At 32.8% G+C, this 101,537-nt stretch overlaps 1 protein-coding gene and 1 long non-coding RNA gene across 4 annotated transcripts; one reads left to right on the plus strand and one right to left on the minus strand.

Annotated features, from left to right (window-relative positions):
- Positions 1 to 1,484: 1,484 nt before the first annotated feature.
- Srrm234 (Serine-arginine repetitive matrix 2/3/4) lies at positions 1,485 to 90,121 on the plus strand. Of its 3 annotated transcripts, none has more exons than XM_072536983.1 (13): positions 1,485 to 1,643; positions 17,092 to 17,337; positions 23,420 to 23,524; positions 44,630 to 44,950; positions 53,428 to 53,484; positions 60,759 to 60,897; positions 76,869 to 76,924; positions 79,771 to 80,645; positions 82,884 to 83,022; positions 83,885 to 84,296; positions 85,418 to 85,872; positions 88,412 to 88,609; positions 90,007 to 90,121. In XM_072536983.1, the coding sequence occupies exons 2-13, from the start codon at positions 17,099 to 17,101 to the stop codon at positions 90,014 to 90,016; spliced, it is 3,006 nt and encodes a 1,001-aa protein (XP_072393084.1). In that variant the 5' UTR covers positions 1,485 to 1,643; positions 17,092 to 17,098; the 3' UTR covers positions 90,017 to 90,121. The 3 variants fall into 3 exon arrangements, with proteins under 3 accessions (XP_072393084.1, XP_072393085.1, XP_072393086.1); XM_072536984.1 differs by having other exon boundaries at positions 82,884 to 83,007; XM_072536985.1 differs by lacking the exon at positions 53,428 to 53,484.
- Positions 9,082 to 10,941, minus strand: LOC140446223 (uncharacterized). Its single transcript, XR_011951468.1, has 2 exons — positions 10,416 to 10,941; positions 9,082 to 9,308 (listed from the first exon to the last, which is right to left on the minus strand). It is a non-coding gene; the product is annotated as an uncharacterized lncRNA (long non-coding RNA).
- Positions 90,122 to 101,537: the final 11,416 nt, after the last annotated feature.

Raw genomic sequence — 101,537 nt, forward strand, 5'->3', positions numbered from 1 at the left:
AATTCATGTTACCAACATTTTATAATAGATTACAAAATAAAACATAACCTTATCTCTATCTTTAGCGTATATCCACAGTATAGTTGTTATCTATACTGTGGTATATCATAAATTGCCCTACACACAATGGGAATAAATTGAGATATAGCTGATTCTGATACTCTAAAATTGTACATTAGAGATTGAAACGTTTCACCAGTTGCCAGATACCTTAAAGTTATAATTTATTTTGTCCTTGATGGAATGCACTGGCGAAAATTGGTATCTCTTTTCTGAATTAAGGGATTAATTTTTTCCAGGAGCTTAAGGAAAGTGGACTCGTTCATTCGAAGAAAGTTTTTAAAACTTTGAAGGTCTCTAGCATCCAAGAACTCTTGGGGTAACTTCAAATTTCCCAGTCCTGCATTCAACCAAGGTTTGACCCAGCATTTTCTAGGTTTTCTTTTTTTATTGTTTTTCATGATTGTTGCTACAACAGCAATATTCAACAATAACAATGTTTTCTTTTCTTTGGTTGACATCCTTCACCCTTTTAATAACCATAAATAGTATATATTTTTTTGTAGTACTATATTTATTTAAAATAAAATAACCTCAAATTGATAAATATTTTCTCTGTTGGCAACAATGAAAGTGGGATCTAAAATTGCACAGAAATATCTCTGTAATCTCTGATGTAAAAAGGTCAAGCTAGGCAAGAGATGTGCCATGCAAGACGGACTTGCATAGCATGAGACTTGCATAGCCTAGATGTAAAGCTGCCTTTAAGGCTGATTTAGGCTGCCTTGGCGCTGACGTTCTCGTTACAACTTGGTCAAATGGGAAACTCGTATGTCTATTTATAAACATCGTTCGCCGTTGGCGTTCGGTTCCGTTCAAGATGAACCAACTTTATCTTTTGCCGTTTACCGTTGTAACTTGTAGCATAGAATACACCAACCCTTCTGTGGTTGTAGTCACGATCACAGAACATAAAAAAACTGTATCTTTGTCATCGCAGCCAATAGCGATACCGAAAAAGTACAAAACAAATCAAACTAAATTATTTGTTTATGTTTGTATTGTCACGTGTTTATAAAGTGAAATAGTTTAGATAATTTAATTTATATCCCCTACACAGACCATACATACTCCATGTATGGTTTGTGACATAATCATCGAGCAAATACAAAATACACCTATAGGTGTGTTCGGCAGTCAAACTGTTAACAAATAAATTAAGGAAATAATTATAAGGAAATAATAATAAAATTTAATAATAATAAGGAAATAAAAATGAATTACTATTAATTGAATTGAAAATATTTGCGGCCACTTTTTGACTGGCAACCTATTATCAATGTGTTCTCCTAATTTGTATGTAAAAATGTGAGTTTGATAGGTGATTTGTGAGTTTGAACGTAGTTATTCTGTAGCGGGATATTTGAAAATATTTCAGCAACATCCATAAAATAAAGTCAAAGTCAAATGTCATATGTCATTAGCATTCGTACTTTTTATGTACGTCTTAAAAATTGTGTTAGTAGAGGGGTTGATCTTTTTTGCAAAAACCAAAGTGTAATAAGTTTTAGTTTTATATTAAATGAATTAAATGAAGTATTTATAAAATCAAGCAGTTTCGTTACGAAACCAAGTAAAGAAACGTATGTATTACATTCAATATTATTCACCCACTTTAAAATCAATAACCCAATATGACATTTTTAACTAGAGAGGAAAACAAGTACTTGTATATTATTCTATACTCTTTTTAGGTCTGTTAAAATAAATTAAATCATATTATGTGAGATAGCCCGGTCTAAGCAGCAGTTGCTTTTTAAAGCATGCCTCTTAATTTTAGAATTACCTAACTGGGTTCATTAGGGAAATACTACAAAATTTGCCACAGGTCTTCTTTTTCGGTATTTTTTAAAAAGTATTGCACAATTTACATTCAAAAGCCTATACTTTGTTTTAAATTCAGCTTGAATTATTTCTAACCCTGTAGTTAATTGGAGGAATAGTTTAAAGTTTAAAAACCAAATTCTTGTAGAGAGTAATGTGCAGACATGCATTTTAAGTGTATTAAGCATAAGCCTAAATGCTATAATGATTACAGTCTATATTGTAGTTCTGTAGTCTTCCACAACATTCTCCAATACTTCTAAATCTTGCATAAAATTTGGCACTTTATATTACACATATTGACAGTTTGTGTTAAAAGATTATGCATTTTCAGTGATCCTTGCTAATATAAAATTTTACCAAAGGTCTTAAAGGTAATAGTCTTTTTTTATGGCAGCTTTTTTAAAGAATGCATAATATGATGGTACATAAAGGTGACTAGCTTTCTTGGGAGGCCTTGAGCCATAGAAGGTCATTTCTGTGAGCAGTACTGATTTTTGGATTATTTTTTAGAAATTTTTAATAAGGCCCAGCTGTGTGATGTTTTCTAGATGGTTCTTTGGAATGATACCTCTAGTAGAAAGGTTAATGAGTATTGTCTGTGTACTTTATCGTCATGGATATCATCAATAAATGTTGTTTGTCTATTTGATTTATTAACTAGTTTGCTTTCTATATGCTTTACCTGCTTTAGGTCATTCAAATACTACTGAATCATATGTTTACCTGGATAATCCAACCCATAATAGTTCAAGGTTTCAAAAAGTATATCATGTGAATCACAGTGAATGGCACTAAACAAGTCACATAAAATGAAGATAACAATTTGCCCACTCTTAAAGCCATCAGTTATGAAGTCACATACAGCTAATATAGCCCATGTTGTTGTCCTGTTTTTACTAAAAACAAACTTCCTTGAGTAACAGGTTGTTTATTTCAAATTATTCATATAATTGTTGTTTTAGGATGACTTGGAAATTTTTTAAGAAAGTTGGTATTATTGAAACAGGGTGATAGTTGGACAAATCAGTTATATCATTTTTGTTTTGAAAAATTGGGACTAATTTACTTATTTTGAACACTTCAAGATACCATGTTTAAGGCTGTTTTAGCAGTTCAAGCCAACTGCGATTTGAAATGGGCGTATCACTTACTTTTCTACACTGCTTACGCGAGACCATCTTTACTCAGTGCCGCCGGCCGACGGGTAGTTTAATGACAACAAATACATTATTCTCCATTCAAATTAGTTTTAACACGAACTAACTGTCCGTACGTTCATGAGATTTGACGTCACGAAGGCGATAACGATGAAACTAAGCCCAATGATGAGTAACACGTTTCACTATTAGATTTCTGTATTTTTTAGCAATTTTCTTTAAAGTTGGAACACGCTTTTCTCGATTATTACTGGACACAGAAAGGTGAAACAAAAATCAACGATTACAGAAAAAAAACTCTTTCGCGTGATGGGCGTAAAAAGTTTGGTTATAATAGAACGTTAAACAGTATATTCCAATTTTTCAACAGAAGTTTCAAAAAAATAAAAAAAGTAAAACCATCAGTTTAAAGGCAACATAATTTAGAATAACGTGTCCAAATTTCAAGACATTTTGTCAGTAAATAACAGAGAAAACACTGTCCCTAGGTTTTGATGCACCGATAAAACAGCCTTAATGCACTTGTTAAAGGTTGTCAAGAGTGGATAGGACAGTCTGTCACCAAGCGCTGAGAGTAGTGCATCACTTAAATCATAATAGTGTTCCCTCTCTTTTTTCTTTAGATCATGTACTTAATATTTTACTGAAATTTTGACTTTACAAAAAGTTGGACTTTAATAATTTTTACTTCTTTACAAATAACATAGGTGACACATTTACCAATGGTAGAGATAGTTCAAACACTCCTGACCATGGAGCTGCGTGAAGGGGGAGTCAAATTCACGTAAAGGCAGAAAGGTTCTATTGTAAGTGGAATTATACAGTGAATAGTACAATGCGTTTCGCATGGAAATGGGGACTAAACCAAATTTCGTCTACTGTGCAGTGGTCAGGAGTGCTTGCACTATCTCTAAAACATTGATTTCTGCAAAAAAATTGTTACATCCATTGGCATCTAAATTAACAGTTAACTTTGTCTTTTTTTTAAGTCATACTTTTTAATAAGGTTTCATGAAGCTTTAGAAATATTATCAGTATTAAGAATATACCTAGTTGAAATCAACTAGTTTTTTGCTCAGTTTATTTCTAGTTGGAATCTCTTACAGAGTGCATTTTGCTCTGTCTTAGACATACAGTTAGAGCCTGGGTCAGAAGAGTACCAGAAAATCTATCCCAAGCCCTTTCACTTCTCTATCATCTAGATATTTTAGAACCTTTCCCAGAAATTTAGAGCAGTTTTTAGTTACATTTTCTTTCTCTAGTTTCATTATCTAAAAGTCACATTTTTTGTACCTTTTTATGCAAGTCTTTGAATGTATGAATTAATGCAATGATTAGTTTTATTTTTCAAAAATTTACTTTTGTATATATCAGTTCCTATTCCCTCATTATGATCTGGCAGACTTAAATTAAAAACATTTACAGTAAGATCATATTATATATTCTTAGTTTATTAATAGAATCTAGTTAGTAAAGACCTGATCCCTACAGTTGTTTTAAAGATCATGTTCTGTTTCAACTTCATTGTTAAATTGTAAAATAAATCTAATCATTTGGAAATTGTTAAAAATAATGAAGAGAAAATTGTAATATGGAATGGATGATTCCATTGATACCATCCTACCTTTTATATTTTAGTAAAGTGCGAAAAGCACCTTAGCGTGATTAATTTCTTATTTGTAAATCCAATTAAGTTGGTTAGGACCCTTAATGAAATATATACCAACTGATCACCTTAATGTGTACTCTTTATAATGTATTTTTAAGATTTCTATATTTAATATTGCAACAGTACAATCTAATAGTAATTTATTGCTGTTGGATGGATCAAGTGAAATTACATATTTGGGACAGAAAACGCCACCAGAGTCACCTCTCTACTAGTTCCCACTACATTTTTATTTGTGGGATCAGAAGAGTTGCTTATTTTTGAGTCTTCTAGGCCATGTGCATATGTGTATGTGTATTTTGTGTTTGGGTGTGTATACGCATGTGTGTTTATTTGTAAGTGAGTGTCATTTTCAATCAATAAGTGTACAGTTAATGACATACCTATAGCCAATATTTCATGTTCTCAGTTGATCAGCAGGTTTTGCTTATTCACACCTCCCAAAAGTAACGCAACTAGAATTTTCCTGGGGGGGGGGGATTGGTTGGGAACCGAAATTTTTTTTATGCTACCTCAATTATTTTGAGTCCTTAAAATTTGTGTGGATATTGTGTGCGGAATAGTGCGCTGGGGGGCACCACCAAACCATCAAATTTATTTTTATACACACCTGTTGAAATAGACTGGTAGTGTTTAAGAAATGTGAGTGCCCTCTATGTATATGTTTTATAAGATTTATATGTGTAATGGTAGCAGTATACATGTAACGAACACAAAAACTTGTGGAAAATTGTATTAGTACCAGGTTATTCTGTCTGGTAAAACAAAAACTGAAATTCTTAAGAACTGCATATAATATTTTTAAATGAAACACAACTGAAAAATATTGTAAAATATATATTTATATAAAAGATTATACAAAAATTTATGAAAATATTATTAATATAAATATTAAAATCTACTATGTATATATTGTGTTAACATTATAATGAACAAGAAATAATGCCAAAAGAATGGAGTGGCTGTATTATCGTGCCAATACATAAAAAAGGCAGAAAGGATACATGTGGCAACTACAGGGGAATCTCACTAATCGGTACTACATATAAGATATTAGCTTCAGTTGTACTAAAATGGTTACTGCCATATACAGAGGAAATTATTGGCGATTACCAATGTGGCTTTAGGCCTGGAAGATCAACAATCGAACAAATATTTACTATCGGACAAATGCTAGAAAAGTATTGGGAATATAATAAAGAAGTACACCAGATCTTCAAAGATTTCAAACAAGCATATGATTCCATAGATCGCTTAAAACTGTGGAGTGCAATGATGGAGTTAGGCGTACCAAAGAAGCTGACGATGATTGCGAGAATGTGTGTCAACAATTCCTTTGCACAAATTAGAATAGGAGGCAAAACTTCAAAGGCTTTCGGCATAAGCACCGGACTCAGACAGGGAGACCCGCTGTCCCCATTACTATTTAACCTAGCATTGGAATATGCAATGCGAAAAATCTATACCAGAGTCAAACCAGACATAACTGCCAGAGGAGCAAAGATTATTCTCGCATTTGCAGATGATGTAGATGCAGTAGCACAGACAACACTAGAAGTTAAGGATATAGTATCGAACTTTGAAGAAGCAACACTAAGCGTAGGCCTGAAAATAAACGAAGAAAAAACTAAATACATGGTCGTATCAAAAAAGGAACGACAGCGAATAAGACAAAACATTACCATAAACGATCATAATTTTGAGGTGGTCAAAGAATTCAAATACCTAGGAGCAACAATTACCAGTGAAAACACAGGAGAACGGGAGGTTGAAATACGAATACTGGCGGGGAATAAATCATTCTTTGCCATTCAACATCTAATGAGGTCAAAGCTTCTCTCAAGGCGTGCCAAAATCCAAATGTACAAATCCATAATACGACCAGCAGTGACATATGGAAGTGAAACATGGACATTGAGAAAGAAAGAAATTAATAAGCTATTAGTATGGGAACGCAAAATCCTGCGAATTATATATGGTCCTTGCAGGGACAGCGTGACAAATGAATGGAGGAGCAGATACAACAATGAAATAGAGACTCTCTTCGGGAAAGGAAACATCGTAAGATACATAAAAGCCAATAGATTAAGATGGGCAGGCCACGTGGTACGGAGTGATGACGACAGACTGATTAGCAATGTGTTTTGGGAAAGACCAGATGGTAGAAGATCGACAGGAAGGCCTAGAAAAAGGTGGAAAGACGCAGTCAGGGAAGACCTGGAGAAGATGGAAGTAAGGCCATGGGAAATAATACACAGGATCGGAATCAATGGAAGGCAATAGTAAACGCGGCAAAAACTCACGAAGAGTTGTAAAAGCCAATGATGATGATGATTAAAACATGAAAAACATAAAGCAGGTTTTCGCTTGCAGATATCACAATATGTAGTGACTTTAGTTACCTTTCTATCGGAGTCTTTACGTTTCATTGTTTCTGTCAGCTTTTTATAGCATTCTGCACAATTTCACCTTTTTTTAGTTCCTGTTCCTTCGGGCTTGGTCAGTATATGTTTTGTCCTAAAAGAAGATTGAACCGTTGTTTGTTCTACAGATTCTGATTTATTGGCAAGTTGAAATGCGGCTTCTTATCAAAATTTTATTAAAGCCCACTTAATATTTGAGTTTATTTTATTGCAAATTATCCAGGCATTCACTAAAGCTGCCCCAAACATTAATTCAAAAGCAACTTTTTGTACCACTTCATTGTCTTTTAAGAGGGGTACAATATGCTGACATTTGATCATATGAATCAACTCCTTTTTGGCCTTGTAATCAATAACACAAAGAGACTTTAAAATACTTTCTTGTTTTCTATTTTTTGGTCTTATGAAGAGCAGTGCTGTGCTCTCCTTTACTTGTTATCATTAAAACAGGCCACTTATCTTGCTACTTAATAATTTTTATTTCTTTTTCTTGCACATACCTATCACTTCATTAGATCTAATTTTGTTTGTAATAAATGTTTTAGGGAGGCCTTTACAGTTGCTTCTTAAAGTTCCACAGTAAAAGTTCTTATTTCTAATGATCTTCTAATGGTAAGCTAGAGTCAAAATTATCAGCATACAGTGTTCTTCCTGTGTCTAGTAGGGTATCCATAATTGTCATAACATTATTTGTATTCCCCTTACTTGCAATGGGATCTTCTTTACCACAGTATACTTTAATTCTGTAAGTGTAACCATTTGTTGAACAAAGTTTATACAGCTTTACACTATACTTGTGACACTTATTTTTAATGTATTGACATATCCCCGAGCATTCTCTCCAAGAAACCAAACTTACGTCATTAACAATGTACCTCCGAATAGGCTTCGATAGGACTAATGGAGTCAGTCTGAAAGTTAATCACTGAATTCACTGAATATTCATTTACAACAATATATGATTATCCTTATTTAATTATATCCATTCATCCAAAGCTGCTATGTCACCGAAATTTTCACTTGAAGATGTTGAACTTTGGTCTCCTGTTTAGGCACCAAAATGCAAATAAGAGAAAAATTACTTTTCTCACTTACTTGCATTCTCAAGACGCTCACTGTCACTCTCAGAACTGATTTCATATTCACTGTCTCGATCTGAACTAGTTGAGGACTCAGAAGGATCATAATTAGGATCACAGTCCGAATTCTTGCTAAAAGGTTTTCTCTCTGAATCGCTCAAAGTATTTATAATCGATACTTAATGTACATTTAAATTTTGGTTAGATTCTATACCTTAACCACTTGTTCATTTCTAATGGCAATTTGCAAAGCTAAATTTAATAATTTGTTTGTTCTACTAGTTCTGTTACTAATTCTTTCTAATGATATTTCAAACACTATTGCTTTACTGAGACAACTGGGAATCACAAATTCACAAACTACATTTTCCTATAACAGATAAATTCGTCTGGGAATCCCATATTAGAAAATAAATAACTTGTATGTGTTAGGGGTGGAATATGTCTGGTAGTAAATTATCCTTTTATTACACAGTTTTCTTTGAGACAAGAAAATAGGTACCTGTAATGTTAGTTTATATTAACTGTTTAGTTTGCATGTTAATCACAAGATGGAAATACATGTATTTATTATTAGCTGTGTTTTAGGCAAACATAGTTTCCACTTCCAGTCTTTTTTAGTTGATGGCGCAGAGAAGGTGTTTAAGTGGTTTCTTTGTTTATTTTGTGAGCCAAGATGTTTATAAAATAATACACATAACCATATTTAATATTTATTAAAAATATTTGGAGTACATCAATAATAAAATTGGTTTTTGGTTAATTAAAGTGGGCACAGAACATTTCATTTCAAAATAAGGTAATAAAATAAGAAATATACCTTTTTCATTTTGTCCAACTGGTAAGTTATGGTAATTTCAATTAAAAAATGTAATTATATTTTGTATTATTGATGATTTGGTCTAAATCCATGGTTTTTATTAGCCCATTCTTCAGGAGACATATCAGAAAATTGATTTATACCCATAGTATATGTAGTTTCACCTTTTTCATACTTTTTATTGTGCTCTTCTATTTTTCGCAAATTGTCTTGGAATATTTTAAACCTATTTTTGTCCTCTTCTGGAGATTCGTAAGATTTCTGGAACTTTTGCTAAAAACACATATGAATTATTAAAAAAAAAATGATAGAAAGTGAAGAATGTAAGACATAGTTTAGCAATGCACAATGGTATGAGTATGATGACATAGTAGACAATACTTCTCGTCTGTATGGGGATAAAACGATTTGGTGTTTTGTAACCTTCTCATCTGCACTTTCCCAGAACTGTTTCAGTACTCCTTTTCTCATCGTGATGATATTGTATTGTATACAGTACAGAAACATTTAAAATTTTTTGTTTTCTTTCCATTCAATCACCAATTTGTGGTACCGATCGTCTAACTACATACCACAGAACCATTCCAATGATCAACAAGCTGAGCGATAACTTATTCGATACAAAAATTTTATGGAACATTCTCCTACCACTGATCTCTAGGCAGAGTAACATTTTTCCGTAGACATCTTTGCTACTTGTATAGTGATAATATGCTTTCTATTGGCAGTTTTAAGTTCCTAAGTGTCTTAAGTCTCTTCTTACAATAGTATAAGTGGTTCCAATACTGATAACTACTACTACTAGACTATTTCTACTACGATGCAGCCGTGACCAGGTGAGATATCAGACACATTAGTCATCAGTCAGCTTATGCATTCCAAAGCATATTTGAATTCTTTCCCGTTGAAAATTTCCGTCATTCACAAAGTAAATACATCCTAACAATAAATATTTTTATAAAATACTAAACTCAAAACTTAAGTATACACTTAAACAGCGTGAAAAATATGAATATGTGAGAAATCAGAAATCACAAAATTTACACTACATATAAGCAGTTTTCTGTAGATGTGACTCAACTTTATATGAATGTTATAGGTATTATATTCAGTGATAGGACTGCCTATTAGTGGGTGTGATAATCAGTTTAAGTGGGCAGATCAGTTTAATCACTACTCAAGAATTTATTATATGAGTCAGTTTTTTACTTCTAAGGATCATAAAATCATAATATTGTCGCTACATTTGTGATTTTTTTATACTATGTTTATACTATATATTTTTATGCTTGTTTGAAAATTGAGAGTGAAAAATTTACAATGTTTTATCCATTTTTAAAAATCATTATCGATAAAAAATACGAAATAGAAACTACTTACTTTAAATTCAGCAAACTGTTCTTGATCATTCAAAGCAATTGCATTCGCCATTACGTAAACTGCAAAGAAAACAAGAAAATATTTATAAATCATTTTAAATTTAACTTAGATACACGAATAAAGGAGATAACTAAATAGATCCGTGAAGTATATATTTTATACTGTAACGATATTAAGATACTGAACCATTCAAATTTCTGACAAGATCGTTTTCTCAATATTTTTATCGATTTTATCAGATTTTATCGAAATAACCTTCGGAATGTACGTGGCGCATATTTTTCAGTTTATTATTTCTGAAGAGACATCATGATTGCTGAATAGGAAAAGCTATCATCTATTTTTATCGCGTATAATCAAGTGATATACGTAAAGTATCAAGTTTCATTTAAAATTCAAATGCTTTATATTAATAAATGAAAGATAATTACCGAGTGTGAAAAAATTAACATTTACTACTGACTATTTCACTATACTATTTTTAACCGATAAAACGTCATAGCAGCACCACGTTTCCTACTGACAAAACTCCTTCTTGTCCGTGATTTCTCTTATGACAGATCCGTCACGAAGGTGTCTGGTAATTCTATTGTTATCAGTTTGACAAACGTCATTGATTCGTAATCAATTATAGACCGATATAATGAATCCAGACGAAACATCAAGATTTGGATGCCAATCAGGTGAATAAATTAAATCGGATTCCGATTCCGCCCTTAAAAATATATCAAAAAATGTCAAAACGGAAATACTTCCGGTTTTGAGAAAATTAATAAAAACTGTGTTACTCACAAACAACGATAGGCTTATATCTGATGTTTTTATGGGATTAAGCCACAATTAATTATAATAGACCAGGGCGGATCTGTTTTGAGGTGGATGTGAGAGGTGACATTGATTTTTTTTATGATAGGCTGTCAAAATAATCTGATTTCAATTACAGGGTTACGCAATTGAACTGTTACCTATTCAAACGACCATAATTTTTTTGTGTGAAATTATTTTTTATTGATTCAAATGACAAAAATGTGTGAAAATAATAAAAATTTCAGAATCCACTCACTTTAGCTCGATGTGGCCACCTTTTGCCTTGACTGTGGCATTCAAACCATCAAAAAACGAGTTGCATGCTGCACGAATGTGATCTTCCGGTATTTTGGCCCATTCACGTATAACTGCTTTCTTCAGCGCATTCATACTGGCATATTTTTTAGTCCTCGCCTTGCTCTCCAAAATGGACCAGATGGAATAGTCCATCGGATTTGCGTCTGGCGAATTCGAAAGCTATTGTGTGGGTGGATGAAATGAAGTGTGAAACATGGTTTTTTAACCATTCTTGGTTCACATTAGCTTTATGAGACGGTGCCGAGTCTTGTTGGAACGATCTTTTTGTTCTACTCTAATGCACAGGTATTCGGTTTTCTTTTCATTTACTTATAGACCCCATATATCATACTCTTTAATTAATTTTTGTGCCATATAGTTTAAATCGTCATAATCTTGAGCCATTATTACTTGATCTTCCACAAAGTTGAGCGTATATATCATAGTGTTGGTGAGCGGTATCCCCATTCTCCTGCATTTTTGTTTCCATCTTTTTAAAGCACTACGCAATCACACTATTACGTTTAAATTCCATTGCGAATAACTTTTGTTGTATGTATAAAACTTAAATGCAAATACTTTTGACGGCTTATAAACATACTGAAGTGTTATCAGGCCAACTTTGACGTAGCTGTCATTATCGATTTGCCAGATATATCGACGTGAAGTTGGTAACAGCTCAATTGCGTAACCCTGTATATAAAGTACGTTAGATACGTAGAGTGCTTTTTTATATGTTAAAAAATTGGCAAACTTCTATACAGTCTAGTTTTTGTTGTGCAAGATTTTAAAGAATTTCATTTTTTTTAAATTTCGATTGCAAAATTATTATGCAAAATCTTTTAAATCCATTTTAATGAAATTTGGTGGACTGTTTTATTGCATTATAAAGATTTTCTAGGCGAATTATGAAGGTCCCAAGTGCAATCTAAGTTGTTGAAAAACATTAAATAAGAAAAAGCTTGTTTCCCCTCTTTTTTTTGTATTTATTGCTATCTTGCAGCAAGGGTAACAAATTAATACAATTTTAACCAGTCGTATCTTATAGATTATATTTTATTACAACTTTGCTCCAAAACTAATCATTTTAAAGTTATAAGCAAAGAAAGTAGAAAAAAACGATGTTTTTAGTAATTTTTAAATATTTTAATTTTATAAGCATTTTCCCGACCTATTTGAGAGGGAAGATAAATCAATTATTACTACGTAAGTTATCACACAACTTTTCCTGCAAAATCCGAATGTCACCTCTCATATCCAAATGTAGTAGTTTTTCACAAATCCGCACTGGTCTATAATGAAAATTACATTTTATAATTGTTTATAATCCATATTCCATATCCAATTCCATACCGGAAATAGTTTTCAAAAAATTGCGTTAAAAAAAATAACTCCCTAATTTAAAATAATCTTTCTTGAAAATGACTCCCGGAATGGAAATTGAAACGTCAAAACAATTATAAAATGTAATTTTTATTAAAATCAGTTGTGGCTTAATCCAATATAAACATAATATTTAACTTAATGCCACACATTTAACTTCCGGTTGCAAAAATTTTTCACTTCCGGTGAAAATTTTTATTAACTTTCGGTTTATATTTGATCTTTTTAGATGTAGATTTAGTCGTGGAACATGCAACAGTTGTTAAAAATTAGAAATTTTCATTATTTCGATCAACAACTTTGCCTGAAAAATAAAAATTCGCGCAGAAAAATAGTTTTCGCACCAATAAAGATTTTCGCCCCTTCACATGGGTTCAAAATGTGAATACTAATTAAATGATCGGATATTTTGTGATCTTGAATGCTAATATTATTATATAATTATATATTAATATTTTTCAATAATTTAGATGCACAACGAAAGAAAAATTATGAAATATACCTAAGGTTAGGGATATTTTTATACAAATAAATATACAAATATTTTTTTTGTACAGTTATGTTTGTGTTATTGTATGATATAAAATTTTCCTTTAGGTCCAGCGCCCACGGCGCCACTGTTTTAAAACAACTGTTGAAAACGAGTTTTATCTGCAATCGGTTTAGAACCTAAATAAAACCAGTCTCCGCTCACGAAGGGACTGTTATACATCAGTTGGGCTATAATAAAATGTTAATGTGGTAAAATGGTGGGTGTTCAAAAATTAGCTTTTAAAATAGTTATTTTTTTTTAATTAATTATTTTTTAATTAATCATTAAATTATTAATAATTTAATTATTTTTTAAAATAGTTAAGTTTTTTGGGAAAAAAGAAAAAGAAACTGTGCTTCTGTTCACAAATATATTTCTGTTTAGTTAATATAATTATTGCTTTATATTGCTGTGGCAGCCGTAGCTCAGTGGTAGGCTTACCATACGTCCCGGTTTTAGACATCGATCCCGGAGTCCCGGCCGGTTTGTCATTTTGTCCCGGTTTGACAAAACTGTCGTAATTTTGAATTTTTGTTAAGTGATTTCACACAAATGATTTTTTTCCTCCTGGATTCATATTTACTGATAATAAATAAGATTATTCACGTTCGTATTATATAAACAATTCTAATAATGATGACTGCACATCTGATTGATAAGATATTTTAATAGAGTTCCCACAGAAGACGTGCTTAATTCTCGAAATCATCAAATGACCAATTCAGCAATTGACCGTATCACATTTCTAAACACATTATTTCAGTGAGTCGTTAACGAATATAAACATTAACATCTCAGTTTACCCTAATCATTTGCAGTGCGATTACATTTCGTTTTTTTTTTGTGAACGGTGGTAAAATACGAAAACTGTGTTTTATTTAATTGCTGTGTTTGATTTAAAATGCCGAAAAGAAATTACAAATTCACAAGCGAACTTGAAAAAGATTATCCTTTTATGAAAAAGCTTTGTAGTGACAATAGCAGGGTGAAATGCCAGCAATGTTTTTCAGAATTTTCAATTGCACACGGTGGGCGAGCAGATATTAAAGATCACTTAAAGTGTGCAAAACACAAGACTGGTGTAACGGCGATTGAAAGTACTTCTATCAAAAATTTTTAAAAAAATGATGATCCCATTCAAAACGATTTAATTATTGCAGCTAACGAGGCCACATTCGCTTATCACACGGCAATTCATGATATAAGCTTCAAAACATCTGATTGTACGTCGAAATTGATTTCAAAATTTTTGAATCAAAATTTGGGGTTGCGAGAACCAAATGTGAAGCGATCGTTTTAAATGTGTTGGCACCTCTGTCTTTGTCAGAGTTACACACCGACTTACAGAAGGCCTTTTTCGTAAGTGTTACTAACGACACTTCAAATAAAAAGCACATCAAACTGGCACCGATTATTGTTAGATACTTTTTACCATTAGAAGGTGTACATGTGAAACTATTGAATTCTAAGTCCGTTCAGGGTGAGACATCGGAAATATTGACTCAAAATATAATTTCAACATTACGTCGTCATGACATTACAAAAAAAGTAGCTGCATTTCGTGGCGGCAATTGTAATACAAATTTTGGAGGTATGCATAGAAGGGGACAAAATAATGTTATAAATAATAATTACTTAAACAAGAACTCGGTGTAGATATAGTAGGAATTGGATGTGGCGCACATATTGTACACAATGCCCTTCAAAATGCTGTGGATGGTTTTCCAATCGAAATTGAAGCACTAGTTGTCAAAATATATAAACATTTTCATATCTACACAGTTCGAGTAACTTAGTTGAAGGAATTATGTGAATGTGTAGATGTGGAATATAAAAACCTCATCCAACATGGAAGTACTAGATTTCTTTCTCTTTTGCCGGCAATTGAGAAAATTCTAAATATATTCGAAGGACTAAAAGCATATTTCCTTTCCCAAGATAACTGTTCACGTGCAATGCGAGATTTTTTTGAAAGTGAAACGGGTGAGTTATATTTTTGGTTTGTGAATGGACAATTAAACAATTTTAACAAGACTACTACTCATGGAAAAAAGTGAAGCAAGTGCGACTGACATTATTTTGGAATTAAGAAGATTGAAATCTAATCTTGAAGAACGCATGGACAGCAATTTTGTAGCACAAAGAGCGAAACAATTATTATTAAAGAGTCTTGGTAGTAGCCACGATATTGATAAATTTCAAACAGAAGTAACTGATTTTTACCGACGATGCATTTCATACATTGAATTGTGGAAGGACAGTTTCGGAGGAGCCGACATTTTCGAATGGATTGGACCGAATCACGTATTAAAATGGGACGAAATCGAAGGATCTGCTGAAATTATAAACAAAATACACATTTAAATACTATTTAAACATTTTCATGAACAACACATCGATACACCCAACCTGGTAAAAATGGTGCAATATATTTTGTGCTTACCAGGCACCTCCGCTCCTTTAGAGCGTGTCTACTCGATGATGAAACATATTTGGGCGGACGATAGAAGCCGTATGTTGGAGTCTACCGTACAAGCATTACTATACTGTAAATTAAATTTTAATATGACATGTAACGATTTTTACGAAAAAATAAAAAAAAATAACATCTTATTAAAAAAAGTACATACCTACAAGCGAGAAGTATGAATGGTATAAAAAATAGGTATTTTATTAATAAAAATTTTTGGCAGCAGCTTAATCGTTTTTTTTTGTATTTTACCCTATCCACAATTTACTGTCCCGTTTACCGTTACCACGAGTTTCATAATTATGGTAAGCCTTCTCAGTGGCTATGTTACTGGCTTGGAGTGGCTGGAGGGTCCGGGTTCGAATCCCGGCACCGACAAAATTTTCCATTGCTAATTTAACTGAGCTGCCACCGTGCTTCGGATGACACGTAAAGCCGTCGGTCCCGGCTACGAAAGTAGTCGTTTAGTCATGTTAGGGGCGCTTGCGTGACCTGAAAACCCTAACACTAGACCTTAGCCAGAAAGTTACACAAACTTTACTTTATTGATACTGAATTTGAATTCAGTTTCGCCAGGTAGGAAATCGTATGATTTCTCTTGTTGTTATTAGATGGCGTTATTACGTCTGTAAATAGTTATTTCGATAATTATTGGTCTTCGACGGGATAGATTTTGTTTCGATTCAGAGCAGTGGCATATACCGCTCTGATAAGACCTATAGAGGTCGAAATACGTATAAGCGGCTTGCCGCTGCCCTGTATCGAAACAAAAATCTAATACCGTCATTATGTTTTACTTTATTGCTTTATAACTATTAAAATAATCTAAAACAAAATGTTTTGACCAGTTTTTAATTTCCGTATAATTTGGCTAATCTTAAAATTTGATATCCTAAATAAATATTCAGGTAATAAAGTGCTAGAAAAAGTTGCAACGTAACTGCGACCACGGGGAGGTTCGAACAAAATCGGTTTTAAACTGCCTGGAAACCAGTTTTAGCCGGATCGCCTCGTTGGCGAATCCCCATGCTTTTGCGCTGCCAACCATGGGAATCATGAAAAATGAAAACAGTTGAGAGCGCAATTGGTTTCATATTAAAACAGTTGCGCTGTGGGCGATAGCCCTAAGTCTCTTTATTTTTTTGGTAAGTGATATGCTTATTAGTGAACCGCTATTTTTTCTTCAGATAAATAATGTATAATGGGATTGGCTTACCAACTCCCAGAGGCTCTGGAACAAATGGTCATGTGCAACGCAATTGGGCCTTGGTCAGGTCCCAAGCTAAAGATAAGACATACAAAACCGAACAGGAACTAGCAGCCTTTGATGCAGCTTCAAATAAACAACCCAACAAAGATATCTTGGATCATGAGAGGAAGAGAAAAATTGAGCTGAAATGTGCAGAGTTTGCTGATCTTTTGGAAGACCAAGGGTAAGCATTTATATAAACTAGCTATTTTCATAAAGACAAGGCAAATGTTCTAACATGTCATAGTTCCTTTGTTGCCATAATTATCTTGTATTTCATTATCATTGACAGTATAGAAATGGTGTGATGGTTTCTCTAGAACTTGCTCTCATAAAAATCGTTTACATGGATAAATAAATCGTTCTTCAATAAATTAAACTTTACCTAATTCCTTTCTATTACAAATCATTCACAAATTATCCTGTTCAACAAATATTCACCAAAAATCACTCCTTTACTTCAAACTGGCAACAGAGCTAACCTAATGACTAATTTATACTATACCCATAGACATATAAATAATACCTAGACTGAACGCTGTAATATAGACCCGTTCCCCCAGTGCGAAGGAGAAAAAGGATGCAAAGCAGTCCTTGCATATCTTTCTAATGGGCGGAGTTTATTGACCACGTGACCTTCCCTCTACCAAAAACAAGTGAGATAGCAACTTAAATAAATGTAACTTACATGTTTGATGTAACAAGTCAAGTGGTAGCTACGCGGTGTTGTTTCTGCTTTTGGACCTGGATAATCAGGGTACGAATCTTCCACTGATTTTTTTTTATACAAATTAAATAAAAATGAATATTACTTTTATTAGATAAATAAATAAATTTACGTTAAACAGCTGTAAATTTAAACAAATAAACGAAGAAAGAATAAGAATGAGATTAGTATTATTTAAAAATCAATACTTAAAATATTTTTTGTTTATAGCTTTGATTATCGTATTTTTTTTAATTTTGTATTTAAAAAAAAATAGAAGTAAAATTCTACTGTAAACATATTTTTTGTTCTCATCTGAAAAGTTTTTAATTAATAATGTCTAATTATAATAAACCATTTTTAAAGATATATACACACATTTATTATTTGCAAGATTTACTTACAGATTTAATAATATCAAATAAACGTAATATTAAGTATTAATAAATTCATATATAAAAAAAGAAAAATCAGTAGAAAATTTGAACTCAAAAATAAAGCAAAGCAGTGTCTGCATCTCTTCTAATGGGCGGGGTTTATTGACTATGTGACCTTCCCACTACCAAACACGAGTGAAGTAAGGTAGCAACTTATATGTTAAATATAACTTACATGTTTAATGTAATATATGTTTCTCTGTCGCACTTGGGGAATGGGTCTCTACTACAGCGCTCATTCTAGATATTATGCATATGTCTAGACCTTATTAGTATAAGATCCCACTGCAAAATAGCTACATTAATAACGTAGTTAATCAAACTCACGTTTTTACATACATTTAAGAATAGAAGAATGCATTGATAACAGGTTGCCAGTCAAAAACTGGCCTCAAATATTTTTAACTAAATTGATAGTAATTAATTTTTGAACAAAAATTTTATTTCGTTTATTTATTTTTTAAATAAAATACGCTTCTCATGACGTAAATGCATGTTTTTTTATATCGAATTATAGCTAATTTTTTTTAATATGATGACCCGAGAAAAAATGGTCCCAAATTAGGGTTGCCAGCTGTTAAAATCGGGAGGATGAAAGATAAAGTAAAATACAGTTAGCTCGCAACGACACTGGTTTGACAAGTGATAATATGTATATAATTAACACTATTCGCTCCGTGCGTGACCATGGTAGGGGTACTTTGAAACGATGCCAGCATGCGTAGCGGCGAAATATGACAAAATTGGCCCTACCTTTTTACGCATAAATTTTATCAAAAATGTGTGCAAATACATATTGCGTATTTAATTGTGCTAATATTAGCAAAAATAGTAAGTGTAGTTTTTATAGGTTCCCAAAGATTAGATACATATAAATTAGAGAAAAGAAAAAGATGGATCCGTGCTATTAATATGAAAAAGTTAATATCACATAACTTCATTTTTATGCAATTGAAATAGGAAAAATTTAAATAATTTACCTTAAATGATATTTTATAAGGCTTCAAGCTAACTGCAGAGTGCCTGATGACTTTAGTTTTTATATCATAACTTTTACTATTACTATTTTTAAATATATGCTCTTTCACGTGAAAAACTTGATTTGCCAGTACTAGATTTTTCCCTTTCTTTTCCGTTTGTGGTTGAAAAGATATATTATGATGAATTTTGAGAAACCCAGTTTTTAATACTACATTTATTTTGTACATAAACTAAAAAAATATAATTAAAAAGTTAATTATTAATAATTGTCAATTTCGCATGTATTTAACAATGTCAAACATATGTCATATGTTTAACCTGAAAATTGGTAGGTCCAAAACTGTCAGATGAAGGCGGTAGGTGTCGCGTCAGTCACGCACGGAGCGAATATGTCGCCGCATGCTTTAAAAACTCAAACAACTGACACTAGCCATGTCAAACCATTGACCAATATATATATATATATATATATATATATATATATATATATATATATATATATATATATACATAGATAATACAGAACTATGTCGGGTCGGGTCAGCTAATATATAATAAAACTACAATATTCAAAGAAATTTTACAAGTGTGGCTTCAACCCATATTCGTAAAAGAAAAAGAGAAGCAGTGTACGTGTTTTGAAAAATATGCAGATATTTTTTGTTTAAAAACATTTACTTGCAAGTGATTTTTGTTTAATTTTGGTAATAACTAAATTCAGATTAAACATTTTTAGCATCATGTTGGCATCATTATAGATATTATATTATTGCTTTGTGGCCTGTAATGATAATTATTTTGTTATTAATATACGTAATGTATAATATGATCTGATACTGAAATTGTTATATTATGACTCAATTTTTTTGTACTAAGTGCTGATAATAAGTGGTAATATTATCAGGTATTATACTTATCTGCATTTTTTTTCATAAATTTGATTTGTAATGTTATGATTATGAGTAAGAAATAACAGATAAAGCATTTGGTTACTTTTAGAATCATGTTAATATTTGTAATAATAAATAATGTTTGGTGAGAGCTGTGACATTTTTTATTAATGTTCCCAAGAATTGAAATTACTTGAAGAAGGTTGGGCCTACTACTGCTTAATGTTAATCAATATATGATTAGTGTTATTCCCTTATATGATACGCATATATAAAGAAACATATTGTTGTAATTTTAGAAAAACTGTACAGACATCTAACGCTATAAAAGTTCAGAATTTGAAACCCGCTACTATTTATAAAGCGTTTGGGGTCTTCAGTTAACCATAGTTAACGAGAGAGACTTTTTTGCCCAATGAAACTAAAATATATTTATATACATACTACGATGATGTATTTGAACATTTTTTAGATTACTTTGAAAACCAAAGTAATTTATGATTCAACATATTCTCCTCTTAATTTAATCACTTATTACAGAGAATCTGCAACACCTCTATACTTTTCAATTTTTTTAAAGTCTAGGAAAAAAGTCAAGCTTTCACAGCTTATAATCGTTTCTTCTTTGGAAGAAAATTTACTAGCTTTTAGACTATTCTTCATTTAAGGAGAGATATGATAGTGAACATGCGATATATGTGCATGGTCATTGTCCTGTAAAAAACAAAAATAGCATTGGAAACTTTCCGCGTCCTCTCTTAAAAAAATTTTCTCGCAGAGTGGTTAGTAACGCCATATAGTACTTCGGTTATTTTTCTACAATAACCCCTAACATGGCTACTTTGTACATGTAATAATTTAGGGTGGCTACTGTAATAATTTAGGATTGATGCTGTAAATATAAATCTAATAAACCCCTCTAATAAATTGTCACCACTCTAATAATAATTATTGCTGTCACTATTGTAGAAGACGTCTGTCTCAATATCCTTATCGATGCATCTACAATTCTTAGGGGATACTTATCCCTGCGAGCGGGGCAAGGCTTACTGGTTCCACTAGTCTGGACTGACTGGTTCCGCCCTCACGGATTTACAAGAGGGTAGGGAGATTTTGGGAGGAAGAGGATTAAGGACTTCTCGGTCTCAGGTCCTGCAAAGAGTGAGAGGCTATGGGCTTACGTTAGAAGCGGGAGCACTGCATAAGCGGAAATGTGTATCTCTTCTAGTCTCTACCTGTAACGGCCGGGAATAACAAAAAACAAATTTCGAGTTTACAATGTATTAAATAGACTGTACACTACAAAATATCAGTTATGACCAATAATGTTTCGATCAGGCGCGAAGGGAGACGAGAAGAGACAAAGCAAGGAATTAAAGGGCGGACAATTCCGTATCATTAGATATACCTTGGGTTAGTATATAGATCTTAGTTATCTTCTCGTATTTAGGCTCTAGCTAATGAATACGCCTCCAGTCCTACAGGGATTCGAGATCCGTCAGTTTTTAGGAAGTCAAAACGGCGCGCTGTCGCGAACCTTCGAATCTCGAGATACTGGCACCTTTACGTCACATGCGTCACATACTGTCCCGTCGAGTTACAACAGCGCGCCCCGATCGCCGCGCCTCTCGCGTGGGGCACTCTCAGGCACCGAGCTCTTACTGCATGTTTGACCAACTTCTGTTTGTTTTTATCTATTGCCAACTCGTACCTTAGATTCTTTTGTCACGTCCGAAGTGGAGATTTGTTTCTACGTTTTCGCTGATTATGCCATCTATTCCATGTGTTAAACTGGATCACGCTATGTAAAACTTCTTAGTCAGCTCAATTCTTATCACTTGTTTAAGTGTATTTTTGTGAATTCGTACCTTGTATTAATTTCCAACAAGGTCTAAGTGTCGTAATTTTTTAAACATTCAGGCTTGTGTTAAACTGGGTCATTTGTTTTGTTTTTAATTTGAAATGTGTACGTTAAACTGTGTTGAATTTATTTTTTATTAATTTGGAATATATAATAATTACTTAATTAATTATTACTCTTTACTAGGCTAATTATCCCTTAATTTTTCCTTCTTTATTTCCTTGCTATGTTTACATTACATACACACACATGACTACTTGGCCAAAGCCTTAATGGCTACTTTGTACCCACACATGACTACTTGTTCAAAGCCTCAAACCTGTCACTGAGTTTCGTAATTGTCCGGTTAATAACCTCAAACATGGCTACTTGGTACAAATTCTCAGCACTTGCCAGAGCTTCATCGCCACTCAGCTCATCGGCCATTTTTTTCTCATGCTTGTAATGAATGGCTTCAGTAATGGTCTCAGATGCCAAATCTACCGTCAGATCTTTTCTTTGCAAAAATTTATTGACACGACTGATATTTTTAAATAAAGCATGTCAAAATCACGCCAAAACGATGAATTATACTTTCTCAATATTTTTCAAAAGGGAACTGGTAGTTTGATGTGTTGAGAGATGATGGTTTTTAAGATATTCTAAAAATTGCACAACTTTATCGCCATGTTTGTCTAAAGCTTCTAAAACATCTAATCTTGCAGACTATCTTTCTTGTCTTGCTTTCAGGTTTCAATGTTATTGGGATATATTTTCGGAGAACTTCTTTCAAAGAAAGGATACATACTGTTCAAAGTTCCGAAAAAATTCTGAACCTCAATAGTAGCACTGGCCGACCAACTAAATTGAGGGAGTGAGCAGTATATGGGACACAAATATGCTAGCTCCTTGTCCTGAAGTAATCTGGACCGAACTCCTTTATACTTCCCCGCCATATTTGCGCCATTGTTGTAGGATTGACCTCTACCAATTTTTTAGAATTTCTTGACTATAACCTTCACCTGTATTGTCACTAACTAATAAAAAACAAAACAGTAAGAACCTCTACTTCCTCTACCTCCGATGTATTTGTCTTGACGTAACGAACTACTTGAATTATTTGGTCATTGTGGCTGATATCCGAACAATATTGATTGTGATATTATTAAAAAAAAATTAAATAGCTTATTATTATTTTTTTCTTAATACGGTATTCTTAAGTTTAAGTTGGTATTCTTAAGTTTAAGTTGATTTCAAGTAATCAAATATTCAAAACTATCTTCCAATAAAGTCGTCCCAGGAACGCAACTCAACATATTGAGGATTGACACCCAGTAACTTGATTTTTACGTATAACTTTTCTCAAAGGAAATTTTTCTTTCAAATAGTACATAATGTTGAATTTATTTCAGTTTTACTGAAGAAACGGTGAATATTAAAGTAAGCAACTACAGAAATATGCTGTTGGGACATGGCGAAAAAATAGAAAGACCTGTAGATGAATGGGGAAGACCAAGGTAAGTTTTTAAGTTCTGTATACAATTCCAAATTCCACATTTCAAATAATTTATAAATTGTATAAAGTAGTTGATATGTCTAGTTTCCTTTAAATATAATATTAGACTATAATCGATCGTCAAAGAATAATTACTATAGGATATACAGTAGCGATGATCAAAGTTTGAAACTAGCCAAAAATTAAAAGGAAAAAATTAAGTTTACGGGTCATATTTTTTTATTTAAAACGTACAGTAAGATATTTCTGTAATATTAAAATTACATTAATGTAATTTTAATGTAACCTAAGTGACAGTTTGGTTTTCGTAACGGGTTCGGAATGAGAGAAGCATTGTTTGGGATGAACGTACTTGCTCAAAGATGTGATATATCTATAGACATGTAATGTTGTTTTATCGACGTCCAAAAGGCATTTAATCGTCTTAAGGATTCTATATTTATCGAAGTTCTAAGAGACATTATCTTGGATGGCAGAGACGTGGAGAAGATTCGAAACTCCACAATACTACAACGTCTCAGCAAGACTGCTGAGATTATAAAACGCATCAAGAAGAGAGAGTACTTCGGACATGTTATGAGAGGTACCAAATATAGATTGCTACAAAATACTAAGCAAGGGAAAATGGCAGGCAAACGCAGTCCAGGATGAAGAAAGACTTCTTGGTTGAAGAACTTGCGAGATTTTTATGGTATTGATGCAAGTCTGCTATTTAGGATAACAGTGAATAAAATTAAGATAGCTGTGGTGGTAACCAACGTTCTGAAAGGAATTGTAACATGAAGAAGAAGAAGAATTTGATGTATGAAGCTGAGAGAGTTTTGATAATAGTTCGTCATTATTTATTTGTCATATCTTTTCGTAAAGACTTTTCATTATTGAAAAAATTTGCTCACAAATATATGAAAGTGTGAACATTGTACATATTCTCTAAGCAATCGACATTAAATTTGGAAAAACTGAATTTTGGGAAGACCTTGTAGATTTTGGAACATTTAGAAATAATTGTGTTACTTTAGATTTGGTTTATTTTCTTCATAGTTCTCATTAAAATTCTTGTTTCAAATTCGCCATAAGGCTTCCTAAAATTCTTCTTTTGTTGCTATTATACGCTATGCAGCATGTAAGCCTTTCTGTTGGTTGTCGAATGCACACTGATCCTTCTTCCACTCTTGTCATTATTGTGCTAATGTTCGGGTAAGCTGCAACAGTTTCTTGTATCTCTTAACCATGAATGTTGATTGCGACCAGGTCCTCTAGAACTTTCAGTTTTGACCAGTAAGATAAAATCTTTCGCTGTAAAGAGACATAGTACTTCTTTTGAAATATTAGCTCTTCTTAAGACCTCATCATTTTTAACTTAATCCATGGAATTCTGAGCACCTTCCAAGACAACATATTTCCAGAGCTTCCACACGATTCAGCTAGTGGTCTCACTTTCTGAAATTATCTTCATACTTCCTAAGCTTGTATTTCTTCAGAAGTCAGTGAATTTAACCTCTTGAAATCATTTTTAGTTAGCTGATTGGCAAATAAAACAAATTTTTGTTTAAAACCTTTAAGGCGATCCCGTATTCGGTCAATGAATTGGTTTTTTCATTGAATCTTAACATTTAATTTGTTCATGACAGATCTGTGAAAACCATTCCGAAAACCAAATTTTCCTCATAGAAAAAGGCCTTATTTCGTTTTTTGACTTTCATGTAGCATCAGACTATTCATATGGCATGGAATTGAGGAACTATTGAAATTGTCAGTGACTAAGCCTACCAGAGAATGCCAGATAAACCGCCACAATCAATTTGGTTTTCGTACGGAGCTTGGTACAAGTGAGGCATTATATCTTCTCATGTTGCCGTCTCCTTTCGAAAGTTGGCGATCCAAATGGCAATTGTAGTTTTGGAAACTGCTGCGCGAAAGATTTCTGCGGATGAGCGGTCGAACCATCTCCTCAGGTCTTTCAGCCATGAGTTCTGGCGTCTTCCTACTGATCTTTTGCCCTGTACTTTTCCTTCCAGTATAACTTGAAGTAATTCATATCTTTCGCCTCTCAACACATTGGCATTATAATGGCCATCAGATACTACTACAAAAATGTCGAGATCAGCGAAAAGACTGGTTCTTCTTATTCTTCTATTAGCTTGCATACTCGTGTATCCGCCAGCACATTTGGTAGTATTGCAGCTCGTCTTGCTCTAAGCAATTCTGCACCACTAAAAAATTTTTTTTTCACAAATAATGTTAAACTTCAACAATTCCACCAAACAACCACTGTAAAGAGCTTTATTTTTACAGACTTTAACTAAAAAATACTTTTCTATAAAGCTGCTCTCGATAACTTAAAATAAACTTAATATTCTTTGCACAAACTATATAGTTCGGTGGCATGGCCGCCATGGTATCCTCATTTCGGCCAAGCCTCGATCAACTACTCATTACAAAATCCAACCAGTAGGTCCGAAAAGACTCTGTTTTATTGACTATGAAAAAGCGTTTGGTCGGTAAAATATACAAAACCCATAGAAACCCTAACACAACATGGTGTAGATCATAACATTGCTCTTATTAAAAACCTGTATTGGGATCAAATGACGTCAATCACAATACACGACTGCCTGACAACAGAAATATCAATAAAAAGAGGAGTTCGTTAAGGCTGCGTATTTTCTCTACTATTATTCAATATAATATATTTCGAAAAGATCTTTCAAAATGCCTTCGAAAATATTGAAGATGGAATAAAAATTAACGGAGAATATGTAAACAACTTAAGATATGCAGATGGCACCTTCATTATTGCGGACAGTTCTGAGGGCTTGCAACGACTTCTGAATGTCATAACCAGGGAAGGAGATACTTTAGGGTTGAAAATAAACACAAATAAACCAAAAGTAATGACTGTTACACGTACACCAAATGCCGACATTAATATTCGTATCTATAACAAAGCGATATATCCCGTACAAAGATTCCATTATCTTGGTTACTGGATAACAAACAATCGTTGACCACGAGGTCGAATTACGAGCTCGTATAGAGTCTGCTAAGTCTGCTTTTCAAAGAATGAAGAAATTCTTATCTTTATCATTGGATACCCGATACCGATTTGTAAAGAGATTCATTTTTTCCATACTGTTATACGGAGTGAAAGCATGGAATCTTGGAATTACAAGTATGAGACAGATAGTAGCCCTTGAGATGTCGGTTTTTGGGAGGATGCTGAAAAACAACTAATTATGTAAAACATTTACAGAGGAGAAAAATACAACTTCCTACGACTCATAATGGAAGGGAAAGTGGAAGGAAGGAAGGAAAAATAGGCCCAGAAAGAAGAAAATGATCGTGATTGAAGAATTTTAGAGACTGGAATTGCATAGATATTCCACTCATTATTAAGAACAGCTCAAGGAAAAAAGCAATTTGTATTAATTATCGCCAACCTTCAGGAATGGAGAAGGTACCTTAGGAAGAAGATTACTATATTGAAATTGAATTTATTTTTGAACCAATATCCTTTTAGGACGTAAGACATTATTACTGATTGCTATCATGTTGATTAAATTTTCTTGAAGTAAAAATTTATCAATCGTTTAAGAAAAAAAGGTTGGCGGTTTATTTATCTGTAATCGGTATTTATAATTATTAAACTGATAAAACACAAGGAAACGATATATTGACGTCTACTTACTAATATTTAATTATTGTTCGTTCTATAATCAGTGTAACTATATTTTACATTCTACATACGAATTATCTTGCTAATATATTTTTTAAAATTTTTAATGAGACTAGTGATTAAATATATATTTATTATTATACAGTAGACTCCCTCTATAACGAGAACTGAAATGACAGACTAATTACCTCGTTATAAGCCGATCTCGTTATATCAGACAATCATAATACTGTGCCACAGTATATTGCTTAAAAAATTCTTTTTAAGCAATATACTGTGACTGTGCATACATATGAATCTGTAGTTTTCTAAACCATTAACTTCCTATAGTGAAGCCATTCGGAGCCATTTATTGTCAATGAAATATATTAAAACATAAAAGAGTTGTTTACTTTTATTATCAATGATATACGTTAAAACAAAAAAGCTGTACTTATATTTTTTTCCAACCACATAATGTATAAATCGTCTTTTCAAGGATAACAAACTATTGCTTCTGCAATTTTAAGAACTCTGTCATTTTTAACTGCTTTAAATGGTCCAGTATCATTCTATCATATATTTTCTAAAGATGTGAAACAGTTGTATTTATTCATTGTAAAGAAGTTTATTGCGGGCTGCAGTTAAGTTTATTGAGGGGCTGTTTGAAAAGGTATTTATTTATAGCCACGACCGGACTAAAAACGTAAAAAACACGTTTTTGGATCTTATTTTCTCTCGTTATAACCAAATTTGCCTCGCTATAGACGGTTACGGAACCATTGCTATGGTTCAATAGAAATTTCACGGGACATCTAATGTATCTCGTTATAAGCGAAACCGCGTAATAACCGTGTTCGTTATAGAGGGAGTATACTGTATTTATTACATTGTGCTTTTATAATTTAAACTAGTAACTGAAAAAGTTACTAATATAGAAATGCCGTCTAGAACCCATTGAGACATCGCCTGAGGGTCAGCAGCACCCCCAGTGGAACACTTTGGTTGTCATGCAGTTTATCTGATAAATACCCAAACATCACAACATATTTTTAAAGAAAATGTAAGACATATTAAATTTTGAACCATCTAAAGGGATTTTATCCAGATTTTTAGTGGCTTGACTCATTTGCACTTAGTAACCAAACACTGATGGTGGGCATTTTAGCCCGAAAACTTCTGTGATGTAGCCCGAAAGAGATTTTAAATTATATACCGTTTATAAAGGATTTGAAATAATTTTTTGCAATAAATATAGATATTAAACTTGATAATAAAAATCATCAGCATCCACATATACAACTTAGCCTTTTCATAAAGTGTGGAAACGCTCCATTATTTTACGAATTGATTATTCTTGGAGATAATACTCAGCCAAGTCGATTTAATATTTCAGTTTTATAATATTTTTTGCAACAAAATAATTTTTACTTCCACTACCTTACGATATATGACGAAAATGGTAGTTTTTTTTTGAATTCTCAAAGATATATTTTTATACAAAAAATTAAAAACACGATTTTTAACTATAGTTCAACTATATTTAATGTAAAACTTAAATTTACAGAATGTGTATTTATTCTAGTTTTTCTAGCGTCCCAAACGGAATCGATGGAACGGGTAACACCGACCTTTACGTTGCTATCTCTTACCGTACTTCTCATCCATCGGTTGATCCGACTCACCGCGTATTTTACTTCAAGTGGCAAATTCATTTTGTGTTTTATACTGCCAACAAAGCTATAACATATGTAGATATACGTAAATACAAACATTAGTGTAATTTCACTAATGTTTGTATTTTGAGAACGATTTCCGAAGTGGAAATTGAAACGCCAATAAACGTATTTTAACCTTTAATTGTGGCTTATTCCCATTTAAATAGGAATTAATTTAAAATGCCACAAGAAAATAGCTTCAGAACAATTTCAATCTCTTATTAATAATTACATCTATATATTATACTAGACATTTAATAAATTTTCTCTAGTTTATTGAACAATTTCTTGTTTTCCTTATTTGTACACTTACTGTTTTATGACACAGCTCATTTGCATTGTATGTTGTATTGTATTCAAAGTTTGTCGAGGTGCTCTTAATATTTTTATAAAATCTTGTATAAAACTGAGACAAGAAGATATCGATATTTATAATTTTTCTACTTTGAAGAGTTCTATACGTTCTTAGACCGTAGTAATGTAAACCGAGTACAAAATAATTAGAAGCATCGGTTTAGCTTCTAGTTAATCTTGTTTTGTCCCTAGTAACTATTTTATATATAAACCTTATTTTACGTTTAGAAATTTTATACAAAAAAAGGGATTGGACACATACTTTTAGCTGAAACGAGAACGAGGGTTCTATGTTTAACTTTATTTTTAATGAACACATGCATTTCATATAAATATTTTTAAAAATAATATACGTTTAATTTAATTAACTATAAATTTATCGTTGTTTTTTTTTAATAAATACGTAAAGGAAACACTCTAAAATAATTTTCGAGAGTTGCAACCATAACAAGTTATTGCTTTTAATAATATCGATTTCCTCACGTCCGCTGAAACTCGGAAGCTGCGCTGTATTCCCCTCTCTTGGCTTCCTTTTACTCCTGTCTCAATCCCTACTCTAACCAGGGTTGGAATAAGTCACAAATTATGTTACCCTATATTTTTAAAACTAAAAAACTTTGTTAAAAGTATAGTATACCAGTATTAGCTAAGTTTTCATATCTCATAACGACATTCTTTTAGTATTCGTCAGTTACCGGTACTCCGGGTAATTTGATATTATTTTGTTCTTCGTGTTAGAAGAATATTGACGCTAACATTGCCGTTTTTAATTTTAATCAGAAGAGAAATGCACTTCCTCAACTCAGATAATTTTTATGATAATTAAAAGAGGGACATTAAACGTCCAAGTACCACATTCATATTTTTAAATTTGGGCACAGAAAATTAAGTTACCATATCGCGAAGTTAACACCACAAGTGGTTTACGATGAAGACTCCCGACCAAAACACAAGTGCTGAACAAACAGTCGAATGTGTCAAATAGTAGCTTCTCAAACTATCACTTCCATAGAAAAAACTACCCTTTTTTTTATTAGTTAATCCACCTCTCTTTTATTAGTTAATCATTTGTAGGTTTTCTGAGAATACACGACATTTTTTGTACGATTAATGACAATTTTTTTTTGAACCGAAGCTTCTATACTGGCGTTGTATTACTTTTGTAACGATTTAATTGGGTACCACTTATAATTATTGGGTATCACTTATAGGAGGTTGAAAGTGGGGACAGCAATTACTGGGCTGGAGATAGGGTAAGCAAACAAACCGAAACCTTTGCGAACGGCCACTCTTGATTTGGTTGGAGAGCTGGGTAGTAAGTAAGTGAATAAAAGAGGGATTGAGAGAGGTAACTACAAAGAAAGAAATCAAGAAAATACTTACATATATTTCCTGGGCAACAAAACCCAAGAAGGTTCCTAAACTATTTGAATTTGGACGCCGATTAAAAGAATCCTCTTGCTGGATAGAAAGAAAGGCTTTTCTTTCCTAAAAAATATTAAAGGGTGAAAATCTTTTTAAAGGAAATAATTCTACAACTCCTGGTTTAGAGAGAAACATAATATATTTATTATTACTTCACATCAAGAGTTAGTACAAATAATATTAACAAAATTTATCATCAAATTTTACAGGTTGGGCGACAGTTGTAACAATTTTACAACTAGTTCTAACTATTTAAATAATTATTACTATCGTTATTTGTAACGATTTACAATAAGCTCCAGACGTTGGGGACACTTATAGGAATTTATACATTCACTTACATACTTTATACATATCATATATTTTTAATTGACTGGGGCAAATCTAAAGGTTTGAGATTTCGACGATTTATCCTACTTACTTTATTTATTTCAGCCTCATTCATGCTGTCACTTCCCCGCAATGGCCTATCTGAGACTTACTTTATTTATTTCATCGTCACTCATGCTGCCACTTTCCCGCAATGCCCTCTCTGAGATACCGCAAGCATCACGTGTGCGTTCTGAACTGCCACAACAGATGCCAATGGACCCGTTTTTCTGGAGCACTCTATGTTTCGGCAGTTTTTGATTTTTTTTCCCAAATTGAACATGTCACGGTATAACAACCAAGCAAGGAAGTATATAACAACTAAATCCGTCGCACAAATACAAGAAGAAAGTTAATGTCTGATCTAATGTCTGATTACGTCATCATTTGGCATTTTTGTCCGTTTTAAGGAACCTTTTTGATTCTTAAAATATTATATTGTTTGAAAATATCCATGAAAATGAGATTTAAAGGCATAACTTTGATTATTGATCAGGAAGATAATGAAATAAAGATAAAATGTAAAAACTTTTTTTTACAATAACTCCGTTAATTTTTATGATATCAGTTTCATTCAAAAACCATTTGAAAGGTAATTTCAAAGGCTATAAAGTCGTATTAAACTTAATCTTTTAAATCCCTTATTTTTTAAAAGATAAAAGGTTAAAGGGCCCCGGTTACATGGTTCTCGCAGTAAAATTTAATTTTTAAACGTTTTTATCTCAGTTATTTTTTATCCTACAAATATATAAAAAAAGGAAAATCTTTGTTAAAAAAAAACTCAAATTTTGTTCTGTATCATTTTTTAAGTATATTGAGTACCTATATATGGAGTTATTCTCAAAAAAAAAATTTAATTTATGGAAATTTAAAAAATCCTGATTTTTTTTTAAAATATGCATTCTAAAATGGTCAAAATGTTTGAGGTCATTATTATCATAAAATAAAGAAAGTCTTATAGGGATTACTATAAATTTTAATTTTTGTGGAAATAGCGTATGTTTTATTTTTCACTTTTGCCAAAAAAATTTGAAAGGGTCCTCTTATTTTCATCATAACTTGCGTAATTTTGATGCTATCAACTTCTTCTAGAGCTCAATTTGTAGGTATTTCTGAGTACTTTGAAAATTGTTCAATAAATATATTTTATAAAATGCATTGTTTTCCCGTTATTTAAGCTTGAATATTCAGATTTAAGTACAACTAAATATGTTTAATGTAAATCTATGGTTTATCTAAATTAAAATTAAAAGTAATTTGTTTATATTTTGTTTAAATTACCAATTGTTTGTAATATTTTTAGACCAGCTTTATACTGAAGCCGGTCCTATTTTGAATCGCGCCACAATCATTTTTCGTCTCATCTCTCTCTCTCCGACTCAGTTCCACGCAGCAATGGGTCCTCAAAGGACCTATCCAGACGTACAGATTATCTGGAAAATCACAAAATCCAGAAAATCTCTCATCGATATGTGAGAGATAATCTTTCGCGCAAATATCAAATCAAATGTCTTCCATGTAAAACCTAACGTTAACAAATAGAAACCAAGTCTTCCATATATTTAGTAAGAAATGTATTTTACATTGTAAGAGTTCTTTTTTTAAATTGTGATAGTTTTAAGTGTTTATAAATAAGCTACGAAATTATAGTGATATTAGTGAGACGCAATAGAGTTTTTACTAGCTTTACACAAAAATAAGTGTTTTGACGAGAATATTGAAATTTGGAATTATAAAGGACAGTGAATATGGACTTAGGACATAATTAAACGTTCCGTATTAAATCAACAACAGTTTCGCATACGGGGATCGCTTAACATTCAACCAGAAGATGCACAACATAATGTTAATAATAGACAATTTAGATTCTTCTTAAAAGGCTAAACAGAGTAGAGGAAGTTAAATTTGTTCTGAACGACCTACGTTTTTAGTGATAATTTTTTGAAATTTTACTGTCAGTTGATAATTATATATTCAGTGACAATAGATAGTATAAATGGATCAAAAATAAGAATATTTTCATGCTTTTAGATCAATTGTCTTCCATATAAAAAATCGATATATTTTAGATCTTTGTCTTCCATATAGTTGTAGTATTAAAAACAAGACATTAGTTTAACAAAATAATTAATAAACAAGTACTTGCAAAAAATCGATTAAGTAACGATATACAGCAACAATGTCTCAACAAGAACTAACATACTACGGTAGTGTCGTCCACAAGGCTCAATCATCTCAGAATGTAATGTCACGTAAAAAAAACGCCAAAAAGAAAGCGTGGAAAGCCAAAAGAAAAAACCGCAACTACAACGCCACTCAGAACAAAAACAAGTTCTTCACCTATTATGATCTGTATACGCGGAAGAAACCTCAACCTCAAAATCAGAGAAACGGCCCGTTTTCCGTGGAGGAAAAGGCAATATTTGAGAAGTTATGGAAAGGCGCGATGTTACAGACGTTTCGGGGTCGAGGGGATCCCCCTCAGAAGGGGTGTTGCTGTCGGTGCCAATGTGACAACCCTAGTGGATCTGTCCATGGATCGCAGTTGCATGTTGGTGGTGATGGTAGAAAAACGATGCGATCCGTCGTCAGGTATGTTGTATTTATAGATTGTTGTATTTGTAGAGCAATTTGTTGAACACATATACGTTTTTACCCAACTCTATATATAAATAATATAATAATTATTAGCATATATCTATTGGAACCAGCATCAGATCCGTCCTTCGATCAAAAGTTCAGTGTGGTTAATTTTTTTAAACTAGTATATTACGATATTAATACGGATGATACCTCTTCGACCTAATCTATCTTTTCTGGTATATTCAACGGTATTCTAGTATTTTTCTTTTGGAAAATTTAAGGTTTTTGTCTTATATCCTTTTGTCTAAAAGGCTCAATTAAGAATTGGACCATTTGTTCTTGATTTACTTTGCATCTTTAGGAGGTTCTTTCCTTCCTGCATAAGCATAGTGACTTAAAATGTTACATATTTCCTTTATTTCGTATTATTTAGTACACAGTTTCCTAATTTCTAATTTATTTTTGAAAATCAAGATGAAAAAAAATGTTGGTGGACTGTTTCTATTTTAATGAATTTCATGATAAATAAAAATTATTATTAAAATTATTGAGATTTTTAATCAAATTATTAATTAGATTTTTATTGTACCTCCGGGTTCTTATTTGAATTCAGAAGTACCTTTGTTTTTAGATAGTATTCAATAATAAGCAGTAGTAAAAGGAAATAAAGAAAATTCGGATTTGTTCGATACAATTAAATATAATGTTAAAATCCCTCGGAAAAATTATTACACGTATAAACAATTCACTTATAGAAATATAAATATTGGCTGGAAATATCCTTGTCTACGATTATCGATATGAATAATAACTTGTTTGTACTTACAACAAACACTGCAAAACTTAAACTGTAACTTCTCCCAATCAGCATTCATAGATCAGAACTGCTAACACTTGTTTTAAACTCTTACAAAAGAAAAAATTACTTTTACACCGTTCACAACTACCGGCACTAAATTACTTCTCAGGATTCGATGTTCTTCCTTCTAAGGTCAGCAATAGATAAATATTCTTCTCGGCTTTCTAAATCAAAATCAAATCAAATATCCAAATTTCTCCTTCGACCCTCATTTGTTCAACCAATGGTCTTTCAGTCCTTCAAAATCAAACCAAATACCCGAATTCTCAAAATTGGCTTTTAACTTCACACTTTATTTTGTGTTCGATAAACAAAATAACAATCGACCTCAATAATTAGCTTTTTACAAATTTTATTGAGTTTTTAAATTTAATACGAGATACCAAACCACTGATCGCTTTTGTTCATTTAAATCGGTGAGAAACAGGTAGGCGGTTTTCCTCATGACTTTTGCTAACGAAACAAATTTGTTTATTTTATATATTTTAAAACTAATACTATCTAATATTCTAAATTCAACCATTCACCACTACCTTTTTGTTCTTAATCTTGTAAATTTTAGAACCTTGGCAAAGACATGGGTTACCTGCCGAAACGCGGATTTCAATGGCACAATAAAATCTAGTGCGAAAAGAATAATATTGTAGTATAAGTAGTGCCGACGATATAGTTAGTAGGTTTTCGTTTTCATTCGAAGGCCTTTTACCAACAAAATCTAAAATTCACAAAATTATTTTTAAATTTGTTGGTTGTGTCAAGAATTATAGAAAATGGTGATGGTGTTTTGTGAGGACATGATAGAATGCACTAATCGTGACGAAGATTTCATGAAAAAAATCTTGTTTAAAGATGAGTCTTTTTCTTTAACTGGCCCTCACAATCCATTTGTTACCGTAGGGTACTCCATATAACATAGATACATAAGTGTTCCTTACAAAACACAATACCGTCAAAAAATCAACATCTGGGCTGGTATTGTAGATGACAACGTAACGCCCTTTTTTTATTGTGGGCACTTTGCGTCTTCGTAAATAACTAGAGATCTCCTTAGAAATCCCAAAATTCCAGCTGTGGGAGCATTACCGATTAATATGTATGACATTTGGTTGCAGCAAGAGACTGCTGTCCAGCTCACAATGCACGGGAGGTGTCAGATTTTTTAATTTTCAGACAAGTTATTAGTACAAAAGGTACCATAAAAATGCCATCTTGCTCTCCTGATCTTGCACCTTTGGACTTTTTCGTATGGGGTTATGTGAAGCAACAAATTTATCGACATTAGCATGAATGTGCCGGGAATTTAGACTAATTGCGGCAAAAAATCATTCAGGTCTTTCAAAGTATAACACCCGAAATGTCGAACACCCAAAGGCAATTATACAATAGATTGGGCTGAATGTGGTGGACTTTTTGAAAATTTAATTTAAAATCGTTTTAATTAAAAATATAAAATTGTTATTTTTTAGAATAAATTGATTTAATTTATGCCATTTTTTATGAATTGAGATTAAAGAAACTGTTGATTTAATCTAAGATATGACCCTGCATTTAAATCTTGTAATCACATCGTTGAAATACTTCCCCAGACCATCTAAAAAGTAAACTTTCTTTCGGCAACAATGTACAGACAAGACTGCCCATAGTGCTTACGTGTCTATCACAGACATGTAGTATGTTATTCTCTTGGACATATTATAAGTCTATATAATATTTTTTCTCAGTACGTTGTCTTAATGCCCTGTAGTCGTATTATATATATATATATATATATATATATATATATATATATATATATATATATATATATATATATATATATATATATATATATATATTGTTATGATGTGTTGTTTGTTTGAATGATGAGCAATGAGTATTTTTAATAATATAGGGTTTTTATCGCGGTTCTCAAAGAATTAGTTTGTAAGTACATTTTTAAATTATCTTTATTATAACTATTATGAAACACACATATATATCTAACCTAGCCAATGTAAATTTAAAATACACTATCTTTTAATTGATATTCTTATAAAACTAATTAAATTCTATAGACAATGTAAAATTTAAACAAACTATCTTCAAAATTGAAATTGTTATGACACTAACTAAATTATATTAACAAAATTTTGTACCTTTCTTTCACTGAATGCCTAAATGAACTGTTTTCCACTATATAGATTCTAATCACCACTGAATGTCTTCGTACTTCGGTTATCCTTGTTTTTGTGAAATTACTTTTTCCAATTATCAACTTCTACCAATTTAAGATATATTTTTCTTCACCAGCATTTATAAACCACCAAGCAAACCAGCAAAACAGCATTTATATTTATTCTTCTTTTCAATATACCAATATCCAATTATTATAAGTTGATTTATACTAATCTCCAATCATAATATAATTTTAATTTCTTCCAATATTCTTCTACTATACTTTTTTAATCTTCAATAATTATTTGTGTATAATTATAAATGTGCATAATTTTAATCTTCCTTTAACTCACTATATTAAACAATTGGATTATTTGTAACTGATTGACTAATTGAATGGACTGGACGGACTTTCTTACTAAACTGCTTGACTGACTTACTAAAACTGTGAACAATTGACTTCACTAACTAAATGTGTCTATCTTCTACTAACTTTCATAATAAACTGCACTCATAGGAACTGTAACTCATAACTGATCGATTCTAATCCAAATCACCGGTATTTATATCTTTTCGGATGTTCCAGAACCATCTGGTAAGAAATCATGTTCTATTTAGTTCTATTTCTTCTATATGGATGTTCTCGAAAAAAATATCTGTTCAATCCACCGACATAATCATTATTCCAGAATGTTCCAACATAAACAAAGATCAAATTCTGCATTCTGGAGAATTCGTTAATGTTCTATTGATAATTTTGTTGACATTTAGGCTTTTCAGATCAGAATAAACATTTAAATCATTAAATATATATAAATTAAACATTTTAAACTAACATTATTATTATAACCCCACTTTATATTCCTAAAATTCTTAATTTCTGTCAGTCACTTACTGTATAGTTGGTTGCCTATGCACATGGCTCACTTAAATATATTTACAACATTAAAATACAACTTTTTACAATTATTATATGCTAATTTCTTAAAATTGCCCTCACATAAATAATTTTTATTAAATTCTCTAGTATATAACTTATTAAAATAACCAAATATCTAATATTATCTAATGTGTAACTTATAAATTAATTTTTTAAATAATATCATTTCAATATATATATATATATATATATATATATATATATATATATATATATATATATATAATAATAATTCTCATCTTTTAAATCTGTTATATAATTAGTAAAAGTGCACATTTTGAAATACAGGTTGAATGAAAAGATTGCGTTAAAACAAAATCAACCGTCGTCGTGGAAATTTTACAGAAAAGTAGTTTATTGTTTAACCGTTACCGTAATTAATTTTTTATAGCTTCATTTTTCTGTTTGTTCCTGCAATAAAGTGATATTAAAATTGGGTTGTGTACTTCTCCATTGAGCATTTTTGGATCTACGAATTAAATTCACTGACTCCCGGACGATAAATAATCCAAACTAAGCCGATTTAAAGTTGGCGTTTCCGTTCGACAGAAAATTGGCTTCAAAGTGCCGTGAATTACAGATACGAATTTAGCATCAACTATTCATGAATTTAATTTAGTCTAATCTGCATTAGGAAAAGGGATAATTAAATTGACGAAAGGTTGATAACTTGAAAACAAGTTTAGAAAATAGTTAAACTATAATAAAAGTAATAATTTTGTAAAGAGTAATTCATATCTTTCACCTCCCAACACATGATCCAAGTATTGTATTTTCCTCCATTTGATCGTGCTTAGTAGTTCTTTTTTTTTTCTCATGCTCCGAAGTACCTCATTATTGGTACCTTTTTGTATCCATGGAATTCTCAGCATGTCTGAATATACAGGGTGCATTAGGAAAAGGGATAATTAAATTGACGAAAGGTTGATAACTTGAAAACAAGTTTAGAAAATAGTTAAACTATAATAAAAGTAATAATTTTGTAAAGAGTAATTCATATCTTTCACCTCCCAACACATGATCCAAGTATTGTATTTTCCTCCATTTGATCGTGCTTAGTAGTTCTTTTTTTTTCTCATGCTCCGAAGTACCTCATTATTGGTACCTTTTTGTATCCATGGAATTCTCAGCAGGTCTGAATATACAGGGTGTCTCATAATTAATTGGACATTAGCTAATGGATGATAGCTGACATCAAAATAAAGCGTTTGAGCTCAAATTGCTTAGGCCAAATGTTGCTAGTTTTCGTTCTACAGGGTGATTCATTAATATTTTTTTTATATTATTTTTAGGAATATATTGAAAACTATTTAACCGATTTAAGTAAAATATGATATCTTGCTATTATTTAATATGCTTAATATGAAAATGATATTAGTTTTACCATTGACACCACGTGGCGCCACCTATTATAACATTGGTTCATTAATGTGGCCATAATTTTTTTGTCCGCCCTGTATAAACATTCTAGGAAGAAAACATGAAATAACATTCTATTCTACACAAAAAAGATATTCTTGTTTAAAATCAAACAAGGACACCGTTTTCGAAATAAACGTATTTTGTTAATGATACGCATGTCTGTATTTAATTTTTCGCAAAACAAACAGGTCCCTAGGTATGCTTTGAACTTAATGGCAACGTCAAGTCGTAACGACCAATTTATTTATTATTAGTTGTCAAAGTGCAGTGCGAGTTATTATTTGTCAAAGTGCTACTCAGTTTTTTATAAACCACTTAAGACAAAGGTAAAATACCACGTCATAGTGAATTTTCTAATGTAGAAATTCGCGATATGATCTGTTTGTATGCCCAGGAAAATTTTTTTCCTCGTAAAGCAGCTCAACGCTATTTCGAACTTTATTCTAATAGAAGGCAACCAAACCATAAAACTATTAGATCATTGTTCGACAGATTAGGCGAAACAGAGTCATTTCATCCCAACAACAGGAATGCTGGAAGACCGAGAGTAATTGATGCGGATATGGAGGATGAAATTGTTGTGCATGTTGCAGAAGATCCAGAAACCAGTACAAGGCTTGTTTCTGCGGCCAGTGGTATAAGCAAATCTACGGTGTCACGAATAATACGGACAGAAAATCTGTATCCGTATCGTTTTACTCCAGTACAGAATCTTTTACCACAGAATTTTCCAGCAAGGCTCCGATTTAGTCAGTTTATGATAGGGCGACATTTAGACGATCCAATGTTTTATAATAAAATTTTATTTACCGATGAAGCCACATTTACTAGAAGAGGTGTGTTTAACTGGCGCAATAGCCATACCTATGCGACAGAAAATCCTCATGCATTTCAAGAACATAATTTTCAACACGAGTTTTCCATAAATATCTGGTGTGGCATATTTGGGGATTCTATTGTAGGACCATTCGAATTACCAACTAGGCTTGACGGAGTAATGTATCTAAATTATTTGAGAGAAGATTTACCAACTCTTTTAGAAGACATACCTCTAAATTTACACCTTAGAAAACCCTTAGATTTAAACCCTGCATTAGCTATGACGAACTACCGAATTTATTATGTTTATGCTAGTTCCGTTGATCTTGATTCCACCTTGGACCTCGTCTAATGCTTTTCGAAAAAAGCAGTCTGTTTCGAAATCCGAATTGAGTATCACTCATCTGAAACTCACATTTCTTGTACAGTTGTGGTCTAGCAAAATTAAGTCAATTTGATTTCTAAAAATTCTACCTTTGTCTGCAGGTGATTTCCAAGTGTATAGCCTTCTGGCATGTTGTTATCTGGCAATGTATCTTCCTGACGAGTCAGTGGTCTCGTCCACACATATGTAAAAGTAATTATTACCTATTTCGGCTTTTGTGTTGTGGATAACTAAGGAGTATAACAAATTGACATTATTTCTCTTTAGAGTTCGTTCAATGGGAATGTTTTGTTTGCAATATTTTTTTAAAAAAGAAGAACTAAAGTTTTCATTAGATAATTTTGAAAGCGGTATATTAGAAGATACTAATGCACGACACAAGTCTTCGTTAAAAGTTTCTTGTTTGGTTTGTTATTTGGAACTTGACTGAAAGCACTTGGACACTTTGAATAAATCAAATAAAAATCGGTGTAGTAATCTTGAAAATGTCAAGAAATGACTGTGCAAGAAGGAAGAACCCCCAAATATTCACAAGAGGCTCTTGGTCTTTTCTGTTTACATTTAAAGAAAAAATACTGTGAGCATAAGTCAAAAACACTTAATTAATTAAGTCCACTATATGATATGTTTTTGTTTTTAGCAAAATTAAATCAAACTATGCTATTGTTAGAAAAAAAATGTTAGCGACCTTTCAGTAGACTATTAAATGATTTGAATTTTAAATAGGTATCCTATTTTTTATCGCAAGGAGTTTAAAAAATGCTTGAAAAAGAAAAAATACATCAATTTATTGCGAACTAGTCTTGTGTCGGTACTTTTCTTTAACATAATCTCCAATTTTAAAATCTTTGTTTGTACCACCGTCTATAATTTTAAAATAAAATAAAAAATAATACGTATGTACTTACGATTTTGCCACAACATGAGCATAAACCTTATCCATATCAATAGATAGCTCTTTGTAAGGTTTCATCCAAGTTGAAACATTGCTTATTTTCGGCATTTTCAAAGCATAATAATTATTCACAATTATTGAATATAATTGTAAATATATTGGAGAAAAAGAAATACACGTTGTTTACGCCTCCAATTTTACAAAAAAAAAGTGAAACCAAGTGAAACTGACCGTCAAAATAAAAATTTTTACCTAGGGACATAAACTGGCACACACAAACCCTTAATTCCAGGACAAAACTATAAGCCGCTGTCTTTTATTAGTTACTATACCAAGAATTTGAATACCAAGTGATTATAAAACAAAATTAAATATTGTCACTTTCATGCTATCTGTAAGTTTGAATATAAAAATATATAGTTAACACCAAATTTTCAAATTATATGCACTTTATGCTTACTTTTATAAAAATATGCAAAATTTGACATTTTTGCATTTTTTATGCATTATATGCAAAATATGCAATTTGCATATTTGCCTAAGTCTATTTATCATAGTTCAGGTCGGAAATGATGAGAGCTTTATTCCCGACGCAAGCTTATTTAATTCGCCCACAAAGAGTAAAGACAATTATTACGGAAATATGGATGCAAATATTCTTGAAGAATGGTTTGAAGAGAATTTGTTAAAAGAATTATAGTATAGTAACTCTCGGTGCCGGTCATAACCTATGGAGCGAAAACTATGACTCTAACCAAGACTACGGCTACGAAATTTAGAGTGGCACAGAGACAAGTGGAACATGGAACGGTCTATGCTGGGAGTGACGCTTCGGGACCGAAAAAGAAACGAAGATCTGCAAAGAAGGAGGAGTATTGCTGATGTTGTGGAACGCATAGCTGAACTGAAACGGAATTGAGCCGGCCATGTAGCGAGAATGCATGACTCACGATGGACGAGCAAAATGACACATTGGAGGCCAAGAGCAGACAAACGTAATAGAGGAAGACCACCTACACGTTGGGCTGACGACATCACGAAAAATTGGCAACAAAGAGCACAAAATCGCAAACAATGGAGGAGTTTAAGAGAGGCCTATGTCCAGCAGTGGACGTGATAAATGAAGGCTGGATAATGATGATGATGAGTATAGTATAGAACACTGAATGATTACTATATTTAAAATGTCATTAATAAAATAAATTTTATTGTGTGTAATAAATTAGGTATATATAAATGTTATATTGATTTCATTTTCTTTTACCAAAACAAAATCCAACATTCTTACTGAATATAAAATATATGAAATTAAATTATTACTTTTCAAGTATTGGAATTAAATTTGAAATTTTAAAAATTGTTTGAGGTTCACTGATCATTAGTGATCATCGCTTAATTACAATGTACCATTATATAACACACAATTGTTTTCTGTTTTTAAATTACAAATAAATAAATGTAATAAAAATATGTATAAATATTTTTCTTAGTGTACGTAACCCTGACTCACTGATTTATATAAGGGGTAGTATTATAATTATCGATTTCCCTTGTCTAGTGTACAATCGCGTGACTATTTTTTAAGGGGTTGTGTGACCATTTAGGAATATATTCGCGTGTATGTATGATAGGTGCATTCTTTGTTAGTATACAAACTGTACTTCAGTTGAGGTTTTAATCGATGAGAGTGATAATGCGGAATTAGTGCAGTTTGCAATAATATTGTGGATTACTTAACTATGGTTTGTTATAGTGATATAAAAGAGTAAGCAACTCATTCTAAATTAGTGAATATATTAGAAAATAGTTTTCATATTAGTATTTTTATATTAGTAATAGTGTTAAGTCGGAACAGCAATAAACGGTTGATAAGTTTTACAAAGAATATTTTGACATTAAAAATTGTAAATATTAAAGTTTCAAAAATAATTTAAGGTGCTTAATAATCACCCGATCTCGATGTAATTCTCACAGCTCATAGGAAATGGTCTAAAAAATTGACATGTATGATAATAAAATATGTTATACCGACTTTTGAAAAAAAAAATTATTACATAAAAAATTAATATTTGGACTTATACACGATTTTAAAAATGTGAAGAAAATTCTAAAGATAATTTAAGACATATTATTACAAAAATTTCCACATTTTTTGAAAGAAACAAGTTTTTTACACTTGATTTGATTTATTATTATTTTTATTGGCGATAAGCCACAATTTTGCTTTAAAAAATCAAAAGTCATAATAATCGTATTTTAAAATAAAATTGTTGCTTATTCCCAATAAAAATAGTAAATTATATTAATAACAGTTGAAGGGTTCGGTGCAAAAACCATTCAACTGCATTTTTTTTATAATTTGTGAAAAGTAAATAAAAACGTTCCAATATGGTTATTTGTAGGAATTTTTTGTCGAAAAAATACTAATTATAGGTATTGGTATTAGAAAATAATTTAATACCAAACCGATAACAAAATATTGTTTTCAGACTTCGACAAAAAAAATTTAAGTTGTGGAGTTGACTGTTTTTTATACCTAACCTCCAAAAGGTACACAAATAAAGCAACATTATTGCGTTTAGCATGTATTTATCATAAAATAAAAACCAACTTTATTTTTTACTCAGAACTCTAAAAAACAAGAAAAATAATAGAAATCATACTAGAAATCTTCAGTTTTAACCTCGTCACTGTCCTGTTCTTGTTCTTGCTGTTTTTATCTTTTATATCTTTTATACTCCGATATATCGATATCGTGTTTCACATTATCGTTGCTTCTAGGATTCAATATATTTTCCAACGAATAAATGATTGTCATTTTTTAGTAAACTACGAAACATGTAATTAAAACCTTTTCAGAAAAGGAGTCGCTTATCTAATAGTTTCCGTGCACATTTTCCGATTTTTCTCAATATGTTATTTGCATAACTTGTTGTTCCAGATGGTATATTATCAAGTTTCATATCTAACCCACTCGATTTTTCATTCATGTTTTGAAGTCTGCGCTAATGTATTTATTTAATAATAATTATAGAATATCCGTTCTATGACTTGTTTAGACTGAAAATACTTCAAAATACTCTTTTATAATGAAAGTGCAATACATTTTATGTGTCGCTTGGGTAAAAAAGCATTGTAAGATAATTTTCAAATTGTGTTTGTAAAATAAAGTTAAATAATAATATTTTGATCGTAAATTGGTTCTATTGAGAATGGTACGTTGAAACTGAAACCATTCGTGAACGTCGTGAACATTTAGAAAATATCATTTCTGCTTGAACTAGTATATTACTGGTTATATATGCATTAATTATTCTTGATTACTTCTTTTATAGTTCCTACAATCGGTTGCGAAATAAATGTACTCTTATTTCGAACACTGTCTGCATTCATAACAATCCATCTTCAGTATACAACAATTGCATATTTGAATCGTAACACTGCATTATGCAATTACAATCTGTTAAAGGCTTATCTGGCATCTATAACTTATTTTGGTATAAGTAATCCACAAACATTTTTTTTTAGTGTGACGGAAACTCACCAGGTGGCCGAAGCACAGCAAGAGAAAAATGCACGTCTTCGCGAAGCCTTCGGGATCTCAGAGTACTTCGTGGATGGCAGCAGCTTCGACCCCGATCGCCAAGCCAAAGAGAAACTCGCGAAAAGTGTCGCTATACAGGAACGAGAAAGACTGAAAGCTTTGGAAAGGGACAAACAGAACGAGACAGACAAAGCGGACGTTCGGAAATACCAGCTAGTACACACACCTAGTCCGGAACCGGACGCTGATGATGATATAGAAAAGGAAAAGGATGGGAAAAAGAAGAAGAAAAAGTCCAGGGAAAGGTAAGTTGCGATTCGGAATAATTTTTAACTGTGTCGTATTTTGTGTGCATGCTATTTTTTAGACGGCAAAAATAGATTCCTCAGCTTTGGTAAAAGTTTCGATATTAAATGGTAGCATCAATCATACACTTTTTAAAAATACTTCCTTATACAGGGTGGTCCTTAAGTAATTGTACAAAAAGAAACAGTAGATTCTACAATTTAAAATATTACGATTTAAGCCAAATTGCTTTAATAAAATGTTGATATTAAGAAAGATACAGGGTGTTAATTTAAAATTTTATTTTTCGCTATAACTTTCATGTTTGTAAACATTTATGTATAAAAATTTACAATTGGGTTCTTTTAAATATGAGAAATTGTAATTCAATGCACACTTTGATGTAACTGATAGAGGGCGCCACATATGTGGTATAAATTTGCACTTAACTTTTTTGCTCTTTAAGTTACCTGTATTTGGGATAAAAAATATTAAAAGATACATTATTTTAAGAAAAAAAAAGGTATACCTGTTAATAACTTCAAAACTGAACAGTTTTCGAGATAATCGCATTTTACAAATCAGCTGCATAATTCTGATTTAAGGCAATTACTCCAGGCAACTAAGAAAAAATAGATGAAAAAAATTATACTTCTGAATTTTGGTATAAAATACCTTTAACTAAAGTTAATAGTTAACGAAATATTAAATAAAATAAATATATTAGCAGGATAATTAATAATAGGATTTGACAAAATAACAGAATAATAGGATTTTACATCAAACATTTTACGTTTTATGTTAAATTAAAGTCATAATCAAAACATTTTGTTTACAAACCAAATTAAGAAAAAGTTAAACTAAATAACATAACTTTTTGTCAAAGTTAGTGTTCGATATGTCCACCATTTTCTTTAATTCATTTGTCAATATATTCCATAAAAGATTGTCTCATATTAAATAGCATCATTGATTCTACTACAGTATTATGCACTAAATACTGCAGCAGAAACTGCTGCAGTATTTATTTCTTCCCATAGTTGGTTGTGAATGTTCATGGAATTCTTATAGACACGTTGTTTTAATGCGCACCATACACCAAAATCAAACGGATTAAATTCTGGGCTACGTGGTGGCTATAATGTATAATGGATGAATATATTCTTTTGGATACATATCCAAATCTTATGGTATATTATGGAACTACATCTTATTTGTCGCAGAGGTTAAATAATGTATTAAACTATGATGTATCTCGTTCATTGGTTACTTATATACACACGGAATAACCTATCGATGACATTACTTATTTATATGATTACGTTACAGCTTACGAGTAACTATAATTACATCTCGAACAAATGATTATGATTTACTAATGAACTAATATTATGCTGAACTAAATTGCCTGTGTGTTTACTATATTTATAACAATATCGGTTATTAGGCCAAAGATGATGTTTTTGTAAAAATGCTGATTCTTTAAGGTTAGATTTGTAGCAAAAGTATTATGAAACAAGACACATATATAATATTCAATACCTGTGCTCTACTTTCTATTTGTCCTAATAAAAATGGGTAAACAATTTACGTAATGAATAATAAGTATTCTTTTCGGATTTTTTATGAATTAAATAATTACATCAATATATCACCACATTGCCAAGGAATATGACTACCACGACGTTCAGAAAAGTTGTATTTAAGTATGTTCTAACTGCCTTTTTCCTAGAACGTGGTGGTGTACCATCTTGCATAAACCACATATTTAGGGTTTTCAGAATTTTACAATAGAGAAAAGTAATACAACGCCATTATAGAAACTTAAAAAGCGATAGAAAAGGGAAATTGTAAACATGATGACGGCCAACGTCTGAATACGGTCACGGCACCTAAAGAAGAAGATTAAGAATCTTTTCTCCAATAAGACATTTAGCACTCATAACAAAGCATTTTGTGATGTTACATTATCATCTTTGAGTTGTTTTAATAAGAATAAACTATTAATTATGCTTATCTACAGGTATTCAGTGCTTTACCGCACAAATATCAAACTAGGAATTATTATGCAGTTGACTTATAAAATGCGATTATCTCGAAAACGGTTGAATTTTCAGGTTATTAACAAGTATACCTTTTATTTGTAAAAATAATGTATCTTTAATATTTTTTAACACAAATAGAGCTAACTTAAAAAGCCAAAAAAATTAAGCCCAAATGTGGCGCCCTCTATTAGTTACATTAAAGTATGTATAAAATTATAATTTATCCTACTCAAAAGCATCCAACTGTAAAATTTTGTCCTAAAATATTTACAATCGTAAAAGTTATAGTGAAAAAAAAATTTTAAATTTCCACTTTAACACCCTGTATCTTTCTTAATATCAACATTTAATTAAAGCAAGTTGGCTTAAATCGTAATATTTTGAAGTGCAGAATCTACGGTTTCTGTTTGTACAATTACTTAAAGACCACCCTGTATTATGATAACTTTAAAATATTTTTAGTAGTTTTTCCTACCATTCTGAACATATCAAAACAAAAAGTTCTTTTAAGCATCTAGATGTTTTAAATCAGGGTTTAGATGAAGTACGAAGTCATCTTCTCCATGAACATATTAATTATTGACATATTGTCATACATATTTATGACTAAATCGGCAAGTAGGTTCTGCTGCGTTAAAACGAGGATGGTGGCGATTATATGGGTTTTTGAACTTTAATAGTTCTCGAAAATACTCGTCTATTGCCGATCAAATGCTATCTGATTACCAACAGTGTTGTACGAGAGAAGATTACAAACTATGTCTCTACTTTAAATATGTTAAAAATGTGACATTCAAAAGAATTCCTTCTATGTGTAGTTGTAACATTAATTCACGTATAAGAAAATGTACCCAAAATTTTTGAAGATTCAAAATCATACCATTCTAACGAATTATTATTACGTACTTAACATTAATCACATTTCAAGTATAAATACAACTGTAATTACAAAAATTAACAATATTCAATGCTGTAAGAAAAATATAATTTCACCGTTGACAATTCTAGAATAGAAATTATTCAATAGAAGAAATCATTCGGAAAATAATTCTAGTAAGCCATATCAAAAATAATAATCTTACCAGTGCTGACATACGGGTCCGAAACATAGACCATCTCCAAAGCAGATCAAAACACCTACTCGTTTTTGAACGAATGATCCTGAGTGGTATATTTGGAGATATCTGTGAAAATGGTATCTGGAAAGGACTTGATATCTCTTATAAAATATAAAGACTAGATTGGCATGACATCGAGCACAACCACAACATAGCAAGCCTTCCAGTCGAATTCTTTTACTACATGTTGAAGGTAGACTTGGACCAAAACTTGGAAGAATGGTGTGGATTAGAAGGCTTGGAAAGGTTGAGGCTCTAGGATAGTAGCACCAGCGATGATGATGTAATGAAGATATCAAAAATTATAATACATATACAGCAAATATTACAACTAGGAATGCACTAATAAATGTTTTAAACTCTTTAGTTTAAAATGAAATTTTGTATACCGCCACACGCTTAACAAAACAAAAACGCAATAATTGTTTTTAAATGCTGTTTCAGTTTAGTGTTTTAGCCTCAACGCGTTTTAATTTTGCTTGTTCTTTTCTGTTTTTAATACTCCTATTTAATTTTTTATTTAGTTTGCAGTAAAATTAATAGCTGAGCAATTTCCATATAATTAGGAAAAACTTTGCAAACTAAGTCTTTGTTTATTATGATCATATGGATTTTGCTTTACAAGGATATTAACGTAACTTATGATGATTGTTTGATAAATACCTGAAACAGTATAATATATTTTGTATATTCTGCTCATAATTTGACGATTCCACACGCAGTTAAGATAGTGACATGATAAACCCAATAGTTACTTCGGATATAAATGAAACGTTGAAATTGAAGTATTTTTGGGTTAAATATAATACCTAGAAAAAGTCTGATGAGTATTAATGTGTCCTTACTTGTTTCCTAATTTCACTAATGTTTGTATTTTGAGAACGATTTCCGAAGTGAAAATTGAAACGTCAATAAACGTATTTTAACCTTTAATTGTGGCTTATTCCCATTTAAATAGTAATTTACTTGTTTCCTGTTTATTTTCAACGCTGCATCTTACTCTGTTAAAATCGTTCGTTTAATCTCGTTTCTAGGTCGACCTGTGCCTCTTTTTCCAATTGGTCATTTATCTTGGTGACTTAACTACACTGTATTCTGCCATTCTATTAATTTTCTAATTTCCTATCTATCTTGCACCTACTCATGTATGTTGTATATTCTGCACGTATTTCTGATCTCATTACTCCTTGCTTTGACCATTAATTATTGTTATTCCACCACCTGTTACTCTTCTTAGGTTTCTGATTTCATTTGTTTCTAAGTATCTTTAAGTTGTGCTAGTTTCACGTCTTGTTTTCGTGGTGCACTTAAAGACAGATCGGATTACATATTTATACATGCAGGTTTTTGTTTCTATTTTTAGGTGTTTGCTTCTCCATGTTGTGTAGTTGAGGAAACCCGATGGTCTGCTTACACGTTTTTCATTTGTTCGCTCACTCCTTCCTTAATATTATTATTATTTGATAATTTGATTCCAAGATTTTTAAATTTCATTACTTGGAGATGGTAAATTCCAAAGGAGCCGTTTGGGATCGTAAGCATGCAGTTACAAACAATATATTCGGCTGATTCGTCTGCATTTTCGCAAAATCTGCATTTTACAGAGATATCTAAGTGATTAGAATCCAGTGAAAGCAACTGTTATTGGTCTGATTTCAGTCTTCTGAAGCTCTAAGAGTAGTTTACTTAGCGGTCCAAAAATTTTAATAACTTTTTTGCTGACCTTAGGCTTGGAATATGTTCCAGCACGTCCTCCATTGTGCTGCTTTTTGGTACACCGTAGAATGACTTTGTCCTATCAAATGAGTGATCCTTTACCAAGGCTATCATCAATCTCAGTACCAACAACTCGTTTATGCCCATGCGCCCATGACAAAGTTAGGTGTTGGTGTTAGTAGTTAGTTGGTCATCCTTCGCAGGTTACTTCAGGACTGTTTGCAGTTCCTACAGACTTAAGTTGTACACTTCAGATCCTTCAGTGTAGGTTGTCTGAGGCAATACATATTTTGGACGAGTTGAAGCGTTTGTTTTCAGGCACTCTTTAGCACAAAAATCGATTGCTAGCAATTGTGCTCAAAATATTGTAGGCTTATTTTCGAAGGCTATTGTCTGGTAACAGTCTAGTCTTAGGACCAGTGACTCCTGTTCCTTCTCTCTCCTATGGTGTGGATCCATAAGTAAAATATGCAGAGGTTTCTCTTGAAATTTCATTTTTGTGTTAAGACATACTTAATGTTTATGATTATATTTTGTATGAGTTCTATATCTTGTTTTGTAGACACAATGTCTGTGAGCGTCATCATGATTGTATTGTTTCAATTCTTAAAATCTCCAGATGTCTAATAAGATCGCCGGGTTTTAGATACGCAGCCCGTTAGTTAGCCTAAAAGTACTTTCTAGAGCGATCATTCTTACATGTATATATAAAGGAAGGTCTACTATTTTCTCTAAGGCTTAGATCTCATTGCAGTCTTGATTCCCACACAGACGAATATTTCTACTTTTGTAACTATGTTATTGCCTTTTGCTGCATTATTCTGTTTCAACAAACCAGCGTAACATAAGTAACTATGCGTCTGACAACTGTTTTATATGCTATGAGTTTATATGTCAGACCCTATGTTTCGCCATAAAGCCTACAGCACAACCTGAATGCTTATTCTACCATTTGGTTTTTAGTCTCAAGTTTGCACCTTATTGGTTATATTTACATTACTAGACTTTGTGTTGTTTCATACTGTTGTTGTTCAGTGTGCTCCATGCTGACCACTTAAAGTTTGCACTACTGGGCATCTTCTCGATAAGTGGGAAGTTGGCAGGTGGGTCGTGCAGGGCCACATCCAGGAATCTGCTACGGGATTTTAACCTTTGGGATTTGCGTTCGGCTCCGATAAAGATGTTTGCTTTGTTTGCTTCGTCAGTTCCATGAATTCGTGAAAACCGACGGCTCTATAGTTTTTCTATTGGAGTTGGGTTCTAGGACTGAACTCTGCATGACTTGTTCAGGATGACATTTTGTTCAACTTTTTTGGCGTTGGTTGAACTGGAACAGACCGATTAGGTGTATTTGCCGTAGAACAGCAGAGCGCACGGGCAGTGGTTCTCAAGACGCCTCTCCACCTGCTATTGTTAACTTTTCTGTTGTCTTACAGTAGTATCTGTATGACATCGACCTGCCTAGTACATGACACCCAGGTACATTGGTGTGTTCGGAAGTGACACCATCCAATCGGACTTAAAGTATCCTGTTTGCTTGGTGGGTGCGGAGATGGAAGGAGCTTACTTGCGTCTTAATTGTATTCTGTAGTAGTTCAACATGATATCGAGTGACTATTCTAATTTGTCCTACACTTCCTTAGATGTACTTTCTTGTGCAGTGATGGCCGAGTCCATCGCGTATATGAACTATTATGTATACTCGGTTGTTGGTTTGTCGTTTTTGTATTTATATTAAAGGGGTTGGGTGCCATGCCGCTGGTTGATCAGTTGCAAACTGTTATTTTTTTTATTTTCGTATCCCTATTTTATGTGCTTTGATTATGTTCATGATTTATCCCGTCTGAACCCAGCCTATCGTAATATGCGATTCTAATCAACTGTGTTTTCTATCTTGTTTAGGATAAGTCTTTTGTACCTTAAAAATATGACATGTAAGGTAGATTGGTCTTATTTTAATGAGTCTGGGTCCTCACCCAGCTTTAAGGCGCTATTACTTCACCTTTTCCCCAAGTTTGAGCATCCTGCAGCTTTTTTATTCTTATTTATTCTTATATTCTTAATTCTAATATTCTAGTTTAAGTTTTTTATTTGTTTCACACAGATCTCGTGTGCTTCTAATTACTTTTGATTTCTGCGATCTTGATCTGGTCTTTGCGTTTAGGTAATAAGCTATTTGATCTGATGTTCCTTTATTGGATTACCCGGTATCAGTGAAGTCACAGTTGAGATTTATGATGCTTGATGAGAATATCTCTTACTACGAAGGTGCCCATCCACTCTGTATCGTCTCGCTGAGTATTTTCATCAGTGCTGTTCCACCTGTTTAAAATGCTGTGTGCAAGGGGTCATATTTTTAATGGTCGTGTCTATGTCCCCTGCGAAATTTTCTCATTTGGACTTTTTGAAGTTATATCTTCTATGGAAGGAATTTTTTTTGTTCTTATTCCTGCGTACCGAGAATTAAAGAGAAATATTCTTAATTAGTAAACAAGAAAGTGCTTTCCATCAGAATAACGTACCTGACAATTCTGCTAACTTGTCTTACTTATCTTTTAACTTCCGCAGCCGCGGAACAACCCAGTAATTGTCTATTTTTTTTTTTCATTTATTTTCACTTAGAGAAGGTCATTATGTGTCCCAGATCTTCTAACTTTTGAGTTTTGATCGTCATCAGAATTTCACATTCCTTCCCCATTCTGCACCGGAATTCGGCATTGGTAACTCCGCCAAATTAGGATATACGTAGGATAAACCTATAATCATCACATCACGTATGATCACATCGATCGAAAGCCTCTAACAGATACAGTTGCAACATTTAATATCAGAAGTCGGCATTTTGTTTTTAACGATATGTCTCGGCTCCTGAAATCGGGTCTCTGATGAATTCTCTTTTATTATTCGTTGTTTAATTTCTGTTTAGTAATCACATTGGCTATTTAGATTGGTGCTGAGATATGTACAATGCTTTTATTAATTGGGCGTTTATGATTGGATGGTTACTAATTGGCATACATTTGATTTTGACCGTTGGATTGTTATTAATGTTTTTGATAATTACCAGGTCTTTGTCATCCATTCCAGTTTCTCTCATTGAAGTTCATAATTTGACGGGTTTTACTCTTCTCTTCCTCGTATTCTGCTCCTCTTAGTGGTTTCTCGTATTTTGTTTTTATATATTTTTTGTGTACGCCTTATAAATGTTTTAAGTAAATCTACCAAACACTTAGCTGTAATCAAAATCCGGCATTACCACTGAATGAATGCCTCTGAAACTCTGAGTGAGAGGGGTAATGTCGCGCACCTTACCATATATGACGCGAGCCGCATATATATATCTGTCCAAAAATGGCTAGAATATGTATCGATAGATAGATGAACAGACACATGCAGTAGATATTATATTAAGACAAAATCACAGTTGAAAATATTTTCATTTGGTAAAGAATAAATAATGTTGTACACTGCTATACTGTAACGTATCTATTACTAATGTCTAAATATATATGGACCGAAGTTTGAATTAGTGCCGTTTTCTAGTTCCACTGATTTTCAGGTACTTATTAAATAGTCTTAATCGTTTTTTAAATGTAAAAGGTGCTTACTTTTTTCTAGTTTGTCAAGCGAGGATGTTAAAAAGAAAAAGAGGAGAAAAAGCAAAAAACTAGAGAGGTAAATAGTTTCGTAATACAGCATTTTTTGCAAAACATTACATCACACAAAAATATATATTATTTTTTTCTAATCTAACTAAGGGATATTATTTTTATTTCGTGTAAATTTAAGGGTCTAGTTTTATCGAAGTTTATTTGAATCCTTTTAACATCAGATGTTCATTCTTGTTAAATAGAATCACATAATCGCAAATACCAGTTTTCTCGAGCTTATAGTTATGCTTTAGAGTTCTGGTTTGATTTTATTAAGAAAAAGCACATGTGCCCAATCGCTTTAGCGTAGTAAAACTTATTTTCTTCATACAACACCTCCGTATCCAAATATTAAATTATCTCTTTTGCAGTTATATAAAAATTTTTACTTAAATTGATTAAATCAACTCAAGCAATTTTAAATCTGGATGTCTTATTCGCTCTTCACCATTTTGAGCCACTCCAATTGTTAGGAATGACTCATTCAACAATTCGAATGCCAAATGTGTTTTTTCGAACATGAAGTTAGTTTTGTTCCTTAAATTTACATGCAATAAAAAATTACCTACTAGTCTAGAATCAAAAGTGGAAGTGGAGGATGATACATTCCAATCTGTCTGCTTTGTGAGATGTAGTACAAACATATTTTACCATTTAAAACAAAAATACATATTTTGTTGTGTTTTACTATTTAGAGATTGTTTTTCAATTCTATACTAATATATTGGTGGTATATTTTTTTGCCGTACATTATAAAGAGAAGGCTCTATAATATGATCAGGTAATGGTATGGATTCCAATTTTAATTTTCCATTTCTCTCACGAAAAAACTTTTTTTACTTGTTTCTACTTGCATATGTTTAGCCGATCCTCGAACCCGAACAATGGAACAGTGGAAGGTGCGTTCATGCAATAGAATCTCACTAAAAATACATATTGTTTTATAGTATTTTTTAAATAAACACTGTGGTTTTGTTGTTTTTATTTTGTATTTTTAAGGCTTTTGTCTCAGGAACATACCAGTTACAGTAAAGGTAGATTTAAAAGTTATTTCTCTACAAGAACGAAATAGTCGAACATTATCTTTATAATAAAACTAATTTTTTTGTTTTATGTCATTTTTAGTATTGTTCTGAAGCTATTTTCTTGTGGCATGTTAGAGTAATTACTATTTAAATGGGAATAAGCCACAATTAAAGGTTAAAGTACGTTTATTGACCTTTAATTGTGGCTTATTCCCATTTAAATAGTAATTATTCATTTTTGGTAATCAAAACAAAAAAACAATAAATATAATGACGTTCCACAGATAATTTTTCTTCAAATCTTCACAGATTTGTTAGTAATTCCCAAGTCATTTTCCAATTTGTAATCTGAATGAATGCTGTAGTTGATTTACACGAATTTACAGTTTTTTATATTCTGTCAAAACTTACGTAGAGTGATAAATCATCATTAAATATCTAAAACATTCAATCACAAAATTTAAATTAAAACCCAAATACATACTATAAAAATTACGTATGTTCTGTGTCTCTACTATGTAGGTACTTCCACTCCTAACAGTAAAGTTATAGAAATGTATTCACGTCTTTGATAACTTAATACATTTCTTTCAGTTGTCTTTATGGCACTTAAAGAATTGGTTAACGCATATTTTGAAAGTAGGATTTTCCGGACAGCTTTCCACTTAACTCGGGCTCAAATCAATTTTGGTATGTTTATATTTCATGTATTCGTGATAGTAGCCCGTACATTTTGAAATATAATTCAGATTATATATAAATCAAAGATTTAGACCTGTTTAATATCCATTCCAAGAATGCCTGCCTTCTGCTTTTATTCTATTCATCTTTCCACTATTTAGAAACAGTTTATCCTGCGTTAATGTATGTTTCGTCTAGGTAATGTATTAGGCTAGTTTCTTCCACAGTTCGTTGAATCTTTCATATACTTTCTATACTTAAATCCACTTCTTTCATAACTTTCCAAAATGTCATTATGGAGAATTTGGGATAATGATAGGGATAGTGAAAAGAACAGTAGGAAATATGAAAACAATAAGTAGCAAAATTATTATTAAGTTTAAAAGAAAAATGTTTCAACGCGTTACGCACAAGTCGCTTACCTTTAAATGGCGTCCTGTAGGACTTAGGTAATACACGTAGATGAAACTGATTACTCAAGTAATCACTACCCACCTTTTTGGGTAATTGCCAGAATTAGATTTTTCCATGAAAGCAACCAAAAGCACGTCGCGTATGGTACCGTCACTATCACGAAAGCTGAAGCTTACAATTCTTTTGTAGTTCCTTCTGAGGTCTCTCACGTTTACTCATTGAGCCTTTGGATATTTCAACGATTTGTGCATACAAAGTTAAAATTCATATAGCACGCTTGTATATAAAAGTACAACAAATACATAAGTTTATTTTGCAGTATTTTAAGACATGTATAGAAAAGTAAATATAGTATGCCTTATAATTAATAATACACAATGTTTTAATAATATGAAATTATTAAATTGATTATTTTATAAACTCTAATAAACTTAAATCTTATTCTACCCCCAAGAAATTCAATATTTGATTACTTTAAATAAAGAAATATAGGATATTGAACACATGTCATAGTTTTATCAAGCGTTGGAATCTTGTTCCTCAAGTAAACAATTAGCTCAGGTTTTCTGCTACAGAGTCTGCTGCTATATCATTAACACTATTAACAGTTGTACTTGGATTACACAATTAATTTAATAATCTATACTATAAATAATGTAAGAATATTTCTAAAAATAATTACATATCAACTTTACACTACTCACTGCTGTGAGTTTATCTACTGAAATCGGTAATACAAAAGAAGGGCCTTAGGATGTAAGCGATTCAAAGACGTTAAATCACAGTAATAATGAATTTTTTTATTACAATTTAATTTACAATCTGCTTCGTTTGAAAGTATAAGTAAATGGTTTGGAGGTTCACACATGAGAGAGCAGCTGTTGTCTGAAAACCCATCTTTTAAACACTTTACATTAGTTCACACAGTTAATTTATTAAGTTTGTTGGCCATAGTTTATTCAGTCGTCTCGCGAATCTAAATGGAGCGTTTAGAAATGCTTCTTCATTTGGTTGATCTCTCAGTCCATCAAGGTAATTTCTTGATATTCTTCGAATTTCTTCCTCTACCAAAGATATAGCTAAGTCATCCTCTAGGGTTTTATTGCTTACTAACTAGGAAGCTTTGAACATACATAATTCTTAATATTTTTAATTGAACTCTTTGCAAGCCTCAATGATCCAACTGGGTTTTATTATACATTTGTACATGATTAGCTTATTTTCTATGGTCAGTTTTGATTTCTATCTATCGACCTGTGAGTCTGTGAGATTTGTCTTATTTTAATGCTAATCTGGGTTTTCTTGTCTTGGATGTGAAATCGGACACTCATCTCTTCGATTTGCGTGAAAGTGACTTTGAAGTTGATTTGTTTTCATTTACTTTCACTTTCCATCTGTTGAGCCAAATCGAGCTGGTTAAGGTGGTTTTGTAGATGTGTGGATGCCGTGATGGGGTCGGTTGAGATTTCTGTTATATTTGTGGTTTGGATGTCTGCAATAAATCTGGAGGGGACCTAGCACACCACACTGGCACCCTTGATTTAATGGAAGAGTATGTCGAAGTCGTGTTATATTTTACTTGGAATTTGTAGGAAGATTTTAAGTTTGTATAAGAGTCCATTTTGCCATACTCTATCAAATGAATTTTCTAGATTTAAGAATGCAGCTGTGCAATATTTTTTCCTCAAGGGCAGTGAGGATTTTTGATTATTATATGGGTCTGTCGTGTCTCACATGGAATCTATCAAGAATATTTTACTCATTGTAGGCAACATGATTGGTCGACAGGATGATGTTTATTGTGACGTGTATATGTAGAGGTAGATATTTACCTACCAACTCGATAAAAACCAAACGTAAACGGAAAATTTTTTGTTTATTTGACGCGCAAAATATCCTAAAGCGGCTCTCGATCAAAGAAATACCAAAGGAATACTCGTCCGTGATATATAAACAAACTTTAAAATGTGTTTATTATCAATTCCAGCGATGCAAAAGGATTGAAAATACTTTTTCGAACATATACGATAGGAAATAGAAATACATTGAAAATATTCTTTGGTGCTTTAATACATACAGGGTAATTTTTAATACATACGAAAGAATGTACGAAAACTGCTGGTGTTATGCAACGTTGTATTTTGCCAAAAACTAATGCATAAAGTTCGATGAATATGTTAGCGCTCTTGTAACATACAGTGTAGTCCGTTTAGTACGACTTCGCATATAACAACTAACCGCTTTTAGCGACGTAAATAAGGCATAATGTTTGGTTTTAATCTAAGCCAACATGAAAAGACATGCGTTTATTACGACTCCGCTTATAACGACCGACCGCTTTTAACGACGGAATTTTAAACAATATTGTCCGGTTACAACGACAACCCATTAAAAAAATCGTAGATAAGAAGCTGTCTCCGCCCCGCGCACCTTCTTTACCACAACGTCGCTGACTGGAATGCGACTGTTTATTATTCGACAGTAATTCGCAGACGATTATTAGTGATTACGCATACAAAAATGGCTTCTAGAAAACGAAAATGTTTCTCCATTGAAGAAAAAAGTATAATAATACAACGTTTAGAAGCTGGCGAGTCAAATATAACGATTGCAAAGGAATTCGGTGTAAATCATTCCACAATATCGACAATTAAGAAAAATAAACACAAGATAGAATCTTTATTCAATGCGAATGTTTTAAAACCGAAACGTGTGAGGGTGTTGTCTCAAAAACAAGTTGACTGTGCACTTTTAGAATGGTTTAAACTGCAACGTAATCGAGGAATACCTGTAAATGGGCCTATGCTTCAACAAAAGGCAAATTTTTTTGCTAAAGAGCTAAACATTTTTAATTTTGATTGTTCGGCAAGTTGGATTAACCGTTTCAAGAATAGACACAATACTGTCGGCGGAAAAATTACTGGAGAGTCTTTGTCAGTTGAGCAGAACGATGTGAACGAATGGCTAACCAAAGTTTGGCCTAAGTTGCGCGAAAAATTTAGTGACGACGAAATATTTAATGCAGATGAAACTGGATTATTCTATAAACTAACGCCAGATAAAACATTAAAATTTAGAGGGGAAAAATGCTCGGGAGGAAAACTTTCGAAAGACAGAATAACTGTGATGGTTGCAGCTAACATGAGTGGTACGATAAAAAAGAAGTTGTTAATTATCGGCAAATCAAAGAACCCAAGATGTTTTAAAAATGTACAATCTCTGCCGGTATATTATGAGAGCAATCGCAAGGCCTGGATGACATCTGATATCTTTATCAAATGGGTACGCGATTGGGACCGTGAACTGACTAAAAATAAGAAAAAAATCCTGCTTCTGGTTGACAATTGTCTAGCTCATCCCTCAGTCAGTGACTTGAAAAGCATAACTCTTACTTTCCTGCCTCCTAACACAACATCTGTGTTGCAACCTATGGACCAAGGAATAATTCGAGCATTAAAATTAAACTTTCGTAAAAATCTGGTTCTAAAAATTGTCGTCAGTCTTGATGCAAATGAAGACACGAGTGCCAAGTTTCCGAAGATCACAATACTGGATGCCATTCTAATGATTTATGATGCCTGGAACAAGCTTACGACAGCGACGATTTCCAACTGTTATAAACATGCTGGATTTGTTCGAGATAGTCCCAGTGTCCCAGTGGCTGCCGACAACGACGATGATGATCAGGTTCCGCTGTCTCTCTGGGCGAGAGCTCTGAATAAAAGACTACCTATAGCAAATGAAGAACTTGAACAATATTCTGCTGTTGATGATGATCTCGCAACGTGTGAGGAGCCTACTGACGAAAATATTCTACAAAATATTATCGTCAACAGCCAAGATAGCGACGATAATACAGATGACTGCCTGGAAGAAAATTGTACGTTTCCGAGTGTAAATGAAGCTCTCAAAGCTGCAGAAGTGTTGAATGTGTTTGTGCATTCTAATTTTAATGACGACAATATGAAAAGTCTTATGTCTCGTTTGCATAATGCAGTTCGTACTTGTTTTTATAAAAATCAAAAACAGTCAAAGATTACAGACTTTTTCCACTAGGTATTTCACTTTTAGTTATACATATTTATATATGTACGTATTATATGTGTATAGATATGTAGGTACATACATATGTATTTGGCAAAGTTTATGTGAAACTATTTTTTCATTTCTTTTCATTCCTATTAGAAATAAATATTTTGATTTGAATGTCTTTTTTTCTGTAATGTATCATGTAAACATTAATATGTAAATATTATGTCGTAAAAAACAAAAATCAAAATTGCCATCTCTTTATAACGACTTCCGGTTAGTACGACGCAATGACACAGGTCCCTTAGCCGTCGTTATAACCGGATTCTACTGTACCTATTTATCGGGCACCACACCTTCATAATATAAAAGCAAAAGGTAGGATATAAGCTTCAATTGTGAAGATAGTTATTTGGTTTCGTGATAGTAACCGTTAACCCACGATTCGTCACCTATGTATGGTCGGGATATTGACTGCGAAACCTACTGTTTCATTCGTCTAATCATATATTTGTCATCAGTAACCATCTTTTTAAGCCATCTACAAATTACCAGTGCGAGTTCTAAGCGAATCTTTTTCTTCTCTGTCGTTAGCAATTTTGGAATGAATTATTGAACCTATCTTTTATCTCTTTTCTCATTCATTCATATCTAGAGGATTTTTGAATCAGTTGAATAGTTTTCGCCCAGTGTTTTTCGAGTTTATTGCAAATTAGCTGTTTCCAATATGTCCGTTTCGTTTTCAGCGATAACAAAATGCGATAAACGCAAAAATATAATGTAAACCAAAGTACGCAGTATAACTGTAACACTCTTTAATTCGTATAACTATGTCAGCCGGAATAATGAATGATGGGACCCTCTTAGTTTTCCATTTTTTTTTAAATTTCGGGCGATTAAAAGTTAGCTAGACTTCTTGTTTGCTTGGGTCATCTTTGAGTTGGGAGACTAAATAATTTAATATTATTTTAAACAAATTGTATTATATAATAATAGTATATTGTAAATAAAATACACTTCCCTAATTACGATTAAATTAATCAATTTATTTTTTAAAAATATAAATACTTGTATGTTCCTGACAAAACCATATTTGTTTACTAATCCAACTATTGTGTAAAAATCTCATGGTTTTATTTTTTTTTCTTAGATCCGGCAAATCTAAAGACAAATTGAAGAAAAAGAAGAATAAGAAAGATGAAGCTTCGTCTGAGTCTAATTCAGATGAAGAGTCTGATGATGGTTCAAGCAGTGACGACGACAGGAAGAAGAAAAACAGAAAAAAGGAGGTTAGTTTTACCGAAACAACGTGAGTAATTGGTCTTGTCAATTCCAGATTCTGCCAGATCTAGTGGTTACTCTTGTTTTTAGACTGCTTTTATTTATTTTGATTAAATGTCGTTTTATGTTTGATCACCATTATGTCATTTTTATTTTGTAGGGTGAGATTTAATGTTTATCATTCGAAATACGTGGCGTTTTCTTATGTTATAATATCCAAGGATTTTAACTGAAAGAAATTATTGTCTTATTTTCTAAATCTATAAATTTTTATTAACTTTTTTACATACATAGTCATGAACAAATTTATTTTCTTGACCAAGAGAAGATGTAAATGTTCATTATATTTACTAACTAGTCCAATCAGTTTTTGTAATCGTCTCCTCCCGGTTTCTATCTTCTAGCCAGTAAATCGTGTAACTTTTTATTGTTTGTATAACATGTCTATACTATAATTACTGCTAATTTATGCCATAACTATATACCTTCTTTGTTACTCTCAGCTTCTGCAACTCAACATCCAGTATCTATGTATTTTAATATCGAATTAAAATTGTATACAATAGACACTTCTGTATTCATTGATTTTATTATCTAAATATGTTGTATTCTTAGACACTCTCCAATTGTTTCAGACTGCAGGTTCTAAATAGATACATTTCTAAAGTCACTAAGGCACTTACGGTTATTTCTGTTTAAATTTACGAAGTATGAATATCAAATAACTAGACTGATGCTGTAAAAGATTTTATTGTGATTGTATACATTTTTACTTATTATCTCCTTAACAAGCAATTTAGGCGAAGCAATGAAGTAATAAACATACCAAATTTTTGCAGTAGGATGAATCTCAATGAAACTTTTTTCGTTCGATTCGTATTAGTGCCAGGAAATTTGATGATGTGAAAATGAAAATTGCATTATTGAACACGGAATATGCATTTTTCAAAGTGCATTTCGAAGTGATGAAAAATCATAAATTTGTTAATCGGAAATAATTGACGGAAGTGAGTTCAATATTACTACTCGGGGTAATACTTATAGGGTTCACTGAACATGAATGTCATGACGGAGATGTTCTCCAAGGCATCTGGCGCACCTGGGCCTCTGCTCCTGGAGCTTTGTGGAAATTCGATACAAAATCAATGCAAACTCATTACTCAGGTGTGGCTAAAAACTAATACCATGTCGGCGATGGTGTGAAAGGACCTGGTGCTCAAAACGGGACTTGTGTCCTTGAGTTTTGTGGAAATTCGATACATAATCAGCGCTTACTCGTGGGTTTGGGAGTGGGTTGAACATTAAAATCATGTCGGCAATGGTGTCCAAAGCACCTTATGCTCAGGAGGGAGCCGGTCTCTAGGAATTTGTACATCGGAGACCATTACCGTTATAATATTCGTATCAGCGACCCCAAAACCCTCGAGTAACGAGATTGCACGGATTTTATATCGAATTTCCACAAAACTACAGGAGACGAGACCTCCAGGGTACCAGGGGCATCGGGAACCATCACCGTCTTGATATTCGTGATCACTGACCCCGAAAACCTCCGAGTAACGCATGTGGACTGATTTTGTATCGAATATCCATAAAACTAAAGGAGAAGAGGCCCGCAGTGGGCACCAGGTGCCTTAAAGATAATCGCCGACATAATTAGTGTTCCGCAACCCCAAAAATCCCCGAATTTCCACAAAACTCTATGAGACGGGGCCCTGGTGGACCAGGTACCTCGGAGACCATCGCCATAATGATATTAGTCTTCAGTGACCCAAAGAAACCCCTGAAGAGTAATTAACTCATTTCAGTCAATTATTTCCGAATTACAAATTTATCATTTTTCATCACTTCGAGATGCACTTTGAAAAATGCATTTTCTTTGTTCAATAATGCAATTGTCATTTCCACCTTATCATTTTTGTTTACAAAATTTCCTGACACTCTTATGAATCAATGCAAAAGTTTCATTGAGATCCATCCTCCTGCAAATTTTTTTTAGGTTGGGCTTTTTTCTGCTTCATTGCATCGTCTAATTGGACTTCGCAAGTGCTAGGTTTTCACCAAACGTGACCGGAAGTAAAAATGTAAGTCGATATTTGAATCCTTCGTGTAACTTTTCGTCGATTGATGTACGATTTCACTAATTTTGAGTAATTTTGCCAAACTTCCAGTCATAACATTTTAACCGGATATAAAAACCGGAAGTATATATTTGCTTCCGTCATCGCATCGAATAATTTTTCGCTTGTACTATTTCGACTTTAAAAAAGTACTTTCGGTTGCAATTCTGGAAGGTCCGCGGTCAAATTCATCACCGTTAATACCATCTTTGGGTTGTAAGCTCTCATTCGACACCTCATTTGTAATTCTATCTGTTTTAATAAAGAATTTTCACGCGCAGACAGACATGGATACACATGTGAAAACAATATACGCCCTTCCTCTACCTTTGTATACGAGGCAGAGTTTTATGCAACGTTGAATTGTGCAAGAGAATTTGACAAGAGGGCTTTTAAACTTAAGCGGATTAATATATGCACATATAGTCGACCGGCTACGGGGACTCTCAGAGCCCTAATATAGACTCTAGGCTAGTGTTGGAATGTCGAGAACTTTATAGATTGGTGAAATATAACATTGGCACACTGATATGAGTGCCAGTTCATTGGGAATACACGAAAATGAACTTGCCAGAAGAGGATCAGCTACAAAATACTTTTCTTCGGAGCCGGCCTTGTGGGTGCCAAAAAGTACCGTTCGCGACCGAAAAAAGTCTGGATCCGAACATAACATAACTCACAAGAAAAGTATCTCACAAGAAAAGTATACCAAAGCACATGAAAAATGTATATTCTACAGAAATGCGCTCATAATCGAATCAGCTCATAATCAAACACAGGTTTTCTTATTGGACATGCGCCAGTCAAGAGACACCTACATATAATGGAGCTGTTTTATGGACAGAAGCTGTAGCGGAGAATCTGAAATACAACCATTTTTGGACGACTGCGAGGTACTAGATCGTAGGCGGTAAATACTTTTTGGAACACTACTAAGTGACTTCCAAAATATATGGTATTATTTACTAGACCTTTAAATGTTGGTGTAGCCCCCTTACTCATGTTATATAGATACTTTTTCAGTTAACAATGCTCAGGTCTCATTTCTGTGACCCTTGTCTAACGCTCGCTTACTGAGTATTTCTATCGATATTTTTTATTAGTTTCTTTGTATGGATTTGCCCTTGTGTGACTCCTCAATTTGTTTGGAACACTTTTATCATATCTTGCATCGTTTTTATTGACGTCGCAGGATTTTTTGTCCCGGTACTCACATTAAAGAAATCTTGCTGTCTTGTGCTAGTTTGTTAAGGAGATACTTACCAGTTTTGAATTTTCAAGTGTTTCTTCACCACTAATATTGCCGTCTGTCTATCAATAATTATATATCACTATCAGTATCTTCGCTCTGTAGCCCCTCCTTATAATTTCATCGGTGCATACTATCAGCGCAGAAGCTTCAGCCTGGAACACTGTATTGTTACTCAAAAATGATCATTTTCGAAACAACCACAGAAGTAAAATTGTTATCTTTGAAATTAGCAAGTGCCTAAATTCAAACTAATATTAATAGATTCCTCCACACGGGTAATTCCTCCGGGTGGGTAATTAGAATTTATTTAGGTTAAAAGCAAAATTATTAATGATGCGATTGGTAAATGTTAAAGATAAACTACAGAAAATGTTCGAAAAAGTTACAATGAAGTAAAAACTTCTAATGTATGATGATATATTTTATTAAAACTTTAAAAATTATCCAAAGAGATTAAAATTATATTCAAAACGGTGCAATCGGTCCATCATCAGTGAAACATCTTGAGAGTAGTTGAAACTAGCTACATATCCAGGTGTACGCCACGAAATAGCGTATTTCGTGGAGCTACTTCTACTACAGAAGCGCCTTGACCAGGCACTGTAAACAGTTGGAAGAGTTCATTTAAGCAACGATTGGATTCCGTTATACAACATGTAAACTTTTTCAATTTTATTAAAAACTATAACAAGGATATTAACTAACAGTAATTTTATATAATTCTTGAATATTATTTTTGTTTATTTGAATCATCTATAGATTCACCCCGTGTTCATTAAAATTGCGCGTGTAGTTTAAAATAATAAATAAAAAATTAAATTACTTTCAATTTTAAAAAAATTACAAAAAACATAATATGAAACTTCGCGCTAATCTACAGTACCGCGTACAGTACCACTTTTTTTATTTTACCTATATGTAACAATATATAACAACGAACTCGAAAACTCAGATTGATTTATAAAAATTAAAAATCATTATTACCAAAATGTGTATTCAAAGGAAAACAAAACTCAAAGAACGTTTGAGTTTCATAATCGTGAAATAACTTAAGCTTAAGAGCGTATAACTATAATCTATTTCTAATGAGTGTAGAGTAATAAAATCTCATGAAGTATTCAAAAGCGCTACAGGGTAATCCGTCAATAAATTCCGTCCGCATTGCAAAATTCTGTCGTTTCATAAAGAGCAGGTAGGTATCACCCTATTTTAAGGGATTAGTCCATTGTTATCGACAGATAAACACTGAGCCAGAGGCGCGCTAGTGGGTTAATTGACAAAAGAATATGCATTCTTAAAAATCATATTAAAGGAAATAAAAATGTAATACAGCAGAACAGTGTTATTAAAAAAATATAAAATGTAACAATAAAATATATACGAACCGAAATCGGGAAATACTCACAAACACACACGAATGAACTTTACATATTATTGAAACACTTGTGGGGAGTTTAAATCAATTTATTCACAAAAACTACAAAAACTTTACTGGATACGTTATTACAATTCTACATCACTATAGTCTTCATCCGAAGAACTGTCATCATTCCCTGGTGTTATAATTATAGGGTCAACCACCTGATCGACCAAGTTGTCCAGTTCCCACATTTTATCTTCCTCTTTTAAAACATGCTGGATTGCTTTTTGCCAGTTTTCTGATGTGATTTCCATAATGGCTTGATCAAACAATACCTTGACATCTTTCATTTTAAATGTGGTATTGTGCCTTGCAACATATCCTTTAACTTGTGCCCATATAAGTTCTATGGGATTTAATTCGCAATGATATGGCGGTAGGCGTAGCACAGTTACTTTATACTTTTCTGCTACATCTTCTACGGCATATTTTATGAAGCGAGATTTATGTTGTTTTACTACGGCTAGTAGTTCCTTCTTTATTGAATTCGTCTCAAACTGAATACCTTTATTTGACAGCCAGTTAATAATTTCTTGCTTTCTCCAAGCTGAAGTTGGTACCTTCTCTATGCGCCTTGAATGGTAGCTTGCATTATCCATAACCACGACCGAATCAGCTGGAAGAAATTTTAACATTTCCCCGAAGTAGTCTTCGAAGACATCCGAATTCATGTCCTCATGATAATCTCCCGTCCGACACGACTCAAAGCTTAACAAACCTTCTTTTAAAAATCCTTCTTCGCTTCCAATGTGAGCAATTATAAGCCTCTTCCCTTTTCCCGAAGGCACTTTAATACCCGTCGAAAGGCCTTCTATGAAAGCTTGGCGAGCACTTGTTACATTTTTATCTTGCCACATTTTTTGGACTATATAACCTTCGTTTATCCACGTCTCATCAAGATAAAAAATTTTCTTGTGCTCTCTGCGGTACTGTTTTATAGTTCTCAAATATTTTCGTCTCCAGCAAATGATTTCATCAATTTAAAGTAATAGTGCCTTTCGATTGTGCTTTTCCCAGGAAAAATTCATACTTTTTAAAGTTTTCCATAAAAGTTTTCTGGATATCAAAGGAATATCGTTATCTTGGCTTATCTCCATTAGTATTTTGTCAAGGGTGGGTATTTCCTTTTTAAAATAAAACGAATGAACTTTTCTTCGAATGTCACGTTTGGTGTCTTCACCTAAGATTTTTATTGGTCTTCCTGATTTTCTCTTGCATGGACTTAACTGGCCTGATATCTTTCTTTCTCGCAATAATTTAAAAATCGTGGACTGTCCAATTCCAGTCATTCGGGCACATCGCTCAACACTTTCTTGCACAGACAAACTAGGGTGATCGTGTTATATGCAATCATATACATTTAAAATTATAACTTTTTCACTAACAGATAGCGGAGAATTTTTTACACCTCTTTTCTTTGGAGTAAATGTCGCCATTTTATAACTTTTTCACTATTTCTATATCACAATATTACTGTACGTTTAATTGGTGTAGTAACAATTACTAACTCGAATGTCGAATGTCGAATGATAATAATAAAATAAAAGAGGGATTATAATGAAAGTGTAAGTAAAACCTCATTACGCGTTATTAGTCTTCATGTTGATTTATTTTAGTTCTTAGTAATATTAGGAGGTGCGTCATACCCTTATCAGTTTCTTCTAATACTTTTATTCGTTCAGTAAGGAAGTGAATTTGTTTTTATAAATAAAAATGTAATTAGCTTTAATGACCATATAATGGAATACGAGTTTGAAGAATAAGTTAATCGAAAAATTAAATAAAATTGGTTATCACAAAATATCCAAAATATGATATTTTGAGGTACATCAATTTTTGACGACGAAGTTGACATCCGTCCATTTGCCTACGCCCATGACGACACCGAAATTCAGGCAAATTTTATGACACTTCATGATTTATTACTCTACACTCATTTGAAACCAATTATAACAATTCAAAAACAATGTATAAATTAAATAAGCTCAAATCCCTTACGTTTATCTTGTAGAGGAATGTTTAAACTTTAATTTAGGCACTTGCTAATCTGTAAAATAATAATTTTTACCCACTTTCTTGGGACTTAAAAATAATCATTTTTGTGCTTTTTAGAACTTAAATAATTTATATCTCGAAAATCATCAACTTCAGAAAACAACTTAGGTCTTTTTTGTTTAGAATGTGCAAAATATCTAACAAACAATTGTCGGTGGCGAAAAAGTTTGTGTTGGCATACATTATGTCCCTTTTGTCTTCTATATTTATTTTAATATTCTTATGAACGACAACATTCCGAATGTTCGTTTTCATTTTTATTTAATGTTTATATATGTCCTGTCTTATTCTATAGTCTAAGTTTATTTTAATTTAACTAATTAGTTACTTTCATTAAAATTTCATTATTTTCATTAAAAACACCCTGTATTTCTGATTTAGTATTCCACCCACAGTCACAATAACAAAAAGACAGTTTTAGTGATCTGTTCCGTTATTATATTTTTTTTTTCATTGCATGTTTGCTATTTTCGTTACGAAAGTAAAAAATTGTTCTTTTTGAACCTACGCATCATTACTAGGACCTACCCCGATGAGGGTCATTTTCAACTTCTTAGTAAGTACCAATATTTGAGGAAATCAAAATAGAAAAATGTCTGCATGCCAAGCATTTTAAAATAAACAAATGTGCAAATTATTTCTTTTTATTGTTGGTTAATGTGTTAATAAATCCCTTATTAACTAGATAATCAAAAATCAACAATATATGTTGACACTAGGAATAGATCTTTATGAGGCATTAGGATAAACATACAAATTGCATTTCTTTTATTAGAAAAAAAAAATATTACAGTTTCTTTCCATTGTACTTTTCTTTTCTTATGTTTTTACTTACAAAATAATTAAATTTAACGTAACAATAATACATTTGTTATCAAGCTAAGTCCTTTATTGAAATAGATACTTAAACATTGCACGTCCAAGGTCTCCCCCGAATTACTTTTTGCACCATAAAACTTAAATTAATAATTTTTTGGGAATTAAGACTTGTTCGTAGTTTTAATGACGTGTTAGTTACGTAATCATTAAAAATGGTGGACGGGTGCCATTTTGTAAGATACATTTAAATGTGATCATATGGCAAGTGGTATGAAAACTCTGGTGTCACTCAATATGTTCCTAGATTTTTGTGCGAATTTAACGCACCGTTCCAATATGGTGACCAGTCAATGTTAAATAATGACAGGTTTTTATATTTATTGACATGTGAAAAATATGAAGTTACCGACATTTTCCTTATATGTCAATAAATATAAAGTTACCGACATTTTTCTTATATCACAATATATGGCATGTGATGCCCTAGAATCTCACTAATCCGGTACTTCAATAAACATACACGTCCAATAATCCAGCACTCTCGAGCTGCGCTGCCCTCGCCCCCTCCTTACACTACACACAACGCATGCGCTCCGGGCATCAAAGAGCCGAACCTTAAAATTTATTAGGAGTGCGTATATATTTACCTACTGTTTTAAGTGAGTTAACTGAAAAGTTAAAAATGTCAAGTAAATGGAAATTAAAAATTTAAAAGTAAAATGGACGTTTTAAAGAGGTTAGATAGTGGAGAAAACATGTGGAAATTGACAAAAGAATATGTCGTTGGGGATCCTACTATATATGACCTTAAGAAAAAAAAAACACAAGATAGTGGACCATGTGATTAGAATGGAATCTGGATTAGGAAAGCGTAAAACATTAAGCGTTGGTGAATGTGCAAAGATGGAAAAAGTTCTCTACATGTGGTTCATGCAAAAGCGTTCTAAACACATTTAATATCTGAAGAAATTCTAAAAGCAAAAGCAATCGAATTTTGAAAGATGTCAAATCTGTGCTTTCTACAATTACAAAGCAAACAGACGATAAAGGAACTGACATAAGGAATCGAAAAATTGAATTTCATAACACGTCAAGTTATCTAGGCAAAAACTTATCGCGAACTAATTTCTATTACTCATATGGCGTGAGTAAATGAAAGATACGAAGGACAGTTAAGATTTAATTTCAATACAGAGTCCCGCCATAGCTGTCTGGTGCACATTATTTTTAAAATAATTGCTAATATGACAGAAAGATTTTGTATCAATCAGAGCTTTCCACAAGTTCGCTCTGAGGAATCCAAAAGGACGAAATACATATAACGGAATGGCGGTGGTCTGTAGACATTTGCAAATTACAAAATCCAAAATTTCGTGCGACTGTTGGGTGTTTGGATAAATTTAAAAAGCCATTTGGTATCCATCTGTTAACTATACCGGGTGAAAAATTGTCAAGCAACGAATAGTGCAGACGGGAATGGTCTGTCTTGGAAACTGTTGTTCAGTAAAACATTCGTATCCTCTAAAAAAACGAGCGCACCAAATGATATAATCACATTTATGCCGTGTTCACATTTATGCCGTGTTCAAATGCTACTGGAACACACCAATTGGATTTGTTAGCGATTGGCAAAGCTAAAAATCTCAGAGCTCACAAAAAAACTTGTCTGCCAGTCTCCTACAAGAACTAATTTAAAATTTGGGCCACGAAAGAGCTATTTAGTGAATGGTTCCATTAGGAATTTATCCCAGAGGTAAAGAAGCTTATGAAAATATCCAACTTGCCCATAAAATCTTTACTCGTACTTGACAATGCTCTAGGTCATCCAAAAAAGCCAGAACTTAGATCAAGTGATGCGAATATCCGAACCATCTTCCTTCCACCAAACTGCACATCTTTATTGCCGTCGATGAATCAAAATGTTATCGAAAAAATAAAGTCTTTGTTTAAAAATAAATTTCTCATACATATTATTTCTCAGGGTGGTGATATAACGCAGAGCCTCAAAAAATTTAATTTCAATGATGTATTCTCTCTCCTTCACGCATGGAGCTCCTGACTTAATCCAATTATAATCATCAAAACCAGATGCATTATTCAATTGCTTCAATACCTGAATAACTTGGGCTGAAGAAAATGGCGTATCTGCTAAAAATGTTATAATTCTTGGAAACATGCGAGAATAGGTTTTTAAATAGGGACTACAAGTGCCACAAAACAAACATCAATTAAAGATTATTGTAAAGAATGTTAACTATGTAATAGGTCAAATTTAGTATATTATGTTACAGTTACAAAAAAAAGTGTAGAACATGAGCACCAATAAATATATACGTTTTACTTATTCCCTTTATGAAATGCTTCATTTTATTTATTATGAATTTTACAATCCAGTAATCCGAACATTCCAATAATCCGGCAACATCTGGTTTTTTAATAGTGGTTTTTGTCACTCAGTGTTTTCCTATATTTTTAACGAGTATGTTGTGTTGTTCCAAAATAAGACTGTACTTATTTCTCACCGTAGTCTGGATCCATTATAAATAAATCTTTGACAAATATTAAGTTGATAAACTTTTGACTACCAATTGAAAGTCTTAGATCTACTTAAGATTTTATCTGCTCGAAATTCCAAAATTTAACTAAATCCCTACTGGAACCATGAATCTCGAAATCTACACACATCGAAGTGTGCCTTGCCATCAAGTCAACACTTTTCAATGACCTTAATTAAAAGAATTTTACAAAAGGGGGCCCCTCTGCCACTTCTAACGATTACGTTACTGCAACATCATAAAAATTTGACAGGTACCTTAGTTCAGCGACCCAAAAATGTATTCAATAACATAAATAGTTCAGAAAATAGTTGGGAGCAGTAGATATGGGCGCACACTATATAATAAGAGATACTGATTTTATATTAGATACATCCTACGGTTCATTAATAAGTTTTGTAAAGTTTTACTCATCTAAACTTTTACATATCTATGACATCATTTTTTGGAACCATTAGATGTAGTTGGTTTTTAATATCCGTTTTTATCATTCTACACGGAAAATAGTCTCGACCTTGAAGAAGGCTGAAACGTCAAATGAAGTAGTTCCAATTCTACGAGGATAGATTGATATTAAACTAGCCTTTGATAGATGGCGCTTCTTGATACCGAATTGGTTTTGGTGTTGACATTTGCCATTCATAACATGCCGTCTGTCAAAATTTTAAGTTTTAAAAACAATTAGTTTGGTTTTTACAGACGTCAAAAGCAAGCAAATTTTGTGTTTTCGGGGAAATGGAAAAAGTCGAGTATCGTTCGGTGATTAAGTTCCTCCACAAAAAGGGTAAAACGAATGTGCAAATCAAAGCCGACCTGGACGAAGTTTATGGTGAGGTTGCACCTTCGTTAGCAACAGTAAAATTTTGGAAAGCTGAATTTGTTCGTGGTCGTACGAGTGTTTTTGATGATGAGCGTCCCGGGAGGCCAAATAAAGTCACTACGCCGGAAATGATCAACAAAGTCCATGACATGATTATGGCAGATCGTCGAATTAAGCTCCGCGAGTTAATAGAGGTCCTAAACATTTCCTACGAACGCGTAGTCGCGTACACAACATCATTCACCATCATTTGGACATGAAAAAGCTATCCGCGCGATGGGTGCCGCGTGACAATCGATCAAATGCAAAAACGTGTGACCACTTCGGAGACGCTTTTGACGATGATACGGCGCGATCCGAAGGATTTTTTCGCCGATTTATCACTGTTGATGAAACCTGGGTGCATTATTACACACCGGAAACGAAAGAACAGTCGAAACAGTGGCCCAAACGCGGCAAAGAGCCGCCGAAGAAGGCAAAGAGTGCACATTCGGCCGGAAAAGTGATGGCGACTGTTTTCTGGGATGCGAAGGGCACCATCCACATCGACTACTTGGAAAAAGGAAAAACAATCAATGGTGAGTACTACACAGCATTATTGGATCGATTCGTTGCCGAATTGCGTCGAAAACGCCCCGGTTTGGAATGCAAAAAAGTGTTCTTTCACCAAGACAATGCACCGGCTCACCGATCGGCCGTCGCCATGGCAAAATTACACGAATTGGGCTATGAATTGGTTGAACACCCACCGTATTCCCCATATCTTGCCGCCAGCGATTTTTTCCTGTTCCCAAACCTATAAAAATGGCTCGGAGGACGCCGTTTCGCAACAAATGATGAAGTCGTCGCTGAAACTTCTGCCTATTTTGAAGAGCTCGAGCAAAAGTACTATTCGAATGGGATAAAAAAATTGTAACATCGTCTTACTAAGTGTATCGAGCTTAAAGGGGACTGTTGAGAAATAAATCGATTTAATTCCAAAAAACTTGTTTTTTCTATCAAAGTCTAGTTTTATATTAATCAACCCTAGTACAGTTATGTTTAATTCTACAGAAATTTTAACAGTAAAAGCAAGAAAAAAATTAAAATACATATCCAGAGAAGTAAAAAAAGAACCAGAAAAAATGTTCTTACTGGATAGTAAAAATAATTCTATTATAGAGTACTTTGTACTTTATTTATTTATTTTTTAATGTATATTAGGGGTCTCGTCTAACCTGCAAGACGAATCCCCAAGCTAAGGACTGAGCCTTAATAGATTGAAGCGTGGCAACTGGTCTACTAGGTAAACACGTTGCCAGGTACGTAAGTCATTTACAGACAATTCCGAGTTGCAACATCGAAAATATTATAATACTCATATTCGACTGACTAAAGATTTGGTTTACTTAAAGGATCGATCCCACCGTAAACCGAACATCTCATCGAAAATATGGGCTCGTGTGACAATCGTAGCTAATTACGATTGCCTAGTGAAGTCAGATTGTTTTGAGCCCTTTATCTCTCCTTTTGAACTCCAAGAGATATCGTTCCTTTGACCAGAAATATCCTTAGATACGTTTAGGCATTAGTAAGTGCATCAATCAAAGGATTACTATAGCAGTGACGAGTTACCAGTAGAGTAAAACCTACTCAAAACAGTCTAAATTTATAGTTCTTTCATAGTTCGTATACCTATTGAATATCAGCATTAATCCAGCTCTACGCGAGGTTTCTGTCCTTGATGAGCTGCCCTTTTAACATCTGCGTTATTCTTTGACAGATGTACCGCTCCAGCCAAACTTCACGCCTGGCGGTGTCCTCGAATCCAATCAGGCTACGTTGACAGTGGAAACGAAACACGCCAATACCTAGCCGGGTATCTGAAAGGCAGGCCTTATCGGAAACACGAAACTGAATAATGCCACAACGCAACGAAAGGTCACTCCGTGCCCTTGGGCACGGACCCAAAGGACCCTACATGAAAAGATGAAAGTCTCTAGAAGAATGAAAATAAATCAAAATATGAATTAGTTACAAAACTCAGTAGAAAATTTAACATTTCAAAAAATCATCTACTATTACCATTTAAATCTTTTGAACATCTACAGCAACATTCTGGACCTTTATAGTTTTTTATTTATAGAATTGAAATATGAAAAATACTCCCATATTTACTATTATCAGTGTGAGAATAGTATTACCTGTTAATGAATTTTTGGTCTATCTAGTTAATTTACGGATATGCTATTTTGCGTTCTGATTGATCTTTTTTATACATAATTTTTAAGAGTAAATACACCCATAAAATATTTTTATAAAAAATATATATTCGGCAATAGTTAATTATATCTGCTATGTGTATAGATGTGCTATTTATTTGACCGCTGACGTCATTGGAACCAAGTAAATATACACGTGTTGGTTTAAAATTTCTTTAAAATGTCGTTTAGCTAGAGGGGTTGACTGATTTTTTCCTATGCGTTTTATTTCTATTGCTACGCGAAGAACCTCCTAGCGCTCAAATCTTTTAATCCTGCTTAAAATCTCTATAGGCATATATTTCGAATGCATAAATGTGTTTTTTATCCGAAGACGGTTATCTCTCTGCCTTTTAAAGATGGAACTTGGCCGATGCATTTTCTCAAATAGTATCGGGTTAGTCTTGGATGTCTCCATAAAGAGTCTGTATCATTTATTATGATATTGTGCAAATTGCCTGTTTTACCTTCATATACCTGCCTGTTTTACCTTCATATACCTGCCTGTTGCTTGCTTCGGTAATCGCTCCTTTTTTTTTGGGGACGGTCCACGCTCTGATGTCCTACTTGTAATTTTATCTTCGCAATTCTTACAACTCTTCCATTCTGTTAATGTGTTTCCACTATTTTTTCTTTTAATACCCAGTTATGAATATTTCCCGCAGTGCATGTGTGTCTTATGGTTTAGTTTCCTTCGTAAATTGATTTAAAATCTTTGTTTTCAAAACTTCCACAAAATTTATTTTAAACTCTTATCACTACAGCTGTTTCGGCTGATTGCCTTTCTCAAGTGATCTGTTTTTTGCATGCGTTTACACTTTATAGTCTTTAATGAAATAGGTTGAGGAGGGGAGAACTGTTTGTCTCAAGTTGGTCATTCAGAATTATATTTGTGTATAGCTTAAGGCCTTTATTACTTAAGGACTTATATTTAACGCTACTGATGGTATATATTTGATGTATATATCCCTTTTTCGTTGGGTGTTTGATCACGATTAAAGCGCAATCGCTGCAACACATTGAGGGACATTTTGTAAGCAACCTTACACATGATGAGATCTTACCGAACTTGGGACTGGAAAGTGAAACCTAAATATGTACCAATAGGTGTTTATTCACGTAATTTTAATATTATTTATAATTAGATGAGGATATCAAATAATAATCATTGCCACCAAATGCAACAGGCTTGTTAGCATGTATAGAATCTATTCTTCATTCATTCGTGATAGATATTGTATTTCTTAACTTAGGCGGGATACTAGTCTTTCATACATGGTTGTACGACTTTTTTTTCATTAAAACTTCACTAGATTCTTCGGACGGACTCACAGTCCGAAAATTGCAATATATCTTATACGCCTGAACTCTAAACTGTATCTTGCTAGTATACACACAGATACTATTCAGATATAATGTTTGTTAAATAAAAGTTTTCAGTGTGACTATTCGATTGGACTATGGTTCAGTCTGTGTACATCTAGCACAGGTTTAAACTTCCGCGAGAAGTGCTAGGCATAAAAGACATAAACTTTCTTATGGACATGGATGTTCAAGGTTATTGCCTTAATGAAGTATCTTGTGTCTGTGTGGATTCCTCTTTGGTCTACTGCCTGTAAGTGATTGTCGCAGGCTTTGTTTCATTCTGGTGCAGCCTGTTCAGTTATACCTCTGACTCCTTGTCGACCCGAAAATACATGTAGTTTTCCATGGCGGGGTTTGACCACAGATTCCACCGTAATTATTTTATTTTGATTTCCCAGAAGAACTAAAAATTCATGTCCACAGGTTAGTTTCCGTCTATTAAAGCAGTTTTGTAACTTCCATCGCCACAGAGAAGTTCCAACTCTACTTTATTCTCGGGAATACTTCTGGTAGACGCAGTGGTAGTGGTTAGATTTTTTGGGGCTTATTAGTCCCAGTTTTTTTTTATTTGGATTGATTTGGTCCATTTTGTTTACACAACTATGAGAGAAATAAGGAGCCGAATCTACACAGCTCCCACTGCATAAGGTTTGAAATGAAAGGAGGTGCACTCTGATGTCTTTGGTAGACTGTTCGCTACACAACTGTCATTCAGTTTTGGCTCGATATAATACGCCTTTTCGTAATGGATGGGCTTAATTGTGAAAGTGAGTAACAGTTTTGATAGTAATATTTTCGGTATATGAGGTTTCTACAATCAGCACTTGGAAAAGAAAACAACGTTAAAGTATTTTAGTAAATGAATTAACCAGCTAAAATTATTGTCTTGTATTTTTTGTCAATTTTTAATGTATAAAAAACATCAAAAGGACCTACTATAAATATGAAAAACATTGTAGTTCTTCAAAGTTACACAACTTTTCATATAGTGATGGCTCTCTGTCTTTAGAAAAGTTCTGCATTGGGTTTATCTCCGTTAGTTTTTTTTTATTTTATTCTATTTTTAAAGAAACTGAGCCATTGTGTATATTTTGTAATTATTTGTTTATTTCATTTTTATTTAGCAAGTTTTGTAACATTTTAAACAACCACTAATTAAATGACAGAATGGATAAAATTTTTGAAAAAAAAACACGATAAATAGAGATATATATTTCAATAATAGTTTGAGAACCACTTTTCAATCCTGTTAGTAGTATATTCATAGAGCACTTGTTTTTCTGCCCTTTGCTGGTTTTACACAATATAATTAAATTGGTATATTTTTTCACAGAAAAAACGATCTTCAAAAAAGAGGAAGTATTCATCTGATGAAAGTTCCTCAGATAGGTAAGTGGACTTGTATTTATCGTTTATAAATATAGGTTTAAAACGTCCAACGCTGTTCTTCGAGTCCTAATCGCCACGGTCCCCTGTCCCTCCGCGGGTTTTTTCTCTCTCGGATGTACGACTTAATTCCTTCAATCCATTTTTCCTTTCTTCTCTATCCTTTAAGTGTCCACATAAGGATTAGTGTAGCTATTCTGATCTTTGTCATTATTTTTACATAACCATAGCAAGTCAGTTCTTTAATGTTAATGTCTTCTATTTTTTTATGTTTAATTGTCATGACTTTCCGTATCTTATATTTCTTACCTTTTTATCTGGACCTTCCTGCGGAGCTTCCTAAAAAATCCATTTCTACAGCCTCTACTCCGATTTCTCTGTTAGTGCCCGTATATCATGTATCTATAAAGTAAATCATTCAATAATGCAATTACTTTTTGACTGACTACATCTTTCTGCAATTGCTTTATAGAGGTCCACAATATTTCTAATCTTTACATTGACATCTTTCTTCTTTTGGCATCATAACCCTAAATGGGTCTATGCCTGTCTGGTTATGTCCTTCCATTCAGATCTCTCTTGGGCCCTTCTCCTCCATTGTCTTATATTCATTGTTTTCAGGCCGTCTTTCATGTCATCCAACCATCTCGTCCTGGGCCTTCCTTTTTTCCGCCTTCCTACCGGCTTCCACTGTAACATCTTCTTTGTCGTTTTCGTGTCTTCTTGTCGCTGAACATGTCCCAGCCATGACAGTCTTTGACTTTTCACAAATCTTACAATGTCATACCTTTCATTCAGTTCATTAACCTCGTCGTTTCTCCTGATTCTCCATGTGCCATCTTTCTCTTGCTCCGTGCCATATACTTTTCTCAGTATCTTTCTCTCGGATGTCCGTTGGGCTTCCTCTTTTTTCGTCATTACCCAGGTTTCACAACCATAGGGTCTGATCAAAGTTCTGTAGATAGTCATTTTGGTTATTTTCTCTAATAATTTCGATGTCATCAATCTTTTATTAGCATAGTATGTACGATTTCCACTGGAAATACGTGCATTAATTTCGCTAATTACCGAATTCTTCTGATTGATTTCTTTACACAGATTTTCTGATTATACAGATATGTGAAGGCATCCACACGTTCAATAGTATACTTGTCTATTGCTATATTATTTTAATTCTCAGGTGTTCTTTTGATGGTCATGTACTTAGTTTTTGTTTCGTTTATTTTAAGCCCTCTTTTTTGTGCTTCAGGATCAATTTCCTTGAACGTTTCCATTAATCGTGTCTTGCTTCTACTAATAATGGCGACATCGTCTGCATATGCAGTAATTTGTACTGTTTTGGTGTTTATATGGCCCCTTACATTGGTTTTTCTGATGACTGCTTCAAGAACTAGGTGGAACAGCATGGTTGAAAGTGCGTTTCCCTGTCTCACTCCCATGTTGATGTCAAACAGGGGAGACAGTTCTCCATCTACTCGGCTTTTGAACCCTGCGACGTCATTTTTATGAGGCTGATATATTTTTTTGGTATACCTACATTTCGGAGGCCTTCCAGCATTTTGTCTCTTTTCACACTATCAAAAGCTTGTTTAAAGTCTATATAAATATAATATAGTTCTATGTCGTATTCATAAGCTTTCTCTTGTATTGTTCTAAGTATGAATATGTTTTCTGTAATGGCTCTATTTGGTCTGAATCCATTTTGATAATCACCAATTATATTTTCGGAATATTCTGACAATCTAGTGTAGATAATGCCAGAAAGGATTCTGTATATTACATTTAGCAATGTAATTGGTCTGTAATTGTGGCATTCCCTCTTATCTCCTTTTTTTATTGGCTGTATAAGACCAACTGCCCATTCCTCCGGCATTTCCATGTGTCATTTCCATTGTCTGCATTTGGGTTTTCCTCAAAGTATTCTTTCCATCTCATTATAATTTTTTGTTTCTCTGTTAGTAGTTCTCCGTCCTTGTCTTTGCATATTGTCCATTTTGGTCTAAATGACTGTGTGCATTCTTTTATTCTTTTACAGAATTTTCTGCTCTCGTGTCTGTTGTTATGTTCTAGGTTATCTTGTACTTGTTTTTCAAAGCCTCTCTTTTTTTTCTTCTGCATATTCTAGTCGCTTATATTCTCTTTTCGGTATAAATTTCTCAGCTATTTCTTGTGTTTCTTTGAAGTTAGTTAAGCCTAGCTTGCCTTTTTTCCTCTACTGCAGTTCTGTATTCATCATCATACATTCCGCATTTCTTTGTCTTTTGGCGTTTCCTCTGCAGATTTCGTTATTATTGTTTTTGTCTCCATCTTCCTCTGCAGTATTTTCCTCTCTGATTCCGTTGAGTTTTACTTGGAGAGTATTTTGATATTCTTGTGATTTGTTGGACTTTTGAATCCTTCAAAATCTTTTTTTCCCTCACAAGATAGTGATCTGAGTTATATTTACCTACATTATCCGGTTTAAAGCAGTAAGCCCTATTGCACTCCCCCTAAACACATGTATTTAATTTTTTGTATACTTACTTATATGTCCTCTATCTAAAGAAAATATTTGATATCCGTTAATATAGAAGATTACTTGTTCTCTAGATGATATGCTCGTATTATTTTTTCCGTGATCTGATTATGAGTTCATCTGAAAGATCGGTTCCTCAAGTAATGTGCTAGGGATATTTATGTGACTATTCAGCACATTGTTGGATCTTCACGAGTTTCTCAGGATAGTCAAAAAGTCTAAAATTTCTTTCTTTGCGCCCTTATATTTATAGTGTTTTGTTAGATTTCTTTCACCTTTAATATTATAATACAGTTAGCTTCGATTATATCATTAAATAATAATATTTTTCTAGCTCTTCTGAAAACGACAAGAAGACAAAGGCAGAAAAATCAAAAAATGGTCATAAACATCGCTCTCGTAGTAAAGATAGAAAAAACAAATCAGAAAAAATATCTAATTTAAAAACGAACAGATCTATTACTCCAAAATCCCCCAAGCAGTCTTCGAGATCCCAGAAAAATGTTAAAAATAATAAATACGAAAAATATGACAAATACGAAAAATATGACAAATATGAACGGAATAGGTCTCCAGAAAGAAGAAGAAAATCTAGATCTCGTTCAAAAGAAAGACGAGGGCGGTCCAGATCTATAGAAAAACATAGGAGCTCCAGATCTACCGAACGATCCAAATGGTCACTACCTAGTACGAAGAAAAAATCTAGTTCAGTTGATCGAAGAAAAAGGTCTAGATCAAAATCGCAAGAATCTAAATATAAATCAAAGAGACCTACAGCGAAACCACAACGCTCCAGATCGAGGTCGAGAAGATCTCGTCATAACGACAGATCTAGAAGCAGATCTCTTTCTATTTCCATTAAACGAAAACTCAAACATGATAACGTCAAGAGATCCCGAAGCAAATCAACATCTGTATCTAGTACAAGAAAATCCCGTTCACCTTCAGTAGACAAGGAACGCAAACGAACATCTAGCACAGATTTCAATAAGAAGAAACGAAGGGACAGGTCTGCGTCTGTTGATAAAAGGAAGATGCTTCGGTCTAAAACTCCAGAGAAAGAGAGAAAAAAGTCAAGGTCTGATTCAAGAGAAAAAGTTAGAAAAAGGCCGAGGTCCGAATCAGAGGACGAGGAACTAGCTGAAATTAGAAGAAGAAAGCAACGGTATGAAGAAGAATATGCTGAAATAGCTAGGAAATTGAGATTAGGTAAGGTTGATTATTAAAAATAAACTGTAAACTTAAAGAAATAGAAAAATAAAGAAAATTTTATGTAGTAGACAAAATTAACTTTCTCTAGATCTATTCTCTCTGGTGACATAACACATTTAGTTTTATAAATAAAAAATTCAAATATTAGTGTAAAATATTCCACACTAATCGTGTAGGCATCCAATATGAAATATTTAGGTGTTACACCACAAGCTAACTCACTTTTGTATTGTCACCATAGGGAGGTTAGGGCCTTCATAAAGAAACAGCTCCATATCGGCTCCCTAGGTGCTCTATAGAGGACTTCGGACAGTCAATTCGAAGTTTCCTCTGCGTTTCCATCTCAATTTGGAGGGTTAGTTATTTTCTCATAAATAAAACTCGGTTTGGTGGTGAAAAGGTTCTAGCAAATGCATCTAAGAACAAGCATTGAGCAGAGCCCCGTGGAGGAGGCCCAAAGGTGTAGGAGACCCTACGTGGGAGCCGGAGTAAGGCTAGACTTGACTACCCATGGCTTAGAAAATGCACTCTTTTTATACACTTTATTTCGTATCGATATGTGCTTTTCCAAGTCCATCGGCCAATCATAAATTGAATAGGAGGTAGAAAGGCTTAGTCCGCTGACTAAGGCACGCGATGACAGTATTTTAACTAGTGAGGTTAATTTAAAAAGTGAAAATTTTTATTCTACAATCTTCATTTGCCGACCTACATGTCGCATTCATTAAAGATTCTGTAAATGTGATATATTAACAGAATTTTCTCTTTTCTTCTTCTTGTTGTAGGGCATGGTCCTGTTTACATATGTTTCTATCATCCAAGCTAATGTGATGTTGATGTACACCTTTTCCGGGATCTTCCTAGTGTTATTTTTGTATTGATTTTCGTGATTTTGCCCATTTCGCGATTCTTCCTGGGTCCATTATGTGGACATGATCTCTTCATTTGCGGCGTTGTCCTCGTGTCCGTATCACCACGTTCTGGACTCCAGTTTCTCTTAATGTATCCTTATTTCTTTTTCTATCTCTGAGAGAAATTCCTCTTATGGTTACACTATCTTTTTCGCTCTTTACGTAGAGAAAAGGCGTTCAAATCAAAGTAAAAGGTTGCATTTCATTTGAATTCGAATTCCACCATTGCTTTACACGTTTTTCGAGTTACTCCGCATCAGAAACACGTGTGGAAGTTCAAACTAAAATGAAATGTAGTCTAGTATTTGGCCATTATAATTAAAATAGCAGCGTGGTACGCTAGCAGCGGCATCTATACGAAGTAACAAGAAGTCGAGAGACCTCTCTTTGATAGCAAATTAGATGAAACGCAAATTCAAAGCCTTTTACTAGAGGCTTTTGAACGACGCTAGAAGTAACCTTTTACTCCGACATGCATCTACGGTTCACCCTTGAAAAAGACTAAGACAACAAAAAGATACTAACTGCATATGAGATGAATTATAATGTTAAAAGAAACATGTGCGGAGGAGGTTTTGTATGTATAAAAGATGACAATTATAAAGTCAAATATAAAAAAAGATTAACTAGAAATGTAAGTTCTCGCCCCAGGAAAAGATTTAACGATGTAAATGAATTTTTAACAGAATCATGTCTTTTTATAGATGAAGGATATTTACAAAAAAATAATTATTTCCTTTCTATTTTGAAGTACAGCTGACATGACAGAAGTCAAAAGAGTAGTCAGCTGACAGATATACTTTTTCGACTGAAGTGTGGTATAGAAATTTATATATGTTCCATCATCTCATTGAACATAATACGGTCTGAATAAAGGAATTAGAGTATTTGGTGAAAATGAAAATTGGAATTTAGATGACATAATATTTAATAAATAGAAAGTTGATTGAAGGGTTGAGTTGAGCGCCAAATATATAAAGTTAATAGATGAATAAAATCAAAAGAAATTGAAATACAATAATTATTTAAAGAAGAATAACAAACATGTGACGTTTATAAAGTTACATATTTAATTGTATTTTATTATTAATTTAATATTCCATCTGAATTTGACATGTCTGTCAGAAGTAAACAACGTATTAAACAACATAATAATTTATTAAATTATTCTTATATAGTATAACTCGTTTAAAATATAAATAATAAATAAATAATAAAATTACTTTATTGAATTTTAAAAATACTATTTAAAATTTAAAAATACAGCAAACATAGTATAAAGCTTTGCGCTAGTGTACTGTAACATCTTTTTTTTTTATTTTAGCGGAAGAAGAAGAAAAAAGAAGAAGGGAACGGTCACTATCCAAAGATAGGAAAAAAAGAAACAGATCAAATTCTCGTGAAAAGAGATCCAGATCATTAGAAAGGAGATCCAAAAAGACTGATAGGTATGCTGTTTTCAGGTATTCATTATGTATCCATATCTAAAATTAATTTTTTTATTTGTTGAAAATAATTTTCTCACTTTTCAGATCATGGTCTGTGAATATTTTCTTTTGGAATTGCTTTTTGGGGAAAGCCCATTTATGAGCCCTTCAGACACTTCCTAAAGAGGGTCTATTGTATTTCCCCTATTATACGGACTGGTCCATAAAGACCTAGTCTTCAATGTATCTGGGGCACAGGCTGCTCCAGGCTTCCATATCTGCGAGAATCAGCAGGGCTCCAAATCTGAGCTCTTCCTGCCATTCCAAACGTAAAACGCCAATCCTTTAGTAAACTTGTGGTCTCACAGAAAGCCACAATTCTCTTTAGGGGTACCTCGTTCATTTGGCTCGGTTGCATAAAAGCCGAACGCAGGATCTGCCACCTCTGATAAGAGATTGCCGAGCACTTCAGAGGACATGTAGGTTTCCTCCTCCTCGTCACAGATGGCACCGTGAGCTATCCGCCAATCCAAGCATATGTAGGTGCCGTCGTCTTGCCAGGGCGTCAGCCCGTTCGTTCCATTTCACACATGTATGTCCCGGTACTCAGTACCCATATCCAGTTAATCCCATTGGTTTTCTTGCCTACGAGCTACTATATGTACTAAATGTCAAAGTTTATTCCTTTATAGTTTACATATTTTCTTCAATGAATTGAAAAAGCGGAAGTTTTCGGACTGTTTAATATATGTATCAAAATTTTTACTTGCTTTTACGTCTTCCGATATCGTCTCATCTGCGAACCGTGTTTTACTCTAGATAATTTGTAATAGTAGTTACTTCTTTTAGCAATTTCGTCTGTGTGATATTAAGTTTATTTTAATAACAAATATTTTAGGCGTGAAATAAGAACTTCACGAAGTAGATCACCAATCCATAGTCGAAGCAGATCTAGAAAAAGTCATAGTCCTAAACGACGTAGTTGTTCTCCGGATCCCAGACATTCTCCGAAAGAAAAATCTAGGCCCATCGAATCAGAAGATAAGATAAAAAGCCAGATTAAATCATTAGTCAAGAACATTTCGAGTAAGGAACGAGTTTCATCATCTTTTGTAGATAAATCTGATTTTAAAACATCACAGAAATACTCAAAGGATAGGTCTACAACACCAATGACAAAAAAGCACTCAAGGAGTAGAAGCAGTGACAGAAATGAGGGCATTGCCAGAAAAGAAAGTAAAACCAAGAAATGTTATTCCCCCAAAAGTCCAACCAAGAAATCTTTAACACCCGATATGGCAAAAGAAAAGGTTAGGAAGTATTAAGTTATCTTTTTTTAATGTAGTTGCTTTAATTGAAGTGATTATTGATATTGATAAAGAATTAAGATCGACAATGATGCTGTCATTTAAATTTTTGATAGGGAAGTTATGCATATTTTCAGCAGAGTTTTTAGAAAATTCCTTTGTGAAGAGGTATACAGAAAATTGCATATTTCCTGTATGTCCCTATAGCATATAAGAGTTTATATCTAGAGTTTCAAATACATGAGTGGTCAGTTTAGCTTTTACTTAAAAACTACAATTAATATTTAAGTAAATCCGTAAAATAGTTTCGAAACACAATTCAGATTTCTGCCTTAATCTGAGCCTTCTAAAAATTGCAAGGCAAAGCAGACATTGATAAAGATGTTAATAGAGACATGGGGAATCTAAAATTTGCATTCCACGACATGTCTCCTCAACTAAGCAGAAATCATTAGCGAATTGGTTTCTTGTACTCATACAGAGTAGATCCGAATAAAAATGAAAAAGACAGTCAAGATTTGATTTCACGTACAAAGCGTCTATGTATATGTTTATACGTATTTCGCCTTAATAAGGCTCATCAGAACAGATATTCATAGGCGTTCTCAACGTGAAAAACTATTCATAGGCGTTCTCAACGTGAAAAAGTCAAGACAAAAAGACAGTCAAGATTTGACTGTCTTTTTCATTTTTATTCGGATCTACTCTGTATGAGTACAAGAAACCAATTCGCTAATGATTTCTGCTTAGTTGAGGAGACATGTCGTGGAATGCAAATTTTAGATTCCCCATGTCTCTATTAACATCTTTATCAACGTCTGCTTTGCCTAGCAATTTTTAGAAGGCTCAGATTAAGGCAGAAATCTGAATTGTGTTTCGAAACTATTTTACGGATTTATTATTAGATGTCGCTATTGCGTCCGTTTCGAAGCCATTTTAGTGTTGCTTCTTAAAGACAGGAAAGATTTATTTTTCACGTTGAGAACGCCTATGAATGGCTGTTCTGATGAGCCTTATTAAGGCGAAATACGTATAAACAGATACATAGACGCTTTGTACGTGAAATCAAATCTTGACTGTCTTTTTCATTAATATTTAAATTTTTAATTATGTTATATTTTTAGGCTAAAAAGAAATCCACAGAAAAGCTTAAAACGAAAAAACCGTTACCAGTAGTCCGACTACGGTCTTCCTCCAGTGAAGGTGATGTGTCAGGACCGGAGGTAGAAAAAGAGAAAGAGAAAGAAGATGAAAAAGACGACAAAGAACTTCGATATCTGCGACTGTTAAAATCTGACCTAGCAGCGAAGGCAAAAGAAAGTCTAGAACGGAAGAAAGAGAAACCTCCCAGTCCAAAACCTATTGTCAAAAGGCACATAGAACCAGATTTTTTTGATATTAAAGTTTTACCTTTAAGGAATGGTAAGGCTCCGAGCCCTTCAGTAGCTGGTAAAGACAATGTCGATATCCACATGAAGATTAGTAAATCAAGATCAAGATCGAAAAGTCGTTCTAAAGAAGAAGGTAGAACAAGTAAAACTAAATCGAAGTCAAGGAGTTCATCTAGATCTTCTCTAAGGTTAGTAATAAGATATTCTAGAATATAAGTAATAAAGGTTTAGACTTTAAGGTTCAGACAATGTGTTGCTGCAATTTTTTAACTAATATAACTGAAATCAGATTTTTGGGTTGTAACTTATCCTTTTCACTGCGGCTAGTTATAAAAGTAGTATGGTTTCTGGTACGGCTGTTACATGCCTGTGCTGATCAACACGGTTGCCGCAGTCAGTCGATGAAATAATATGGCGTATAAATACGGTTCGCGCAGTGTATCAATACAGTCTATTCAGGACTGTATTTACAATTTAGTAGAAGTAACAAGTAACAAAAATTTGTTGCTGTTAGATTCTTGAAAAATTAAAAAAAAATAAATATACTGAAAAATTATCATTATTTTATTTATTATTAGTAATTGTAGCAACAAGGTAAAAAACTACAAACAAATGGTACACAAAACATTCAAATGCAAAAATGCAAAATTTTTTATGCAATGGTATTTTTCAAAACATGGCGTAATGCATAGAGGCACATTACAGGCTATGCCTTTTTTTAGGTCTTTATCGAAGATTTTAATGTCAGTATTAGACTCACTATAAATGATAAAGTCCAAATTGTAGCCTCTCTGACAGTCACATAAAACGTGGAATTTAATTCCAAATCTGTGTCCTTTAGAGGGTATATATTGTTTAAATGCTAGCCTTCCCTTATAAAGCATCAAACTTTCGCCGATACAAATGTTTGTGAATCGATACAGAAATCTACGAAAAGCGGTCTTTAAATGGTCTATAACGATTCGCAGCTTAAAAAGGGAGTCTTCTTTGTCAACGGTATTGTTATCTGAAAAACGTAACAACGACAATGTAAGGAACGAAAAAGCTAGAAACAATACTCTTCATCCACATTAGTGTCTTTCCAATTTGCGACACGAGAATTTTGTTCAATATCACTATGTTCCACAACGTATTTGTAAAAATTGTTAATTTCAACAACAATTGCTTTCATAAAAGTCAAAGAAAAATATGTTTTGAAACTACTTAAAACACTTAGACTACTTTTTAAATTTTCATTCAAACACCCTGATGTATTGTCATTAAAATTATGAACTGTTGGTTGTAGATCTCCCTTTTCCCATTTATATAACGGAATCTTTTCACATTTACAACGTGTAGCTTGTTGAAGACAAGTATATTCCAAAGTTTATTTTCACTAACCTGTGTTGATGATGGTAGAGTTTCTTCATTATCATTTTCTTCTTCAGTTTCATCACTTTCTGCATCAGATTCTTGAAAAATACACTCATTCTCACTGTCACTTTCCATTAAAATTTCATATAGTTCACTTTCGCTAAGATATTTGCGTATACGAGCCATTTCACTCAGCAATTGCTTTTATTAGTCAAGAATGTATAAGAAATCTAAATTTAAGAAGCACCCACTTATTTTTGTAAAAAAATACACTACTATTATATAGTACTACTATAGTACTACTATTATAGTACAGAATGGTATACAACACTATGATCATAATAGAAATAGAAACTGCACGCAAACTGGAGGAGAGATGCAGAATTCATTTGTGGCTTAAAAGAAATAATCTTAACATTATCAAGTCTGTAGTTTCCGTCTTCTTTGAATATTCATAAAATATTAATATCCTAAAAGGTTTTTCAAATGGTCAAGTATTATAAATTCTTTATATTATAGAACTAATCCAAAAAATATGTTTTGACAACAATAAGTCTTTCATTTCGGTCCAATTTGAATAATATTAATATATTTATATCGTAAATTTCAGGTAGTAAATAAAAATCTTTTAACAATACCTTACAATATGACAAGCTGTCTCAAACCGTCTTTACTATTAGCTAATTAATGCAATACCTGTTAACCATTCTGTGAAATTTGATAACAATTCTATTGTATTTACTAAAACTCATAATTCGACAGTTTTTTTCCTATTTTCAAATAGATTTGTCAGCAGCTGTAATTCACACAATTAAATTCTTAAAGAAAATAAATTAAAATACGCTGCTAAAAAGTATCGTACATAAATACGGCGAAAGAGAATCCTAAGAAAATCCATGTAGTGCTTGCCTGTGTAAAAAGGTGCGGATTTGTACGGCTCCCACAGTGAAGCATAAAATTTTTAAATATATTGTAAATTTTGATATAACATGCTTAACTCTTTTCTATAGGCGACATACAATACGTAAGCAGTATCTGATTCATACGGTTTCCGCAGCGAATGCCGAAAAAGGGTACGCGTATTTAGCCGGTTCCCGTTGTACAGGTACAAAATTATTTTACGTGTATATCCGGTTCCCGCAGTGAAAAGGTTATTTATAAACATCCCACGACATGGAGTCTCTATTACATTTTTAATGATAGCGACACTGAAACATCATAAAAAAATCAACACGTTGAAATATGTTGAGGAGCAGTGCATAATAATCATAAATCTATACTACATTTCGTCCCAATTGATTCACATATTTAGCTTAATCATGTAACTATCCCTATGCAAAATTCGTATTGTTATAATGTATTGTATTTTATTAGTTCGAAGCATGGAAGAAGCAGGTCCTTGTCGTCAACCTCTAGCAAGTCTTGTTCTAGGTCGAGATCATATTCGAGATCGAGAAGTCGGTCTGCTTCATCAAGCTCTAGCTCTAGTTCTAGTTCAGCTAGATCTAGATCACCGTCTATTCCCAGGAGGCATGGTTCGCCTAGTTTCTTAGATAGGCGAAGAATTACCAGGTAGATTCGAATATTTAGTCATAGAAACACCACGCACAACTTACAGAATTCTTCAAAATTGGTTATATATTGGTATATTTGTGGTTAAGATAAATTATTACATTATTACTGAAAAACTTATATATGTTGCGTTTTTCTTTTATATTTATATATAATAAACTTTGATAAAATAAAGGCAGATATCGAGCACAGTTTTATTAATTAAATCTTGCCCAAGTACTTTCGCTCCCTAGAGCATTTTCAGGGACATTTCGTCAATTTTGGGCTATCCAACAATTGCAGAATGTCATAAACATAAAATTAAACATAAAGTTGAACTTAACACTACAGTAAACAAGGACAAACAGTTTAAAATTATTTTAAAAAGTCAAAGCTACATTCTGGTCGGCAACAGGAGAGAGAATGGCTCCCGGTATTAACGGAAATGTTAAGGTGAGTTAATTTATTCGAGCATTCCACCTTATATCAATTTATATATAATATATTTATATTTTTGATATATTGTCTTGTCGAAAACCAAGTCATAATACATACGCGTCAAAATAAAATATGGGAGATTCCTAGGTTTTGGTAACATACTCGTGTAGACTTAAAAAGTACAATCACAAAAACAGTTGATTACATAGAACTATATAATAGCTGCTATCAATATACAATATTGTGCGAATTAATTTAATCATTGTGACATTTTTTAATGTTCACAGTTGGCAACACTGTCCACACATTTACAACTGAACAAGCATTGAAAACATAACCTTACTTTTCTCTGCCTTTTATTTGAGGGTGTTTTAGGACATTTCTCACTAAGTTTGTGTTGTTTTGTACTATTTTTTCGGTAATAAGTGAGTTTTTATTTTGAGTATATTTTAGCGAATTTCGGTAACCACATGATTTGAATTTATTTTATCTTAATTAATCTTAATAAACTTGAAAGCGACAACATTTTTGAATGGAGAATGAACAGACCTTTCAAACGATATATCACAAGCCTATACTTCCTATTTTAAAAATTGGGGGTTGTACCTGTCATTCTAAGGGGATTGAAGGTAGGGGTTGCATTTTCACGTTAAAGAATGTCAAGTTATAATTTAAATTTGACGTGTTTCGGGATTTTTTATAAATATGTACAGTAACCTAAATAATGATTTTATTCCATTTGGCTTTTACACACTGTATATGGACAATTTACCGCGAAATAAGACAATGCTATTATAGCAACGAATTTTGTGCCACAAAAAATATTCCATATTTGTTTACGATATCAAGACCAATATATAAACTAAAGATAAATGTTTTATCACATATAAATAATTTGAAGAATTCTGAATTCAGTTTTTATTTTGTTTCATTTTAGTAGACCTTATTATTTTGCTTATATTTTATTTTTTTTATTTCAGACACAGGTAGTTTGGAAGTGTTGAGACGATTTTGTTTAAAAAAAGCCGTTTTTCTATAATTATGTGTTTTTAATATACATGCATACGTATATGAAATAAATATTGTTAATTTCTTTTTGTTTTACTTTTTTGCTTCTAGTTTCCGTTAATATTATTATTGCATTTTGTTTCTTAGTGCTAAGTAGATCAACAGGTAAGTTGCATGATATCATAATTAGTTTTTTTTCTTAGACAAACAGTTTTTTCAAGAAAAAGCTTAAATAACTTTTCTTGCTTTATATTCCTTACTTTCAGTATAAAGCAGTGAACAAAGTGACCACTGAGATCAATCCTAGAAATTTCATTAATACAGTAGAACCTCGATTATCTGGGCCAGCCCGGATCGAGCCTTTGCTAGATAATCGAAAACACGGATAATCCAAAGACCTCAATTTATTTTTTTAATAATCTATTTAGACAAATACATGTGTCAAACGAAGAGCAGAAACGTGATACATACAACATACATGTAACAAAAAATAAAGGTACATACATATTATTATTTCTACATAATGTATATGCTATGAATAAACATTACATATTTAAAAAAAATCATTTAAAAATATCACTAATTTTGGTTTGTTTTTGAGCTTCGTAACTTCTACACTTTATAATTTCCTTTATGTTTTTAAACTGAAGTACATGAATGTCATCAGCTCCAGGCTGTTCTTCAAAATATTGAATAAGTACATTTACTGCATCCCTAGCTTCCCGATGACTTGTCTTAATGACGCAATCATTGTCAGCACAATTCTCATCATCATCACTACTTGTGTCAGAACTTTCTGTAAGATAATCGTCATTCATAATCTGATACCCTGTTTCTTGGCGATCACATTCTATCCATTCCTGTATCTCGTTATTGTTCGTTTCTTCCAAACCTTTGATTTGTGAGACTATAGATGCTATGTTTTCGACCGATAGCTCACCTTCATTTACGTGATTACCGTCTTCATCTTCCATATCTTCTAAGGTCATTATTTTATAAAATGATTTTTTAATATGATCCGTTTTCACTTCACTCCAAGCCCGAGCTACATCATAAATTGCCTCTTTTAAATTTAGGCGTTTCTAAAATCCCACAATATCACATTCTCCCAACAGTTGAAGCATAAGGTCTTTCCTGTAAAGCCTTTTCATGGCCTCGATAACACCTTGGTCCATTGGCTGGGCAATAGATGTTACATTAGGAGGAAAATATGCTACGAATATGTTCCCATCTGCTGACTTTAGTTGGTCTACATCAGGATGCGATGGCGCATTGTCCACTAACAGTACAGCCTTTGGTGGAAGATTATTTTCTTGTAGATAAGCTCTAACGTGAGGTATAAATTTTTGGAAAAACCACTGTTTAAAAATGACACGATCCATCCAAGCTGTCTTTTGATTATAATAATCAACGGGCAGTGTTTTTATATTTTTAAAAGCCCTCGGATTTTTGGATTTTCCAATGACGGCTAACCTAAGCTTATGGGTTCCTGAGGCATTAGCACAGCATAAAACTGTTATACGGTCTTTGCTTGATTTGAAACCTAAAAAAAATTATTTTGAAAAATACTTTATACGTAAAAAGAATTAAAGCTAACCTGGTGCACTAGTTTCTGAGCCTGCAACAAGGGTTCTTCTCTTCATTGCTTTCCAATAAAGCCCAGTTTCGTCTGCATTATACACTTGCTCAGGTTTTAGGTTGTGCTCCGTTATGAGTTTTTCAAAATCGTAGCAAAATTCTACCATAGCTACATCATCAGCACTTAATTTCTCCCCTTAAACAGCTAATTCTCGTATTCTATGACGTTTTTTAAATCTGTAAAGCCAACCAAAAGATGCCGAGAAGGTGCCTTTAATTTTCAACTGCTCGTGAAACTTTGCAGCTTGCCTAGCACACATAGGTCCTGATATTGGAACCCCCATTGATCTTTTCTGCAAGAACCACTTGGTCATAGCATCATCAAGTTCTCGAAACGTAGAAACTTTTAGAGATTTCTTGTCAGAAATTGCTTTTGCACTGTCCGCTTTAGCTACAAAGCTCTGTAATTCGGATTTTTTCTTCACAATGTCACGAACTTTGTTTCCCAATATTATATGTTTTAGCCAACATTTTATTTTCAAATTGTTTCAAAGTTTCCATTTTTTGCTCAATAGTTAAAACATTGCGTTTACGCTTTTCATTAGCACCCGTACGCTGCATTTTGTGCGCCTGTTTACGTTCAACTAACGAACCGGTCAGGAGTTGACGGTTGACGAAAATACGAGAAAACTTGGGGATTCCCTGAAATTAATGTTTACACGGTGGATTATTCAGCGTTCATGTGCGCCACCAACCTTAGGCCGTTAGCCACGGATAATCTGCGCACGGATGATCAATTTAATATGCGGCACGGAGAATCCACCGCCCGGATAAAGCGCGCACGGATAATCGGGGTTCTACTGTAGATGCTTTGAACTAATAGGTATTATATAAACCTACGTCCAAAAAATAATCTAAATTTCGCAAATCTTGAAATGTTTTAGATTCAACAAATAAAAAAATTAATAAATGATGCATGAAGCAAATAATATTTATCTTCATACGTGAGTTTTTTAACAGGAAGTAAAGACTCTCCATTCCATTATTGTAAAGTTTGTTTGGTAGAAGTCATTTACTAATATTTGTCATGCCTTCCTTATATCGTTGAAATTATAGCCGCAAAATCTCCAGAGATTTATGTCTAGACATTATTGAGAAAATGTGTACAAATTTAAATGTTTGTGTCTCTTCCAGTAGTAGGTTTGTTGTGATTCTGCCCATCTGAAAAAATCGATTCCAAAAAATTTTAATTTTTGCAATGTCACGTCTCCCTAGCAGTATTTTACTCATGGCTACGTCTGTTGCACCATGACTTTTTTGTGTTATATGTTTAGAAAAGACAAGAACAATATAATATTGAAAAAACTATAAGAAGAAACTAGACGACATTAAGTTTAAGAGGTTTAATAATTGTGACCATACACATAAGGATATCCCAAAAACTGTTTATTAAAGATTATTTATTGATACATGTTACCAGTGTCTGTCTTCGGACATAAAGATATTGTAGGAAATAAGTGTTCGACAACGGCAGATTTGTCGATATGTCCTAAACGACAATGGCTTTTATGTTCGTTTATCCTTGTGTTTGTGTGACTTTTCGTGGTTCCCACATATACCATTCCACATGTGCATGGTATTCGGTATACTCCGGCCGTTGCTAATGGGTCGCGTATGTAACTACATACTCCAGAAGACTAGATTGTCTACGGAAGAAGAAAGCTCAAGTTCTTGCGTCGTTAGCTTTTCTATCACGATGTCGAGACAACGGGGTACTACCGAATTTCTTACGAACAAACAAATCGATCCATCAGAACAAGTCAAGCCAATAGAATATATACACGCATGGAAAAAGCACTATTACGAGAACGAATACATGATACCATACGAAATTTGGCGAAGGTTGACAAGGAGCTTCTAGATTTGTTTTACGTTTTGACCAGCAGGTTGAAATATGCAGATTGGAATAAGATTGAATCCATTTGTTACAGAAAAATGAACTAGGCAGGAACACTGAACGCCAGAAAAACAAATACGAACGCTTAACCAAACATAAGGAGGTAGAATTAAAACAACACACAGAAAGGAGAGTGGTCAACCTTTCAGATAATATTATACCAATATTAAAATCCACAAAAAGCCTTCCCGCAAAACAAGAAGAAAGCTACTACAAACGACGACGCGCCCCCTTAGGCCGAAACCAGTGGAGGGGAGGCGAGTAGAAGACATAAATATGGCCTTCGCAGTACAACGCGGGGTTAGTTTCAGCTTACAAGCGAAGCAGTAACAACTCCATAAGATGCCAGCCCCTAGTGTTGGCGAAACGTCAAGACTTAATCTCAGAAGACAACGGCCCAACAGCCCGAACAAACAGTTTAACAAATTTAGATTTTATTTTTTTAATATTATAATGTTTTGATCATTTCTTAAACAACTCAATATCAAAACATTTTCAAACGGTTAAAATTAATGAAGAATTAATTCTTGATCACGTCTAATCGGGGTGGAACTACCGAGAAACAATGATTAAAATTAACTGCCCAACAAAATTACTGTAATCCGAATAGAAAATTCCGACCACTGGTGTTTTTTGTAATCATTGAATTATTTTATTAAATTTTCCTTTGCATGTCCTGACAGTCTCTTTTAACTAAATATTTAATTTTCTAATTCTAAAACACAGACTTTAAAAAAGCTGTTAACACATTCATCCAAATTTACATGTTCAGCAAATTCGAGAATTATTTCCCGACATTTCACCTGATAGAGTTCACCTAAATACATTCAGAAAAAATTAAGAAACACAAAATTGTTACACAAAATACCTACGTTGTTTCCTTCTCTAATAACACTGTTTGTTCTAAATCCTTTTTTAAAATTCAGCTATTCTTGCTGCCATATTCTAATAATTCTGCCATGATTTTTCTTCAAAATCATCACTAGTAAAAGATACAGAACACAATGTTACAGTGAACACATCGAATTTGTCAGATCAGCGACAAAAATGTACCCATTTCTTAGACAAAGCCTTTAATTTGATTATCGTTATTACAATTGAAACCAGCACACCTTATGTTTACACTTTTTAGTAAGGTATATCTCACTTTTACACAAATAAAATATAATATAAACTTAGCTAACAACCGCGAACCATTCAAACTAATCGGGAATCACTCTCCAACTACGTCACGATAATAATCCAACCACAATCACGACGCCAACTACTAAGAGGTTGTGTAGAGTGCAAAAAATTTAAGTTTGGGATTGTGACGTAGTGTTTAGCGCCGGTGGGCGGACTGTTTCTACCAGTGGCAGGCGGAAACAAGTAGATTTAAAATAATTTTTCATAAGTATATTCAATTAAAGTGAAAAATGGATTTGATAATTTTTATTTTCATAGTTTTTAATCATTATGAAGTTTATAGTCAATTGCACTCAATAAAATAATGAGTAAAATATTAGAAGTACTTTAAAAAATAACAAATTCCTCAATACTTACATTTTATTAAATTATCACGAAGGAGAAGTTTCAACATTACAAAAAAAATGATTAAGTTGTTTATTTTAACTAATAAGATAATATATGTATTTATCTAAACAAGAATGCATTAGTTATGATTCCTCGCATGATTCTAAGATCTCTATTCCTGAATTTGAATCACTATCTTCATCCTCAGCGCTTTCTTCGGATGAATCAGTTGTCACTTTACCTTTTACCAAAGTCCATATTTTTTCTATAGGGTTTAACTCCGCATAATAGGGAGGCCAGTGAAGTACTTTATGTCCATGTTGATCAAGTTCATAATATAATATATAAACAGGTAGAAAACGTGGTTTATGGACTTTTATAATTTGATATAACTCCGGTTTGGTTAGTGTTTGTTGAAAAGGAATACTATTTTCCTGTAACCGTATATTTTAACGTCTATTCTAGCATAGCTGTAATGGTGGTCTTAAGCCGAAACCAACGATGTAGAAAATTAGACGTAGGTATAACACACTTCAAAAATAAATATTTACTTTCTTAAGTAAATACTTCCTTAAAAGTACTTCCTTAATTACCTACAGTAATAATATGAATTGAAATATATAAGAACGTAAGTTTGTTTCTATATTTATTTATGAGCCGTTTTCTTGATTATTTTTCTTGAAAAAACTTAAATACCTTTTTTTATAATATTATACATATAATGTAGTTTTGATATTTTTCTGGTAGTAGCGTTTTTCAAGCAATTGGTATAATGAGTTTATTATTATCGATAAGAGAACTAGAAGAGTTTAATGAATTAAATAAAATATTCTCGTCATTATTATAAAAATGTGCATAATTAATTGGACATTAGCTAAATAATGATAGTCAAAGCTTTTAAGTTCAAAATGCTTTTACTCAATAGCACTGTACTTTGATTAATAGTAAACAAATTCATAGTTATATGCCTTGATGTGAACATTAAATTAAATGCAGACATGTTTTGTGTAAAATTTAATGTTATTTCATGATTTTTATTCGAGAATGTGCACACATGACGAACAACAAAAATTTGGTATATTAGTTAAACAGTGTTGTAAGTGGCGCCATAAGAAAACTGATAACATTTTCTCATGCATGCTAAAATAAATAATAATGTTAAACCAAATTTGATTTAAATCAATCATCCTATCTACAATATTTGTGTCACTGTATAATCTCTCGTTATTGAGTAAATGTATGTATATGAATTGAATTTCATATCAGTTTATGTGTCTGAAATTTATTCTGATCGTTTCTTTGTAGGGAGCTATTTATTTTTTGGTCTTAATCTCTTTGTAATCATACCTTCGTATATTTGTCTATCTAATTTTACCTATGTTTACCTATGTCTAGTTCCCTAGAGTGCCTCAAGTTCCCTTTTTTGTCTAATTTAAGGCTTTAAATATTTTTGGTAAAAAGGAATATTTTTGGTTTAAGCAGTCCTTGCTTTTAGCCAACTTTTTTATTTTCTTCAATATTTTCCTGTTTCTTACTTTTTTCTGTTTCGCTTCTTCTTCTTAACATGCCATACACCAAAGTGCGTAGGCGACTATCTCATTACTAGAATTCTGTTCTTGGCGGCGTGACACAGCTCGCCTGTATTGTGTATTCCTGTCCATTCTTTAATATTCCTTAACCAGGATAATAGTGTGCGGCCGGCTCCTCTCCTACCTTCGATCTTCCCTTGTAGGATTAACTGTGGTATTTCATATTTTGCTCCTCTCAATATGTGCCCAAGGTAACCAATCTTGCGTTTTTGAATTAATTCAAAGAGTTCCCTTTCCACGCCGGCTCTCTTAAGGACGTCATCGTTTCGAACTCTATCCACCCAAGGTATGTGCATCATTCTTCTCAATGACCACATTTCAAATGCTTCAAGTTTTTCACGCGTTTTATGCGATCGTCACCTATGCATATTATCGGGTTTTCTGGAGGGTTTCTGCTAATGACCATATATTTTGTTTTCAAACTGTTGATTTTGAGGCCATATTTTTTACCTATGCTATTCACCCTATCAAGTAATAACTGCTGATCTTCCAAATGATCAGTTATAATCACTGTGTCGTCCGCATAGCGTAGGTTGCTAATTGGTATGCCGTTCACCTTAATGCCTAATTCCGTGTCTTCTAATGCTTCCGCAAATATAATTTCAACATATAAATTAAAAAGCATCGGAGAGAGTATGCAGCCTTGGCGGACACCTTTCCGGATTTCAAATTCATGCGTATATTGGTCTTGATCAATCCTCACCTTTGCCATTTGGTTCCAGTATAGATTCTGAATAATTCTGATCTCCTTCTGGTCAATGTTGGCCCTATGTAGTAGTTCCATCATGATATCATGTTTAACATTGTCAAATGCCTTCTCGTAGTCGATGAAGGTGAGGTAGACATCTTTTCGTTGATCTAAACAGTTTTGTATTAAGGTGTTCAAACATAAAATTGCCTCTCTTGTTCCTAGTCCTCCCTTAAAACCGAATTGTGTTGACCCGCTAAGTTCTTCTAGTATCTTGTACATTCTTGAGTGTAATATCCTAAGGAAGAGTTTCAGCAAGTGACTCATTAAACTGATTAAGCGGTGTTCATTGCATTTTGTGGCATTAGCTGTTTTTGGGATCATCACAAAGGATGACTGCAGCCATTCTCGCGGAATATAACCAGTATCATAAATTCTATTGAACAGCTTTACCAAGATTTCGATATTCTCCTCGTCTATTAGTTTTATTGCTTCTATATTAATTTCATCTGGACCTGTTGCTTTATGCATCTTTGTGGTTCTAACTGCATATTCTATTTCACTTCGCATTATTGATGGCCCTGATAAGTTTTCGGAAGAAGTCTGTTTCGCTATAACATCATATTTCATTCTTATTTATCAGATACAGCACTTTTAATACTATTTACTAATCCCACTTTGCACGATTCAGTGTTTGTATAACATTTAACAAGTCTAATTTTTTAATTATCACTATCAATCATCTATGTAGTAAGTTATTCGTATCCCTTTCAATAACCTTTGTTTTTAGACAAACTCCATCATTGATATGAGTTAAAAAGTAATAAACTACAAACAAGAAATGTACAGACTTCACCCTGCGGTTATCATGTAGACAATAGGTAATTACTATGAATTTTAAATCAATATTATCATTAATAGCCTTCTTTAATATCAAAACTACATAAAGTTGTTATCTGTTAGATGTCTTAATCGCTTTTTCAATTAACCCACTAACAACTAACCAATCTAACCATACTAATAGTGCAAGAAAAAGACCAATTCCTTATACACGAGCTTCGCCATCATCTCCATCTTCCGGAAGTAGTTGTAGCAGTAGAAGTTCGTTCTACAGAGACAGATCCACCAGTAGGTCACCGAGTAGAAGGTCATCTAGAACCAAATCTAGAACTAAATCGCCGGAGAAGTTTGCGAATACTCCCTAACAGTTACATGAATGCATCGACGAGATTATTTAACAAGTGCAATAATTTTTTTTATTTTGGTATTATATTAATGATATTTTGAGAAGAAAACGATACAGGTATTTGTGTAAACCATAATATCATGACTGTTGCTACCTTAACGATACTCTAAAATTATGTGATTCGAACATTTATATTTTTCTCCAATTAAACACAATGTTTCTTTTGCCAACACATAATATGATAAAAGTAGTCTTCGTGGAGTATTTATATAAATGATACTTTTTGACAAAGGTACTATTGCGTATAATATTTGCGTTTCCACCAAAAATATATAACAGACTTAGTTAATAGTTAAATTGTCACCGGTTTATACAAATATTTTTCCTTAATCTGATCTGCTTTTAACCTGTTGGTGTTGATGGGCCTGTACTACTTTAATTAATTAATCAAAATTTTTTTTATTAATCAAGCAAATCAAAACAAACAAAAAACAAATCTCAGGGCTCAGTTTTTATATAAATCACCTTCTTTCTAGTATTTCTTAGTTGTTTCCTTATCGGTATCGACACGGGAAAATAAAAATACACACATACATTCAATAGAAATTATCAATTTCATTTATTTTATCAAAAGGAATTAAAATATTAAATATTTCAATTTTCTTAATCCTAGTATATTTATATGATACTAAAAACACGAATAGAGAATCTTATTTCTTATTGTCTCCTTTGTGACTAAAACCATCTTTAACAATTTATAACAAACAAATCTGATTGAATTTGGATAATTTTATAATAATGAAATGTTATGAAATTTAATATGCAATATGGTATTTAATACGAAAAAACCCATACATTCATGTCACAAAAGAAAACGAGTGACCTTTGCTGATAAGTCGAAAATGTCTGCACACGTAAAATTTTTCCTTCCTGGATTGTGTGGATAACCAAAAGAACTCGTCCACGTTCCCCAACAATGTGTTTCTGCTACTCTGCAAATTCTGCACTCCTTGTTGTTCACTGTTTCCCACAGTGCTCCTTCCTATCTTCTCCTGATGCAATTCTCCACCGTTTTTTTTTAATCACTTCTACTTTTTATGACCCAAGGATCTCTTTTATCGACTCAGTGCCATAAATTCAAACAAACTTTTCCTCGTTACTTACACAACTGGACACATCAGACTCCAAGGAGTTTTCAAAAGAACCTCTCTACTTGGTCTATCATCTGGACTTCTCTTTTCGATCAAACAAACACAACTGCCAAAATCTACTCATTCATACATCGGCTTGTTCTCCCCTTTCATCATCATTTTTCATCCAATCAAAAAAAAAAACTTTCAACCATACCATATCATCATCAGTGGCATTACAACTCGTTATGAGCCAAAGCCTTCTTCAGAACAATCTTCCATTCGCCCCTGTCTCTGGCAACTCTTCTCCATGCTTTAACTCCGATGGATTTTGGATCATCCTCTATGTTATCTTGATACTTACCTATATATATATATATATATATATATATATATATATATATATATATATATATATATATATATGTAAATAGCTTAATAAAACAGAATAGGTTATTGAGAAACTTATTTAAAAATGGTGATGACTAACAAAAACTCCAAAAAGACTTACTTGCTTAGAAATGTGTTGTGCAGCTATAAAAAAAATACAAAACATTACAAATTATTAATTATCCTATATTTCCGTAAAATTGCTAAAATATGTTTTTCTTGTTCAGATACTAAATTATATAATAAAAAATTTAAATAATTTGCAAAATATAATTTAAAAATCGGAGAAAAAATTATAGGTTCGACTCAAGTACAATGTAGATTTAGTGATTTGGCTGCATTTCTAGTCTCGATGAAATACAAGCCTTGACGATAACTCTACTACTGTACTACCTAGTTAAATTCAATTTGTTATAATTTTCTGTTACAAACTAAGTACCTATATTAATTTGAATAATTGAATTGAAGTGTATATTCCGAAGAACAGCTATTTTTTAAGACCTGTAAATTATACTCGTATGAAGAAAAGATTCGAAAATATTTGGATTTGAAATTAAAATACAGTAATGTTCTCCATGAGTGTATTTTATACATTCCAAATTGTTACTATGAAATAAAAAGGTATGATTAAAACGTGATATACATTTTTTACGTCTGTATTTTAGTAAAAAGAAAATGTCTACTGATTGATTTATAGAAAATATGTTTGATATTACAAAATCAATTTAATCTTAAAATGCTAATATTTAAATATACCGAATGGTGCGACTGAATGTGAACATGAGTGATAATTTGAAGTAAACATTTATTAATTAGAGATGAAGAAAAATGAGAACAGAATAAATACAATTCAAATCATATTAATAGGAAATATATCCTCCCTTGGGTTTTATAACTTCATCAACGCGTTTTGGCAGTTTTTTTTATTTTTTTACAATTCTGTATTAGTAGTCTTAAAGCCATAATTGGATTAAAATCAGTCAGTTTTGATTTTGTTATTCAATATAGTTCACGAAGGTTTTACAAAATAAAATAAAATACAACTAGAATCAGTTTAATATTGGCTTACATCGGACATTGTAGATAGAATGGTTTAGTTTGAGTGAAAAAAACCAATGATTTTCATTTGCCTTGTCGATCTATCTCGTTTTGTTGCTGCCAAGTCTCGCCATCTTTGTATAGCATCATAATATCGTCAGCTCTGGCTTCTTCTTGTTGCTCGCTTGCAGCTTCAAAAATGTTTACTTTGTGTGAAACTTTGTGAGGCTCAACAATATTATCTGGTTCTTCGATGTTTTGACCACAGTCACTATTAACAAGAGTAACAATTTCTTCATCGGTAATTTCATACTGGTCATCCCTTGAAAACCACTCTCCTACATTACTCAGAGACCCATCCTCACATTTAGGGAAAGTTTTATTAAGGGCAAAATATTTTTCTGAGCTTCATCCGGAGTGTTGTCCGCGGTTTCT

This window comes from Diabrotica undecimpunctata, chromosome 7 (assembly GCF_040954645.1).
Source record: "Diabrotica undecimpunctata isolate CICGRU chromosome 7, icDiaUnde3, whole genome shotgun sequence".
Taxonomy (NCBI): Eukaryota; Metazoa; Arthropoda; class Insecta; order Coleoptera; family Chrysomelidae; genus Diabrotica; species Diabrotica undecimpunctata.

Coding starts and splice junctions, on each gene's coding strand:
- Srrm234 (XM_072536983.1), top strand. CDS start 17,099: ATGTATAATGGGATTGGCTTACCAACTCCCAGAGGCTCTGGAACAAAT. Junction 23,525..44,629: donor GATGAATGGGGAAGACCAAG/GTAAGTTTTTAA, acceptor ATTTTTTTTTAG/TGTGACGGAAACTCACCAGG. Junction 84,297..85,417: donor CCGATATGGCAAAAGAAAAG/GTTAGGAAGTAT, acceptor TTATATTTTTAG/GCTAAAAAGAAATCCACAGA.